This window comes from Amblyomma mixtum, chromosome 3, assembly GCF_055824585.1.
Source record: "Amblyomma mixtum isolate Tamu chromosome 3, ASM5582458v1, whole genome shotgun sequence".
NCBI lineage: Eukaryota > Metazoa > Arthropoda > Arachnida > Ixodida > Ixodidae > Amblyomma > Amblyomma mixtum.
The window spans coordinates 347,496,276-347,619,066 of record NC_143014.1 but is presented as its reverse complement, the minus strand read 5'-3'; the positions used below and the strand labels follow the sequence as shown (position 1 = coordinate 347,619,066).

Below are 122,791 nucleotides of genomic sequence, written 5' to 3'. Positions count from 1 at the left end.
GCAGCAGCACACCACTGAGCACAGATACACCGTCTCTCTACCTCCGAGCAAGGCAGAGACCTCCTCAGCCTTTTCGGACACACCATTTCCCAACTACCCCCGCTTCAACCATCTGCTCCCCCGTGGAAAAGCCTCCCGCGTCTTACTGTAAAACCCATTCCACGCCACATGTCTCCAACGATAAATCCCGGGCGGCGTGAAGCACTGGCGAACCATTTACCCGTACTGGGCCACGACACTTACTATACCGATGCCCATATCCTCGAGCACCAAGTAGTTACTGCAGTAGTCGGCCCTCGAAGCACCTCCACACATCTCCACACAGGAGTGCCCTCCTCAACCGACGCAGAAACTCTGGCCATAGCAGAGGCGATTACGCTTCACGACCACCTTTCCTCCACCATCACCATACGTGCAGACTCTCAGGCTGCCATACGCTCATTCGAATCTCAAAAACTTCCTCCCCATATCCTAGACACTTTGCTGCAATACCTAACAGCCCACCCTACGCTCCATGTCCGCCTTGAATGGATTCCTGGTCATCAAGGTATACCGTAGAATGAGCTTGCTCATGCTCTGGCCCGTGAAAAAATACCACCGGGCCCTCCGACTGCCTGGCCAGTCCATTATAATCCCAAGGCAGACCGCGCTACACACCGACAGGACCGCCGCGAACACCTTCGCAATTTGCGGCACATGCGACGAACCCTTCCGTCACCCTCCCATTTCCTTTGCCGTGCTGACGCCACTCTAATTCGACAGGCACAGACTAACTCCCTTCCCTGCGAACTGTATTCCCACTATATCCTTCATAAACCGGGCAAACCCGCCTGTCTCGTGTGCGGAGAGCATCCCTCCAACATTCATACATATTGGTTATGCCCCCGCGCCACTAACTCTCCCACCATACCTTCCTCGCTTACCTTGCCTCCCCCCTTTAACCTCACGTGGACCCGATGGACCGCTCCACCAACCTTTCTGCAGCCCACCCTCTGGCCGCTCCTCGCCGCCCACATCCGACGCATCCAAGGGACACGTGGCCCTACTCTGCCACCGCCGATAAATAGCGCCCACCAAACGGGCAACTAAGAAGGCTCGGACTTGAGCTGGAAAATAAAAGTTATCTCTCTCTCTCTATCATGTGGCATGTTCTTCGAACTTCTGAAACGCACCTTTCGTTCTAATCCTGAGATTAAGTCATTCATTGTTAAGGAACGTTAAAGAAGGAATAAAATAATTAATGATTAACCGAAAACACCGTCCAGGAATGCACAAAGCTGATTGTAATGCACACAAGATATCCGCAGCTCCGTGCGGTGCCACAGATTCTGAGCACTGGATAACTACACTCTCTTGAAGACGCATTCTCAGGTACTCATTGTGTATAACAAGATTATTAAGCAGTCTGTTCGGGGTTGAAAAAGTACCGAGCGAAACAGAATTTCATTCGAAAGCCGTAACAGAAAAGTCTGAAGTGCATATTGTACGCCATGAATAGCCGCGTTTTATCACCAGGAGCCTGGATTTCTTGTGCGCCTGCGCTATACTTCAAGCATTTGCCTCGTCAGGATGCTGTCCCTGGTCAAGGCGCTTGTTTTTATCAGCGGCGGCTCTGAAGAGTCAATACCGTCGCGATAAAATAAACTGGGTGCAAGACGATATTCTTTATGCCATAGCCCGCAGCGATATTCCCGCCATGCTGGAATGCGGGTAAGGGCAAAATGTAAGTGGCGAGAGGGACAGCCAGGGAACGGTGCTTCTGGGATTTGTGCTGATTCAACTCAGTCCCTTGCTGGTGCTCGCGCCACGGCAAGCTGAATAAAAACTATCCTCGTCGCCTGTTGCGTGCTGTCCTTCGTGAAGCCTGTATTCTTTAGAACGGACCGCCGCCCGACTGCCTGTACTTTGGGTTGCTCATCGACACCACTGCACTGCACGCTGGCGAACATGGCCGCTCCACTGTGGTGCCTGGCACTCGTCGTCGCGCAGGTCGCCGTTCTCTGCCGAGGGCACAACATGAGCTGCGCCGAGCACACGGCGTGTCCCGCGAACGCGGTGGGCCACGTCTCCGGAACCCGTTTTGCGAGGCCCAGCTGCGACTGCTCGCCTTTGTGCGTAGACTACGGCTCGTGCTGCCTCAACGCGAGTTTGGGGGCGTCGCCTCTCGGTCCGCCAGTCATGTCGTGCCGGGACGTTCATCTTGCGGACGTCTCCTCGAGCGTCTACATGCGCACCAGGTGCGCCCGCGACTGGAAGGACGATGAAGTGCGCAGGTGAGGCACGGGCTCCGGCGGCTCCTTTATGTGCGTCGCTTCCCCGACGGCGTCTGTGTGAGCTGTCAGCAAAGGCTGCCTAGCTACGCCACAGGCACCGGTTACTCCGAAGAAGTGACTAGTTTCTGTGCAGAAAATATCAATGATTGTATAGGCAGAACAGCACATGAGGATCGAACCGGTAAAATAGCATCTCTTGAAGGTCGTTTATTCCAAGAATGAATCATTACTCTAAAGAACGAGGGTATCCTAAGACGAGCAATAATTACGAGGCTGGCTTTGTCATCTTTGGCGGGCTGATTACGTCCTTTTTAAAATTGACTAAAATACTTAACCTAATTCGTAGTCCTGCACCACGTACTGAGCACAGTGCGTCTAAGGGGAAACTTGGAAGAAACGCTAGCTTCAAGTAGAGCAAGCTTGCCGTGTTTCTCATATCTCCGTCGAACATACTCTACACTTGCTGACACATGATCAAAAGAAAGACCTGGAAATAGAACGAAGAAGCTTTAAGCAGTTTTATTGCATCGTAGCCGCCTGTCAAAGAGGCCATTGTTTTCTGTTCGTGGCCACTCACTGACAAGACTGGGTAGGTTCCCAGTTTTATTTTGTAAGCGCTTTCACCAGACATTGGCTGTTATATTCTAGTTAACAACTTTTTAACAAGTGCTGTCATGTGTGCGAAATACTTAAAGCGTGAGAATGAAGGCTTGCTACACTGCACGTATTAGTGAACGTGGGGTTAGAAGTTCGCGACAGTGAAGCATGTTTCCAGCACTGTCGTCCGTCTGTGTGTTTAGCGTGGTTGCTCTTTCATTCGCACGTTGAAGAGGGAGCTTATTTGCTGATTCAGTGCGGAAACTTCTGTGTTCTTGCGAAGCACACTCTGGCTTTGACATTCGGCTGCTGATCCCAAGGTCGTGGGTTCGATCGTGGCCGCGGCGGCCGCATTTCGATGGAGGTCGAATGCAAAAACGCCCATGTGTTGTGCGATGTCAGCACGCGCTGGTGTTCGTTTCTGTTCTTTTTTTTTGTCTTCTGCTGCGCTACAGTGTTTTTCAAGGGTATGAACCAACAAGCCCACAAAGCTAAAAAATCTACTGGGTTTTGACCCTAAGGATGACGAATTTTTTTCAACCAAGACGTTCCTGTGAAATCTGTGTACCTTTACTTTGTGGCCGTACGGCTGCGCTTTTATGCATGCTAATGAGTAATAACTCCTTCGTAATCCTTGAGTGTAGCATGCATTTTTCCTGCCCAATGTCAGGGAAATTGGGACGCCTAGATATTCAAAAAAGTAAACGTCTGGTGACCCATTTGGAGGCAGCGTTAGGGCATTGCTCAATAGCGATGGAATGAAAAACGATAGGTGTAACGTTGAGACAGGAAGCGGGCGGAGTGGGTGAGGGAGCAAACGCGGGTTAATGACATCCTAGTCGAAATCGAGAGGAAGAAATGGCCTCGGGCAGGGCACGTAACGCCAAGTTAAGATAACAGCTGGTCCTTGAGGGTAACGGAGTGGATTCCAAAGGAGGCAAGCGTAGCAGGGGGCGGCAGAAAGTTAGGTGGGCGGATGAGATTAAGAAGTTTGTGGGGATACGGCGGCCGCAACTGGCAAATGACAGGGTTAATTGGAGAGACATGGGAGAGGCCTTTGCCTTGCAGTGGGCATAGTCAGGCTGATAACGGGTTGCCTTAATCAACGTTAGTGTCTTTACGACTTGCCTTCCTCATGCGACTGCAAGAATAAAACGGAAGGACTAGCGACCTTGAGTGTACAACCCCTATCTGAGATGGCCGCGATTAGGCTCGCCGGTGCTTCCTGTGACCACTAACGGAGAAATGTTTGTTTCCCGCTGATCGCGTCGTCCGCACAAAACTTTTGTGCTGGGACGCCGTAAATTTTTTGAGAGGGTCTATTAAAGACCGTAGAGTAGTGAGGCCTTCAGTGTAAGGGGAAATTTAGACACCCGTAGCTTAGGGTAAAGACTTTTCCTACTGTGTAGCTGACTAGTATGACAGACATTTCCCTTTTATCTCTCTGCACACGTGTTTTTTAAGCGAGCCTGGAAACATTTACAATGCACTGGTTAGAAGCCTGGCTGCGTAAAAGCCACAGAAAGGCTAAGATCTGTTCACTCGCGGGATAAGGCTGATTTTAATGCTGGCAGTCCTTATCGCTGGTACTGTTCTGCAGTCTTTCATCCCAAAGCAACCTCATGATGCGTCCACGTTTGTATCCAAATTGAAAAACTTGCTGCAGTGTTGACAGGACATCATACGAGTCTTAGTGATGCCACATGCTGTTGCAATAAGCATAACGCCTTATTACAACAGTAGAGGTGAAGTCGAAAATCGCTTAATATGAAGACAATGTTGCCGTTTTATTTTTTTATGCGATTTTCGCCACTGCACGAGCACAATTACTTGTGGAGCTGGGCTCTTGTGTGGGTTCACAGCGCAAGACTGGGCCTGGCCGTTGCGTGCTGGTGGTTTGTGCCTCTTGAAATGATCAGGAGGTGTCAACACAGCACGCTTAGTCAAGAATAAAAATTTGTGCAACCGTACAGTTCGTACTTCAAAGCCAACTTTCGACAGGAGTGTAATGATACCGCGGAACTTGGCGTGTTCTTTTCCGCATCGCCGCTGCCTCACCAAATTGACAGAAAGCGCCAGAAGTTCAAGCATATGAGAATAATTCACCCGTTCATCGTAATTAGCTGGAGCCCAGCGGCAGGGAACGCGAGGCGTCGCTATAGCCAGCGATAGAGAGCGGGAAATTCAAAAACGATATGGAATCGGCTTCAGAATTAATACTCGGATTAATTTATTACGTGAGAGGGCGTCCACAATGATCCGGATTGTAATTTGGAAGGTTTCTGGTTATGACCAGAACGCGGCCGACAGCAATAGTCATTCCAACGCACGTAATTCCGTTCTCTAGACGGTACGGTACCTGAACTTTTGGTTTCGCTTTGCGACTGCAACCCTCCGCGGGGGACGAATGGCTGCCGCGTTCGGCTGCACAGCCCCTGAACGCGTGTTCGGATTGTGGTCTCGGTGGCCCTATATTTCGAGGTAGACGAAATTAGAATGTCTCGTGTGCACGTTATCAAGAAAACCAGTTCGAAAGTAGTCCGCAGCCCTGCTCTATGCGTGCCTCCCTCACAGTCCCAAGTCATTTTGGTATGCTGAACCCAAACGTACAGCACGGTAGTCTCACAGCTTTCAAACGGCGATTTTAGCTCATTGGCATGCGAAATTATAACCTGGAAAAGAACGCACCCAGTTGAAAGGTGCAACATTTGGGCTGTTAAGTGGCGTTAAAGAAATGGAGAGAAAGTTGACTACGGGATCTGAATTGCACTCCTAGGCGTTTAAAGTAGCAGCGCTAATCATGCGACCAAGAACGGATGAGAATAAGCGCTTCCAATTGAGCTTGTATTTGTTCTCATATTTCGCCGTATATTTGCCGGAAAAAGACACTTTTTGAAAACACCAGAGCTCTAGCTGTTAAGCAGTTTCTATTCTTTCCATATTTTTATTTCCTACAATAAGTACATACCCAGCTGTTTCGACCCATAGCCATTATGTCCAGTGAAGGGTCCAAATGCAAAATAAGGAAGAAATGGCGGACCTTATGACAATTAGAAAGACGCAAACACTTCTATGATAACATGGGAAATTCTTTAAGTGCTATTTACAACTAATATGAGTGAAGAGTTGTACAAATCAATTTGTAAAAATGTTCCTGATCCACGAGTTGCAGAAGGGAGAGACAAAGCAGAGAGGTGCTGGCCAAGAATAAACCTGCTCTACGGGCGTTTTTTGTACTCTGCTGCTTATGGTCAGACAATCCGCTGCAGCCCTGTGATGGCAGGCGCTGCCACTAGTCATGCTTGTGCGACCAAGGTTGCTCTTCCCGAGCGACCAATCGTTAACTGCCACGTGCTATTGCGCCCTGTTCGCTCACAATCCGGTCGGCAGGTCGTGCTGTCACCACAAGGTGACGAGACCTTTTTTTAACGCGATAGCGATAGGTTTTAACGCGACAGCGTTAAGGTTCCCGTTCTACAGAAACTCCGTCGTCGACGTAGTTGGTGTTGGCGTCATCGACGTTGAATGGAGCCGAAATTCTACAGGCCAGTGTACTGTGCGATGTCAGTGCACGTTAAAGAACCCCAGTTGGGCAAAAGTTTATCGGAGCCCTCAACTACAGTGTCCTTTTTAGCCTTACTCGTTTTGGGACGTTTAAGCCCCCCCAATAAACGATCCAGACTTTAGTGCAATCTATAATGTTAAGCAATTTTGAATTTGTGTTCGCTTAGTTCGGTGCAATTCTTTGTTCACCTCAGTGCAACGCGCTGAGCGGTACCTGGTAGTCGGGCGTTCGCATTTCCGCACAGAATGCTATTCTATTCGTTTGCATGAAGTTACAGTTAACGTTACGTACTGGATGAGACGGTAAAGTTTAGCGGAATAACCTTTAAAGCTTGTCTTACAAACATGGAGTGAGAAACGGTCTGATGGCTTTGCTGAACAGCGGGTAGCAGCCACTCGCCTCTTTAAAGCTATGACGCTTCGATACAGCCACAACTGCGCTTCCGTGTCTCAACTGAGAGCGTGGAGCTGTGTCCTGAACTCCCGGAAATGAGAGTAATTACTCATTAGCGTACACCCAAGCGCAGCCACGGGGCTGCAGAGGAAAGCTATGCAGCTTTCACAAACTTCGTAGTTGAAAAATTCGTGCTGGTCCGGGGTAAGAACCAGGGACCCTCCCCTGTCCGGGTCGCTCGTTCTACCAACTGAGTTAACAAGGACCGCCAGCAGATGGTAGGACAAATGCAAATTAGTCAACAGCTCGAAGTGGGAACGGTGTTGGTCCAACGTTTAGAGGAATCCCTCATGGTGGAGTTCATTCGTAATAAGAGAGTAATGCAACCAAGAAACAATATGACGGCCATTTTCCTTCGACTACTATGAGACAGTGATGTGCCACATTTAATCTTTTTTTTAATGTTTGTTCCGCTACTGAAGCATCAATATGAAGAGGATATAATCAAGCGATCAGCCAGTCATCCTGAAAAGAAAAAAGCCGTAGCCAGTCCTATGAGGGCATCATTTCTTTAAGGAATTTTTGAATCAGGACGCGACAGCGATTCGTTTCAGAAGTATCAAGTCCGAATTAACTATACGAAACTAAAGGCTTCTTACCCCTAGGCTCAAAAGACCTGCACACGTGTACAGCACTAAAATACAGGGTGAAATCAAGGAACCCAATTCAGTCATTGGCGGGAACTTCACGGGATAATGCTGGCTGTCCAGGAACATCATAAAAAACAGAATTCGATTTTACTTTTGCGTTGAAAACTGCAGTCATCATCATCAGCCTGACTACGCCCGCTGCAGGGCAAAGGCCTCTTCCATGCATCTCAAATTCACCCTGGCCTTCGCCAGTTGCGGCCACCGTATCCTCGCAAACTTCTGCTACGTTTGCTTGCTTGCGATGCGTGCCGCTTGTCACAGTCGAGTAAAATACGATAATCACCGACAAAGCGGAAGAATTTTGTGGCGCTGGATTACCCGAGACAATCTACTACATTACTACATTACATTACCTTACATTACTACATAACTTTACTACCCGAGTAGTAGTGCGAAAGCATTACTACTCCCATTACGAGAACAGCCGGGGCCGTGTGTGTGCGCGTTGTGTGCATGCTCGAAGATGGTACAGAAAATCCCAACGATTACAAGAAAAATAGGGTGACGTCATCAAGCGGCCGTATAAGCCGAGCACCGCCACTTCAGACAATCCTGTGCGTGTGTTTCGGCTTATACATGGTGTTTCATGCAACTTGAACCAAGGATTTAAAAAAAAGTGGCACTCCAGAGCTGGTTCAAACCGAATGCAGATTGTTTCCCGTCATGGGGCGCTCCGCCGAGTATTTTTTAAATTCCGCTTAATTAGTTAATTAGCTAAGGTTAGTTACGCAAAATTTTATTATTCGATTTTGGGTCGCGTGCGTTCATGAAGCTCTAGATGGGGTTACAAGACAACTGATCCAGTTTTTTAGCAACGTATCTTCTACGTGGTGATTTTTTTCCAGAATTTCAAGATAGCCCACGGAATATGAAAAAAAAACCGCGTGATTGCGCTCTTGCGCTACCGTATTGTAGCGCTGCCAAGCGCGTCCTGAGTGAACGAAGCGTGCACGCTCACCGTCTCGAAGTGAGCGGCCGACGCCGCTCTCGGCATTGTCTTGAGAGTGCATCAGCACATTCTACCTGAACGCGGAAAGCGCGCGCCGTGGTCTGCGATAAGTGATAAGCAGCCTTCGACAACCAATTCAGATGGAGTTCTACTGAACCATCGCATAGGCAAAACAAAAAAGGAAGGGAAAGCAGTGGAGTCGCCTATCTTAAGGTAGTCACCATTTCTTTTTTATAATTTTGCAGCCTGTCGAACTGAACGGTGGCCGCTCACTTGGGCACGGTCAGCGCGCACGTTTCGTTCGTTCAAAACACGGTTGGGAGCGCTGGAATATGGTAGCGCATGAGCGCGGTCACGTAGCTTTTTTTCATAATTCACGGGCTTTCTTTAAACGCTGAAAAAAACCACGTGGAAGATACGTTGCTGCAAAAAACTGGATCGGTTCTTCTTAACCCCCTATACAGCTTAAAAAACGCACATGGCCCTAAAATGAATAATAGCTAATTTGCGTAAGAAATTTGCAAAATTTGCATAACTTTGCGGAATTGTTAGCTAATGAACTAATTAAACGGACTTTAAAACATACACACGACAGGCAACAATGTCGTTAGTTTCGCCCAGCTCCGATGAGCCACTTATTTGTAATTCTTGGTTCATGTTAGGTGAAACAACCTGTATACTTGGCACTGGCCGACCTCTCTACGGCGCGAGATTTCTCGACATTCGTAACAAAATTGCGGCGCTGCCGTTTGGCGCATTGTTCCTGGTGGTGTCATACAATTTCTTGTTACATCTAGCTTCCATGTGCTAGTCAAGTTGGAGGCTAGCCTGCAACAGGGATTCGAACCAACGACATATACACCTTCAGTTGTATGCCTTCAGACTTATCAAAAATGTTATGCAACTGTTCGTCGTACAGCGTTCTGGTTGGCGTCCCAGTGGTGGTGTATTGTATGCCTTCAATTGGCTTCTCCAGCGACAGGGTCCGAACGTTTGCGGTCTGGTGCGCAACCAATACGCAAAGACAAACTCGTAGAAAAGAACTTCAACGCATGTACAAACATTACGCAGAAACAATGCACCCAGGGACAGTAATGCTTTCTGCCGCTGCGGTGGCTCAGTGGTTATGGTGCTCGGCTGCTGACCCGAAAGACGCGGACTCGATCCCGGCCGCGACGGCCGAATTTCGATGGAGGCGAAATTCTAGAGGTCCGTGTGCTGTACGATGTCAGTGCGCGTTAAAGAACCCCAGGTGGTTGATACTTCCGGAGCCCTTCAGTCCCTCATAGCCTTGGTTGCTTTGGGACGTTAAACCCCCCATAAACTAAACTAAACTAGTAATGCTTTCGTATTCCCACAAGTAAGAATTCTTAAATCTGTCTGCCGAGTTTTTGGGCATAAAAGAGCGGCCATCCCATTCTGCATAGGCACGCTCAAGATAAGTTTGTAGCAAGTCTAAAATGTTCCATATATAGAAAGATTTGAGGTGTATTCTGAAAAGCTGTAGATGCATTTCTACTAATTACTTTGTTAACGCACGTTTGAAGTTTGTCATGAGGAATGGAATATCTTTTACGTCAACAGAAAAAGAGCACAACTGCTTGTCTTGGTTGCTCTTAAGAATGTAAACTAAATCATCCGATTTATCCACCTGATAAGGGTTGTCAAAAGTTGAGAAAGCTATTTCTGGTTGTAAATATTTTCCTAAGCACTTTTCACACGCACAATTCTAAGAGAAAGTGACATGTAAAGGGGCGTAAATGTTTTCGTTTTTGCAGTAAAAACATGGTCAGGCTACGGCGCCCAAAAAACAGCAGATCGACAAAAGAGCACAAGGAAAAAAGGGCACAGCGACAAAACAGAAGAGGGAAAAAAAAATTCAGGGGGGCGCTTTGTTGACCTTTTGCGGAGAGGCGAAAGCCTTAAAGGCCTACTTGACCGAAATTTTTCAAACCGTAAAAAGGTTGTTTTTTCATAGTACACCCCCGTATTATGCTACCCACAAAACATTACGCTCCAATTTCAAGCAGTTACGGTGCCAAAGGCACGCAAAAATCGGAGTTCTCAATACCGAAACTGGAAAAACGGGCGCCATTGCCGCCCGCCGGAAGTGACGCATGTTTGAGACTGGAGGCCTGACAGGTTCGGAGCGTCTGCTCGTTGCGGCCCGAGCAAAGCGCTGGTACCGGTAGTGCGTGCAGCACTTTGTGCGATAAATACTGGTTATATGTGAAAACACACATCTTAAAACGGATCAAAGACCCTAGAAAAAGTTTTAAACGTGTTTTATTTGCTGTAGTAGACTAGAAAACTCCTCGCTCAACCTCAGCGAAGATGATCGCGCCGCAATGCTAGTGAGCGTTGTTTGCCTGGCAGTATTCGATTACAGCTTGCGCAAAGTTCGGACATAGCGGAGAAAGCAAGCATATTCAAATGGAGGCCAAGTAGAAGTGCTTGTATTATCAAGTCGGCTTTTTTGAGCGGGCACGCGCGTGCCAACAGCACATATGTGCGCTCTGCTGTGCGTGCAATATGGTTGTTGTCTTGATAAAAAAAAAAATGACCTGCTTCTCCTTTTCCTTCTCATTTTTCTCCCCCGTCGAAAGGTATTCCTGCCTGCGCATAGAAATTTGGAACAGGTGCTGTGAACGCGAGGTAAATCAATAAAAACAGCTGGATGTCTAAAAAGGGAGCTCAAGAGAATCAAGCGCTGCGTTAAGCGAAAGAATATGCCAGAAGCAAAATTTGTGTTGCAAAATAAAAGTATATTTTTCTCTTCGAGGACCGTGGCATCAATGCGGTGCCGATGGTGGGCTGGTTCATCTTTGCGCGCCTCGGTCGGGCCAGCCACTGCGCGTTGCGAAATACATGCCGATTCAAATGGACAAAAACTTATGCGCTGCGTTCATTACTGTATTTACCTAGAATCACTTGCAGCCCGTGTACTGCAGGGACGGAAAAGTTTTTCTAATCTTTTCAAACCACACAACTGGGCAGAACGACGTGGTTTGCCGGACCCCAGTCGACCATTTACACCCACCGCGCAAATTACCGTAGGCAGTGTCTGTACCTACTGAGTACTAATGAAGAACATATAATCAAAATTACGTGTTGTCTTCATTTGAAAAATATAATTCAAATAACATGCGTTCAGTTCTCTGAGGTCTTGGAGACGAGCCTCGAATGGTAACGCTGAAGCTTCCTGTAATCGACCTCAAGTATGAACGACGTGAGGCAGTAAGAAATTCGACGTTTTCAGTAACGCCCATGTTTCCTTCCAGGATTCTCAGCCCGGCCTGCGAATCTTCGAGGCAGCAGATACACTCGGCGCACGACGCCATTATTGCACATTGGGCACAGCTGTACGTGCAGTAAACGCGTGCATATGTTGATTCCTTTTCAGACGAAGCAGACCTTTCCTTAGACTTCTGCCTGGTGTAAACAACGTGCCGTCAAAAGGGCAATGGAGAACCGCGCAAAACGACGAGGGACGAAGAGAGGAAAGCACAGGACAAGACGCGGGTCCGCATCTTGTCCTCTGCTTTCCTCTCTTCGTCCCTCGTCGTTTTGCGCGGCTGCAATATGCACTCCATTGTCAACCACCAACTAGCCCGCCTTAACTTGATACCTGTCAAAAGGGCGCGCTGCTCGATGAGCAAAACCGTCCACTTTAGCTTCTGAACCGGCTAAGCTAGCTTGAGACAAGTGGTCCCCCGTCCTCTTTATTCTCCCGATTAGACACGCCTCTAAGCCTTTCTTCTCCGAATTATTACCATCTCGGTTCGTGGCATGCTTTGCCGATCATGCCAGAAACACGTACGTGCTCTGATGCACGATGTAGACCGGGACAGGTCTATTGACAAAGTTCAACCCACAAAAGGGGTTAGCGCGAGGCAGAAGCGTCAGTCACCCACCATTATCTTTTTTGAAGAAGAGAGGGGAATAGACCTCTCCCTCGAGTAAACAACGTGACGTCACGGAACGCACGTGCAGCGACTGCAGCGCTCTCCTTCCTATAGCGGCGATGGGCAAAACGCTCCCTCTTCGGCTGGCATCCAACGCTCTCGTACGTGCCTAGGAAGCGATGGAGCTGTCAGAGTACGCGAAATCACTGCCTGAAATCGCCCGGCAGCGATATGTTGAAAAGTTGAAAGTCGACGGGAAACAGTACCCTGACCACTTCGTTTTGAAGGACTGGAGAAACGACCCCAAATTGTGGCCAAACGTGCGTTTTGGCGACATATACGTTTGTCTCGTTCAGACGCCCGGCCCTTACACTACTGAGAGCATGGAGTGGTACCGTTCGCTGAAGGCGTACGTTCTTGCAGCGGAAAGGCACGTGCGCCAAGTTTTGGCAGCCGACTTTATAGGGAAATTTATAGGGAAAATCATACTAACCCTTAATTTTTTGGCAGAAAGCTTATTGCATCCGTGGTGCGAGCATGACCGCCAGCCACACCGCATCCTCCGTGAGTGACAAATAAATCCACTTCTGTTAAGGACGCAGCGCATACTGGTACATCAAATGTCATTTGCTTACTTTATGTGGACAAAATTACCATAAATACAACACGGTGCTTTGCACGGGCCACAAGCGCACGCGTAAACGCATCCAACTAGCGCCTGTATTATAAACACGCGTGCACAAGCAACGACGGAGAGCCTTCGTAATGAAGGACTTTTGTACTTGAACGGCGTTTTTGCTTCATTGTCCGCTCAAAACGACCACACTTCTTCATATCTGCGCTGGGATTTCTCTTCTTGAATGAGAAAACGCTGGGCACCCGGTCCGGGTGGTCCGGTAACGAGGACGGGGCGCCTGCGTTGGCGGATAAGACCAGAAAAAAAGGTCACAGTGCCATTCACCTCGCTAGCTCTTCAAAATCAGCAAGTGAAAGAAAGGAATGCTTCCCACAAGAGATGAAGTGTGCTCCGCATATCCTATCTGCCGGTCTTGGCTTCCATTTATCTCGACGCATTGCGTGCAGCTTCGGGAGATTCTCGTCCCGCGGAAAACGAAAAAAGCGGACGCCTTTCTTGGCACGGTTAGTGCATCCCACGGCACAGCAGCTCGCAGGCATCACGAGACAGGGTCGAGGCACGGGTTCCGGCGCCCGCACTGCGATAGCTTCCTTGCTCGCCCAGCAAAACTATACGGGATCGCACGCAAACGGAGGGCTGTTTTGCCCATCGGGTTCCCGGCGTTAGCCGGAAACGTCATCGCTGTGACGTCACTCGCTCTCGCGTGACGTACCCGAGGAGAGGTCTATTCACGTTAAAACCTGAGCGCCAGACAGCTGACACCAGCTTTCGAGATCAGGGGTGAAGGGCAGTGGCCGAGAGGCATACATGGTGCTTTCCGCATTCCTCGTATTCCTTTCCGCGGCCACGCACTTCGTCAACATGATGCTAGCAGTATTTTTCTCGGAGACCATCGAGCTTCGCGGTGAAAACAGCCAGAAACGAGCCAGAAGAAGAGCCTACAAGGAGCGCGCACTCACTTCTGAACGCCTGAAACTGGCGAGCCGGCGTTGCCGGTGTCTCAATTGTGCGTCATTTCCGGTCAGGTTTGTTAGTTGTCCAACACACCGCTAGGGGACTGCGTCGTCTGCTACAGAGGTTTTTGAACGCTTCTAACTAAAATTCTAGACGCGTCAGAGCCCTAATATTAAATATAAATATTGTTCATAACTTGCACACTTTATCCAGCGCAAAATTAGCCGAAGTAAACTTTCGGTCAAGTAGGCCTTTAAGCGCGGTGTTGCTGCTTATGTCACTGATGTGTGGTAACGATGTTAAGCTTCGCCTCTGAGTGTGGAACGCAATAGCGTATTGCAACGCTGCCAGGGAGTCCACAGAACGCCATCGCCCGTTCGGCTCAGTCTTGCTCGTCGGCAAAATAGTTTTTGAGGAAAGGAAATGTATCTGTCTCGCACATCTCGGTGGACACCTGAACCTCACCTAAGGCAAGGGAGGAAGATGGGAGTGATCGAAGACACCATATTCACTAGATGCGCCTTTGTATATTCCAAACCATCGAGCTGGCATGGCGGAAGACGGCGAAAATTCTGTGCAGCTGAGCGCTGCAGCCGGACCAACCTGTTCAGACGGGTACAGGAAGGTGGGCTGCGAATGGCCCATTTATTTCTTCGGCAGCTGGTGAATCGTTTCTTGTTTTTTCGGGACACAAGAGACCCATTTTTGCGCATCGTATGCCAAGTTAGGCTGCGGCGCCTGCTGCCGGAGTACGTAGTCGGAACTGCTGAGGTTTACAGTAGGGTCAGCGGTTTTTACCGTGAAATCGTTGCCAGTGTAAGGTTTCCTTCCGCGCGGTTTTCGAATGACTTTCTGTCCACTGTGAAACGAAAGAAACTGTACCGTGCTTTGTGCGATGTAGTTTTCCCCGTGCCCTTGTACAGGGCCTTGTACAGTGGAGGCCCAGGCAAAGATGTTTTAAAGAGAGTGAAAAAAATGCAGGTGACGCCAGGAACAAAAACCTTCTTTTTTAAGCTGCACACCGGAACCTTACCGGTTAAAAAATTTTTAGAGGGAAAGGAATTCTTTTTACCCTGGGGATCTCACTGTTTGATTTGCAGGAAGCCGGAAACAATAGACCATGTTTTTTTTACTGTTGGGAAGGGGTTTATTTTTGGGATGTGTTGCAGCGAACCTTAAAGAATTTCCGCTAGACCCGTACGGCATTCGGTACTTATCTGTTGAAAATGAGGATGGGGTGCCTTTCGACTTAATAATGCTGACAGGCCTCCACTGTATATGGCGCTCCAGAATGGCAGGCTACCATTGTGACCGAGACGCAAGACCTGCCAGGATTTACTTCCGCGAAAATATAGACATGTTTCTGGCCATTCAGAAGGCCGCTGCGGACCCCCCGGAGTGGCTCTCAAAACTAGAGCCGCTCTGTACATTGCCTGAATTTTAATTAAACGAAGCCAGATTCATGCTGGCTGACCACGAGTCGTATGTACATAGCGTTTATTGTGTTTTGTTGATTGTTTGTTTTGTCCAATTTTCTTTGCAAAATCCAGGCAATAAAGAAAAAAAAGAGGCTGGCATGGCGGAGTGGTTACCGTGCTCGTCTCGCACTCCGGAGACCCTGGTTCGATTCCCGAACTCGACCAAATTCCATCTCGGTTTTATTTATTTATCTAGTCTCACTAGACAGGTTAATTAGGCTAATTGGTTAATTAATCAATTAACTAAACTCAGTCCCACTAACTTGGAACATCACTATACAATCCCTTTAATTAGTAACCAAAGTACAATTGGCCCCGTTTGAAATTCGCGCACTGTGACGTCACGACCATTTCGACCAACTGAAATTGAGCGTAGTCATGACCGCAAACGGTAAAGCACAACCGATACAGCGGCGACCTTTGGAGTTAGCTATTGCTCGTTTCAAAGACTAAGTAAGGAGCAGGGTAGGGTAATATTCGCGATATTAAATTTACACCTTTTTCTGGCTAGCAACAACGGTGAAGTTGTTCTGGAAGAATTGATTCTGCGGGTTTACCATCATGATTCTGAATCCTGGCAAATAAGCCCGACTTGAGGCTCTGGGTCTACCACAAGTTCTTGTTCTTAAAAAAATCTCGCTGTCGGCAGTTGGATTATTAGCAATTTTGTTTGGAGAAAGCTACAGGGTCTTCATACGTTGGAAATATCCATTATGCGATGCTTACTTGTAACGGTTGCCGGATTAGCCAAGCTAACATTTTCAGGTTGTTCGGTGTTTAAGCAGGACGCTGAACGGTGGATACCTGGGGGTGACCGGTGGCTTCTTTAGTCCTGGTGCTCGGCTTTCTTTGCGGATATCGCGGGGATGTAGCCCGTGTGGTATACTGGCACTAACGAAACTTGCGTGTAATTGTGTACCTTGCGAATTGGCTCTGTCAGAGTGCTGCAAGGTTTAAGTCCATTACTAACGCATGTGATTTCGCTACTCGCAGAGAGTGCGAAGAAGAGCTGGCGGCGGAGACTGATCCATTCCTGACCATTCCCGTGACGAGCAGGAGCACCAACGTAACGTACAAGAACGTGCGTTGCGCGGTGTGCAATCGGGACTTCAACGTGAAGATGTGGACGGCTTTCCTGCGCTCCCTCAGTGACAATACAGTGCAGGCCTGCCCACATTTCGGGGACCCGTCCCAGTGCCCCGTGTTCCTGGGATGCCCAGATTTTATGCATGGCAAGAGGCCTCAGCAGTACTTTCGAGTCTGTCGTTCGGACCTGGTCTCGGACTGCCCGGCCGACTTCCATGACCGCAACTCACGGCTGCGCGACGGATGCCACGCGTATTTCGCTCCCGTGCAGGATCGACTCACAGGCGTCAACTACAAGAACTTCTACTGCGCTTTGTGCTACGGCGTTTCAATGACAGACATAGCCTGCGTCGAAGAGGGCAGTATGGTGGAATACCCCTGGATTGATGGCGACCAGAGTGAGGAAGTCTCCCACAAAGATGTGCTGCCCTCGTACTCGTTACTCATTGACGTCGACTTCTCCAGGGGAGGCGCCAAAGTGGGGCTCCAGGACCGCTGTGCGCCCAACCAGGCGTACGACCCTTGGAAGCAGACCTGCCGGAACCTAGTGTGCGGAAAACTGTTCGAGCTCCGGGACGGCTTGTGCGTGGCCAGCGCTCTGAGGGCCGCATATGGGTCTTCAGCTGTGCCTCACGCTCTCTTGGCATCCAACTGCAGCAAGGTGGCGCTGGACGTGGACGAGTTCACACTGTGGGAGAACCACACGGCAACGCTCCGGGCCGACGCCGGCACCGGGGAGCTGCTGGTGCCTGGCGAGTACGAGCTGCGCGCGGACGGCTCCATACTCGTGTGCGCCGAGTCCGGCCTCCTGCCTGCGCGCAGGATGGCTGTGTACAAGTTCCGCGACACCGACGGCTACATCACGCTTGCCGGCAGCATCGTTTCCCTGGCGTGCCTACTGGTCAAAATGGCGCTGCAGATCTGTTCGCCGGGGCCCTGGAAGCTTCCCGACCTGCTCATCAGCATGCTCTCCCTTTCCATCTTCGCCGCGCAGCTACTCTTCCTCTTTGTCATGGTGGCTGCCCGGCAGCGGGCGCTTTGCACGCTGATAGGCATGCTCGTGCACTACTTCTTTTTGGCCAGGTGAGTACACGCATGCGCTTGTTACTTTTTATAGTTGTTCGCCTCTGTAATGGGTGTCCGCACGATTCCTCCACTGCTTTAGATAAAGCTACCGGGCGCCGTAGCTTAGGTCGCGTCAGGACGAAAAACTAGGCCGCGTTCCGAGCTAAAAACACATGCGCCTAATTCCTACCGTGGCTTTGGTTCACCCGACGTTTATTTGCGCGTGTGTACAGCATTTGGCAAGGAGGATGAATGTGGTCTCTTTCCTAAAAGCATTTATTTGGAAGTGTTACGTTGTCCGTCTTTGTGTTGAATTCTGTCCGGTGGTTTCGTTGTCGGAACGATACACGGTGTACATGGAAGTTGCGGCTACAAGTCCCTTGCCTGGTCTCGGAACGCCGCTCTACCACTTTTTTACCGCGTGGTAGGTCATTTGGCCCGCGCTAGCGTCACGTAATGGCAGATGAGGTCCATCCCCTAAAAAGTCGATGCAACAGGAACGCGTCTTGCATTCTGCTGTGACTGAAGGCTCGCGTCACCGAAGCATGGTTGAATTCTCAAAGTTGTGGGTTCAATAGAAGACTTTTGCTGGAATTTTGTTGCCGACCATTGCTATACTGATAGGTGGGAGCCTGTTGCGAAACTTTCGAACGTAAGGGGAGATGATTCGCTACCGGGATCTCATGTCTCTGCTTGGGTGACACAAAACGGTTAAAGCGCCTCTCCTGCTGCAGCTTCTTCTGGACAAATGCACTGGCCCTGGACCTATACTGGTCCGTCGCGTCCATCGAAGATCCAACCAAGAGGAGAGGGGGCCGCTCTTTCTGCCTCTTCAGCGCCTACTGCTGGTCTGTTCCCTGCTCGGTGGTCGTCCTCTCTGCGGCCATGGACCTCTGGATCCTTCCCGTGTCCCACCCGCTCTCCCCCGGATATGGCCGCGGTGTCTGCTGGATCTCAAACCGGCTGGCGTTGCTCGCCTTTTTCGCTGCGCCAATTGCGGCCATCGTTGCAGTGAACATGGCCCTTTTCGCCCTCTGCGTCTTCCGCATCTCCGGCACCCTCACCCACGCTGACAAGGTACGTGGCATCGCAGCCTTAACCCGCATTGTCTAAGGTATTTGGTGAAAGAGACATCTGTTGGGTGCAGAAAAGATAAGATACTGCAATCGTACGACGTGACTGCTAGCGCGAACTCAGCATGCAGTTCCAGAGATGTCGCAATTTTCGTTATTTACGGGGTTGAGCCCGCGGCCTCACTGCTGGCGTTCGCATACCTGCCTTGTGGGAGCGAACATTCTACATTTCAGCGCAGGTTAAAGCTTCCGCCGCGTTTCGGCACCGCACTGCCAAAGCAAGTGTCTTGCGTTATATAATTCCGGCACAGCGAAACTGTGACGAGGCTCGTACGCACAGTACGTGCCAAACTGATCTATGTCGTGGCATCGAGGGTGCCCTAATTCATTCATAGCTGTTAGAGCATTGCTGCAGGAAAAAAGCAGTATGGGGATGCTAGCGAGAAAGGCGAGAATTCGTACTCGAGGTCTGTGGTGCTTGGTGTTGCGAGCAGGTGATGAGCGGAGAAAAGGCACTGTAGCAAGCTCGAGTCAATACCACTTAGACTTGGGGAAACTCCAGAAATGGGCGTGACGGCGTGCATTTGAGATGACTCTCGTGCCTTCTTCTTTCAAGCTATGTCGAGCAGGTTTGCGGTGGCTGGCCGTTCCCCATTCAGCACTACGATCTCACTAGGAATGCAGGCGGCGGGAGGAGGGCGTGGGGGATCTCCGACTTCTTCTAGGTGGTGATCTCCGAGGTCGGTGTCGCTCAGCGTCACCAAAAGGCCATGGGTAGAGGAAAATCGCTGCAACTGTTTGCGATGCCGTTCGCCTTTCGTAGCTTACTCGGGCGTTGGCGCTGTAAAAAGAAATTGTATTGTGGGGAGCAGAAAGGCGCGTGAATTCCTGCAGTCCAGTTCAGCAATTGCGGGAAGGGCAGCTTTCAAAAGCACACCTTAAAGATGTTTTAAATTTATCATGTTTCAAAGGAAATGTTGGGGCTGAGCTGCCACTAACATTCGCAGCCAACTCCGGGCGACGGTCACGATTTTTTCTAGTTACTTTTCTAGAATGTAGGGAATACTCAGCCTCTTTAGTCTTTCCAAAAAAATCGCGTGTTCTGTCTCACTGCATTTAGTATCCTCTAAAACGGCGCAGAACGACTGAGGTAATTAGGAAGCTATCAGTAATCAACTGCGGACTTTTGCTCCAATTTTTGAAGCGGGCTTTCATGACCGATCTGCTCAAGGTAACTGGCGAGCTTAAAAAAAAGTTGCAGAATTAGTGGCTTAATTCATTTCCACCATTATATTTTGTTAAAATCATCATAAGCCGTGGTTTCTAAGCGTTTAAAAACGCTCGAGAGCAAGAAAAAACCGCTGTTCCGCGCAGCAAAACTCAACTCAAGCGTATGCGCATGGAACAGTATTACACAGCTGAATACACATGTTTGGAATCCATTGGGAACGCTAAACACACTTTTGTTTTGGAACAGACCTGCCGAAAACCATAATCAACCGAGCAAATTCTGGCAAGTAGTAAACCCTCAAAAGAAGTGTACTATAACTCTTGCTAGCGTACTTGTACAAGAGGCCAGCGACGTTTAATGCGCGAACATATTTGAGACTGCAGATTTGGAGGTCTGCACTATGGCGACAAGCGCGCTTATACACCGATTGGCTGTATGTTGCCTGCTTTGTCCAGTACTCGGAATGGGTTACTCAAAGAAGGTTCTATTACCTTAGAAGCGAAGCCGTTCGTCTTACGGAGATTTGGTGGAATTAGAATGAGAGCTGCTTAGGGCTATGTAAAAGTCGAAGGCGTCGGGACATCAAAATGGAAGAGTAACAGTTATGGGCGATGCTTCCCTTCTCTCCAATATTTGTAGTCTTCTTGAGAAAGGCCCAAAGTTTGGACTTGAGCCATGTCTTCCTCCCTACGAGCTGATCGTCGTTAACTGGCTTGTGGTGAAAAAGGCCTCATAAGAAGTTCTGGAGCGTTGTCTTAGGAACCGAATTTACTGTCTTGTCAACAGCGTTATGCTTAATGAACCGAACTGCCGTAGAGACCCGTTGCCTTTTGTAGCTGAATACTTCAGTGATAATAAATTGTCTCCTGCAAGCAGATAAAGTTGGCGGCGTCGTTGTTTTGCCGAAAGCCTTCTATAAAGATAAGACAGCACAGGTCATAAGCAATTTTTTACCGGTCAGAAAAGTACAAACAAAAATTAAGAGTAAAGCTATTGAACTTTCCAGATGTCTAAAACTTCAAAGGCTTATCAGGGATATAAGTAATAGTGGAAGTGGGACGTTAAATATTTTCTTCAGTGTTACAACACACACTCAACACGTCATTTAGAATACCTGAGTGAAGGTAGTACGTGCAGACATTGCGTCAGGTGGTTTCTTCAGAAAAGTTTGAATAGCTTTGTAATAACTGATCTCTTCCTTGCAAGAAGTTCGGGTGGTGTGGACCTTTTTTTTTCGAAGAATATTCATTTTCTGTGGACGTGGAAGAGCTGTTTTATTCAGTGCCGCATCCTAAACTTTTTGCCTCTGAAAGCATGCATAGAGGAAAGTGGCCCCGTATCCTTCCAAAACGCCACTGGTGTCACGGTAGATCATTTTTTTAGCCCGTGTAGGGTTTGATCTTCGCAGCATTTTGTCTTTTTGGCGAGAAATCTTACCTGCAAAAGGCATTTGCATTGGCTCTGGCATAGCCCCTGTACTTTCCAATAACTTATCCTTCATCGATCTCTCTTCACACGATCGTTTTAATAATTTTAATGACAGTACTTAAAGTGTTTCGTTACATGGACGACCCTTTAGTTAAGCCTAAACAAGCTTTGGACCGTCGCAAATGAGGATACAGTAAAGTGTTCTAGATGATTTCAAAAATATTGGAAAAGGGCTAACTTTTACATTTTAACTTCATGATAATGGCATGCTTGAGTTTCTAGATTTACATTTTCAGCTTATAGACGGCCACATTTGCTGGGCATATTCCCCTCGTTCTCAGAAGGAGCTCTTGCCGTATGATTCTGCCTAGTCAAAGATTGTTTAAAGAGGCATTGCAACTCTCTGCTTGAAGTCCTCGCTCCGAAAAATGCAAGCTAGGGTCCATAATAACTTGGGCAGGCTCTTTGCAGTTGGCTGCCCTGAGTCGGTGTTGGTCCCTGTGGCTTAAACGCTCGTTAAGAAGATGAAGGCCGGCGCAAGCAGGAATGGATCGGAGGGCAAATAGTGGCCAGTTGTGGTACCATACGCCCACAAAGTCGCCCACAGCCTAAAAATGGGGGCGGGGGGGCTAACTGCTTCAGCGTATCCGCGGTATTCTTTGCCCCCCCCCCCCCCCCCCCCCCCAAGAAATCTGGCTGAGCTAAGCTGTCGCATAATTTGCGATAACCAAAAGGTTAGCGGTCAGAAAAGACATGGTCAGAGTTTCATAAAATGTGCCACCAGTGTAGTCTACGAAATTCCGCTGTGTTGTGGAAAATCCCACATCGGCCAGACGGGGCGTTGTGTGAACGACTGACTTGGGGAACGTGCAAAAAATATTGAAAATAATAAGGATGAGCTACTTGTTGAACACTGCAGTGCTTGCACTAAGAATAAATTCCCTTCACAGCTGCAATGATAAAACCTTTTGGAAGTATTTTCCTGGTGCCTTGTGTGCGTGCGCATGCGCAAAGGTTTTGGAAAGGTTTATATGTCGATCGCTTTCACCTTATTAAACAGTTGGGTACGCGTCCGTGTTGCCTTCTTTCGTGTGTGTTGTACGTCTTGGCGCTAGAATCCTTTTATGTCTGACAAGCAACTAGCCCAGCAGCTATCGTTTTTAAAATGCCACTGCGTTCACATCTATCTTCAACAAAGAAACTGACAGGGCACTATCTGGCGCACCTACCCAACCGATATCTTTGAGGAAATCACCTCTAAGTTCTTAAAAAAATACTCTGCATGTCTCCTCAGCATACTTACCATTATTGTTCGCAGAATCACTACACACAGGTAACTCACCCAGTGAATGGAGATTGGGAAAGGCCGTTCCAGTCTTTATATTGGGTAACAAAGAATCGCCTCTTAGCTACCCAGCATTTCCTTGACTAGTGTACCATGGTAGATCATGGAACAAGCCATTTATTCTCGCATAATGAACTTTCTTGACTCGAACCATTTTTTTCCTCCCTCTCAGCCCTGATTTCGCAAGGGCTTGTCCTGTGCAACTATATTAGATATTTTCGTTCATGATGTGCATATGAACCTTGATTCTAAATTTCAGACAGACGTAACCATTCGGACTTCGTTAAAGGTTTCGACCAAGTGCCTCAAAAACGTTTACTACTGAAACTTTCCCAGTAAAATTTTCTATTTTTTACTAATACTCTTAACGCTCGCTTGAGCGTCGTTGAAGGAAGGAAGGGTGTCAGGCAGGGAGACACGATCTGCCCTGAGAGGCATTATTGTGTGTGTGTGGGGGGGGGGGGGGGGGGGGGGGGTAAGTACATTAACAGTAAAATTCAATACAGCAAAATAGAGCAAACCAGAAAAAAGTTACAGAAAAATGTTAAGAACTTCCAACGAAGACTACAGCATTCTGATTACATCCGAGACGCAGAACCAACACTGAGAACAGCATAATCAGATTATTGCATTGTCGATTGCGGCCTGGAAATTCTCATTCTGAAATACTTCATTAGGCAGCAGGTTCCAGTCATTTATTGTGTTGGGAGAAAAGGAATATTTAAGTGTATCGATCCGGCAGATATACCCTCTAATTTTCATCGTATTGTCCCTTCTGCTCAAAACGTAGTGAGGCTTCCTTAAATAGACGCTTTTATTAAGTCCTGTTTTATTTTTGTAGATGTCATACAAAAACTTTATTCTCAAAACTTCTCTTCGGTTTTGAGCAAACATTATTATGCTCATGTCAGTGTAGATTATGTGTAATTGTGACTTATAAATACTTGAAGGCATTAACATTTTTTCGGTTTTTCCAACGTTATAAGAAAATAACCGCACAATCTTCTTACTAGTAATATGCGTAGATGTTGATTTTGTGTAATTGACTTCTGTCCCATTTTCCGCACCAAAGATGCAAGGAATAAAGGACTCTGTTCATACTAATCTTGTCGTCAGCTTTTGTCATTCGATATTAAGCAGTCGTCTGGAAAAAGCTTTAGTTCTAGGTGAGGTTCGACAAGTCCATTTGTAATAAGGGAGTAATTACTCATTTACATCCACCTAAGCGCAGCCACACGGCTACAAAGGAACCCGGTGGTCCCGAGTTCGAACCCCGGACCAGGACAAATTTTTTCTTTAACTGCGAAGTTTCTGAGAAAGCTGTATAGTTTTCCTTTGTACCCGTGTGGCTGCGTTTAGATGGATGCCAATGAGTAATTACTCAATTATTACAAATCTACTCCACTTGGGGGATTCCCCTAAATATTTGACCGACAAGTCCGTTTATATCGTTAATAAAATTAGGAACAATAATACAGCTAAAACAGATCCAGTAACTAAGGAGGAAGTAAAGAAAGCCTTAGGAGCAATGCAGAAGGGGAAAACAGCTGGTGAGGATCAGATAACAGCAGATTTGTTGAAGCATGAAGGAGAGATTGTGCTCGAAAAACTAGCCACCCTGTGTACGCAATGCCTTGTGACCTCGAACGTACCTAGAGCTTAAAAAAACGCTGACATTATCTTAAATCATAAGAAAGGAGACGCCAAGGACTTGAAGGATTACAGACCGATCAGCTTAATGCCTGTTGCCTACAAGGTATTTACTAAGGTAATCGCTAATAGGGTCAGGACAACCTTAGACTTCAATCAACCAAATGATCAGGCAGGCTTTTGTAAAAGATACTCGCAATAGACCATATTCACGCTATCAATAAAGTGATAGAGAAATGCGCAGAATATAATCAGCCCCTGTATATATATTGCCGCGAATCTTTGTAGCGTTTGTTTGTTGTGTTTATTTGTTGATGCTTCAAGGCAGCCGGCACGCCGCTTTATCACTTCGTTTGTGACGCAAGACGGGCCTAGAATTATCTCGATTCATCGCATGGACGGAGCCGATTCTAGTTCGCGCCAGAACGTTCTAGTAACTTCTAAAGCTTTATCTCGAAGGTTCGCTATCCGCTTTAAAAAGAGCGCGGCCGACAGCGGCGGCCATTCTGTTCGACGACTGCCGAGCACGCTTGTTGCTACGCCGCCGCCGAGTGATTCAGTTCTTTGCTGGCGCAAGTCAGCCCAAATAAAGAGTTCTGTTTCGAAGACATCCTTGTTGTGTTCCTGTTCGCCGTACTGCAGTCACCACTACGTGACATTATATAACGTTCATTGATTACGAGGAAGCATTCGACTCAGTAGAAACCTCAGCAGTCATACAGGCATTGCGGAGTCAGAGTGTAGAGGAGTGTTATGTGAAAATATTGGAAGATATTTATAACGATTGCACAGCTACCACAGTTCTCCATAAAGCCAGCAATAAAATTTCAATACGGAAAGGTGTCAGGCAGGGAGACACGATCTCGCCAATGCTGTTCACTGCCTGTTTACAGGAGGTATTCCGGGGCCTGAAATTTGAACAGTTGGGGATAAGAGTTAATGGAGAATACCTAAGTAATCTGCAATTCGTTGATGATATTGCCTTGCTAAGTCACTCAGGACATGAACTGCAAAGCATGCTCAATGAATTAGACAGGCAGAGCAGAACGGTGGGGCTAAAAATTAACATGTAGAAAACCAAAGCAATATTCAACAGTCTAGCAAGAGAGCAGCATTTCGCAATGTGTGGCGCGGTGCTGGAAGTAGTAAGAGAATGCCTATTTAGGGCAGGTAGTGACAGCTGATTCGGATCATGAGCGGGAAATAACTAGAACAATAAGAATGGGGTGGAGCACGTATGGCAGGTTCTCTCTGATCATGAATGGCAGTTTACCAATATCCCTCAAGATTGAAAGAACATAGTAGTAGCGCTAAAAAAACAAGGACGACAGGGTAGAGAAAGACAACACAGGCGCTAGACATCAACTGACTTTAATCTCGAGAACAAAAACGAATTTATAGGCGACAATCAGGAGCGTACTAGCGCCTGTGTTGTCTTTCTCTGCCCTGTCGTCCTTGTTTTTTTAGCGCTACTACTATGTCCTCTCAATCCAAACACCAACTAGCCCAGCTTTCTGCCTTAAATCCCTCAAGACAAAAGTATACAACAGCTATATCTTACCGGTACTCACCTATGGGGCAGAAACGTGGATTAAGTTGAGGACAACTCAGCGAGCTATGGAAAGAAAAATGATAGGTGTAACGTTAAGAGATCGGAAGCGGGCGGAGTGGATGAGAGAACAAACGTGCGTTAATGTCATCCCAGTTTAAATCAAGAGGAAGAAGTGGGCTTGGGCAGGGCATGCAATGCGAAGGCAAGATAACCGCTGGTCCTTAAGGGTAACGGAGGGGATTCCAAGAGAAGGCACGCGTAGCAGGGGGCGGCAGAAAGTTAGGTGGTTGGATGAGATTAAGAAATTTGCGGGAATGCTGTGGCCGCAACTGGCGAAGGAATGTGTTAATTGGAGAGACGCGGGAGAGGCCTTTGCCCTGCAGTGGGCGTAGTCAGTCTGATGATGATGATGATGGTATAGAATCATGGAAAAGATATAGCACAGTCAGGACAATGGACAAGTATGTGGTTTTCTCTTTCTTCCCTCTTTTTTGCGTTTTTTGAATAAACGCATAGTTGCGAGTAAGCGCTTGTATTGTTTGCTCTTACTTCTTCGTTGTCCTGAGTGCGCTATATTTTTTCCATGATTTCTAATGCAACTGGAGAGTAACCCACTCGCACAACGTGTCTGTGATTGTTGAAATAGGCTTCAATCCACTGCAGAAAAGTGTCACTAATTCTTTCTTTATGTAATCTGAGAAGTAATTTACTGTGTGGAACCTTTTACGAAATCCACTCAAATGACATCAATTTGTTGTTGGGCATCTAAGCTGAACTGAAATCATGTATCGTTGCTATGAGCTGTGTTATGGTAGACAGTCCTTTCAGGACCCGTGCTGGGGCTGATAAAACAACTCGTTATGCTCAAGAAAAGTTAGTATATTGTAACGGCAAAAGAGATCAAAGTGGTCGTGCCGAGAGAAAGGCGCGAGAACGATGCGCACGAGAACGAAGAAGTCGACGACCTTCGGGGACGCTGCCTCGTTTCCGCTGCTCCAAGCGTGCTAGAAGTTGTGCCCCTTCATCTCACGTCCCGTGGCCTTTAGAGGTATCCGGAAGGCGGACTAAATGGCGGCCATCATCATTAGGTGTGGTGGTCACAGTATCATGCCTGCTCCTTGGAGCTGCCACCCACGGCAACGAGGCCTGGCCTCCCTCGTCGGTGGAATCGGATGCAGTGCGAGAGAAGGGGGCTCAAAGCTGAAGCACATCCTCTGGTTCGTCACCGACGCGACTATCATCGCATCCACGTTCGGGTTGCTATTTATGGAGGACGCGAAGCACTTGTTCTGCATCCTGCTGATGACGTGCCTGTGGATCCTGAACACCCTGCCCCTGGCGGTGACAGCCTCGCTGCTACTGGTGGTGCAGCCTCTTCTCGGCACCGTCGACTGCCATCAGGTGGCGGCTTGGTTCATGAGTCCCCGGTTCGCGTGGCTTGTGTGCCTCCACCTGGTCAGCACCGTTGTAGACACGTCTGCTTTGACGCTGATGGCAGCTGCACGTGTCGTCGAGCTGTTCGGCGGCAGCTTTCGGAGCCTGCTCACCGTCATCGTGCTCTTCACCTTCGAGATGGCGCTGTTCCTGGACGAGGCGCTGTGCGTGCTGCTGCTGTGGCCATTGGGCGGGGCCGTGATGGGGCACATGCAGTTCTTCCAGAGATCGCCGGCCAGCACCCCCGGCCACGTCGCGTTCGCCACTGGTGACGTGCCGCCCTCGCCCGGAATAGGGTGTCTCGATGCAGCGCGCCACCTTAGCCCGGAATGTTCAAGGACAACAGTCGCTCGCCGACCTCCGAGAGACTGGGCGCCCGAGTGCACGTGGATCCGACCAGGCCAGAATCATCGAGTTACTCCGCCACTTCCTGTCATCCTTGGCCAACGATTTCAAGAGCGCCCACGGTAGCAGGTCACACCGATCCCACTGGAGTGAGGTCCGCCTCCCGTGCGACGGCATTACTTCAGGACCTCATGGACATCGGATAGCGTCCCCGGATTTGGACTTGGACTGGAAATCGCCTCTTTTCGTGTATGTGTGTATTCGGGAACATTTGGTGCGTTCCCTGCCCCTCTCTTCCTACACTCCCCCCCCCCCCCCCCCTTGCGATGTAAAGATGTAACGGAAAAAGAGAACGAAGAGGCCTCATCGCAATTTCTGAAAGGCACGAGAACGAAGCGCGGCGTGAGTGCGTTAATGCGAGAACATTAAATTAAGGAAAGTTAATCGGCGGTTTGCGAAAGAATCCTGAGTTCGTGTCTTCCTGTGCCATCCCACACCGTAACAATGCTTAAGAGTAAATGTAAATGTTGTAAGAGTTTACAGCTGATACTTGGCAGGAAATTGGGCAATAGTTATTGTAACAGGTTACCGCTTTCAACAACAGGCGTCACGACTGCAAAGCGCCAACCTTGTGGCAGCGAGTGAGTAAGAGCTTCATAAACATTATTCAAGAAAAATGACACCCACTCCACACATCGCTTCAGAAAGTGGGTTGTGATTCCATCTAGCCCGCTAGCCTTTTTTAAATCCAAAAGTAACAGTTGATTAAGTACGCCAGCCTGACTCACGACTAGCTCCCCCATCGAACATGAAAGGGAAGGAGGGGGATACCCGTCACGGTCGTTGTCACTATCCATCTATGACGTGTCAAAAAACCAGAGGTGTACGTCTCCAAAAACATGGTTTACTGAAACAATCAGCAACTACAAAACTAAAAAAAGGATTTGCATCACATAGATAACCATGCAAAAATCAGGCAGAGTTCCCGCACGCAGGTGGTTTTAGAGCGCAGCTCTTTGGCGCCCGTTTCTGCGTTTCGCGACGTCGTCGTTGTTCCGCGTAACCAGCAGTGGACACCTTAGTCGCGCTTTATGCTGCGAAACCAATGGAGCGGGAGCCTGGAAAGCAGAGGGCAAAATTGGTGAATTGGTTTTTGAGGAAAGAAAATGGCGCACTGCCTCACACATCTCGGTGGACACCTGAACCAGAGGGAAGGCGCATAACTGCCCTCTTGGAACAGTGAACACCTCAATCGTGCTTTAAGCTACGTGGCGGAGGTGACAGATGTGCGCTTATCACATTATCACATGTACGGGACAACATGATTCTCGCTCGTATGGCAACAACGACTTGTGACCATTATCTTCTTGCTCGCCATGGTTAGCTGCTTAGGCGCATAGTTTAGTTGCCGTCACGTGAATGCACGAAGGTCGCGCGACTCGATTCGTCACGGAGGACAGCGAAATCGGGCATCAAACATGTCGCTGGCGACTCATTGGGGTCGCCCCCTCCGTGAAGATTCGAGTGCCTCCGCGAGTCACCAGAGTGAATTAGCCTTCAGTCAAAAGTTTAAAGCTCTGCGGGTTTCCGGGTAGTAAAGTTCCTGTAGTATTCTAGACCATGAGAGCCGAGCATTTTAAAAACATCGAAATAAACTGATTTTCCTTAAATTATCTCTTGCAGCTTCATCTTCACTTCAATTTTAGTTTTGCAGGTCGGGCCGGGCCCGGGCGGGCTTAGGTTTCTTCAGCGTCGGGCCGGGCCGGGCCTCCGTCAGTAGTGTAGGGCTCGGGCCGGGCGCGGGCTGAAATTTGCGGCCCGTGCACAGCTCTAGTCCCTGTTTCACCCCTCGGGGCGGCCGCACGGAGAGCATTCCGTCCTACTCTCCCTGCGAGTGCATTGCGCCCATGTATCTTCGCGGCCGTGGATTCACACGCACTTGCGGTCCCCAGAGCTGAGCGCGCCCACGCCGTCTAGTTTTCTTCGTCTCCGTGCAAACGATTATTGCTTCCGCGCAGAAGCGCGCACTTTGCACCGTCTGCTTCGCTCCTTCCCAGTGGCTACGCTGGTTTCGTCCACTGCGTGCCATAGTTTCTATCTTCGTTTCCTTTCTTGACGCAGCGTATCGCACTCACTCGCGAAAGTAATCGATGCTTGGTTTATAAAAAATACCGGAAGAAATGATTGAAATGACCTGCTATTCTTTTTTTCTGTAGCTATTTTATCTCCAATTTGAATCCTATTTATTATTTCTTTATTGTCACACGGGTATAGCCAAAGCTTCCGAGGTGCTGTTTTGTTGAAGCTAAATTGCGCTTTTGATTCTATTGCAGCCTTTAAAGTCCTTCGCAGTTTCGAAATCTCCGGTGACCTATCTTTCCTCCCGAGTTCGATCCCGGCCGCGGCGGTTGAATTTCTTTGGAGGAGAAATTCTAGAGGCCCGTGTACTGTGCGATGTCAATGCACGTAAAGAACCCCAGGTGGTCGAAATATCCGGAGCCCTTCACTGCAGCTTCCCTCATAGCCTGAGTGCCTTGGGACGTTAAATCCCAAGAGACCAAACCAAACCTATCTTTCCTCCTGCGTAACCGTTTCATTTTGCTCTTGATGTGTATAATTGGTCAATTAATCCAATGATTACGAGGTTTTTTCTTTTCCCGAGTGGAAACCAATCTGTCAACGCAATGTTTTATGGCATTCTTGAAGCGCAACCATAGTTAATCAACCGATTCACAATCGCAGGCAAGTTCAAATTCACCAAATGACAATTAAAAAAATCTTTAATGGACGTGTCATCTACCCGTCCATAATCAACTTACACAGTACGAGTATAAAGGGTTGGGCACGAGTGCTTGCTCTGAACAGGATGTGCGCATAAACCATTTTATGATCAGATATCCCGTCTTTTACAGACTCAGTATAGTCACCCACTCTACCAAGTGCAAGACTGACCGAGATTCACGCGTTACCCTCGTGCCTTCTTCCAAGATTTGTTTCAGATAGTGTGAAAACATTATTTGCAGCAGTGCTTCGGGATTACAAAACTTCTACGTTCCCAGGTAGTAAACTTAAAATCTCCGGTCAGCATTAGTCTGGTGGCGCGGTTCACATCAGTGCACAAGAACATGCCCAGGCCATCCAAAATCTTAAAATCACTTCACTTAGAGGTTTACATAGAGGAATGCCGTCTAAGAGCCTTACAATCGCCTCAGAAGCTGCCAATGTAGGCGGCGGCGTTCTGTGAAATCTGCCTGCTCAAGATATTCCGAGGCTAGGGATCACATATGCAGAGCGGAGGGTGATTGCCGAGGTTTCGTGACAGTGCCATTGGTGTACACTTGCCGGCGCTCTACGCAGGAACTGCCGATGCTCAGAGACATGGTATCATGCCTTAGCCGCGGGCGTGAAGCGTTTTGAACGCAGTCCTGGGATAACTGGGGGGCACTTAATGTCTCTGTATGACCATGGAAGATCGCTCTCGCACTCCATCGTAAGATAGAACCCTAAGGCGTGGATGGTGCGAATGGCTGCTAATAGATTTTCGATTCTAGCAAGCAGACTAGGTCGAGTTTATGTACGTCGGACTAAATCTAAAAGCAGCCTATGCAATGCCTCTATGCATATACAGGGTATCCAGGCTAACTTTATCCATGGGTTAAAAAACAAGATATTTGAGGTAGGCCAGGGAAACCACTTACATACACCTACCAGCCGGCTTGCGCATCATAGGCAATTTTTTCTTTTGCAATTAATTATTTAGCATTTAATATAAATTTTATAATCGCGTAAATATTGACTTTAGTCAGCAGATCTGGATAGCAAAGTTGGAGAGCACCTTCAGAAACCACCATTCCATTTATCTGCGCCAAAGAAAGCCTCACGTGTATCTTTTTTCCGAGGTCCAAAGAAAGCCAGCCAAATGGAAAAAAAATCACGTGACTACCGCGTTTGGGCACCGCGATTGTGCTGCTCTCCATCCTGGCTTGAGTGAACCAAATCAGCTGCTGGTATGGCGCGACGACCCCACATTGCTTCAGCAGGCCGATGAGGTCATCGCGCCTTGCCGGCAGCTGATTTGGTTCACTCAAGCCAGGATGGAAAGCAGCACAATCGTGGCGCGCGAATGCGCTAGTCACGTGATTTTTTTTGTATTTCGCGGGCTTTCTTTGGAGCTCTGAAAAACTATACACGTGAGACTTTATCGCAAGTAATTAGAATGGAGGTTTCTCAAGGTGCTGTCCAACTTTGCTATTCACATTTGCTGTCTAAAGTCAATATTTACGCGTTGAGAAAAATTATCTTCATTGCTAACTGCAAAACTAAAAATTGCCTATGATGCGCAAGCCGGTTGGTAGGTGTATGTAAGTGGTTTCCCTGGCCTATCTGAAATATTTTACCAATACACTGTAGCGCAGCAAAAGACGAGGACACAAGAGACGAGAGACGAACACCACGAGGACACCTCTTGTGTCCTCGTCTTTTGCTGCGCTACAGTGTATTGGAAGAATGTACCAACAAGCCCAAAAAGCCACGCTACTGAAATATTTTATCTTTTAACCTTTAAAAAAAATGACGTGTAAATTGTTGCAAAGTCATTAAACCCCATTAAATCAACATGCATGACTATATCGCACAAACGTCAACCACTAGAATTTGGCTGCTCCGTAAAAGGAAACACGCTCCGACGCACAAATGAATTTCGTTACCTAGGGGTGACTATCTCGTCGAACCTTAATTGGAGGCAACACGTCATGTCCATTGTTGGTAAAGCTAATAAGAAGTTGGGCTACCTCAGGAGAACACTAAAGTTTGCTTCAACGCAGCAAACCAAAAACCTCTCAGAGACGTCTAGCTAGACGTCTCTGAGAGGTTTTTGGTTTGCTGGGGAGTGAAACAAATCTAATTGCATATAAAACGTTGGTGCGCCTTTTGCTGGAGTACGCATGCGAGGTGCGGGACCCGAAAAGCAAATTGTTAGTGCATGAACTGGAGCATGTTCAGAGGCGCGCATTACGTTTCATATTCTCCCGCTTTCGGAGGAAAGATTCAGTATCTCCTTTGTATCGTAAAGCCAACTTACCGCTCCTTTCTGTTCGACGAAAACATAAACGACTGTGTCTCTCTTATAACATTATGAACGAAACTGTTGGAATCGATAAACAATGTTATATATAGGAGTGCACATCTCGCATAACTAGTAATAAACACGACAGAAGCCAACAGCCACAGAAACCAAGGGGCACAGGGGATTTCTTTTTTTTATTAATTTATTTATTTTGTGGTGTTGATCAATTTAGCTCAGAGGTAGAGCACCGGACGCGTAATTCGGAGGTCGTGGGTTCGGATCCCACCGGCGGCACGTGGTTGCTTTTTCTTCTGCTTTTCTAATCAATTAGGTTTAAGCGATAACATATTCAATAATATTCTAAATTGATCAACACCACAAAATAAATAAATTAATAAAAAAAAAGAAATCCCCTGTGCCCCTTGGTTTCTGTGCTGTTGGCTTCTGTCATATTTATAACGAGCCCCTCATTCCCCTTCCCTTCTTTGCTTAATTGCTTAGCGAGGGCCTCGGTTCTGGCAGCCTTGATGCCATAGGAAGCATAAGAGGGTTCTCACACAGCTTCCACCCTCTCCGTTCGATGACGTTCTACGTCACACCTGCGGTAACTCAGGACGTTCTACGTCCGCCGCTTATGAACGTGGGTGGCGCTGATGAACACTCTCAAGTTTAGGTTACTTGCAAACATAAATACCCCCTAAAGCAGAAGGTTTGACAGCCGCCGCCGTAGCTCAGAGGTAGAGCACCGGACGCGTAATTCGGAGGTCGTGGGTTCGGATCCCACCGGCGGCACGTGGTTGCTTTTTCTTCTGCTTTTCTAATCAATTAGGTTTAAGCGATAACATATTCAATAATATTCTAAATTGATCAACACCACAAAATAAATAAATTAATAATAAAAAAAGAAATCCCCTGTGCCCCTTGGTTTCTGTGCTGTTGGCTTCTGTCATATTTATAACGAGCCCCTCATTCCCCTTCCCTTCTTTGCTTAATTGCTTAGCGAGGGCCTCGGTTCTGGCAGCCTTGATGCCATAGGAAGCATAAGAGGGTTCTCACACAGCTTCCACCCTCTCCGTTCGATGACGTTCTACGTCACACCTGCGGTAACTCAGGACGTTCTACGTCCGCCGCTTATGAACGTGGGTGGCGCTGATGAACACTCTCAAGTTTAGGTTACTTGCAAACATAAATACCCCCTAAAGCAGAAGGTTTGACAGCCGCCGCCGTAGCTCAGAGGTAGAGCACCGGACGCGTAATTCGGAGGTCGTGGGTTCGGATCCCACCGGCGGCACGTGGTTGCTTTTTGTTCTGCTTTTCTAATCAATTAGGTTTAAGCGATAACATATTCAATAATATTCTAAATTGATCAACACCACAAAATAAATAAATTAATAATAAAAAAGAAATCCCCTGTGCCCCTTGGTTTATGTGGCTGTTGGCTTCTGTCATATTTATAACGAGCCCCTCATTCCCCTTCCCTTCTTTGCTTAGTAATAAACACACTCGATATAAAGAATTCCATGCTGCTAAAGATTGCTTTAAATATTCCTTCTTTCTGCTGACCGCACATGAGTGGAATCGGCTACCTGATGATATGGTGTCTGTGGAATCACGTGATGAGTTTTAGTCTCTGCTTTATGATCATTTGAGTACGTCCAGAGCCGCACGATAAGATTCGTATATTCTGATTATTCATATCATACGAGCGTAACAGCATTGAAAACAAAAGCTAATCTCCCCAGCCTTGAATCCCGTCGAAAAATAGCCAGACTCTGCCTTTCCCACAGGTTTTATCATTCACATTTGAGTCATTCCGTTATCACCCCTGCACACCGCCTTTCACTTCGCATCAGTCATCCGAAAGCTGTTCATACACCTCGAGCATCCACTTCTGCGCATCTGAAATTGTTCTTCGCCCAGACCGCAAGAGATTGGAACGACCTGCCCGCTGAAGCTTTCATCCATCTTGGCCTGGAATACTTCAAATCATTCATCACTGATTTATTTAAATGATATGTATGCTCACCCCTCATGTAATGCCCCTAGTGGGCCTTTGAGGTACTAATAAATAAATAAATAAATAAATAAATAAATAAATAAATAAATTTGTGTAGTACTTAGCAAGCATATCTTGTTACGGTTTTGTTTGTTTGCACCAGTCTCTCTTGCTATTTGTGTCACTATGCATGTAATGTTTCCACTCCTACCTTAGTCCTGGAAAGGACTGGTAGTATGTAATAAATGAATAAAAATAAAGTTAGCCTGGACACCCTGTAAAGTGGAAACATTGAGCTTCCTGTTCTACCTTGCGGGAAGCGCCTCGGTTGGGTCTCCTATCTTCAAACCCTTCCAGTGGATGATTTCGAGGCTGTTTTAAGGTTTGGTTAAATAGCAGAGCGTAAAAGGGCTCGGAATCTTCTTCAGGCGGTGGGCCCATAAGCATTATGCATATTTGCAGTCGGTATGGGAGTGGCCTCTCCCAGCAATATTTCTGTGTGGCAGGTATATCCTGTTGAAATTGAGTTGTGGCTGCCAAAACCAAAATTGAAAAATGAGCACCCTGCCAGCACCGCAGTCCGTTGCGCGGAAAACAGCGCGCGGAAACATGAGAGAAGGAGGACGGGACAAGCGAGAGGACGCGCTCCAACTTTAAACTATTGCTCATCCGGAGCATATAAAAAACTGAACGGGCAACAGGAAAGAGGAACGTACAAAAAAACTGAAGAAAACTGCCGCGTGCCGTCGTGTTTCTGCATTGCGTTTTCCGTGTAACGATGAATTACGAATTCGGCCAAGCCTATTCACTTCTGAACAGCAGACCGATCATTCGTTAGGGTGGGCTGTTCGGGCCCTGGATCCGAAGAATAAGTACAGAGGGGCGAAATAAATGAATGAAAAATAGCCTTGAGTAAAGCAGAAATTTGGGCAGGTTGGTACGTATTCATTTTTGAAACAGCGCAACAAAGACTGGACGTGGAAACTGAGGGGTAAAGACAAACAGGCGCTGACTAACAACTGGGTTTATTGAAAAAAACACACAAATATATAGACAGAGGTAGGAAAGATTAATCGCCACCATAGTCAACTCATGCCACATGTGCGCCCGAGGTGCACTGTGGAATGCGTTACCGTGCTGAATAGAACCCATGGTATGCAACGAAACAGCGGGAACATGAAGAACACTGTTGATTTCCTGGCTGAAAGTGGGCTCGCGTTGATGACGGCCGATAAGGGGGGTTGCTTTGTGGTCCTTCCGGCAGGCACCTATGCGGATAAAGCTTCAGAAGCCCTGGGGAGAAACTTCAAGGAAGTTGACTTCAGTGGTTCTAAAGTGAAATGGCGGGCGGTCGAACTTTTGAGACACCACAATTTGAGCAAGCTGGCGGACGCAGCGAATAAGTCGGCAGGGCTGAAGCTCAGTTTTTCACCATTAAGACGCACAAGCCGGACCACCCTTTCCGTTCCATTGTCTCCGAACGAGGGACCTGGCAGCATGTGGTTTCAGGATATCTTCAAAGGCAGCTGGAGACGCTGGCCCTGCCGGACCCATTCGTGATTCCCAATTCGGATGAGCTGGTGGAGCACCTTAAGCTGGATAACCCTGGGATCTGCACGTTTTTCAGCGTTGACGTAGTGGACCTTTATTATTCATTGCCACACGGAGAGCTCATGAGGGCCGTTAAAATGTGCATCACACAGGACAATGACGAAAGTGCATTCATCGAAAAATGTGGTGTGTCTGTTGATAGTTTTTTAGAAATCTTGTCCTTCTACCTGTCGGCAACAGTTGTTGACTGGGAGGGCAAGTCATTTGTGCAAGCATCCGGGGTATGCATTGGTTCCAGGGTTGCACCTGTATTGGCTAACATTTTTTTTAGTTTTGTGGACAGGGCGATTGAGCAAGCTTCGAAGGAGTTAGGGGTGCAGTATTTTTCGTTATGTTGACGACTATTTGGTGTTTACCCCGCCAGGCAGCCCGCCTAGAATGTTAGTCGATGTTCTTAAGGTGTTTAATGAGTACGGGCGTGGGCTAAAGTTTACAACAGAGGTACCCACGAACAAGGAACTGCAGTTTCTAGATTTGGTTTTGTTTTCCCGAGGCAAGCACGTGTGCTGGTGTTATCGGCCAAGATCGGCTAAGCCCTTGTTAAACTTCAGGTCAGGTCATTCCAAGCTTATAAAAGAAGGCGTTATCTTGTCTTGCCTGCAATCTTCACTCAAGAAGTCCTGCCATGAAATGATTGTGGAGAGCTTTGCAGCCCAATCAAACAGATTATGCGCGAATGGCTATCCGGCTCACCTCATTTCCAGGGCAGCGGAGAAATTGCTTAGGCAGGTGAAGTATGGGGCTCGGCCGAGTGCAAGAAATGAAAATAAAAATAAAAGGCCGGCAGTGGTTCCATATGCGCACAGCATGTCCCATGGGCTCAAAAAAGTGGCAGGCAGATATGGCGTTGACGTCGTGTTTTCTGCCCCGAAGAAATTAGGCAGGATGTGCAAACAGGTAAGGCAGAGGCAGGAGGGAAACAAAAGGGCTTGTCAGGTGCGCCATGTTTCCCCTTATGTACCTTGCGAGGTAGGGGTAGTATACTAAATTCCCTTCTCGTGTGGCGCCACATAGATTGGCCAAACAGGAAGATGCATCAACAAGCAACTCATGGAACATGAGAACACCAGAAAAAAAGACCCCCTGTCACACGTGGCGGTCCACTGCAGAAAGTGCAAATGTAAACACGAAAAAGATTACGAAAAAAGAAAATCAGAAGGAGACCCTCTCGCTAAAGGTGCATTCCGTTGCAAGAAATGCAAATGTACCCCCGACTATAAGAACACCCATATCGTGTTCCGCCATTGTGATAAGATGACGCGAGAAGTTATTGAAGCTTTTCTTATACGTGAGAAAGGCGCAACGTGCATTAGTTGCCCATCGGTCGCCCTTTCCGAAGGGGAGATTGGGTATCTGGCGTCACATGTGGCATGAGTTGACTATGGTGGCGATTAATCTTTCCTAACTCTGTCTATATATTTGTGTGTTTTTTTCAATAAACCTAGTTGTTAGTCAGCGCCTGTTTGTCTTTACCCCTCAGTTTCCACGTCCCGTCTTTGTTGCGCTGTTTCAAAAATGAAAAATGAAAAATAGCCCCCTTGATGGTGCTGCTCCAGTGTGTTTTCTTCCGCGTCCTCTCTCCCAGCTGCGGCGAGGCGCGCACACCCGATGGCGCCTGGTTGTGTACGTGAAGCTGGCGCTGGTCATGGGCGCCACGTGGACGCTGGGCTTCGTGGCACCGTTCGCACGGGCGCAGGCGCTCTGGCACGCCTTCGTCATCCTCAACAGCCTGCAGGTTAGTGTGCTCGCCGGGCGCAAAAGCGCTCCAGATCTCGCCTTTTCGAGCGAGATCTGTTATAAGATCTCGTTATAAAAGTACTTGAAGCCGGTTATGTCAACTAAAAAGTGCACGTATGCATGCAGCAATATGCACGTTGCTGCAACAACCGCTTAACATGCAAGTCGGCGCGCGCACACCTCAGTCGTGTTCATTAAACGAACACACCTGCGTTTCCCTTAGCTGCCGCGAGGTGGCATCGAGGCTGGTACATGGTTAAGTCACTGGCAACCCCTGCAGTGCATGGCAACCCCTGGCTGCGATGTCCTGTGTGCAAATTCTTAACACGGTTCGAGATGTTGGTAGCCTTTGATACATCGGAATCAGTCAGAATCATTTTATTTAACCTCACAGTGATGTTGGGTGTGCCTACAAAAAGCCAGTGGAAAGGCGTCACGATGTCGAAGCGCCTATAGAGGCATATGGCAGTGGTACAAAACATGGCACTTTCGGAAAACAAAATAGAAAAAATAACAAATCTTTGATTAAGTGTTAATCATTTCGGGCTCCTTATTTAAATGCCATGAGAGTGTAGCTCAACATTTGACGGACGACCATAATTATTTCGTATCCTTGTACATACCATTTCAATGTCTCTCGCGTAGGGTATTTTGGTTCTCTGCATTGCATGGCTGACAGCTTTATCATTGGACTATTAGTTTTATCAACGCAGGCTTCATACCGCCGTAGAAGTAAAGTTTCGTACAGCTGTTGCAAACGGATAAGTCGAAGTTCATTGAAAATCTGTTCGGAGTGTTCTAGTAGAGGAGCATTCATTACATTTCGAACAGCTTTCTTTTGAAGGCGATACAAGCGGTTATTACTCCTAAAAACGTGGTACCCCATACCAAAATGCAATAATTTACAACAAAGGAAACAGTGCGCTATACAACTTCTTAATACTTTTCGGCCTGAAATATTTCATTCAACACAAAATACCGACAACCTTTGAAAGCTTGTTCACCGCCATGTCAACGTGAACATTACAGTTCAAGTTTTCATTAAAAATACCACCTGAGCTTTACCGCAGGGACCATTTCGGTAAGTGACCTGCATATCCTTAAACAGAGTGGTGGTATACCGGGTGTTCTTTTAGAAGGTCCAAAATTTCCAAAGGTGCAAAAAAGACAAATTGCTTTAGGTTTATTTTAGCACTGGGGCTATACTGGAGGCTATGGCGGGCGCCAGGCAAGAGGAAAACTGCTTTAATTAGTTCGCTGATTAACTAAATATGTTAATAAACTTTTCGAATTTTTATTTTAGGGGCTATGTTGTATTCGCAGAATTGGATATCGTCCTCCAAACAGTCGAACCGAGAAAAAACAATTCTAAATAAATTTTTCACGCACGTTTGAGGCGCGCAAAAGTCACCCTGGTAGGCATCTTCACATCGTAACTCAGCGGCGGTGAGTGCCTCTGACGTAGTTCGCTCCGCCCTGCGCTTTGCGTAACACGGCTGACGTCACCTGAAGCCCGGACGGGCGGCCTGTGCTATCGCTGCTTGCTTCGCTCCGCGGCCTCACTGAATGCCGCATTGGAACAAAAACGCACTGACCCAAAGCGCAGGGCGGAGCGAACTACAGCACAGGCGCTCACAGACGCTGTGTTACAGTGTGAAGCTGCCTACCAGGGTGACTTCTCGCTTCGTAACGCGCGCAAAAAATTCATATTTTTTTTCTTGGCTGGACTGTTTGGAAGACGATCTCCAAGTCTGCTAATACAACATATCCCCTAAAATAAAAATTATAAAAGTTAATTAACATATTCAGTTAATTAGCGAACTAATTAAAGTAGTTTGCCTCTTACATGGCATCCGCCGTAGCCCTCAGTATAGCCCCAGGGTTAAAATAAATCTAAAGGAATTTACCTTTCTGTAAAAATTTTAGACCTTCTGAAAAAAAAAACCGGTATTAGTCACCTTATTACGAGGCCTGAAAAGCACAGCCTTCGTTTTGGTGGTGTTTATGTTTAATATGGCTATTTTCAGACCACTGTAGGAGCAACTGTAAACATTGTGGGGCTTGTTTTTCGAGATCTGGCAACTGTGCAGCTCTACAGAATAAAGTGGTGTCGTAAGCGTAAATAACAAAAGTTGGAAATTTACCAATACAGACAATACCGTTAACATAAAGAAACAGCAATGGCCCCAAGATGCTACCTTGCGGTACACCTGAAACGATGTGCCTAATATGAGATAAGTCATTGTTTATTTTTACTTCTTGTTGCGACCGACAACTTAAGACTGAATTATACCAAGAAATTTCCCACGGATACCGCAGTGCCTGAGCTTATATAGCTAGCATTTTGTTATTGATGCGGTCAAACGCTATTGAAAAATCTATGAAATTGCCAGGATTGAGAAGTTTATATATATATATATATATATATATATATATATATATATATATTATATATATATTATATGGGCGCCACACTGCTGGCTGCAATTTGGTGGCAACGCCATGGCCAGCACACGACCAGCAGGCCTGCACTCATATTATATGGGCGCCACACTGCTGGCTGCAATTTGGTGGCAACGCCATGGCCAGCACACGACCAGCAGGCCTGCACTCACCCATTTGTTTTGGAAGCAGCCAGTGCCAAGCTGCACTTGAACTGCAGGAACTGGCCCTGTACGCTCGCGGAACGTTACAGAACTGGTGCAGGGAATGCCGGCGAATGGAACATACCTGTACAGACCTATCTGTCGCAGCAGTTACTTTGTGCGTATTCTTGACCAACGGCAACGAGTTTAAGCACAAGGTTAAGAAGCCAGTTCTGGCGAAATCACACTTCCCTACTGTGCACGCGACACTCGCCAACAGCCGTTGGCTTCAAGCGGGAACACTCATTCCGTTGTAAAAGCAAAAAGCAAGCTTCATTGTTCTCGGATTCTAAGGGATAACACCACGTCTTTGTGATCGCCTCAATTCTGAGACTCCTATTAGACGCGTTTAGCGGCTGTCATGCATCTACAGCCATCTGGTGCTTAATTATGAAGCTGCCACCTGTACACCTTCTCATATCTGCGGCTTTGTCGCTTGTCGCGCCCATCTCACAGTATGCCTAATAGGGAGCAACGGGTTTTTGTCCAGATTACTGATGGTTATGCGAAAAAGTACTATGGCTGATGCCAGAGACTCTTTGGTCATGATCTTGCCACTACAACAAGCAACGCTCGCAAATGTAATGTGATTTCGCAGGGCGACGGGGACGGAAAAGTGGTGAACGAGGGTGCGTAAGCGGGCGAGCTAGTTGGAAGTTTGATGGTTTATGGGGGTTTAACGTTCAAAAGCTGCTCAGGCTGTGAGGGACTCCGTAGTGGAGGGATCTCGGATAATTTGTAACACATGGGATTCTTTAACATGCACTCACATCGCACAGTAAGTGGGCATTGAATAATGCGGTCTAATGCCATCTTTTTCTGTCAACGAACCGGCCATGACACCCGATATGAAAGTATGTTGTACTGTAGAGGTCTGGTTGTTTCCTATTTTGTATGGCTGCTTCATAAAAAAGCGCGAACTGACCAAAAAATTGTGGATTGACAAAAGAAACAAATCCATAAAAACAATATCAAACTTGCGAGTGCGAATATGCTTGCCAAGGGTATTGCAAGACCGTGGCATGAACGAACGAACAATGTCCTTGAATTCAGTGAATTTATGCGTTAGTGAGCAGCGCGCAGCTGCAATGGCGACATCGTGTGCAGGCGCTGTAGTGAGGCCTAAACCAATGAAAGTGCAGCTGCATGTTGGAGATAGGAAGAACCAAAGCGAGCAACGGCCCTACAGTTCCATGAGGGGGCACAATGAGAGGCATGCTGGAGGAAAGAGACGGCACAAGGCACAAGCATATGTTACATAACTCACACCAACTCATGCAGCCTCTCGTACAAGCAAATAGTCTGAAGTGCAAAATACAAAGTACAAAATTTAAATCGAACTTGCGCGCCAAGAACCACAAGCGTCATTATAGCTAGGAACTTTCTTTCGCGATAATTTAAATGTAGTGCGCGGTGCGTCTAATAGTAAATGGAGTGCCGTGTGCCTCAGGCATGTAGCAAGTGAAGTCTAATGCGAGGGTTATTGATGCCACTCTGGTTTGCCGTTGAGAAACCAGATTATCGCCATTGACCTTGATATTAACTTGATATGTGCGTACAGCGCAGATGCGATTAAAACAAATTTTTCCGTGGTACGCCCGATCGAACAACCGAGGTAGAACTGCAACAAAGAAAGGGAGGGGGGGGGATTAGGCAGCAAGGGGGAGTGGCCCTGAAGTGCTTTTCGGAAGCAACCATGAGCGGCGAAAGCATTGCACTGTTCGCACTATAGTGAACTAGAATACTGACCTAGTTCACTATTCTAGAGAATACTAGAATAGTGAACTAGAGTATTCTAGTACACTATAGTTCGCACCCTTTTTCAAAGCTTATTCCGGGCGATGCCTACCTGCCAAGCTCTTCGTGTCATGTCACCAATGGCTGACGCTACGAGACTGTCGCGCTGAACCTGCTGGAATATATGAAACATGATGCGAGAGCTTACAGCTTTCCCAGGAAAAAAGATAACAATCTGTTCATTCCTGACTTTCACGTCTGCCTTAAAAGGTATCTCCTTGAGTTGCTTAAAGGGGTGGAGACACCAAATTTTGAAGCTATAAAAAGCCTGCTATGGGATTCCTATGTATGCAAGGGCACTCACAGCCAGGTGTTGGACGCAACAAACGTTTCAAAAATATTTTAATTCGGTTCCAAAGATTACCTAAATGCTCACTCTCACGATCTAGACCCCATCGCTAGCGCCATCAACGCTGACGTCACAAGGGGGTAAACAAATTAAAGTTTTAGTGACGTCATACCAAAATACAGTGACGTATGATGAGCGGGGCACAGCCGCGTGAGCGCAGTCGACGCACCAGCGAGCCGCATTTGCTGCTAACCGCCACTCGCTCGGTTTGCGGCGCGCCGTTGCGAACAGCGTCGCAGCGTCCGATTGCAGCTCGTCGCCTGCGTCCGGCCTGCTAGATGTCAACGGCGAGCCGCTCGCGACAAACGCAACGACGGGAAGCGGCAGCCAATGCGAGCCCGGAGAGCGGCAGCGTCATGATGAAATAGGGCGCACTCCTTGGAGCCGGGCGGCCTGCGCCAGTCTTCGTGCCGACCACCGGCATCCGAAGAACTCGACAGTATTGTTTGTTCACGTTCATAGCAAACCCTGGGATATATGAATATCAAAAATGCATCGTTTCTGACGATCGTTGGCAAATACCGAGTTCCTGATAGAAGTGATGACTGCGATGCAAGCAAATTTCATCCCATATCGGTTTTGTGCTGCTGCTACCTGGTGCGGTTCGCCTGCCGTCTGCTAGCTCTGTTGCTGAAGACGTCGTGGAAATCGAACATATCTTTTATTGTGGGACGAGTTCACAGTAAAGGGGTGCCGAGCGGAGCACGTTTCTGAGCGCTGGCCAGTCCCGAAGCGCCCTCAGCTGCGGAGTCGGTCGTGAAAGCAGCTCAGGCCTAGCGACGACTAGGGCAGTCTGGGACCAGCGCGCAGGTCGTCGCCCGGCGTTGCCGCAGGCAGTGTCGTTGCCGAAAGATCCACTTTCAGTACAGTCATGCTGTCGTATCTCGAATCTAGGAAGCATCCTTACTGGTAGCATGGCTGTTTTGTGCGGACGTGAAGTACGCCGTGCCTGCCAGTCGGTCGGCCAGCCTGGATACCGTCTGCCGACGTCATAAAAGCGAGCTAAGGAGTGTTCTTGACGTAAATAATAAACCATGGTACAAGAAATGTGAAAAAAGTGTCATTTTTGAGGATCGCTGACCAATACTGAGCTGCTGGTAGAGGTAACAACGGTGATATGAGCAATTTTCTTGCCAGAACCGCCTCGCAGCTGCCGCTGGCCCGACGTTGGGGTCCGGCTCGCCTGGCGCCCGCTAGCTCCGCTGCCGAAAGCGTCGAGGAGATTGACCATACTATTATTTTATTGCGAGATGATGCTGTTGACACTAAAGCTATTTGTGAAAAGTATTCCTTTTATTATAGCGCAGGCGACTACCGAAGCGCCGGCCGCTTGCGAAACAGGCTATAGGCCTAGCGACGACCTCGGCAGCCAGCCAGGCAGCAGCAGAGCTCGTCGCCCGGAGCGCCCGCGAGCGGTGCCGTTGCCGAAAGCTCCCAACATAAGCAGGCATGCTTTGTCGCTGCTCGAGTATAGCTGGCAGTTCTGATAACAAGGCGATTTTGTCTTTTCTTGTGATATTTGTACACCAACCCAAGCAGCGCTCAGGTACTGCTGCACGGCGGCGAAGTGTGACACCGGTTGTGGGCGCAGCGCAGTGATGCTTACTGGCATTTTCCAAAGTGCTTCGCATCCTCACGCGAACCCGCGAAGGCGATATTAGCGTGCGATAAAAAAAAAGTTGATGTCCTCACTCATTGGATTCAGATCCGTCAGAATCCGAGCTGCTGGTACTAGACATGCTGTTGTTTTTTTTTCATGCGCTGGTCAGCACGTGTGTGAGAAAGCAGACGATGCAGCAGTAGGTGCGTCACAACTTTTGTGGACCCACGTGACCAAGCGAAGTAGTTGATCTTCCCCCTCTGTGACGTCACTGTCCAACTCGGCGTTCCGAAACCGAAACCGAAAATCGTTCACCTAAAAATGCGATAATAAATTATTCACTGTGAATATATGAATCTCTGAGTGTGTATCATGCTTCCTGGAGCCATAAGAAACGTTTGAAACTAAGAACGCCCGAACCACAAATTTGGTGTCTCCACCCCTTTAAGTATTGAACGCTGAGAAGAGGCCTAGTTTCTGTGACAACCTATGTTCGCGTATACCTGCATGCTTATTGCGTATAATTCCAAACACTTTAAACCACAATTCTCCGAAGTTTCAGTTTACTCTGTGCAGTAGATATTTTTTAGAACGAATTTTTTTCGTCTCGTGCGAGCTGCTTGCTGGTCTGGCAACCTCTGATCGCTGACGTCACAAGGGCATACCCCATAGAGTTTCTTACTATTACTAGAGTGTACTCTACTATTACCTAGAGGGAAAGCTGGCGGCGCTGCACTTCAGCCACCATGGACGCCCAAAGCATCATGGGGCGGTGAGCTACTTGTTGCGGCACAGTCGTAATTTTTTGGGAACATGGAGTGGCACTACTAAGACGTTTCATTCCGAAAACGCTGTTCGTGTGTGCGCAGGCGACTTTCGCGCGAACGCAGTGGGCAAAACCCACAGTAGTGAAAACGCGACGACACACGACGCCAATAAAAGGTTTCACTTTTCCGAAATGCCATTAAAAAGCCTCTTATAGTATTTAAGCAACATCTTTTTTGAAAACATATTTACTTTTAAAACTGCGCCTGTTAATTACGAAATATTAGTTTTTATAGTGTTCACTACTTGGCCAATAGGAGAGCGAGTCGTCTCTTATTTTCGGCAAACTTTGCACTTAAATGCTTTTCTGCTCGTTTATTGCAATCATTAGACAAGATATTGAATGTTAGGGCGTTTGTAGTTATCAAACAGCTTTATTTTTTTATTATTTTTTGGCCAAAAGTTGCAGTTCCGCAACAAGTAGCTCACCGCCCCATGATGCTTTGAGCGCCCATGGTGGCTGAAGTGGTCTCGAGGGGTCGCCATGCAAACTCCCATAGACGGGCTGCCAGCTTTCCCTCTAGGTAATAGTAAGAAACTCTATGGCATACCCGCTCCGTGTCATCTGCTGCGCGCTGTTCACTGCGTTGAGGTGCTTGCTGGCACATTGTGGAGGGCGGTTGCTAGAAAAGTTTTTAGCTTAGCGAAGGAAAATGCATTTTCCGTGTTTTCTTCTCGGAAGCCTTCAGCTCAGTGCGCGAGCTTGGTGATCCTTGGGAAAGCGGACTTGCTTGTGGCGCCTGTTTTCTGATCATTGAGGAAACAGAAATCGGTGCACCCCTGCTTTATCGTTTACACTTAGAAGCAGTGAAGTGCTGTGTGAAAAACGGCACGTGCCACGCATGCCTTCGCCGATGTGTGCCGTGAACGGCGTGGCGATCTGTCGCAGGCTGTTCTTGTCCGCTATTCGTGGCTCGGATGCCAATAGAGTAAGCTTGCGGCACGAAAGGAGCAGAGAAAAGTGCCAAATGCGACTGCCTCCCAGCTGCTTATGTGTGTGTAAATCAAACATACATTTCTTTCGACTCGTGGAACCCTTTTGCAGAATCTAGCCGCTGCAGCCAACACACGACTCGAATGTTTCACTGCCCGCAATGACGAATAGTCGCCACCACCTAAATGAGTGTTTAAAGATAATAGTGCATCATTTAGCATCTACTCTGGCGCTAAGTCCACCAGGTATACGACTGCGATTACTGCAGCCCCATGCTGAAGTTACTGATGGTTTGCTTGACATGACGCAAGATGGGCTCTTCATATCTTAAATGTTATCTACTCTTGCTTAGGAAATGTAGTTTGACTCGTTTACACACTACGATAACACTGTAATAAGAGCCGATATGCGCCTGCTTGGGGGACGCTTCGCGTACGTGCTTATAATTGTATGGCCCCAGTCCTTGATTTTAAATAGTTTTACTTGAAAATATGTTTGGACACCACTTGCATTAATGAAAACAGCCAAATTTGTTGTCCACAGTCGACGCCAACGACTGCTGCCGGCTGCCGACCTTCAACACACATGTTCTGCAGACCAGGTCACATCGGTACTTCCTCCTTACTGTACGGGCGTCTTGCGATGTCAGCAGTCGTCGCTTTGAAGTCACTGTAGCCAAAACGACGCTCGGCGGCTATTCGAATGCGCTAAAAGCTGTGAATTCACCCTCCACGATAGCCGAAATCGCACACGTACACGAAGTCCCGCGGTCTCGCTAGGCCTACAAATGGGGCAATTGGCCGGCGGTCTGCTGTCCACCGAAATTTAAGAATTTGGCAAAAGTTCACCGAAGCCCACTCTTTACACTAATACGCGGTCGCTGGTCGTGCTGGCGATCGTTGGCGGTTCCAGCGTGACATACTGGTGCGTCAGCAACGGAATCTGCATACCCACCAGCCAACCGAGCGCTGATAGACGTCGCATCGGCCTTATTCACTCATATATGAGGGACGGCTGCTACTGCGATCGCCCCCGAAAGTACAGGGGACAAGAGATCTCGCTGCCCGCAATGCATCAACGATAGCAGACGACGTAACGCCGTGTTCAATATGGCGGTCGCTGCCGGTGGGAGGAGTTTCCTGGTCTGAGTTTCGATCGCATTTTTTCGAATATACAGTGCGTCCTGGGCACCCAAACTTTCAAAATTGAATCAGAGGCTCTTGTATTAACTGCTGAAGTACAAAACTGCAATATAAAGAACGGCCCTGTCGTGGCCCCTTTAAGACTCGCGTGCACCATACGCACACAAATCTGTCCTCGCCACGAAATGAAACTCCTCCTCCTACACGCTGCCTAAGCACGACGAAGGAAAGCACTTTTTGATGTCCGGCTTCAGCGTAGAACTCTTCTACCTTGTATACAATACGCCGAAGGCGGTAGCGGTATTGACTTGAGAAAAAGCCTAGTCAGCCCAGACTCGCACTCGGCACGCCCGGACACGCAAGTACGACCAGCAGCTAAAATTGCATGTGTTCCAAACGGACGACGGCCTGTTAATGCGATGCGCAGGATCGAGTTATCTGCAATTCACCCAATCGAGAGTAGCCGACGGATACGGCCATTCTCGCACTGATGCCAGCCTTTCATTCCAAGCACCACTGCCGTGTTGCTTTCGTTTTGTTCGAGGTCATAATTTCACCAATACTAGTCAGCCATTGAAGCCTTCGTTTACTTTTGCCTGTCTCTGCGCCGTATGAGAACTTTATCGTTGAAGTAATGTACTTTACTGAAGATACTGGCTGTGGCGCTTGCATTGGCAATGCCCGCACTCCGCATTACTGTTAATTTTGGGTACAGCATTATAGTTTTTGGTGTCTCATTGTTTTTGGCATCCAGTCTCGAGTGCAGGCATACGTGATCATTGTTTGGTGTATTATTCTATATAAAAAGCAGTTCAAGCTTCGATCGAAAAGGTATTGAAAATGTTTGTATGTTTAAATTATTTGTGGGATGGGGTGATCTAGATAGAATTTCCTTTGCGTAAAAATATTTAGTTCTCCGATAGAACCCTGAAAGTAAAGTCGTTTGAGGTGTTTACATGTACTGTTCGCTTGACTTCGTTTGCGGGCATATGCTAACTCACCCTCTCAATTGCAAGGAGCAGTTTCTTTAGCATCATGTACTTTGGGTCCTTCCGGGCAAGCAGTATCCTGGGCCAAATTACGAGTCTCTCAATATCGCACTCAAATTTGAGAGCGTGACTTCAAAGTGATCACGGCCGGTCTCGATGCGCGCGCTCTCTCGCTCAGAGAGCGCGCGCGTTAAGACGGGCCGTGAAATGATGACACCGTGAAATGCCTACCGCTGAATCAACCAATTAGCAGTAAGGTTGCAGTGGCTATAGTAGCAGGGCTCCGCCCCTGAAGCATTTATTTGCACAATAAGGGACCGTGGGCTAACGTTTCGCTGTAAACACGCCGTGAATAAAATGAATACTGTTTCATTTTGCTACAGACTGTTTCAAACTCACCAGCATGAAGCAAAACAAGAAGCGTCCTCAGTTTTGCAATTGTTTGCTCTTCAGTCACTTTCGCGGCCGCGAGAGTATGCTGACGCTTGAAAAGCAACGACTAGGTGGAGCAAGCTGCCGCCGAATTCAAAGAATTCAGCCTTATCCATCCATTGTGAGCACTGCAGCCAGAAAAAAAATGCTGAATCCATGGCCATCCTCAATTTTTTTCCTCCATGGCTGTCCTGCTTTTTTTACACATTGTCTAGCATCAAGGTACTCTGCGGACGTCTTCAGTGAGCGGAAAAATCTGAAGGCAGTGATTGCTACGGCTCTGCCGAGATCAATTTGCAAGGAGCGCTCGGCTCGAAAACCGACGGAGGCAACTTTAAGGCGAGTTCACACTGGCGAATCGCAAATGTCGCGCGACTGATTTTGGCCAATTAGTTATGGTTTCCGAAGCACTTGTAACGCGGGGAGGGAGCGTAACAAATCTGTTTAAACCTGTCACGCGACCTCCACGACTTGCCAGTGTGAACCTGTCTAACCCTTAAAAAAAATCGGTGTGTTTTGTGATCGTTTTGTGGACTTCCATCAACACAGCCAATAACATGCCAACAAAATGGCCATGCACCTTATTGTTGACCACCTATTGAATCATGTTGAGTTCAGAACTTGTAGTCCTTTTGTCGATGTACGGAGAGAAGCAATCCTGCTGGAAGGTCCTATGCAAATGCAGTTTGTGGCACAACTGCATGTACAGTCTTTGTCAGAAGCTTAGAGCCCAGGGGGTTCACTTCCAAGCTTTATATTGGGACTCCAGGAGCATTCATGGAAGTACTACCTATTGCAGGAGCTAGTACCAGAAATCTCATGTCCAGGAAATTTGGAGCGCTAGAGATCCATTAAGAATGACACAGTGTGGCTCAAAAGAAAACCCCTGGGCTCCAAACTTTTGACAAAGGCTGTACTTCAAGATGTTCAGGAAGAAAATTTTAAGATCTGTTTTATTTGTAACACATCATAAAACATCACAGGTGTTCGGACTAGAAACGAAAAAAAAAATTAAACATTCAAAAAAAAAATAAAACCCAACAATTAGTTATGCCTCAGCAGGTGACTGTTGCTGACTGTTGCTGTTGGCGACTGAGGCGTGCCAGGAAGCTTGCTAGGCTGCTCTTTATTTCGGCCACACTGGCATCTCGAAACTTGCTGCATGTAAATCCTGAAAACAAATACAGCAAACTGATGTCGAATATATAAAAAAATCTTGTGCCAAGGCACTTGATGTGTTGTATAACTCTCACATTTCTGCAACAATCATGTGTGCCTTAGCCAATTCGACTCTTGAAACTTCCCTTCCTTGTCCGTACAGTAACTCTTGTTTGCTCCTTAAACCTATAACCAATGATATAATGAATGCAGCCACCCCTTTCAATTGTGCAATGAGAAGCTATTGCTTACAAGGGCAAATATAAATGTTACTTCAGGCAGCCTTAGCAGATATGTCACAATAGTGGGTGCAGTTACATTTCTGTATGCGTACATGACATCTGTAAAATAAAGGCATAGAGCACCAGTTTTGCTTCAACATGCATGACATTCCTCATTCTTTCCTATTCTTGTCTCTTTTTTTTTACATACCATTTGGTGAGGTCTACTATATGCTTTTTGTCAGGTGTGTGCAAATATCAGAAAATCCTGCAGAGGCAAATGGTGTATTTTCGAAATTATTTGAACGGATCGAAGGAGTTATGAACTTTAAAACACTTTTTGAATAGTTGGCATAATGTTCGAATAAGGCTCGCCATGGTATATTTCTTCAACAACTATTCAAAAAATGGCTCACACTGATGCTGCATGCCATCCTGTGGTGATCAGTATCGGTGGAATGAAGGATCTAGTGCCACAACACGGTCCATTTATGTGGCAGCATTCGTAATGCTCATACCTGGCCTCTAAAACTGTACAACGCGGCAATGATTAGGCAAGTTTAGCAGCCTCAGAGGCCATGGTTCATTTATATGCTTTCACCTCTCTCATACCCTTAGGCGTGGCTCTAGTTTATTCTCTATCGTTATCAAAACGAAAATAACTGTTGTGTATGCATAACTTGATGTTCAGATTTAACAATGAATTCACGTTGCGGCCCATATTAGTGGAGATCAGTGTTGTGTATTTTAACAGCTATAGCTTTAATTCCACAAGTTCGCATAGTACAGCAGCACTGCTTTGGCACATAAGTGTTTAACACTATTCTTCCATTTGTGCGATTATTCGCAAAAGTAGAAAATACTGGCACAAATATTCGATTCATATTCGACTCTGTAGGGCAGCTACAGTACTCATATTCAATTTTAAAAAAGTACTGTCTGTACACCTCTATCTCCTTCGCATTCTTGTTTTGTTTGAAAAAAAGCTCAGTGAATTCAACCTAGGATAATGAATTTTTTAGCTCTCGGCAACAGTTCTAAATTTGACATGAGCAGTTTAGATTTGTGAACAGTATTTTAGATGTCTGCCTAAATAAATATGCCCCGCCGCGGTGGCTCAGTGGTTGCGGCGCTCGGCTGCTGGCCCGAAAGGCGCGGGTTCGATCCCGGTCGCGGCGGCTGAATTTCTTGAAGGCGAAATTCTAGAGGCTCGTGTGCTGTGCGATGTCAGTGCATGTTAAAGAACCCCAGGTGGTCAAAATTTCCGGAGCCCTTCACTACGGCGTCCCTCATAGCCTAGGTCGCTTTGGGACGTTAAACCCCAATAAACCAACCAACCAACCTACATAAATATATGTCTGTAAAAGGCTTACCAATAACTGCCCAGACCTTTGCCTGGTCCAATGGCTTGCACCTGGTCTGCGTACGACTGCTTCGCCGTCCAAACAGGGAGCAGCCTTGCAGCTCCTCGGGGGAAAATAAATGGCGGAATAGTGTCCGAGCGAACTTTCCAGGCCCGCTTTTAGAATTCTCGAGGAGCTCCAAGACTGACTTCTCAATTAATGTGCCACCCCCAATATCAACCTGCAAAGACATAATGCATGTTTCACATTTGTAACAAAAGCTCTCGAAAGACAGCGAAGAGAAGGAAGTTTTATAGAAGGCCTTGTTACAGTGACCATACAGAAACTGCTACCTAATGAAACATGCTCCTGCTTTGTGTTTGTGCTATGACAGACAGTATAATAATTTATTTACAATAGTGCTAGTCTCAATATGACACCGTAAGAGGTGGCAATCAGTACATTACAAAGTCCAAAACTATAGACAAATTACAAGATGAACAGAATAGGTGGTTCGTCATTACATTCACCTTTCTTTCTCAGAACACGAAAAGCTTCAGCTGTGTCGCACGTCATCTGGCCTTAATGTTGGACAAAATGAAAGCATGCTCAACATGGTGCCAGATGAAATAATAGTGCAGGTAAAGATAATCACTGATGTGCTCTATTAGTCTGGTATAAGCAGTGTCTGCTAGGTCTGATACAAGTCATAGAGCAGTGCACGGGCCACATTCTGGGGCCTGAGCCTGAGACTCAAAGCCCGAGCCCAGCCCAGGCCAACAGCTTCAAGCCTGGGCCTAGCCCAAGCTTTCCAAGCTCTCAGTGAGGGCTGGCCTGGCTTGGGCACATTTTCACAGCAGCCGAAAAGGTAACTGTTCATCACCAAGTACAAGTAGCCTCCTTCTACACATGTAAAAACAAAACTGGCCAGCAAAGACTCTCAAATTACAGTACCACTTGAAACAAACCAGTTTGGTGTATGCACAAGAAGGAAGAGAAGGTCTGCTAACCCACTCAGCTTTTCAGACAGTGATCTTGTCTGAACAGCCCCGAAGGGAAATCCCCCTGAACACTACCTGCTACGCTTCACACATTTGACTTTATCCCACTAAAGTAAGTAGCAATGAGTAGTTTTTTCCTCAGGCAGAGCCATTGTTATTTCATTCGTGTCACTGCTAGGATGCAAGTGTTCTTTGCACTCGAACAATGAAGCAGAAGCCATATACAGACTGTGTTCAAGCTTGGGCCTGAATGATAGGGGCACCACCGAAAGCTGCATAGTGGCAGCCCTCTGAACTGTAGGCTGGCCATTAGTCGCAGCTGCCAGCTGCCTCTTCAGGCATCCCGTACACCTAAATTTGTGAAAAAATCATGTGCAAGGGACTCGCTCTGCAAGAGAGTGGTCATATGGCAGCTATTACAGCTTGCAGGGATGAAATCCTGTCCATGCACGCTAAGTGCTTGCCACAGACGAGCACCACGGAGCCTTGTTAAGGGGGACAGTGGTCTTTGAAACCAAAAAAATGACAAATTATCTTGTAAAAATGACATTTGTGGAATCTACAGCTATATTATTCTTCAACTCTGCCAATTTTTTCCTTCAGGATGTCACTATTTTGACCATAATATTAAGTTAAGATCATCGTGCCAGCTAAATTTGTGCATGAGCAGATAATGTAATGGCATAAAAATTTTGGACACCTGGCTATCTTAGTATGTCGATATCTCAACATCTGGGCAGAGAGAAATGTCATATTGTGTGCTAAGGAAAGCTGAAAGCACACGATGTGCAATATTCAAAGCAAAATCGTTCAATCGGGCCTCAAAAATTTACAATTTTGCAAAGTTTATCGATGCATGATATTCACACCGTGAATGTTGATATTACAAGTGCTGTAGAATTACTAATGAGAGTAAGATGGAAAAATAGCCTTCATTATTGCACTCTTTACTCACCGTACTATGTAGCCATGGATTAAATATTTTTATTGAGCCGTTCTTTTTGCACTGCCATACTAACAAATGAGCAATTAAAATTGGCTTAGGAACTATCTAATTTATGAATGTGTTAATTCCAGAGTTGAAACCGGTATAAAAAAATGCATCAGGTGACAATTTTATTAGGACTTTACTAGAAATAAGGAAAATCTGTCCAAGACCAGTGTCCCCCCCTTAAGGCAAGAAGCTGGTTATAGCAGCCGGCTTGCATTTTTACTGCAGACGGGTGTCAAGAAGTGCTTACCCAAATATTTCTCATTTGGTTAGCATGTTAACTACTGGAAGATAGAATATTTTTTTCTTGAGGCGGTTGCATGGGACTTGCAACTATTTATGTAGATGCAGGCCTATGAAAAGCCAGTAATTTGGAAAACAAATGTACTTAAGATTCATAACTGATATTACTGCCGATACTTGCTGTTGATAATTTCTTATTTGTTGCTGAAGTGCAAGCTTAGCTTTCCTGTGAGCCACTTGGTCATCATGAAGGAAAGTTGAAAGATTATGATTATTTGAGCAGAAGCAAAGCTTGTGTCCTGTGTAGCTTGCTAACTGCAAATAACGTGAAGAGCTACATATCCAAATTCTTTCCAGTAGAGCAATTTGTCGCTGGTGAATAAAATTATCAGTCGATAATAAGCCCGCAATAGAACCTGACGAAAAAGTTTCCTTTTATTTGTTTAGGTGCTCCCCTCCTGCATGTCGTGCATGTACTAAGTGTTCTCTCGTTAGAAGAACAAAGAGGACATACACTTTTTTAAGTGAAAGCTTCACTACGGGACCTTGGGCTTCAATCACGGACCTTGTAAATTTGACCTTCAGCTGAGTTAGAAGCCAAACCATGAAAAAGAGGAAAAGAAATTCAATCAATATTCATGACTGGGAGTCGAACCCCTGCGGCTGCGTGAACGGATCTTCTTTAAATGCTGCTCAGCAAGACCACTAGGCTATCGCTGCAGCCCACATGCCTCATGTTAAACTGCACCACACTCTCGCGCTGTGCATTGGAGAGCATCATCTTCATCAACTTCAATCTGCTTCGTCCTGCAGCACTGTCCACCGCGGTGCCTCAGTGGTTATGGCGCTCGGCTGCTGACCCGAAAGACGCGGGTTAGATCCCGGCCGTGGTGGTCGAATTTCGATGAAGGTGAAATTCCAGAGGCCCGTGTACTGAGTGATGTCGGTGCATGTTAAAGATCCCCAGGTGGTCGAAATTTCCGGAGCCCTTCACTACACTGTCCCTCATAGCCTGAGTTGCTTCAGACGTTTAACCCCTATAAACCATAAACCGTACTTTGGCACTGCCTGCTCACCATAGTCTTCTACGTAGCACAAATTCGTGCTTTCGCTCAGATTCAAATGTAGTAAACATTCTCTGTAGTTTTTTTCAGGGCACACAAGTGAGATGTGAAACACTCATCACAGAAAATGCGACCAACTGACCAGAGTAGACCATTTTTTTTCTTTCAATGTTAGCATTCAAAAGGCATGTACAGCTTCTCACACTGTTAACTAGCGTGTGTGGGGGCCCCGTTCTTTGTGCCCCTGCACCTTAGGGTGGATCAAACTTGCGGAAAGTCCCCGCAGGGAGGCGTCTGCAGCATGCAGACGTTGGTGAGTGGCGACACCACGGGGTATCCCGAGCATCCGCAGGGACATCCCCGCAGGGGGATGATGGTGAACAATGCGTCACCACGGACCCGAGCATCCGCGCTTAACCGTGCGTGGCATCGCCGTGTCCGGGGAAAAGGGGATCCTGGTGGTTGAGCCGATGCCGAGCGTTTGGACCTTTAAGGCCCCTCGGCGGAGGCAACACACCACTTTGGCCCCAGCTTCCTGTAGACGGCACCTCCGGCCTGACCCGACCGGGGGAAATCGGCAGTTGCCTTTTCCTATCCTCCCCTCTATCTTTCACTTTCCTATCTTTTTCTTACAACTCTCCTGTCTCCTCCTCTTTTCTTCGTTTTTTCCTCTTTTTCATGGCGGCGAGGGTTAACTGTGTGTGACCAACTACCCTGAGTTGAGTCATATTAGGTTATAGTTAAGGTGTACAGCTGGCGTGGGCAGGACTTGCGGGCAAGTTCCTGTCGCGTCCCCTTGTTGGGCTCCATGGTGGGTGGCTGGCACCGTGGCTGAACAATACACGTATCTTATGGCCCCCCCTCCCAACAAAATGATCGCCCTCCAAAGAGAGTGCGGACCGATGTGACAACCCAGTTCCTCCAGAAATCCAAAGAAATTTTCCCGAAATTCCATGTTGTGCACTGTGAAGAGACAGAAATAACTGCCAGAACAATATCCCCATTCTTGGTTGAAAAAAGCCTGACCGATGCCTTGGGCATGGGATACAAGCTGAAGAAAATGCCTAGTGGTGACCTTCAGCTAGAGCTTAAAGACAGTACCCAACATTCAAAACTATCCACCATAACGTCAATCGGGGAAACCCCAGTGTCAAAAACTGCATATCGATCCCTAAACACAGTGCGGGGTGTAATCTCTGAAGCCGACTTCCTCAAACTAACTGAACAAGAAATGCTGGAAGGTCTCAAGGACCAAAATGTCATCAATGTCTACCGCATAAAAATCAGGAAAGACAACAAGGAAATGCCAACCAAGCACCTAGTCCTCACTTTCAACTCAAGCACACTCCCAGAATCAATAGAGGTTGGCTATCTAAAAATAAACGTCCGCCACTACATCCCAAACCCGCGACGGTGTTACAACTGCCAGCGATACGGTCATGGCTCACAGAGCTGCCGTGGCCGCAAAACATGCGCGAAATGCGCCTCACATGAACACATCTCAGAGAACTGCGAAGCAGCACCGTACTGCGCCAACTGTGAAGGAAATCACGCCACTTACTCAAGGTCTTGTCCAACATGGAAAACCGAAAAAGAAGTAATCACTCTCAAAACAAAGGAAAACATTTCGTTCAGAGAAGCACGTCAACGGCTTTCACATACCATAGGCACATTCTCCTTCAATGCAAAATCAACATTCGCCGATGTGGTGCAACGGGGTGGGGCACCACACCGGCCTTTGGCACCTGCCCAGGCCACATGCAGTGAGCCTGCGGCAGGGCCATCTGCGCCCCCGGCAGACGCGGCGAAAGCTGCTCTGCCATTTCTTGAAAAGGGCTTGCCCGCCCGCGAGTCGGCAGCCCCAAAGACTTCCCCCAGTCGGGGGAGGTCTGCATCTCGCACAGCCGCGGCTTCTTCGCGGCACTCCAGCGCCTCCCGTGAGGCAATGGACACATCCCCCAGCACATCCACAATGCAGGGGTGGCACAGCTCACTTGAGCGTGCCAAAAAACCAAAAACTCATATCACAGGCCCCAGTAAACCGGGAGCCTAGGTCATTGTCCTTTTTTCCCCCAAAGTAGAAAAAATGGCATTCCTAATTCATTGGAACTGCCGAGGTCTATTGAATAATTACAGCGATGTAAAGGACCTCTTAAACTCATTCTCTCCTGTAGCTCTCTGCTTACAAGAAACAAACTTAGGACCTCAACATAAGAATATCTTGAAAAAATATGAAGTCTTCCGCTGTGATAGAGAGCACTCAAGTCGGCTCTCGGGAGGTGTCGCTATTATTGTACAGAGTGGTGTTGAGACTCACGAAGCCAAACTTAAAACTAGATTTGAAGCTGTTGCAGTCACTATTGTACATTTCAAAACAATAACAATATGTTCTATATACCTCGAACCACACCCAACAGTCACAATACACGATCTCGAAGCACTTTTAAAACAGTTACCAGAGCCATACCTTGTTGTTGGAGATTTTAATGCCCATTCTGGTTTTTGGGGAAGTGAAGAAACAGATACTAGAGGTCATATTCTAGAAGATTTTATTCTGTCCAACAATATCTGCCTTCTCAATACAGGAAAACCCACATACTGCTCTCCAAGATCTGGAAAAATGAGCTGCATAGACCTTTCTTTTAGTTCACCGTCTGTTTTTATCGATTTTAAATGGGATGTCCTGAATAACCCCTTCGGAAGTGATCACCTTCCCGTGGTAATTAACTTATCATCACCACCATCAATCATCCCAACTAAACCACATCATTGGAAGCTACACGCAGCTAACTGGGAGCTATTTCAAGAAAGGGCCTCTCTTGACTAACTATTTACAGATAATCTCAGTATTGATGAACTTAACGAAGCGTTTACATCTTCTATAATTGCTGCGGCACGTCTTGCTATCCCTCAGTCCTCAGGAGTGGTTCGACCGCGCCACAAAGAGTGGTTTAACAAAGAGTGTAGAGATGCCAAAAAAAAGCAGAATAAAGCCTGGGGAGTGTTTCGCAGATACTCAACGCACGAGAACCTTATTAATTTTAAAAAGGCAAGAGCAAATGCACGGCGTATCCGTCGAAATGCTGAGAAAGCGTCCTGGAAAAACTACATAACATCCATAAACAGTTCAATTACATCGAAGAAAATGTGGGAGCAAGTACATAAATTAAATGGCAATTTTTCTCCTTTCACGGTTCCTTTCCTTACAGCCCCAGATAAACAAACAAGTTTACAGGAGCAAGCAAACATCCTAGGCGAATATTTCTCAACAGTTTCTAGTTCTGCACACTACACCGAATCATTTTTAAAATATAAAAACACAGCTGAAAAAAACAGACTTCCAACAAGCGGTTGCACAAATGAACCATTCAATAGCTTAATTACAATCAAAGAAATAAACAGAGTTTTATCTGCTGGCAAGCAGACTGCTCCCAGCCCTGATGAAATACATTACCAAATGCTGGCACATCTTTCCCAACCTTCTGTTGAAGCCCTTCTGAAATTTTTTAACAAAATTTGGACGCTAGGAAAAATTCCAGAAGCTTGGAAGAAAGCCATAATAGTACCGCTCCTGAAACCGGGAAAACAGCCTACATCCCCCTCTAGTTATAGACCAATAGCTCTTACCAGTTGCCTTGCCAAGTCTTTTGAAAGTATCCTGAATATCCGGTTAACCTTTGTGCTTGACTCTCGTGAACTCCTCGACATTCATCAGTGCGGTTATAGAAAGGCATGCTCAACAACAGAACATTTAGTTCGCCTAGAAAATACTGTCCGAGAAGCTTTCATACATAAACAGCACTGTCTTGCGGTCTACTTCGATCTCGAAAAGGCATAGATACAACTTGGAGGTTCGGGATACTCTGCGACCTTGCAGAACTAGGCATCCGCGGAAGAATGCTGAACTGCCTAAGTGATTTTCTATCCAACCGTTCCTTTCATGTACGCCTAGGTGCAACACTGTCAAAGAACTTTGTTCAGGAGAATGGGCTACCACAGGGGTGTGTTTTGAGTAAAACTCTCTTTGTCGTAAAAATGAATTCGTTAGCAAAAATCCCAAAATCAATAATGTACTCAGTTTATGTTGACGATCTTCAAATAGCCTGCACGTCAACAAACATACCAACATGCGAGAGACAAGTACAATTGGCAATAAATAAACTAGCGGCGTGGGCAGACAGAAACGGATTCCAGTTCTCTCCTCAGAAGACAGTGGCCTTAATGTTCTCTCTCAAACGAGGCCTACAAGCCGACCCACTCATACACCTGAACAATACACGCCTACCCGTAAAATATGAACACAAATTCCTAGGCGTAACCTTTGACAAAAAACTAACTTTCTTGCCTCATATAAATGCACTGAAAAAGAAAGCCTCTCGATCCCTTAACATACTCAAAGTATTGTCACGAAAACATTGGGGTGCCGACAGGACATGCCTTTTAAAAATTTACCGCTCTGTAGTACACTCTATCCTTGATTATGGATGTATAGTGTATGGGTCAGCGAGGCCATCATACCTTAAACAACTAGATCCAGTACACAACTTAGGTTTGCGTCTTTCCACCGGTGCATACAGGACGTCACCCATAAACAGTCTTTATGCAGAAACCAACGAACCATCACTTACAGACCGAAGAACCATGCTCACATGCTCGTACATTTTAAAAATCCGTTCGATGCCCAAACACCTATGTTACCCCATAGTCACAAAATGCCCATCAAGAACACTGTATAACAACAAGCCGCTAGCTATAAGACCACTCCTCCTGAGTTTTGAAGAGATGTGCCAAAACATCGGCGTTCTAGACACATTACCTGCCATTGCACCAAGACGAAATCCACTGCCTCCATGGTACAATTTTCCTGCAATCTGTGACCTCACTCTTACACACTTCCATAAAAAACAAACTCCACAACAACATATAATACAAGAATTCCTTGCACTGGCAGAAAAATACAATAGTTTTACGGATTTCTACACGGATGGATCAAAGACAGATGTTTACGTAGGAAGTGCAGTGGTACGAGGGAATTCGGAGAAAACAATAAGACTTCCACAGTGCACATCCATCTTCACTGCAGAAAGTTACGCAATCTGTATGGCCATAGAAAAAATAGTTAACGAGAACCTCCCAAACAGTATTATTTATACAGACTCCTTAAGTGTAATTACAGCTCTCCACTCTGGAAACGCTATCACTCCTATACTTGGTGGCATCATACACGACATAGTAACAGCCACAGCTCGAGGACAAAACATAAAACTCTGCTGGGTACCTAGTCATGTTGGAATAACAGGCAACGAGAGAGCAGATTTGTGTGCTGCTAAGGCTCGTGGAAAGGAAATTAAAAATAAGTATACCCTGTAATGACTGCACGAAATCAATAGAAAGAAAACTAAGGAAAAAGTGGCAGTCTGCTTGGAACAGTGAAGTAAAAAATAAACTGCACTTGGTAAAACCAGTTTTAGGTCGTGTGTCCACCAGGAACGTTTTAAAGAAGTCATCTTATGCCGTCTCCAAATAGGCCACACGCACCTTACACACAACTTTCTCCTTGCAAAAAAAGACAAACCTGTTTGCGAAGAATGCGGAGACGAACTTACGGTTAACCATATTTTAATCTTTGTGTTAAACTTGAAAAACAGAAAAAAGTACTTTAGTCAATTTTATAGAGAATGCATTCCTTTTCATCCAGCACTGCTCTTAGACGATAATGCCATTGTTAACATTCCTTCTATATTTAGCTTTTTAAAAGAAGCAGGCGTACTGGAAAAACTATAATTATTTAACCACTGGCTCACTCTATTGCATGATACACCTCAGCCACTTTCTCATTCATGTGAAGAAGGCTGAGGTTTTTATTTTATCGGTTGGGATCCTCGACATCCTTGGCAAGCCAAGGATGGCCGCTGAGGCTACCTGACCTTTTTAAAGCTTTTACCATTAACCATTGCTAGATCTCGTCTTCTCCGTTATTACTAGGTAGTTAAACTTTTTAGGCCCTTTACACCACTGATCACGTTCCTCATTTTTATTAAATCCCGCAGAAAACATTTTCCATACCTTGTGCTTGGCGCATGATGGCCTTAGCTGCCTATGTTCCATAAAACCCAACACAACACAAACTTGCGGAAAGGTCAGTATTAGGCAAGGACTCTATAAGAGCTCCTCGACTACATTTTCCTAGAGAATCTTGAGGTAGCACTACCCTGTATGTGAAAGGCACAAGTGAGACACTGGCCTGCCAGTTTCATGAGCAGGGAATATGGGTTTGACACAAGGCACTGTTAACCCTCGGGTACCTTGTGCACTTCAAGACCGGGCACCAGACCGCGCATAGTAGGAATGGGCACCCGGCATCATTTAGAAACTGCACTGACTGCACTTTAACCTCTTCAGGCACCATTTTATTCTTTATAATAAATTTTTAAGAAAAATATTTTAAATATTTTTGCACCTAAATGGTACTCAAGACAATTAGTTTTCCAGTGTACGATATTAGCAGGTAATTTTTTGTAGAGATGTCCAATATTTCATTCAGAATGTCATAAACAATGAAAATGATACCATCGAAATGCTGCTAATTATCAAATTAATGCAAGAATTGCAAAAATATTTTCCATTTAGGAGGTGTGCATTACACTTGAAATTATGAAAAAAAAATTGATGTTACTTTTGGCGGCAGATTATGCCTGCACAAAAATATCAAACAAGATATAAGATTCACTGTTTCGCAAAATATTGCTTATTGCATTTGCAACATGGCATAAGAAACCACGTTATTTGCAACATGCAGGATGCAAAACTTACCAGAAACAAGTTCAAAAATAGGTGCAGAACTCTCTCAGAAAAAGCTTAGTTCACTTTGTACATAATTGTGTACAAAGCCTGCTAAAGGGTTATTCACGTTTCTTTGGCAAGCAGTCACACATTTACAAGGCAAACAAAGTTATGACTGCAATTGGTGAGTGAACCTCGAATGTCATCACTGCCCTTGAAAATACTTATGGAGCTCTGCTGAGCTTCATCAAATCCAAATGCCATTTGATCAAAATCCAGTTGCAATGAGTGCCCAGCAGAAATATGACAATACCTACACACTGATGGTGACACCTGAACAAGCACACATACCTTATCAGATGGCCTGCAGGAATCTGGACCTTTTTCAAATTTGGCCATCATCTCTTTGAGCCTCTTCACCATCTTGCATGCATCTGCAATAAGCACAGAAATGAAATCATTGCAGAGTTAAAAAGTTCACACACGTTCAGCTCATTACGTTCACAGAGCTGAAACCTGCTGACCTAAAGTCAGAAGTGCAGACACAAATGGTGCTTGCATAAACTTGCAGGTACAGCTGCCGCATAAAATGATTTACCATGAATGACTGAAGAATGGTGTGAAATCTCCAGATGCTACACTGTGGTTTATGAAAATGCCAATAACGAGAATGGCAGGTCTTCCCCCCCCCCTCCTCAGTCTCATGGAATGTTCGTAGAATAATTATATTTTTACATATTTTTCGTCCAGCTGGTTACTGGTCATTGCGCTCATCTTTTTCCACTGCAGCTGTATGAAGCGATTCATGTGATACTAATTTAGTGTAATTTTTCAGTATGTGCACTTTACCTCGCTTAGCGTTACTCTGGTAGCGCAGTAGTATACAGTGAAAAAAAAAAGTCATTAAGAATTCCTTGTAACGAGTCAGTCAACAAATACGCGCTGAAAATAATTTGCAGTATACACAAATTTTCAATGTATATTTCTTTGTAACCAACTCTGATAAGGTCCTTTTTGGTTAACTAAAGTAAGGTATAATATTTGTCATTTAACTTCCCAAAGCAACAATGGCTATGAAGGATGCCATTTTCGATGGCTCGGGTAATTTCGACTCCCTGCGGTTCTTTAGTGTGCAATGGCAACCACCTTGCAGTTTGCCTCTGTCAAAACACGGACACAGCGGTCTGTGAAAAAAAAGTATATCCGATAGCTTTACTTCCATAAAAAAGCACAAAGTGCGTTCAGAATCCCGTCAAACAGAACAGTAGAATATGTTAGTGCTTAGCGCGCTTATTATCAATTTGATATTTTTAGCAGTAAAATGTATTAGTTTCAGGTACACAATTCCTCTCATTCCCTGGCATATATGCTGAATTTCCTGAAGCAATGACATCAAAGCTACGCATGTGGACAACATGAAGTACCTTGCGGCTGCATGAAGAGTTTGCACAGCTTACATCAAGGCAGCTGTGTTCAGCAGTAAGCATTACTAGCTGTCTGTTTGATTCGCCTGCAGCACATGAAATGTTTCTCACAGTGCTTCGTCATCGAGTTCAGGGTGTAACATGGTGCCCTCTGCATGACTCCTTTTGTTTAAGAGTGCAGATGTCATGCAGGCCCAGTTAAGAAAAAATTCCGGGAAACTGCAAAAAGACTCAAGTTACTCCCCTCATCATTGATAACTATGACCAAGTCTGCCAAGAAAATGGCTATGCTTGCATGACACCCCGACTAAATGCAAACAAATGTGTGCAGTATGCTGACACTTCAGTCATATTCATAAAAATTGCCAGTGTGTTTCAGGCCAGCTGCCATGCGATGCACATGCGCCCAGGCTGGTTGATGGAAACACTTCATTGCAATGTACTCTTTGAAAATTTCTCACACAGTTTTGGGATGTTGGCATCGGTTGATGAGGGTGACACAGACTGCTGCAATTTGTGGGCAACGGCAAAACTAGCAGACAGCCAGTCCTGCACCTAAGTTGCCAGAATCGGCACTCAAAAATATGGGACATACAAATTCAAGGGCTTCAAGGACCTGTAAGCACCCTGTATAATTCATCGTTTGGTCAAAGGCCAGTTTTAGTGTCCTAGTTACTGCTTTCTAACACGACAGCATTAAAGGCTGTTTACCAAAAAATCCGGTGTCTGCGTTGCGAGTGAAAAATTGCAGCCATGGCTCTGGCAGGTGGTAGCTGGTAGCTCACATGGCCAGACACTGATTGGACATATGAGGTGTGTTCAAAAAGTATCAAACCTTTGGTCGGCAGAAATACATTTATTTATTTGGAGGCACAAAACCTTAATCCCCTTCTCACGCACTTCTGCATGCACTTCTCCCAATGCTTCCTTCATTCTTGGGAACACTTCTGGAGCTAGTCTTTTGCAGTGGAGATCAGCCGGGCCATAGCATTCCCCATGATGTCTTCTCTTGACTCAAATCTGGTTCCTTTCAGCGGAACTTTCAGCTTCGGAAACGGCCAAAAGTCACACGGAGCCATGTCAAGGGAGTAGGGATCCTGACGAATGAATGGAATGTTGTTTGGCTAAGAAAGATGCGCAGAATGGGTGGGTGCATTGTCATGATGGAGCTGCCAAGATTGTACTGCCCACAGATCGGGTCGTTCAGGCCGCACAGCTTCACAGAGGCGACGAAGGACCTCCTCTGTGATGGTTCGACCTTGTGGCACGTACTCATGATGTACCACCCCACAAGAGTCGAAGAAAAAAACGGTCAACATGACTCACATTGCTGTGGACCTGCCGTGCTTTTTTTGGCCTCGGGGATGTCGGATGTTTGCACTGTGACTGTTGCATCTTGATTTCTGGGTCGTTTTCATCAACCCATGACTCATTGCCTGTGATCACGGTGTTCAGAAAGTTGGGATCACGGTTTTCATTGTCCACCTTGTCCTGCGCGATTTCCAGACGGCAATCCTTCTGCTCCTTTGTTAGCAGTTTCGGTACGAATTTTGCGGAAACTCTCCTCATGCCCAAATCTTCAGTCAAAATTGAATGCACCAATCCAGTGCTTACTCTTACCTCGTTCTGAAGTTCTCGGACTGTAATGCGATGGTCCTTCATGACCAAAGTCTGCACTTGCTGATTGACATTGTCATTCCGCCTTATTTGTCTACCTGAACGCAGTTCACTGTCCACTGATGTGCAGCCATCTTTGATGCGGTTGTACTACTCCTTTATCCATGAGCTGCTCATGGCATAATCTCCGAAAGCCTGTCAAATCTTGCTAATGGTTTCGGCTTGGGTATCACCAAGCTTCTGGCAAAATTTGATGCAATATCGTTGCTCATGTTGTTCCATCATTGTACAACTTACTGGAATCCAACGACCGTGCACTACATGATGTCCTCACTTATAGGCAGACTGCCAGTGACTGACGCTTTCTGTGAGCCGGAAAAATATCATGCATGCGAAATGAATGTCCCCTCGACATCTCCATTGAAGGAAGTCTCCCACACTTCGTTGGTTTAGGCGGGATAGATGAAGGCTCGATACTTTTTGAACGCACCTGGTAGGGTTGTGCGACGTCACGCGACCATGTGACATGGCTGATTTGGCAGGAGCTGCCAGCTCGTGCTCCTTACTTTAGATGAGAGGGTTGTGGGGTATTGAACCTTTCAGGACCCTTGCATTTGGAGTCGGACATGGTACCCCCTAGGCCACCCAGGCATGTTCGTACGACCTGGTTAAGCAGGGCTTCATATCTGTCTGGGGGTCCTTCACGTAATGTGGTAGCTTATGACTGTATGCTGAAGAGTATGTACATATGGAGCACATGTATGCAAACAAGGATCTGCAAGGGAAGCCCTGGACCAGAGCCGTTAATGTTTAAAGGCAGAGCTTAAGTATCCTTGGTATTCTGAAGAACTGCTTTCTGTATCAGAGAGAGAGAACTAAGAATGTGTTTTGATTATGAACTCGGAATGTTCTAAAAACCTTCACAGTTGCCCTTCAATAACAAGGGTACAGAGGCATGAGAGGTGTCATGGCAGAAATTTGTCTACACTTAAAATAGATTGAAAAAATTAAACACCTCATTCTAAGTCATTGAGGCAACATAGTGCACTGAAAACTATTTACCAACTGTAGCCTCTGCTGACTCCAGTTTCCTTTTCAGCACCTCATTCTCTGCAGTCAACTCTTCAATTTTCGCCTTGAGTTTAGGCATTTCCAGTGCCGCACTGCACCAGTGTTGCTGAAAATAGACAAAACATTAGGAACTCTTAGAAGTAACAAAAAAATTTCTGCATATGATGTCTGTAATTTGCACAATGCAAGTTTGATCACTTTCAAACTGCTTAAAGGTTGAAGGAAGTAGCTGAGAAAAAAATTGCTGCAAAGAAGCGAATTCAAACAGCTTTAAAAGAGGCATTCGAAATTACGGTTAACCATTTACCACTAGCAGATAACCAACCTCAGTTACAGGCACTAAACTAGCTTGTATGTTATATTTCTGCACCAGTGCCTCTCAGGTGCACCAGTGCCAGCAGGTGTTAGAGTATGCCGAGCACAGTACAAATTAAATGAAAACCAGTCATTGCACCTTCGTCACTGGGGACGTTTTGTCAAATATCTGCGGTATGATATGCACCTGTCGCTTCTAGCTTGTAGGAGTATGCCAAATGGCCAGCGCAGACCTCTTGAATATGATCACAAAAAACAGCAATAAAGATATTCTAGAGTAGCAGAACATTTTATCAGCATGAAAAAAAGGGTTTTATGGCATAAAATGAATTTCACACAATATGGTCTTCCAAATCCAGCGTATTTCACAAACTGCAGCCAAAATTTGCGTGTTGGGACCTTAAATTGTCATTAAAGAAAGAATGTGGTTTTTGGTTCGATTTTGAGAAAAGGAAGTGGCACAGTAATTGCTTAACAGTTTGGTGGACACCCAATCCACACCCTAAGGAAGGAAGTATGAGGGCTGTCTAGCCTTTGAGAATAAAGATAGTACTTGTGATACAGGTAGTGAAATCAATTTTACAACAAGCCATGATGCAGAGAAAAAAAAATCAGGCACACTTGCTAGACAGAAAGCGAAAACATCCTTTTCTGAATAATTACAAGAGTGTAGACAGACTTTTTGTTGCTTGTTTTGTTCTTTGTAATGATGCGCAGCACATTACTATGCACAGATCACCATGTGGTATTTGGCCACTAAATTTATAGTACAGCCACTAAATTTACCACCTTGCTTCCCCACGGCTTGAGCTTTGTAGTGAATCAAAATGATGAAGTAGTCTTATAGTGAAATTTTTTCACGTGAACCCTTAGATGCCCTATAAGAAACTTTGAAATCATAGCCATGGCCTCTCTGTAGGAACTGAAATAAGTGCCAAAAATTCAATTATAAACGATTTGCATGTTGTAGGCTTAAGCCATGTGGCGATCCATGTTCAGTAATGTCCTATGTATCATTAACAAGCATGCAACCAAAATTTGGTGTCGATACCCCTTTAAAGATGGTAGCGCTTGACAGTATCTGCTGAGGCTGTCTTGTTCGATGCTGTAGAGTTTTCCTTTTTCCTGACAGAAATGCCTCAGACTCAGTGATACATGAATATTTTGTGCTCAGAGCACAAGGATCTGCACTAAGCACACATCGAATGTGCACTCATCAGAGTTTTTGTGAGTTGGATCCCTATAATGTTTTCGTCTATGGGATGGAGTAACTGAACGATGCTAATATTCGGGTACAAAAGGCATATCTCCTTCTGAATAGACAGATGTTAGGCTGGCGATAGACATGCACTTCATTTTAATAAATGTTTACTATCCTTGGCAAGCCTGATTCGATTTTCAAAAGGTGGTATTATGTGCAGTTGCAAACACTGCACACAGACGAGTGCTGGTTTTAAGTACCAGCCTGTTGAATGGAAGAAAAAAAAGTGCAAATTTGCACAAAGTTTTTGACCGTTGAGAAAGGTTCAAATTCACAGTCATGCAGAAAGTACTTCAATAGTCGCAATTTTGAAAAATTGTTATGACCAGGCCTTCAGAATGCTCCTCCATTATTAAAGACAACTGTGATATTACTCCATATGCTAAATTTTTTTCTTACATACTCAGCCAGTTCAATTGATTAGCACGAGCCTCTATTCTCTGCTTTGATAGAATAGAATAATGGTCAATTCATTGGAGTACTGAGGAGTACAGCAGCAGAAAATAAAAATTAACCTCAATTTCAGCCCAACAGTACGTGGCTTTCTCAATATATTATGTACTCTTCTTCCTTCAGATAGCTCGCCACAGTTCACTTACATGTCAGCCTTTGAGCTAAATGACAAGCCTCTACGACAAAAATGCTGTATCTCATTGTTCAGCAGGTCATGGAACGTCTCCTTTCCACTCAGATGTCACACAAACATGACTGAAAAAATGCTGCAGAAAACCTCAACAGTATGTTTGTGAAAAATGTGGGCAGTGCAATGCTAGGCTCCTGCTACCTCTATGCCATCTGCTCACGGGTGACTGAAACACACACAGCCAGCACGACACTCCCGCTTCATATCCAAGCTGTGCCGTTGCAAACCTCTATTCTTCCATCATGGTTACAGTTGATGTCTACTGTACGTTGTGTCATTGTAGTTTTCGTTCACTGTCCTTGGTAAGCATTAAAAGAAATGTATTTTGAGACCAGTCACTAACCAATCAACATTTCTTCAATAGCTTTAACAAAGGTTAGTTTGGTTTATGGGGGTTTAACATCCCAAAGCGACTAAGGCTATGAGAGACGCCGTAGTGGAGGGCTCCGGAAATTTCGACCACCTGGGGTTCTTTAACGTGCACTGACATCGCACAGTACACGGGCCTCTAGAATTTTACCTTCATCGAAATTCAGCCACCGCGGCCGGGATCGAATCCGCATCTTTCGGGTCAGCAGCTGAGCGCCATAACTACTGAGCCACCGCAATGGATGGCTCTAAGATAGTAAAAATGTGAACTTAGTGACACCTCAATGCTTATAGTATACAGATGTAGTTTGCTTCACTGGCATAAACTACATGTAAACTCCTCATGCAGCATAACAGGAGGCTCACTTATGCTCTGATCCCCTAATTTTTGCAATGTGGGACGCTTTCATAATCTTGCAAGCTAATTGACGTCAACGGTTGTAAACCGTTGACGTCAACGGTTGTAAACAGTGACTGTGTCTTGCTTCACACCAGCTGTGACAGTGCTCGACTAATCTAAAACTGGACCCATTTTCCATGCATCACTTGTGTCCTGTGAATGCGCATTCATGCAATGAGCAGTTTGGCCCATGCACACCCGTTGCCAAAAGGTTAGAGCCCAGGGGGTTTGCTTCTAAGCTTGCACAAGCATTACAAGCCACATGTTATGGCTTTTGAGCAAGGTTGCACACTCTGTTGCAAAGTAATAGAATGACATAAAACACCAACCTTGCTGTGAGCATATCTAGAAGCAGGCCATACACTGCATTCTGATCTGCTTGTTTCCTCATTTTACGCTCTTTTATGTACAATCAAACAAATGCCTTTCCATTTTTTGGAGGCCCTAAAGTGAATCCTATCAAACCAAGAGGCAACGTTCCTAAGCCGACATACCAGCAAGAAGTGCTACACAAAAAGCAGAAGTACCTCAGAAAAAAAAACTATTTAGTGCTCATGATCCTGAACAGGAGCACCCAAGCATGATAATGCTATTGCCCTCTTCTCTAATTTAGAACAGCGTGATTCAAAATTCAATTAGTGGCTTAACCAATCTGGGATTGTAACACCAGCAGACATGAATGTTATGAAACAAAAGATTAAAATCAAGGTACTGCAGTGCACCAGGCTCTTACGATTACACACTGAATTCAGAACCATTACCCTTTCTTTAAAAACCTTTAGCACAGGGGCCGCCGCGGTGGCTCAGCGGCTATGGTGCTCGGCTGCTGACCCAAAAGACGCGGGTTCGATCCCGGCCGCGGCGGCTAGAATTTCTTTGGAGGAGAAATTCTAGAGGCCCGTGTACTGTGCGATGTCAGTGCACGTTAAAGAACCCCAGGTGGTCGAAAATTCCGGAGCCCTTCACTACGGCGTCTCTCATAGCCTTAGTCGCTTTGGGACGTTAAACCCCATAAACCAAACCAAACCAAACCTTTAGCACAGGGGTCTCAAACACTCAGCCCAGGGGCCTCATTCAGCCTGCCGAGCTATGGCATGCGTTTGCTAACCTCCCCAAAATTCATTTCAGCATACTTAGAAATTTCAGCATGCCTAGAACTCGAAGGTAATTCACATTATTTAAAAACAAAATCACTTCTTGATGAGATGAATTAATTACCTTCATTGTTTTGCTTACTTACACACAGCAAGAAAATAAAGCCATCATTATCATTGAGCCCCTACTCTTTGTTTTGCACTTTCTGGCACATGGGAAGCAAAATTTTCTCAATGCAGTCTACATAACAATATATAAAGTTGAGACCCCTGCTTTAGTACATTTGCAGCCACGAGACACATTGAGATCACTGGCAAGAACAAAGTAGCCATCCACAAATATGAAGATGTGTGACCAAGCTAGCCCTCAAGATCGGAATGAAGCTTCGTGCGATTATTGAGAACCCAGCCAGTGCAAGGAAAACGGGTCCAGTTTAAAATTTGTGGAGCACTGTCACAACTGACGTGGAGCACGACGGCTCCTAAAGACTACAAGACATGCGCATTGTTTACAACCATCCAGATCAGTTATCTCTTGAGATTATGGAAGAGCTCCACACTGAAAAATTTGGAGATCAGTATGTAAGGTAAGCCTTCCGTCACACTGCATGGAGAGTCTGTATCTTCATCGGCATGTCATCTAAGGGATTTTGTTAACCATATTTTCTTCAGTTACTTGTTTTCTGCGATGCCAGGATATGCATAGCGAGTGGTTTATGTTAACACCTTTACTGCTAATAAACAATCAGTCGTGCATCAGCACTTGTGTTCTCTTTCCCTGTCCCTCATGTTTGTTTCACAATGAGATACAGCATTTTTGTCGTTGACACACAATGAATTATGTTCAAAGTAAAGCCAGGAGTTACTACCTGTACACGTGGTGCAGCCCCACTCCCTTCAGCACAGGTTGCAGCTTCACTCCCTTGAACACTGGTTGCCGGTGCCACTTCATAATTAGCTTGAGCACTGGCTGCTGCAGCGACAAATTTTTTCTGCTTCTGCTCCATTGCACTTGGTTTCCCTGAAACAATGCGTACAAAATTATTATGTAGCATCAAGGGCGTCCGCAGAATTTTTTGCAGGGGGGGGGGCCCCATTGGTTGTTGGCACCGGAGGGAGGGGGGGGGGGGGTATGTTCGTAGGAAAAAGGCACTATTTGCGGAGTGAATTTATTTATTTATATATATATAAAAAATAAGTAAAATACACACATGAAAGAAAAATTGCAAACAGCAAATTAAAGCGCGGCTAGGAGAGATAAATTGGAGCTTATCAAAGAAGAAACCATTAAAACTAATAAAAAATGCAAAAAGATACTATCACTTCGTGGAGAAGTGTGCTCAGCCTTGCTGCATACGGGTTCTCGACTCACCCGGATTGATGGCCAGCACACAGCACAATATGTTCACAAACACGCAACTACAGTCACTCACTCAGTCAGTCTTCCTTGAACAGCAACTGTAGGCGCCTCGGATTTTTCTGGGCGAATTGCGTAATTACACGGGTGATAAATTCATTTCAGTGCTTCATTACACGCTCTCGGTGCACACTCATCATACATATTGATTGGAAAAACGGTTGACGGCTGATCCCGGGCTGGCGTTGCATATGTCTCCTCGCCCAACTCCGCCTCTCCTCCTCCTCCTCTCTTCTCCGTTCCTTCTTTCACCACCTCCTCTACTTGCATCCTCCCCCACATCGTTTCGGGCGGGAGAGGCGGGGGCTTCCTTCCCTTACCACCGCCCTCTCGCATCTGCACCGCTGCGTGCTACCACGGCGCTCTCGCGGGCTTGCTGCCGCCGGCCTGCCGTTGCATAAGTCAATGCTCACGCGCGCTTCAACGAAACGTCTTGATACTGCTATTGATACTGCTACTCGGGGTTCAACAGACCCCTGCGGAAGAGTTTGCCAGTACATGCGGCAGTACAGTTGTAGGCGTTAGCGAAAAAAAAGGAACAAAATACTTTGCTCTTTAGGGTAAATTACTGCTTATTCGTCTTAAGAACTAACAACAACAATATTGCAAAGCTCATATTTAACTTAAAACGCCTAGCTCCACCAACTACTTTACGAGAAATCCTTATTTAACGGGAATAACTTAGCAATTTTATAGTGGCCTTCAGTTGACTAAGAACACGAAATGGCACTTTATCATCAATTATAACTTCACAAAGAGACAATCGGTGAACAAATTTACAGTAATTCTGAAAACTATGATGTACCTAAATGCTCGGCATGCTTGCACTATAGAGAGAGTTGTGTAACAACGCCAGCAAGGCAGGTACGGTTCGTCACATGAGCATTTAATTATCCAACGGCAGGCCGGCGGCAGCAAGCCCGCGAGAGCGCCGTGGTAGCACGCAGCGCTGGAGATGCGATATTAGCCTAGGGCGGCTTACAGCCGGCGTTTTGTCATCGCAGGGGTCTGTTGAACCCCGAGTAGCAGTATCAAGACGTTTCGTTGAAGCGCGCGTGAGCGTTGACTTATGCAACGCCAGGCCGGCGGCAGCAAGCCCGCGAGAGCGCCGTGGTAGCACGCAGCGGTGCAAATGCGAGAGGGTGGTGGTAAGGGAAGGAAGCCACCGCCTCTCCCGCCCGAAATGATGTGGGGGAGGAGGCAAGTAGAGGAGGTGGTGAAAGAAGGAACGGAGAAGAGGAGGAGGAGAAGCGGCGTTGGGCGAGGAGACATATGCAACGCCAGCCCGGAGACATTATTTATGTCCAACGTATGGTTGGACTTGAATACGGTTGTGCCGCTTGGGACCCGCATACAAAACAGAATATTGAGGAACTGGAGCGTGTTCAGAAACGGGCTGCTAGGTTTGTCTCGGGCAATTTTAATTTCGAAAAAAGATCTTCTGGTTTGCGCGACAAGTTGGGGTGGTCGATCGTTACTTGAAAAAAGAAAATATTTGGTTCTCTTTTATAATGTTCTTAATAGAAAAACTGGTATTCCAAAAGAGAAATACATATATATGAGCGAAGTTAAGTTTCCGCCCGCACCGACCACCCACTGAAAGTGTGTGAGTACAATTCCCGAACTAACACATTCAAACATAGTTTCTCCCCACGAATAATACATTATTGGAATAGACTGCCTGCACAAAATGCTGCTTCCCCTCCCACATCTTTTTATGTTTTGCAAAACCACCTGTTAATATGATTGTATTAAGTTAAAATGACCGTTAGTATTAATATAATATCAGTGTAGCAATAGCTCTTATCCTGGTGCATTGTGTTCTAGTTTTGTGTTGCTAAAACACTGCTGCTTTGAATGTCATTTTCTCTGCGTCTGTCGTGGGCATGTTTTTCTTTCTGCAACGTTCTTTTCATTTTTGCCTTTAGTCCGCCCTTCAGCAAAATCTCGGTGTTTGGGGTTTCGGTACGCCGATCTCGACGCAGACGATTACGCTTTTGCATCATGCACTGCTCAACTAAGTAAGTACCGTTGTAAAACTTGCTACGATACAAAAGTTACCATAATACGTAAGCTCTGTGTGCAGTTTCACCGCAAACGAGCCAGCGGTTGAGGTAAGAAAAATTTTGAGTCTTTACTAGGGGTGTGCGAATAGTCGATAATTTCGAATATTCGATCGAATAGCACGGTATTCGATATTCGCTTCGAACCGAATTCTCGGCATTCGAAATTTCGAAGTATTCGTCTCGCGCGAATAGTGTTACTGGGACGCTTGCCCGCTTGCTTTATGTGGTTTCGGTTACGAGTATTGCCGCATAATGGCTTTTTTTTTTATCGCGCTTTCAACGCTCGGGGGTCAGTCAATACGCAAATCACGATCAGGCCGGGGTCGGAACCCAGCGACTAACGAAAGAAAAGTGAGGGCGACGCGCTCTTGCGAAAGATCCTGCGTCCTGGCCGTTTTCGAACCTCCGCAGTAAGGCTGCCATAAGCCGCGTCGCTGCCACCGGGTCGAGGCAGACGCAATGAAGGAAGAACACAGCCGACAGTCGTCTAAGCTTCAAAACAAGAAACCTCTTTTTATTGTCAGCGAACCCTTTATATACTCTGGCTGGCGGTGACGCTATCGATGAGCTCGGACGCCGCAAGTATTCGAACGCGGGCATCGCTTGGCCGCGTTCGTACCCCCCCTCCCTTCCCCCTTTTTTTCCAATAGAGCTGCGGAAAAGATTATTTGATAGGGCAGATGCGAAGATCGACACGCAGCCAAGATAAACACGATGTGAAGATAAACACGATGTTCCGATCCTTCAGCTTGATAAGCGAAGCAACGCTCGGCGAACAGCAGCCGCGAGCTGCTAGTGAAATGCAAAAAAAAAAAAAAATGCATCGTGCGGCACGCCTTGTCAGATTGACGGCATAGGCCGGGAAGAGCGCCAGTTTGCCGCACTAAACCCAAGGGAGACACAGCAGAGCCGACGTCTCCATGCTAGCACCCCTCGGATAGCGAAATAGACGCGCCAATCTCCGGCCGCAAGGTGATGGCGATGCATTTGAGCCATGGGCGGCGCGTCCTGAACGCTCTGTCCCCGACAGTAGGGCCGACCTATCGGTGCTGTGGATACGCGATGGTGCGATGCTGCCAGTGCTGCTAGGAGGTCCGGTCAGCCTATGTTCCGTTTTAGCATCTTTGAACGCAGCAGTCCCATCGGCGTAACCGAAAAGAAGGCGCAATCCAAGCCAAAAGTGAGGATTCTAAACTATAGAAACTCAATCAACGCAAGTGGCAAGTCGGTGCACCGAACGTGATTGCCTAGCTCAGTGTTGGACATTCGACCCGTTCGACCACTGGTCACCAGTAGTGCAGAATGTCCTTTTTTCATTATTGTTTTCAGTGCTCTTGCTGCAGTGTAGTGCAGTTACTCCTATGGTTTCAGTTATTGGTTGTACTACTGGCACCGTTCTGTTATACTGTCATTTTTTGTACTTTATCTCTAGTTCCTTATGAGAAATCAGGCGGTATTTTTATGTGTTACAACTTTTTATTACCAAACCGGTAAAAATTGTTCTTAACTCACTTTAGGTGCTCTCTTAAAATTTTGAAGCATGGTTTTAAATAAAGCCTCAGTGCAGTATGTAATGGCACCGTGTGTTAGGAAAATAAATGGTTTTGGAAATGCCTACTGTCATTCAGCCTTTTTTTAGTGCCAGAAGTACTATTCGAACTATTCGATTCGAAATTATTTGAAGAAAATTGCTATTCGCTTCGAATTCGCTTCGAATCAAAAAACCACTATTCGCACACCCCTAGTCTTTACGATAAAAATGCACAATACGGTACACGCGGCTTGCGGTGCAAAGAACGTGATTGTGCACATCGGCGCAGGAGTCACGGCGCAGGACGCGACGCAGCACAATTATAGTCCTTGTTTCGACGGCTGAACATGTTGATTTCACGAAGGAAATATTTTCAGACAGGTATCGGGAAGCAGGACGCCGTAACTAAATACGTGCACAATCGCATTCTTTTATTCTTTATTCGTACAATATCCGCAGCGCCACTAGGGCGTTGCAGCGGGGGACACAAAACATCATAAAAAAACCGTTTTGCCGCATCTTCTGGTAATACGTTCCAATATAGTTTATGGCACGCGGAAACAATGATGCACGAAAAAACCACTAGACCGCGTGTATAATACAGCACAGGACGCGACGGAGCACGATTAGTTCGTGTTTTGACGGCTCAGCATGTTAATTTCACGAAGGAATGAGTTTCACACAAATATCGGGAACCAGAAAGACGCCGTGACTAAATACGTGCACAATGGCTTTCTTCGCACGAAAAAAACCGCACGGCCGCGTGTAGAGGGCAGGACACGCGCCTGATGAAAAATTTACCCGTGTTATTGGGCGATAGAACGCCAAAACAAGAAAAAGGCGGGAAAAGTGTCGCATGACCAGCTCTGCCGAAAGGAGGAAAAGGCGGGAAAAGTGTCACATGACCCCGCGCTGGAGGGCTCCCCTCGATAAACATCGCTTTACCCCTCGGGACGAATGGAGAGAGAAAAGAGGAGGAAGAATTGGAGAGGTCTGGGAGAGAAGCGGAGGAGGTGGGCCCGAGCAGCCGGCATTATGCAATGCAAACGAGGAAAATGCTGAAAGAGCCCACAACGTTCACCTTAAAGCCTGGTTTCAAATCACCCGCACTAAAACCGTCACATATGCGATAGTCCTTAGAGTGCAGTCATCAATCAACCTAATAGCCTGTAGTGTTCGAGCGGTGTCCTGCGGAGCAACGCGGCAGCGAAATTTTAATTTTAAAAAATGTGTTTAGTTTCAGAGACATTGTTTGCACTCACATGACATGAAGCATAAAAACGCCGTAGAAAAGCATCAAGCCCATATCAGGTACATAAATATTCTGCTTTGTTAAATTGCTTCTTCAGCACCGCGGGCTGTTTACGGTTGTTTTAAACAGCACAAAGGCGCCTTTCATACGACTTACAACGACAAAAGAAGTGATATTACATCGCACGAGCTTCCGACGTGCAAACATATTGAACTTAGCCTGCTATCGCGAAGACCGCGAGTGTCGGGCCATTTAGGCAGCCAAAGAAAGACGCAAACAGGCCGTTCGTGAGCCCATTCTCTTTGCACGTTGGCTAAACGGTAAGGACTGGCGAGGCCCTTCTAAGACAAGCTCCAACCTGAACACATGTATACACAATGGGATCAACCCACCCAGCGCTTCGTTTCCGCGTAGTCACACGCTAGAAAGTTGTTACAGACAAAACTTACCGAAATCAAGCAGCTCGGTACCGCCTGCGTAGAAGTGCAGCCAAACTTCTGCGTTGGTCGTGCTTGGTAGACTGATGGAACAAAGACGTCGCGCACCATGGAGGAAGGAAAAAGAGAGGAGAGGCCCTTTCCACACAGCACCATGGGAGAAAAATGTGGAGGAAATCACGTGGTTTTTTTCGCGATCGGGAGGCCACCTAGTCCGGGCAGCTTAGCAACGGCGTCGTAGTTGCTGCTTGCAAGCCGGGCGGTAGCAGACGACCGCGGCGTAGCAGTTGCGGTGCGGCGTACTTTTCTCAACTGCTCGAGTTTGTTTTTGATCGTGCTCACAGGCTTACGTTGGCGCCGTTCACTCATATCTCAGGCGGAATTCGCTGCAAAACTCTCGTTGTTGCGTGCATTGATTTCAACGTGCTCGACCACGATCGCACGGGCATTTCGTCAACTGCGTCACTGCTCGGAGCCGTCGGACGTTTCGGGTCCTGTGCGTGCAGTGTGCGTGTGCCATTCGCGCTCCCGTTTCCATCGGCAGTGAAACCTCGTTGCTATTAGGCGTGCTCTTGCAACGCTCTAGTGATCGTCACTGGTGTTAGTGTAACTATTTTCGTTTTTCGCGATTGCGCTTGTGTGAGCAGTGGGGGCCATGACATCGGTGGAGGGCGATATTTTAAAGGAAGCCGCTGCGCTCGCTTTGCATGCTTGCACGCCCCTGTTATACGCCGCCGGTAAAAATGAAAAGATAGAGACCCTGCGCTTAAACAATACCTTAGAGATTTTTTTTTCTTTAATAAAGGCGAAGGGTTAGTTTTGTTCACTGCAATATCTACATAAAGATACGAATGCACACAGGATGCCGAGAACTTCATTTGTAAAAAACATTTATTTTCTCACAAAAAACAACTCGCACGAAAAAACGTGGCTATTTACAATATCTTCACATCATATACAACGACACAAAAGCTTCTGCTCTATAACAAAGTCATCAACTGCAAACAAATGACATTTGTCAAAACTTCAACCCCAGACGCAAACCTGCGCTCGGCTGCAGGTCCTTTAAAGGGCCTGTGCCCACCCCAGCGCAGCAGACACTCTCTACCTCTCTTTGAGCGAGCCTCCTCTCCTTCCATTCCCTCCTCGAAATTCTTCTCTCCCGCTCCTCGTCGAGTAGGCTCGGCAAGGCAAAATCACCCCTTCGTTCTCCGGTGTAAGCCGGAGGCGTGGTGTCTGTGGAGTGCGTCACAGGGCGACGTCATGGCCCCGCCTTCAATAGAATTCTTTTCTGGGTTTTTGCATTTTCGCCGCACACTGAACGATCGAGAGCCGCGATCGGCTCGACCACCTAGACTTGTTAGCGAGCGCATCCTTTCATACATCTGTTTGTCATTCCCAGTTAACGAGCTACCTTTTCATTTTCTTTTAGGCCTCCCCACCGTTTCACGAGCGGAGGGGCGGAAGTCGGTTGTGTTCGAAACACACGGCGAAGCGCGGACCCGGCAACCGCCCGTTTGCTTTTCTCCATGCGTGTTTGTGTCTTTTCTCCGCTCCAAAGCATATGTCATTCATTGGAGTCAAGGCGTACGCAAGATGCACGAAAGATAAGGGGTGTGTGTGCGGAGCGGTCATGTGGGCGAGCGAGGGAAAGGCTCTGCTGCACTACTAATTAAAACCTTGTTTTGGGGGGCTCGCATAGAAGAAAAGAAACTGAGAAGGGAGCGCGCACGCAGAGCGTCTCGTGACGTGATCACGGCGGGGGGGGGGGGGGGGGGCGAACCAACTCCCTCAGTTTTACTATTTTTTTTACTTTTTATGGCTAGGGTTCAAGGCTGTCGCCGCACGCTCCCTCCGCAGTTTTTTTTTTTGTTCCTTCATGCGGGTTTGTAGGCATGAGCCAGAACAGAAGGCGCTGCGGAAAGCCTTGTGCAGACGACGCGACGCCAAGGCTACGCCCAACCTTCTCCCGTCAGTCAGAACGATGCACCAATGGAGTGCCTTTAGCGAAAGTAGCCCCCCTTGACGTCAGCGGGGTGCAGAGTAGTGGGCCGGGCCCGTTTTTGAAGGAAGGAAAGAACGAACGGGCTTTGATTTGAATTTTCGCAGCTTTTCGGGGCGCGCATGGCTCTAATATTTTGCAGAGGTTATCTTCGATGCCTCATCTATGCAGTGGGCTTGTTTTTCAAAAATGTCCGAACCCTGGGCAGTGGCCCTTTAAAGCGGTGCGTCCGTCGGCCTTCAATCGCCTTGTCGGAGGAAAAACTTCCATTCCTTAGATACCCCCCCCCCCCCGTTGCTCCTGAGTTGCTCCCTGAGGCTGCTTCTGTTTTGTGAGGCGCGCGGCGCCGCGCGCCTCGCCTGTGCTCGGTAGGCACGTGACGCTTGCACTAAGGTGGCACCACAGTTCGAAAAAGCTGCGAACTTGCGTTCCCTCCTCGCCAGTTCCCACGCGTAGATTCTGCGACGAGTGCCTCCGCTTCCTGTGCTGTGCGCCGCGGACCGCAACTGCGCTGGCTCCCTCCGATTCGAGCCGGCTCCTCTCAGACTCGGTTAATCCCTTCTTCCCCTGTCGTCTGTCCATCGTCAGTTGCTTCTTGCGGGGAACCGAAGGGAAGGTCGTTTGCACCGAGCCGAGCGTGGGAAGAACTCCACAAGCTAGTTCTCATCCAGTCGTCTTTTTTTTTGGTGGGGCCATGGTGGGGTCAAACGACATGTATAAATTGCCGCTACTGTTGCCGCCACCGTGGTCATCCCGGTAGATCGAATCTGCGCCTTAATCTTCTTCGGCTGGCGTGCACCCCGTTCATGAAAGCATCAAAAAGCGCTTAAATGTACCGCTCTACGCGCGTACAAAAATCCCATGCAGCCAGTAATGTACAAAATGGAAACGAAAGGTGAACTGTAAACTATAAAAAATAGCACTTTTTATTTTCGCGATACCTTCATTTGAGGAGAATGCAAAGGATTAAAAAGTAAACTGACGTAAAAAGGTCTGTTAATAATGGGGTGAACTGTGCCTAGAATTAAAAGGAGTGCCATACGCCGTGCGACGGTGAAGAATAAATGGGCACTCTTATTTTCGTTTCCACATTTCGTTTCCACATTTATTTTCGTTTCCAATAAATAAATAAAACATGTGCCCCCCTCGAACAAAATTTCTGGCTACACCACTGCTCGTGTGGAATTCGCGCGGCTAGGGGCCCGCGTTTCTCGCGTGTGCTTAGTTGTCCTTCGCCCACCGCAGTAATTGAAAGCGACGGTCACTTCCCGTGCTTACAAGAGTTGAGGAACAGGGAGGAGATTTTCGATACCGGACGAATGCCCTTCCCGGGCATCGGTGGCCGTCGTGTGGCTTCGCGCGACGAGGGGCCCACGTTTCTCGCGTGTCCTTCACCTCACCCGGTGAAGGCTAATTTCGAGCGCTGAGCTAAACAAGCAAGTATACTAGTTTCATCGAATGCAGCCTTCAACTTCAGAGTCCCAGGGACGGGCGTTGCCAAAGGGGGGCCACCGCAGATAACCACCGCAAGATGGGCCACCGCAGTAATTGAAAGCGAAGGTCACTTCCCGCGCTTGCAAGAGCTGAGATAAGTATTTTTCTCGGCTGCTACTAATTGTGACCAGGGCCGAGCAGTTGGAGACGGCGCGGAGACGACGCAGTACGAAGCAGTAACTGAAAGTAGCCGCCTGTCTCACACGGGTATTTCCGCTTTATTAACTTTTCCGCTGACGAACACCGGCATAGGGCGCCCTAAACCGGCCGGTAAGCAGCCAAGCGCCACCAGCGCGGGGATCTGTGCCCCTGCGGTAGCACGCTCCTTCGTTGGCTTTGAAACGCGCGCGCAGTAGTCGAGGGCGGGACTTATGCGATGACGTCAGCCCGGACAAGATGGCGCCGAGCTGGTTTCCGGCTTCACACAATGTCACGTGACGGCCTCTCCTCATGTCGCGCACCAACCAGGGTGTCGAACCGGAACCGAACCCGAACCCGAAACCGGAACCGAACCCGAATTTTCGCCCGGAACCGGCACCGAACCAAACCCATAATTTTTTCGCCATCTTGGAACTGAACCCGAACCGGAACGATTCAAAGGAACCGCTCCGAACCGGTTCGGGACCCGGTTCAGCCCCACTTTTTTTTTTTGCATTTCGGCATACTTCTTGTTTCCGGACAAAATGAGATGATCTAGCGCATAGATTTAGCGCAACATTTACTTTTGTAGGCGCTCATTGTCTCAGACAGCAGGTTCTAAATAAAACCCCTCATGATGTAGGGCAACAAAGAAAAAAACGGCTCAATGGCTGCGGAGCTCTGCTGCTGATTTCAAAAATACAAAAACCAGTGTGCTCTGTCGCATGCCGCAAATCCTCAGCTGATCTCCGTTAATCTGGAGCCCTCCACTACACCGTATATCCTATAGCCTCAATGTCTACTGGACACTTTAAACCCGCGATATTACTACTAGTATTACCAAAGGAAGGGTGTATAAATTGGTGCAGCTTCTTTTTTTTTAGAACATTCTTGTTTGCACGTGACGGAAATAAGCAACGAAACGCGGGTTCTTGGCAATGGTGGAGATGATCTAATAAGCAAAAAATTAAATACCGGATAATCAGAAGGGCAATGAGGAAATATATGCGCTCGCTGGGATGCGATAGTGATTACGCCCAGAAAGATGCTACTGCGATTAAATGTAACAGCGATGAAGTGATTTCATTACGCCCATTCGCTGAAATCGTTCTGCTTCTGAGAAAAAATTGCTGCCAGTCGCCAGCGCGCGGCTCCATCCGCTGTTATCGCAGTGCTCGACCTTGAATTCTCTGTCTGGCGACTCATATCTACTTCTTGCTGTCATACTTCCGGTTCTTAGTGTCTGACATGACAGGCTTATGATTCTTGGCGTTTTTTTCGCGTAGAACGCTTGGGCGACTCGATACTTTGAGCCTTGACAACAATCTGCCTCGGCTATATCGTGTACAGGTGGGTGATGGGGGGTGGGGAGATGGGTGAAAGTTTTTTAAGGTGCATTTTTACCAGTGAATGCCCGGATGTGCGCCCACCGGAGTGTGCATCAAGGATGGAGGCTGCACGCACTCCCCCCCCCCCCCCCCCCCCCGCACACACACACACATAGTGCGGTTATTTTTGGGAAAGCAAGCTATACTATTAACGCAGTAAAAAGAACAACTATAAGAGTACTCATACTCTATTCTCTGACTCCGAGTGCGATTTGTACCCATGGCGGCGCAACAGAAAACTCTCTTTACAGATGCCTTAGGCTACTCGGCTGTCTTCGGGGCTTCTTTTTATGGTTGTTGCATGGAATATTTGGAACCTCTCTGATCCTCCTCATGCCTTACTTGACAGCGTCGAATGCAGCGATCTCGGCATAAGGCCTCATGCCACCATAACTCCCTTTCTCCGCCCGCACATGAAAATTCCAGACGGTGCACACGTCAAGAAAAGGGAACCAGTCAGGAGGTCGAACTTGCGCAGCGTATTCCTCCTGCGCTAAAGTGCACTGTTGTCTGAACAGGAACCTCGTTGAACGCGGCGGTTCTGCGTGTTCATCCATCATGCGTGTTTTCCACACGCTAAGCGGTCCTATCAACAAGAAGAGTTCGCATGGAGTTCCGGAGTTTTTCATCGCAGATATAAATGTTTTAAAGAAATGTATGATGTCAATGGGTTTTTTAAGATACTGCTTAAGTATGTCCCAAAACAACACAGCATTACGACAAAAATATCAAATTATTTCTCAAATTATCTCCCGTTGCTCGCACAGGAAGAAATGCACTGACCACGGCACAAACTTCCCTTTGGCCCGAAGGTTCATCCTAACATGCAGGGTCCATGTCTGAAGCGTGGAAAAGGTTTTTGTGACCGATTGAAATTACAGTCGAGCCCACTTATAACGAACCTGACGGTCACGCGGCTTCCGTTCGTTATATCTGATGTTCGTAGCAAGTGGATTCTTCGTACAACAGCCAAAAATACTAAGACCGCTAAAAGTGGCGTTTATTATAAAACTGCGTTATGCGTGCCTACTTGTGCAAAGCAGAGCCTGTCGCTGCTCTTTCCAGGCTATCTAGGGCGGTCATTTAATCGTCGTCGAGACCTTGCTGCCAACTATCAAATTTAGGGACGGGTATAACTAATCATGGATGAAGTGTGCATAGCAACTGGTGGCAGGTCGGTCACATAAATGATTCCTGGCAGTAGGGAGAGCTCGCACTTGGTGTTCAACGTCTCCGTCAGAGCAGGTGCTTCTGCGATTTTGTGGTCCGCAGGAATGTAGTTATCCGAGGAAACATCTGGTCGGCTATGGATCAACGATGCGTTGCCAGAAATCTGCATACGTGTGTTTCGAGCTTCTTCTGTCGTTCTTGGGCTGATGCAGCGACGAAGTAGCTCAGCGATTGTGGAGCAGAATGCATCCGTTGCACTGTCCGCTGTATGACAATGCGTGCATATGGTAGCGGCGCAAAAGATGGAGACGACTGGGCAGGCTATGCTTACCACGTGACCGGCATGGCCAGCAAGGATTTCAAAAGTATCAAATCGCTGCTGTTAGTTGATCTTCGACCATGGTCAGTAGCTTCGTTCTCGACGATGCCCCCGTCTCACGCGCACCGCGCTTCTTCCATTCGGGATGCCTTGCCGAGCCGGCGAACGCGTAGGCAATGATTGCCCTCGTAGGCGATCGACGCGGTTTTCCTCGCGAGCATGTCCAGAAAAGACAGGCGAGCACTTAGTCGCCTATTAAGCATAGATGCCAGAAAGAGGCCGTTTGTAGTTTTGAAAATAAATGCCTGAAACAAGTTGGTGGACAAATGGCGCACGCCAGATTAACCACTTTTTATCACTCTATCAAGGGCGCAAAAAATTTTGTTAACTCAAAGGTTCCCTTTGATAGCGCCCCATGAAAAGTCGCATTTGCCAATTTGGTTTGTTTGTTTTGGTTTATTGGATTTTAACGTCCCAAAGCAACTCAGGCTATGAGAGACGCCGTAGTGAAGGGCTGCGGAATTTTCGACCACGTGGGGTCCTTTAACGAGCACTGACATCGCACAGTACACAAGCCTTTAGAATTTCGCCTTCATCGAAATTCGTTCGCCGCGGCTGGGATCGAACCCACGTCTTTCGGGTCCGAGCGCCGTAACCACTTAGCCACCGCGTCGGGGCTGTTGACAATTCGTGTCCGTGCAAAAACGAAGCGTTCTCAACCCATCCAAGCACGCGTTTTTCATGATACTATTTTTATCAGAAGAGAGGAGGTTTACGTCATCATAATAAGACAATACCGTAATTTCTTACTGTACTGTAGTGAGAAGCCACGATTAGCTGTGTTTTTGAAGATACTGAGCTATAGGGGTTCGGGATACATAACGGGAGTCACAAAGGCGATGTCGAATAGGTGATTTAAATAAAATATGTTTCGTAAGTTCTGGATGTTAGGGAGAACCTGTGCTCCCACGAGGCTCTCGTTGGGCGGCAGATGGGCGGTCGAGGGATTCTCGCACATTTTCTTACCATTTAGTAAAAGAGGGGGGACTGGCAAGTCGGTTTTGAGGCTACGGAAAGGTGTCCGTCTGTAGGTAGGTACCGATACATGGCAGTTTCGTTTCTCAGTGGTGCGCGGGAACGTAGAGGGCGCGTGCGGCGGCAGTCTTGGGGCCCGTAAGTACACTGTGCACGAGAAAGTCCCAACTGACTCCAGCTTCAAGGGAGGCCTATTAATCGCGCGACGGGGTCTCCCGAACTGCTCAATCAGGAGGGTCTTGTAGATGCAAAATCCACCGGCTTTTCGCCTTACACCCCACAAGGTGGATTACAGCGTACACATAGCCGATTTTCATTAATTTCGAGTTCATTTCATTTTACGGCTCTTGCCGCAAATTCGTCTTTGCTGCGGACAATAAGTAAAATGGGTAAAGTGAGAACACCTCGCATTAAACAATTTTTTCATGCTTAAGTCACGCAGTAAACACGACAAAAGGAAGACGGGAGATGACACGAGCGCTGACTAACAGCTGGTTATTTTATTCTAGGAAAAGTTTATAAAGGCGTTAGACGCAGGGAACAACCCCAAAAACAGAAGAACAAAAGTTGAAATTTAAAAACCATACTACGCATGCACATCACATTCGAGTCATGACGTCTTTTTCAACGAAATTCGAAGACTACCTTCCATAGTAGACGGCACTCCCCTATCTCCTGGACCTCAAACAACTGCCAAGAAAGCCTTACTCCTTGTCTGCCAAACTGATAGATGGTGAAGCAACACACTCATCTACTTCCTTCCTGATCACATAGGCCTCGACCAACTCCCTACATATGCAAAAATGGTTATTAAACACGACACTTGTCTTATCTACTGGGGAAGCAATCGTTTCACTCGCTGCAATGCTAAGCCAAGTTGTACGACACCGCTACTTTTTTCACCCATCAGTGATGTTCGAACAAATGCTCATTGCTTCCCCACTTAGAAAGACAAGTCTCCTGTTTATTCACTCAGATAGAATTTGTAGAAAGATGGTGGAGGCCTTTATGATCAGGAAGAAAGCAGATGGGCGTGCTGCTTCACCATCCATCAATTTGGTAGAGAAGGAGTCAGGCTTTCCTGGCAACTGCGTGAGGTCCAGGAGATAGCGGAGTGCTGTCTACTATGGAATATAGTCTTCATATTTCGTTGAAAAAGATGTAATGACTCGACTATGATGTGCATGCGCAGTACGGTTTTTTAGTTTGAATCTTTGTTCTTCTGTTTTCTGGATTGTTCACTGTGTCCTGCGCCTTCATACACTTTTCCGAGAATGTAATAACCAGTTGTTAGTCAGCGTCTGTGTCGCCTCCAGTCTTCCTTTTGTCCTGTTTACTGCGCTGCTTAAGCATGAACTCTTACCAACTATCACAGTTTTATGTTCTCGTAAACAAATCTTTGCATTTTTTATTTTGTATATCGATGTGCTAGAAAAATGAAAACGCATAGCAGGGTTGACTGAAACTCATCTGCGTTTTAATTTTTTTTTGTCCTGAACCCGTTTGAACCCGTTTGAACCGGTTCGGGACAGTCCGAACCGGTTCGAACCGGAACGGAATGGCCCTTTGGAGCCGAACCCGGAACTGAACCCGAAAGGCGTGAACCCGAACCCGAACCGAACCCGAAAAAATGCCGGTTCGACACCCTGGCACCAACATAAACCCGCCAATCTGGCGACCGCGGCGCGCAGCAGTGGTGGAGAGTACAGTGTTCTAGAAGGGCGTAGTGCGCTCACATGGGAGATGTTCCTGACTCACTTTCGTGTCGCCGCCGACAGGCGGCGCGGTTGCCAGCGTCACCTGAAACGCCTGCGCGCCGAAGTAGAACGATTACCGCGCGCTGCTGCAGTGCCAGAAATAAATGCAGCAATAACGATGTGCGATGCACGAACTTCTTTTGGCACATTGTAGCAGCGTGCAGTGGTAGAAATTACCTCTGTTGTGGCTCATCTACGGAGTGTTCGCGATGTTTTGAAACCCAGGCGCGCCGCCGCGATTGCTATGGCGCTCAGCTGCTGACCCGCATTTTGAAGGAGGTGAAATGCTATGGCCCATGCACTATCTTATGCCAGTGGACGTTAATGAACCTCAGGTGGTGGAAATTATCCGGAGCCCACCGCTACGGCGTCTCTCATAGTCTGAGTCGGTTTGGGACGTTAAACCCCACAAACCAAAACCAAACGCTACGCGAGGATGAACGCGCCTTTGCTATAAACGCAGTTCTGTGAAAAAACACAATACACCGTCTGCAGTCTCCTACAGAGCGCGAAGCAAGGGATATCCCTGTGTTTTCTTCTGGTGGTAAAATGTGCCACGTGATTTCGCTAATGTAGCGGTCATATCGACTGCGTTTCCGCGGCGCGAGTACCACTGGTCAGAATTTTAAAATTATGTTTACGTAATTCACGACAACATTAGAGCAGCACTTAGCGAGTTAAGCAGAACATATGAATCACGTTTTTATTACTCTAACATTACATGAACTGGCATGGAAAGGAAATAAAATTCAGATACATTTATGCAATGACCATTATTTACAAGAAAATTATGAACATGTTCACCAGGAGAAACAGGCTCAAGAAGGCTGAATGTGCACACATAGAGATGTTTACGAACTGCTACAAACGTGCGTCATGCAGACTGGTCTCACGATGTTTTTTCGATCTTCCTGTGCATTACCGTCTTCCTTTTCTCGTACTTTTCAGAGTTAATGCCCTTCGAGAAAAAAATATGAAGCCGCATTGTAATATAAAAGCGGATTACATTTTTGTGAGCTCAGATGAGCGTTCACTGCAACTAATTGGGCTCAGCAGATCCAAAATGCTATCAGCATGCAGTTGTTTCTTGCTGAAGCATTCCGTAAACATGTCTTCAAGCATTTTTACGAAATAATAGAGTGCGCCACGCGGGTACAGAAGTGTGCTTCGGCTCTGCATCGTCATTTTCGCACCGCTTCCTTTGGCTCCTGAGTATCAGTGTCTTCTTCGTAAGGTAATGCGGCAAATTCGGAAGAACCATGGAGACGGCATCTTCCGTTAGCAGCTGCTTGTCACGAGGAATGCACACCTCTTTGCCGTCCTAATTATAAACCCTTATTATAAACCGCGGTTCAAAATGCAGTTCACAGACCGCACAGGACTTATCTAATTTCTTATCTGCACGGTGGAGATTTCTCTCCTGCTCCTTACGTCGTTCTTCATCGTGTGGGACGCTGAATAAAGACACCTTTGGTGCATCCCTCACGCGACTGTAACAGTAATTTCGGCGGCGACCAGGCATTCTCACTCGCACATACTGCACATTGAGCCAATCATCAACCACAGAACAGGGACAGAGGGATACCGCTACGCATTCAGCACCGGCGAAATTAGCTTTTGTGCGCCGACAACTTCGAACCAACACAGCTGTTCCGAGCGCACCACTGCTGCCGCTGCCGTCCGATACCACGGAGCATTCACGGAGCAAGGGAACTACTTCAGGTGGAACAGGCGGTAGCGCCCCTGGCGGGCATTAGGGAAGTCGACACTGGGTTAAAGTGAGCTAGAAGGGGGTAGTGGGCTCACTCCTTAGCCGGCGCCATGCATTGCTGTGACGTCGTATATGTCAACAGATTCTACTTCTCCTCGCCCCCGCGAGGCGGCACCACCGCCGCCTTCACTGTAGGAGCGTGCCTCCATGGAGCGTGCGTTGACGCGCGTTTGAGCCGCTGCCGCCGCTGCAGCCGCTGCTGTTTGCCTTCGCGTCTTGCGCGTTGCCGTAATCAGTACACCAGCCTATCTTACGCAGGAAGTTGGATACAAATACTGGATGACGTCAAGAACCAGTCAGGACCCCCTTGAAAACCTATTTGGTATTATCCGGCAGTCATCAGGTAGCAGTGACGGCCCCACTCCCAAGACAGTTTTTGATAATGTCTTTTTCATTTAGTGGTCTCGTCAAGGCAGTAAGCCAGGGGAATTGTGACCAGGGCGAGCTAGCCGCATTGCTAGATATACAGACTTGTGCTGACACGCTGTCACATCAAGAAAGCACAAATGCAGCTACGAGTGTAAATAGGTCAGCCAGTTACTGCACCGACATCTGCTGACCACAGCCAGCATACAGCTAGAGGTGATTCTAGGCTGATATTTTACATTTCTGGGTACTTTGCTAGAAAATGTGTTGTGAAAACGAATTGCGGAGCCTGTACAAGCCTACTAACCATGGCACCGCAGGGAGGCTTTCAACTTGTTCGGCTTACAACTTTTCGCGACAATTTCCAAATTTCAGCCACCTTTCACAACATCTCAAAGAACAGCTATATTTTACTCGCGTCCGCACGGTACTCGAATATGCCTCAGTGTGCTGGGACCCGCACACACAAGAACTTATTGATAAAGTGGAAGAAATACAAAACAGGGCAGTCCGCTTTGTATTTGGAAATTATTCCACGACACTCAGTATCTCAGAAAGCAAAAGGAATCTTCAGTGGCTAGAACTTAAAACTCGAAGAAGAAATCTGAGATCAAAATTTTTACATAACATTTTCTATTCCAAGAGTGGTATAAGATGGAACAAAATATTTGAAGCCGCCTTTCTATGTCTCGAAGCGAATTGCGACCACAACTTAAACCTTTATGAACTTCCTTTTAAAGGTGACGTACTCCGTTATTCGTTTTTTTCTGCGAACAGTTCGCGAATGGAATGCTTTGCCGCAACGTATTGTTAATGTTCTACCTAATGAAGCCTTTCTTCACGCGTTGATTTCTTTTTTTTTGAATGTGAAGTGCCCCCCTGCTGTAATGCCGAAAGGCGATGCAGGTACCAAATAAATAAATAAATAAATGAGAGACTGCTGTATCCGTCAGGTAAGCTGTACAGCTACATGAACAAACTAGAAAATATGTTCACGGAGTGTTTTTCCTGCAACGAGCTGCATTCGGACAGCATCATGGATGTACTCGGAGTAGTAAAAGAAAGGCTCTCGCAAGAAATCGGGTGCCCACAGCATGCCTCGCGTCTCTCGGCTAACGTTATCAGCTGTTATCTAACGACACGGTTGCATTTTTTGTCTGTTTGGGAAAGGAATGCTGGGGATCAGGGAAGCGAGAAAACGCTAAACATTTAAAGTTGAGCCGCTGCTCCTGAACCATACACGTCCTATAAATCGTGGTTTTCATGTGTTCAGAACTCCATGGTGCGGCCTCACTTCTTTCCTATTCAGTTTTCATGTCAATGTAAAAACTCCATATGCGCGAATAGCCATTTCATTTTACAGTTATTTGCGATACTTTATCTACATTGAACAAGCGCGAGTAGTGGAGAAAGTGCTGCTGCAAGCTTTTAAGCTATGTTGAACACAACAATTTAGGTAGCTCTGCTCCAGAAACGGTGTGAGCTGCAAATTCACGAGCCAAAAGAAATGCGCACAACGAAACGGCGCTGACAGCTACAGCTGTAGCCAAAGAAATACCAAGAACGTATGCATGTCCTTGCTCACTTCGTATACCTGAAGCCGTGAATAATAATCCCCAGTAAGCGGGGCTATTGGGCGCCGCAATCATTTTCATACAGGTGTGTATTCATGTAATTTCTGATCTGCGTTGCGGCAGGTACGTCGGAGAGGAGCCAGAAACGCGTTTGCGGTTCGAACACGGAAACCTGTTAGTTCATCGTGTGCTACCGGTAGCAGCATTATTTATTATTATATTCGACGTCTGTCTACCTGCTCCATGCAAGTCTAAGAAATGTGACTGAAGGCAGCGAGTTTTTCCAAGCCAGAGTGCCTCGAGAAAGTTGCTCAACCAGCAAAGCGCTACAGGGAAGTCGCCGGTGGCGCCACCCCGTGCGTGTAACATATACTGCGTCAGGGAAAGAGCCCCAGCGAGCCCACTAACCCCTTCTAGCTCAGTTTAGCTGGGTGCGCCACGGCGAAGCGGCGCAGGGATATGGCAGTGAGCCCACTTGAGAGTAAAGTGGTTGTCGGAGCAATGAAAAGCGTAGAGGGCGCTGGCCGTGCTGTCGCATCGGTCGCGGCGCGCAGGTAACACGCGCGGCGTCTGCTTCAGTGCTTCGTTTCGTGCGTTGGTTTCTGCCGAAACGCGTTGTTTTATGGTCTTGTCATGGTGAAACGTTTCTTAAAGAAAACTACGCAGACACGGTGGGTCAAGTGAGACGGGACATACTTGTAGCGCACCGCTATAGCGGTTGCAGGCCGTGCGAAGAAGCGCAATCCTTGTTTCGCACCGCTGGGAACTATCAACGTGAAGCGCAGCTGCGGTACACCAAAAAAGGAGATTGACAATTTCGTTAGGAATCGTTGGGCAGTTTACTGGTGATAAAGATCATCCTACACCACCCTTAGTTATGCCATAGTCCTTCAATGCTTTTCTCCGTAACGCCATGGGAGAGCTTCAAATGTTGACCGCCTTCCACGAGGCGGCGCTAAGAGTGCTGCGGGGGCAACGACGCGAGGAAGCGAGCGTCTCTACGGCCGCGAGTCAACGGGCGGAATTGGACTGCGGCGGTGCGGCAGCAACCATTTTCTGCTTTCAGTTTGCCTTCGTTTGCAAAATAAGTACAGTGCACGTGACGCGCAAGCGTGCGATGCCGAATACTTGCTGCGTGACAACCTGCCGCTCCGGCTACGGAGGTAAACAGGAAAAGGCCTCGCTGTTCTGTCTGCCGAGCGACGCCGAGCAGCGTAAAATATGGAAGCGGGCGATACCAAAGCGGTGGCTTTAGCTTCGACTCCAAGCATGTCCGTGTTTGCGAGAGGCATTTTGCCCCGCGGATTTAATTCGGCCTCACGAGTTCGTGATCAACGGAGGAGCAGTGCCGCCGCAACGAGAGAAGCTGAAACTCGGGCCTGGCGCCGTCCCACGGATATTCGAAGGCCTACCAGCGTACCTGTGCACGAATCTGTGACGATGCTGCATTTCAGACAGCTGTACTCTCAATGTGCTGATGGATTTTGGTGCGAAAGCACTACTTCACGGGGTCAAACCCAACCAAGAATCTTGTGGCGTCCCTGAATTTAAGGGTGCAGTAATAAAATAAATATTATCGCGACTGGAAATTTCGAATCCCCGGCGGCGCGAACGGATCAGCTTCGCGGTCAACTGCACAAGAGCGCTGTGCTATCCAGCCGATCACGCCTCGTGTTGTTGTTGTTGCCTAAAAAACGATGGCACGTACCCACGGTTCGAGATTGGCCAGGGTTTCGTGCAGATCCAAGCAGGGAAAAACTAAACTGCAACACACTCTCGCGCGGCGGGCATTGTACACTGTCGTCTTCATAAACTCCCACCTTCGGAACGAACACATCAGACCAGCTTAAGCTCGATCAGAGCTTAACTTCAGTCTAATATCGTCGCCAGATGTGCCGACGGCCCAAGAAAGCAAAACCATGAGCCAAACAGGCTGAACACATGAGTTCGCACGTCTGCTCGGTTTAACCACGTTAAACCCTTAGCGCTTTTTATTTTTTGTAGATGTTTCTCCGTGATTTCTATCATTGCTCATTTTTGGTGTATTGCGTGGCCGCTCACAGCTTGGCTCTTATTTTGGTAGCGCGAAGCCAGCACATGAACAACAAAAATTCACAATTTACTTACACTCGCCAGCGCCTGTGTAGTCACAGCGTGACAAAGTGTAAATAAATGGCATTGTAGGAAGAGTCTTCAGCAGCTGGCTTTGTCACCTCCGAAAGTGTCTGCAAAAAAAGAAAACTGAGGTAGCACCATCAAACTACCGGTGCATTCGTCATGTGATCGCTTTTGTAGCGCGCACTCCAGTTCTTAAAATGCCGCCGTAACGTCTTGTTTTCAGCATTACTGAGATTGCAGTATTTCTCACAAGGTAAACGCCAGCCTTAAACAGTCTCGTGCACTTAGATGAACGCGAGGACTCGGACGAGACAGGCGCAACGCAGACACATATAGATATGTTGCTGATCGCTACGCTAGATCTTCCAGAATGACGTTGTAGGCAAGTTGCGGTAAAAATGAATGCGAACGCTGGACCAATGTACAAAAATCGCTTTTTTGTAAAAAGCAACGAGAGAAAGCGCGTTAATTGTTTGCCAGAAAACAGCCGCTAACAAGGCTTACTAGCGGCTGTCGTCGATCGCACAGGGTTTTTAGTGTCTTGATGTTGCAACCAAGCTTTCACGTGATAACCAGCAAAGTAGCGTCCAGCCTGAGCCCAAATACCGATCCCCAGAGAGCACAAATACGAAGCAAATATGAGCCTGTTGGCCGACCCACCCACCCACCCACCCACCCACCCACCCACCCACCCACCAAGACCCACCCTGCGAAGGTCTTGTAAAAGATCGCATTATCAATAAATAAAAACAGCCGCTGCGAGAAGGGCTCGCGCAGCGACTTGGGCCCCCTCGCCGACAGCCGCACCGCTAGCGGCGCACGCTGTCCCTATATGAAACTTTGGCCGGAGTTTCGTGACCAGGTTATGATAATAATAGAAGCTATCAAATCGCATCACAAATATTAGTTTAACGTTTAAATTAAGCATTATGCAGTCGCCGTGTTCTTGAAAGTGATACTGTTCAATTCATAACTATAAAACATTACAAAGATATCGCTACAATTAAGCCTCAGGATGTTTCTCGCAGTTCGAACAGCAAATGTTTTTCGAGAAAACAGAATGCAGCCACTCGGATGGTGACTGCCATATACTCGCAGAATGCTGGTTTAGGTTTATGGTTTATGGGGTTTAACGTCCCAAAGCGACTAAGGCTATGAGAGACGCCGTAGTGGAGGGCTCCGGAAATTTCGACCACCTGGGGTTCTTTAACGTGCACTGACATCGCACAGTACACGGGCCTCTAGAATTTCTCCTCGAAAGAAATTTCAGCCGCCGCGGCCGGGATCGAACCCGCGTGTTTTGGGTCAGCAGCCGAGAACCATAACCACTGAGCCACCGCGGCGGCACTCGCAGAATGCATACGCACAGGCACAAAATTTAATCAAAGAATTTCGTTTACCATTCGCCAATACCACATATATGGGACAGCCTTTGCAGCTGGCGCTGTAGTAGTCAAAAGGCGAGTGTGAACTGCCTGTAGCAGTTAGGCTGTATCGTAATGCGTGTTGCCCTCGTATCCGGCAACCGGGCGCACAGACCCGGCCCTCGTTTCCAGGTCATTTTGGCGGTGAGCCGAGCGCCAACAGAATGTCCCAGCCCCAATGACTTGAAAATCAGGGAGATGCGCAGCTTCATACGGGCTTTAGTTAGCGGGCGCGTTGTGGGCCATATTTCTGCCGAATCGTGTTGTTTTGTTGTAGTGGCAGGGTGGTTTTGGTTTTTGGGGAATGGAAATGACGGAGTAACTGCCTCACATATCTCGATGGACAACCGAACCATGCCGTAAGGGAAGGGATAAAGGAGGGAGCGAAAAAATATTGGAAGGAAAAGGTGCCGTAGTTGAGGTCTCTGGAATAATTTCGACCACCTGGCGATCTTGAACGCGCACTGACATCGCACAAAACACCGGCGCCTTTAGCGTTTCGCCTCCATCGATACGCGCTCCCCGCGGTCTGGTACTCCGTCTGCTTTAACCACTGAGCCAACGCAGCTGGTAGTGACAGGGTCAGGGTGCAATGTGAACTGAAGGCAACGCCAGAGGTACGATAGGACAAGAGAGATGGTTCGTATTTCGTTACACAGAAAGCATAGCGTAGTAACAAGAGGACGAGGCGAGGACAGGACGAGCGCTGCTTTCAACAAATGTTTATTGCGGCTGCGGAGCGTATACAATATTTGTGTGTGTGTGCGTGCGCGTGCGTATATGCGTGTGTGTGTGTGTGTGTGTGTGTGTGTGTGTGTGTGTGTATATATATATATATAAATTTATACTTGTTAACGATACGTTGACTTGCTGACGATACGAACGTACTTGTTGACGATGGGTGCTTTAATACCAGGCAGGCGGGAAGGCAGACAAGGCCAGGCAAGATGAGGCAGCAATGGCGACCGATCCCCTGACTGCGCGAGCCCTACTTCGTCGTCGTAAGCTATGCGCCACCTGGCAATACTAGGTGGCATTATTCCCCCCTTATGAAAAAGAGCGCTGTCGACGAAACAAAAAATAAACAAAAAACGAGCAAAGTTCCGCAACTGAAGCGAGCCAAGACGTCAACACGTCTGCGTCACCGGGTATAGTACGGCTTAAGCCGCACAACGTGCACAATGTCAGAGCTGGGCTGTCGGCGTTGGGGTTGCGCAACACCGTCCGGAACCACTTCATAGTTAACCTCACTCACACGCCGTACCCCTCTGTAAGGGCCAAAATAGCGGCAGAGAAGTTTCTCACACAGGCCTTGGCGACGGACAGGAGTCCACACCCAGACTTGGTCACCGGGTTTGTAGTCCACCTGCCGGTGGCGAAGGTTGTAACGGCGCGCATCGGTGCTCTGCTGTTGCCCGATGTGCACGCGGGCCACCTGACGGGCTTCTTCAGCACGTTGGGCAAATTGTTGAGCGTTTGGGTCGAGTTGGTCATCCTCTGGGCACGGGAGCATGGCATCAAGCATGCTCTGGACTTCACGTACGTACACAAGGCGGAACGGAGTAAAGCGCGTAGTTTCATGCTGGGCGGTGTTGTAGGCGAAGGTGACATACGGCAGGACCTCATCCCAAGTTTTGTGTTGGACATCTACGTACATGGACAACATGTCCGCAAGGGTCCTGTTCAATCGTTCGGTCAAGCCATTGCTCTGCGGATGGTAGGCCGCGGTCTTGCGGAGCGTTGTGCAGCTCAGCCGAAAGATGTGGTTGATTAGCTGCGCTGTAAACGCCGTCCATCTGTCGGTAATCACGTGCGAAGGGGCGCCATGGTCTCGGCGTAGCGAGTCGAATAGTCGGTATCAAATATGATCCACTTATTGCCGACCTGCGACAAAGGGAAAGGGCCGAGGAGGTCCATGCCGATTTGGTCGAACGGAGCGCGAGGGGCTGTAACGGCTTTAGAAAACCAGCCGGCTTAAGTGGTGGCGTTTTCCGGCGCTTGCATTCTCGGCAGCTTTTAACGTAGCGTTTGACAGCAGCAGAAAGTCCAGGCCAGTAGTACATGTTCCGCACTCTGGCGAGCGTACGTGAAAAGCCCAAGTGGCCAGACGTGGGCTCATCGTGGCAGGCGAAAAGAACGTCAGCTCGGAGATCGACTGGAATGACGAGAAGGTAAGGTCTTTCATTGCGTCTCGAGTTCTTCTTGTAGAAGAGACCTTGCCGCAAACAGAAGGAGCCAAGACCTCGAGAGAAGTGGCGAGGTATAGCCGTATCGCTACCTTCAAGGCTGTCAATGAGAGGGCGAAGGTCCGCGTCCGCCCTCTGCCGGGTCAATAGGTCGGAGGCGGTGAGAGTACCAAGGAAGCCGTTGTCGTCATCGGATGTTGCGTCGCCAGGATCAACTGGTGCACGCGACAGTGTGTCGGCGTCTTCGTGTCTGCTGCCAGACTTGTAGACAATGGTGATGTCAAATTCCTAGAGCCGTAAGCGCCAGCGTGCGGCGTCCAGATGGGTCTCGCAAATTTGCCAGCCAGCATAAGCAGTGGTGATCGGTTACGACTTTGAATGGGCGGCCGTATAGATAAGGGCGAAACTTCATGGTGGCCCACACGACCGCAAGACATTCTTTTTCAGACGTAGAGTAATTGCTCTCGGCGCGGGAGAGAGTACGGCTAGCATAGGCGATAACCCTCTCTAGGCCCTCTTGGTGTTGAACAAGGACAGCGCCAAGACTTATGTTACTGGCGTCGGTGTGGATCTCGGTATCGGCATCTTCGTCAAAGTGCGCAAGAACGGGAGGTGTTTGAAGGCGCTGGCGGAGCGTAGAGAAAGCGGTCTGTTGCTCAGTGGTCCAGACAAAGGAGGTGGTATTCCTCGTGAGGTGCGTCAACGGCTCGGCAAACATGGAAGAGTCCACAATAAAGCGCCGATAATACGCACAGAGACCCAGGAAGCGCTGGACAGCTTTCTTGTCGGTTGGAACGGGAAAACGTGCGACGGCGGCAGTCTTTTCGGGGTCCGGCCGCACTCCCTCGGCGCTCACGAGACCCAGAAATTTGAGCTCTTCGTAACCGAAATGACACTTCTGGGGCTTCAGAGTAAGATCAGCGGAGCGGAGAGCTTCGAGGACAGCCCGCAGGCGCTGGAGATGTTGATCAAACGTTTCCGAAAAAACGACGACGTCGTCCAAGTAAACAAGACAGCTTTGCCACTTGAGGCCTGTGGGGACGGTGTCCATCATTCTTTGAAACATGTCCCCCGCAGGGGCGTCTGATTCATGCAGACGGTGGTGAGTTGCGACACGCAGGGGGATGATGGAGAGCAGTGCGCCGCCACGGACCCGAGCACCCGCGCTTAGCCGTGCGTGGCATCGCCGTGTCCGGGGAAAAGGGGATCCTGGTGGTTGAGCCGATGCTGAGAGTTCGGACCCTTAAGGCCCCTGGCAGAGGCAACACACCACTTTGGCCCCAGCTTCCCGTAGACGGCACCTCCGGCCTGACCCGACCGGGGGAAAGCGGCAGTCGCCTTTTCCTGTTCTTCTCTCCATCTTTCACTTTCCTATCTCCTTTCTTACAACTTTCCTGTATCCTCCTCCCTTCTTGGTTTTTTCCTTTTCTTCCTGGCGGCGAGGGTTAACCTTGTGTGACCAACTACCCTGAGTTGCGTCATATTTGGTTATAGTTAAGGTGTACAGCTGGCGTAGGCAGGACTTGCTTCTAAGTTCCTGTCGCGTCCCCTTGTTGGACTCCGTGGTGGGTGGCTGGCACCATGACCGAAGAAACTAAATTTTTTATGGCTCCCCCCTTTCCAAACCTGATCGCTCTCTCAAAAGAGGGCGGAACGAGGCAGCAGACTTTTTCGCGAAAAAGAAAGCAACTTTCACAAAATTTCATGTAATACACAGTAACTGTGAAATAAAGCAACCCCGAATTATATCCCCATTTCTTGTTACCAAATGCTTAACAGATACCTTAGGGCCTGGCTACAAGGTATCAAAAATGGCCAGCGGTGACCTACTCCTTGAACTACGCGAGAGCATCCAATGCTCGAACCTCGCAAACATTGCTTCTATAGGGGACATCTCTGCCTCCGTGGCTCCCCACCGATCTCTCAACGCAGTCAAAGGCGTCATCTCAGAGGCTGACTTTATCCACCTAACAAACTGAAATGCTTCAAGGACTCTCCGAACAAAATGTAATTGATGTCCACAGGATCAAAATCCGCAAACTTAACAAGGAAATAGATACTAAACACATGGTCCTTACATTCAACACCAGCAGCTTGCCCGAAACGATCGAAGTCGGATACTTGAAAGTCAACGTCAGGCACTACATACCCAATCCACGCCGATGTTTCAACTGTCAGAAGTTTGGCCATGGCTCACAGAGTTGCCGCGGCCGTAAAACTTGTGCGAAATGCGCTTCGAAGGACCACCCTTCTGAGGAATGTGACGAAGCCCTACGCTGCGCGAACTGTGAAGGAGACCACGCTGCATACTCCAGGGCGTGTCCGTCCTGGAAAAAAGAAAGAAATTATTACCATAAAGACCAAAGAAAACATTTCATTCAAAGAAGCGAGGAGGCGTTTTGCGCTAACCAATACATTTTCCTTCACAGCAAAACCAAACTTCGCTGATGTGGTGCGTAGGGGCGTAGCACCACACAGCACTCCGGCACCTGCCCAGGCCACTTCCATCGAGCCTGTGGCAGGGCCATCCACGCCCCAGGCAGGGACAACGAAGGCTGCTCTGCCAACTCCAAAGCAGGGAGTGCCGGCCCATGCGTCGGCATCCCGCAGGACTTCCCACCGTCGGGGGAGGCCTGACACCCACACACCCGCGGCTTCTCCGCGGTCGTCCAGCATCTCTTACGGGGTGATGGACGTAACCCCCAGCCCGCCTGCTTTACAGCGGCGGAACAGCTCTCTTGAGCGGAAAAAAGACAGGACCGTCATAACGGCCCCAGAACATAAGTAAACCCCTTGTCGTTCCTACCCCAAAACATAAACATGGCTTTTCTAGTTCAGTGGAACTGTAGAGGAATATTGACAAATAACGATGACATAAAAATATTTTAGGGTCAATCTAGGTCCACAACATATGAATATCCTGAAACATTATAAAACTTCTAGACGCGATCGTGAGCAGGCAAATAGACTATCTGGAGGCGTCGCGATTGTCGTTCAAAGTGGCGTCCCTGCTCAAGAAATCAAACTCAAAACAAAACTTGAAGCCGTTGCGGTCAGTGTCGTCAGCTATAAAACAATATCTGTCTGTTCTGTATATATTCCTCCACTTTTTACATGAAGAGTCCACAATCTACAAGAGCTAATAAATGAACTTCCAGAACCATATCTAGTACTTGGGGATTTTAACGCTCACTCTCCTTTTTGGGGAAGCGAGCGCTGTGACTCTAGGGGTCAAATAATCGAAGAGTTTATCCTCACAAACAATGTATGCCTTTTAAATACAGGAAAAGCCACATACTTCTCCCCTACCTCAGGGAAAATGTCCTGTTTAGATTTGTCGTTTAGTTCACCTTCTGTTTTCAACGATTTTAAATGGGACGTCATTGACAAACCCATATGGCAGCGATCACCTCCCTATATTAATCACTTTAACATCCCTACCGGAAATAATCCCCACAAGGCCACGGCGCTTGAAGCTCCACCTCGCGGACTGGTCACTATTTAGAGCAAAGGCAACTTTAGAAAATAGTTTCAGAAAATCTCACCATCGACCAGATAAATGAAAAGTTCACTAATTGTATCATAACTGCCGCACTCACAGCTATTCCTCAGTCGTCAGGAGTGGCGCGACAAAACCATAAAGTATGGTGGACAAAAGACTGTAAAGAAGCTGAAAAACAACAAAATAGAGCTTGGGGTAAATTCCGCAGGTATCCGACACATGAAAATCTTACATTTTAAACGCCCCGCCGCGGTGGCTCAGTGGTTACGGCGCTCGGCTGCTGACCCGAAAGACGCGGGTTCCATCCCGACTGCGGCGGCCGAATTTCGATGAAGGCGAAATTCTAGAAACCCGTGTACTGTGCGATGTCAGTGCACGTTAAAGAACCCCAGGTGGTCGAAATTTCCGGAGCCCTTCACTACGGCGTCTCTCATAGCCTAAGTTGTTTTGGGACGTTAAACCCCAATAAACCAAACCACTAAACCAAACCTTAAATTTTAAAAAGGCAAAAGCTAAAGCTCGGTATGTCCGTCGCAGTGCCGAAAAAGCATCGTGGCATAATTATGTTTCATCTATCAACAGTCAAATCCCACCTAAAAAAATGTGGAAGCAGGTTCGAATATTAAACGGCAACTTTTCACCATTCACAATTCCTTTTTTAACAACACCTGGCACACAAGCAAGCATAGAGGAACAGGCAGACATATTCGGGGAACATTTCGCTGCAGTTTCAAGTTCATCACACTATACACAGTCCTTTTTAAAATACAAAAACACGGTTGAAAAACAGGGGCTCCCAACAAGTTGAGGTGCAAATGAAAAATACAACAGTCTAATTACCCTCCAAGAAATCAATAGAGTACTATCTGCCGGCAAAAAAAGTGCTCCAGGACCCGACAAAATACATTACGAAATGCTTTCCCATCTTTCCGAGCCCGCCGTAGAAGCACTTTTAAGATTTTTTAACACAGTTTGGATAGCAGGTAAAATACCTGAAGCCTGGAGGAAAGCTATTATTGTACCGTTTCTTAAACCTAGTAAGCCCCCAACCTCTCCTAGCAGTTATAGATAGGGGTGTGCGAATATTCGAAATCTTCGAATATAATTCGAATATTATATTTTTAGTATTCGTATTCGATTCGAAATACAAGTATTCGTGTTGTCTCGAATATTCGACCCGACGCGAATATTCGTATCTTGCCGAATATTCATTGTGAGCACCGGCGTTCATTTCGGTCCGCAAGCCCTATCGACAAAGACATAACAACAGGGCGGTGCCCAGAGCACTGCGTATGGACCTTCAAGGGCCATGCCGTAGCTGACTGCGCTGGTGAGCTTCTTTGTGGCTATACCTGCGAAGCTGGTGTAGTCAGAGCTGTGCACGAAGTACCTCGACATACGTGCCAGTTCAGTGCCAAGTGAGAGGGCATTTTCTGTGGCTGGAGGAGTCGTTTCAGCTAGAAGAGAACTACTTCTGCCTGACCATGTGGAGCAGCGGGTTTTCCTTCACGACAACCTTTTATGTTCAGCCCAGCAACGCGCGTTCGTGCTCACGGCAAGCAATGCTGTGTACCAGCCATATTCTCTAATATTTCCACTCTTATAAGAATAATGTTCGAGACTTCGATACTTTTTGTCCAGCCACACACACCTTTTGCATTCATTTAATTATCGATAGGTGAACTGTGATGTTCTTGGGTGCTCAAATAAATGTTTTGTAGTGGTTAAATGCGTCTGTCCTTGATTATTCGATATTCGATTCGATATTCGGAGCCAAGTATTCGTATTCGATTCGTATTCGAAGAATTTGATATTCGCACACCCCTGGTTATAGAACAATACCTTAACCAGTTTCCTCGACAAATCCTTCGAAAGTGTCCTAAATATAAGACTAACCTTTGTTCTTCAATCCTGTGAACTTCTTGATATCCATCAGTGTGGATTTAAAAAGGGATATTCCACTACATATCACCTAGTCCGCCTTGGAAATACTGTCAGAGAAGCTTTTATACACAAACAACACTGTCTTAGCGCCTTTTTTGATTTAGAGAAAGCATATGATACTACCTGGAGGTTCGGGATTCTTCAAGACTTAGCTGAGCTTGGCATCCGTGGCAGAATGCTAAACTCCATTAAAGACTTTTTGACTAACCGTTCATTTAATGTCCGCCTAGGCTCAACCCTTTCGAGGAATTTTATTCAGGAAAATGGAGTGCCTCAAGGGTGCATTTTAAGCACAACTCTCTTCGTGGTAAAAATGAATTCTATTAAGAAAATAATCCCAAGGTCCATTATGTATTCAGTCTATGTTGACGATCTTCAGATAGCGTGCACATCCTCCAATATATCTACATGCGAAAGACAAGTACAGCTTACAGTCAACAAACTGGCAACATGGGCAAACAAGAATGGTTTCCAGTTCTCACCACAGAAAGCAGTAGCCTTACTTTTTTCACTCAAACGAGGCTTGCACACAGATCCCACATTACACCTAAACCAAACCGAACTGCCTTTAAAAAAAGCACACAAATTTCTAGGCATCACCTTCGACAAAAAACTTACTTTCCTGCCTCACATAAACGCACTGAAAAAGAAAGCATCGCTAGCACTAAACATACTGAAAGTCCTTTCACGCGAACACTGGGGTTCTGATCGGGTATGCCTTCTACACATTTATCGCTCTGTAGTACGTTCCGTTTTAGATTATGGTTGCATAGCGTATGGATCAGCAAGGCCGTCGTACTTGAAGTGACTGGACCCTGTGCACAATTTGGGTTTGCGTCTGTCAACTGGTGCTTACAGGACATCACCCATAAAGAGCCTGTACGTAGAAACCAATCAACCCCCACTTGCCGACAGAAGAACAATGCTCACATGCTCATACATTTTAAAGATCCGTTCCCAGCCTTTGGTGGGCTTGGTGGGCTTTCTTGTAGACAAACAACGCTTCTTCATTACCAATGGAGAAAGGGTGATTGCACTTCAAACGCAATAGCGTGCTCCTTTTAATTATGGCCGCGCCTGTACATTCGAGGAGGAAGCGAAGCACGGTTTGTATTCCAGCAGCAGTTGCTCCAAGGCCATTCGTTGCTCCCTAGACAGGTAGCAGTTTATGTCGACGTTTTCAAGGGAGGGTTCGCCAGTGCCGGCTGCCGCTGACGCAAAACAAACGGCAATATCGATAACAGGTTCGGCAGAAGCGATAGCAGTTCCTGCCAAAAGTTGCCGGTATTCATTAGAAAAATTTGTGACCAGGACCGCAGACCGGACACCACGAAGCGTTAGTAGACCGCGAGCAGCACGGATGCCTTCGGTAAGCAGGAGTGAATGGTTAGCCTCGGCAACTTGTTCTGCGTCGTGCAAGTCGTTGCAGGCCATTTCAACGAAAACACTGCTCCGTGGCGGCAACGTGACGCAGTCAGCAAAAACACGAAGGGTGGCACTGCGGTGGCAAGAGTTGGCGAGGTGGGCCGCTTTACTGGTCGAAAAGGTGGTGATTCGTTGGCGGAGGTCGATGACAGCACCATACTCCCGCAGAAAGTCAATGCCGATAATGAGATCGCGGGAGCAATTGCAGAGAACTACACAACTGACGACGAACGTAGATCCGTGAATCTGATCGCGAGCCGTGCAAATACCCGTTGGGGTAACGAGATGACCACTGGCAGTGCGGAGATGCACCACAGAACAAGGCGTAAGCACTTGTTTCAGAAGTCGCCAATTTATCACTCATAATTGAATAGTCGGCCCCGATGTCGACTAATGCACCGACCCTATGACCGTCGAGAAGAACAGGTATGCCCAAAGAAACGGAGCTGTCTAGGTCGGATGACGGTGCCATCTGTTCACGGTCGGAGCGTAGCGGCGGCGGCGGGAGATCTTCAGCGCAGCGACTCCCAGCGACCTCGCCCCCGAAGGTCGCTGGACTGTTTTCTCGGCGAGGGCTGGGCGAGCAACCCTGTGCCGCTCGCGAGGAGCTGTGCGGGTTCGGGGAAGAGCTCCTCGGAGAAGATGAGCGCGGCTGATTTGGCGCACGGGCTGAAATTCGCTGTTCCGCGATGAAGTCTTCAATGGCAGGGGGCCGGTGGCCAAACTGGGGTCTGTGCGGATCGGCTCGAAAGCCCTGCAGACCGAGGCGTCGATAAGAGCAATTGCGGTAGAGATGACCTGGTTCTCCGCAGTGAAAGCAGAGCGGCCGGTTGTCAGGTGTGCGCCAGACATCAGCCTTCCGCAAGTGCGCTCGGCGATCGTCGAAATACGGCACTGGTGGCACTGAGGACAGCGGTACAGGAGGCTTTACTGGAAACGCGGTGGCGAAGCGGCAGCCGGGTGCCTCGCAACTTCGGCATAGGTGGGGCGGCTGTAGTCTCCCGGCAGAGGTGGTGTTTCGACGGTAGGATACCTGAACGCCTGTTGCACCTCCTCGCGAACATGAGCGGAAATCGAACCAAGCGCAGACTGCGAAGGGCCGGAAAGTTTGAGGACCTCTGCACGCACGATGATGCGAATCAGTTCGCACAAATCGTCAGGGTGGCTCCCGGCGGTGGCAAACGATTCGGTGACTGCAGCAGCATGCACGGGCCGGTTGTAAGTCGCAGAACGTTGTTGAAGAACCTTTTCCATCGTCGTGGCCTCGGCAAGGAATGCAGCGATGGTCGATGGTGGGCGGCGCACGAGGCCTGCGAAGAACTGTTCTTTGACGCCACGCACCAAATTCCGCAGTTTCTTTTCTTCGGGCATGGCCGGATCAGCTCTCCTAAAGAGGCGCGTCATGTCCTCGACGTACATCTGAACGCTTTCGCTCGGCAGCTGGATGCGGGATTGTAGTGCTCGCTCAGCTCGTTCGCGACGATCTACACTGGTGTAGGCCTCCAGCACCCGACGACGGAACTCATGCCACGAGATTAAAACGACCTCTCGGTTGTCAAACCGGGTGCGAGCACCATCCTCGAGGCTGAAGTAAACGTTCCGGAGTTTGGCTGCGTCGACCCATTGGTTAAACGCAGGTACGCGTTCAAAGTGAAGGAGCCAGTCCTCCAAATCCTCAAAAAGTTCCCCACGGAACGTCTTGGGAATCCGCGGAGTCTGCAAGGTGCAGTGTGATGGCGCGGCAGCGGCGGTTTGCAGAGGAGGAGGAGCTGCTGTCGCCATGGCGCCGCTCTCTAATGATCCAACCTCAGAAGGCAGTCCCTGGATCCTCCGACTGAAGCGATGTACCGGGGTGTCAAGCGGTACCGGGCTGGCGCGACGGCTGCCTGGAGGGGTCTCTTGCATGGGCTAACGGGTACCCGGCACACTCCACCAGACTGTAACGTACTTGTTGACGATGGGTGCTTTCATACCAGACAGGCGGGATATATATGTATATATATATGTATATATTTGTTTATTTTATTTTGACAGAACTGGGTACAATGGAAGACCGAATAACACATGGGTTTAAAGAACTGCCAAAGTCGACGAGGCAAAAGGCGTTTAATGCACGCCTGACGAGGCCTCGTCTTCGGAATATTGCATCAGGGCAGACAAGTGGCCGGTCACGCCAAGAACAAGAAAAAATAGAGGCAGCAAAACTGTACAGTTACAAAACAATCAGAAAGATGCGGTACAAGACGTCATTATTAGAAACATCAATCACTGAGCAGGTAGAATACAATGCAAAGGCACAACTCAAGATACAATACAATACCATATAAAAAACAAATAAAAACAAATCAAAACCGCATACGTGAAGACAGGGTAGTTATGTTTTATCTAGTAAAAAAGTTTTAACCTGTCTTTTAAAACTGTTTACAGAGTTGGAGTTGCAGACTATTTGATGAATTTCCTGAAACATGTTTAAAAGTGCAGGGATTTGAAAGTTAACCGACTGCTTCCCATAAGATGTTCTGATCAGGTTTGAAGTAAACATTACATTTCTCAACTCGTTGCCACAGTCAGCGCGTTCATATGTTGCGAAAAAGCCTGGTTGATCACGTTTGATTTCGTTGTATATTCTGAGTGCTAGTTCTTGGCGAAATATGTTAGTAAATGCAAAAATCTTGTTTCCATAGAAAATTTTTTGAGTATGTTCACGTGCTGATAAGTTTTCAATAAATCTAATCGCTTTCTTCTGCATGATATGAAGCCGTTCAAGATTGCCCTTTGAAGTCGTGCCCCATACCAATACGCAGCAGTGTAGTCGTGAGTAGATCATTGCATAGTACAAAAATGTCGCTTGAACCACGTGGGCAATATTTACCTGAATTTGTTTAGGATACCTAAGGTTTTCGATATATTGGTGCAGATGCTATCGATGTGTGGTGTCCTGTTAAGGTTTTCGTGAAAGATCACGTCTGCAAATTTCTGCTTGTTTACTTGCGTTATCACTTTTTTCTGATATTCCAGCTTTAGATAACATTCTGCTGCCTTATTTTTGGGTCGAAATATTATGTAGTTTGTTTTTTCTGTGTTGAGGACTAGCTGATTGTGGTATAACCAGTTAGACAATTGTTCATGCCATGTATTTGCTTCTGTTATTATGCTGATTAAGTCGGTTCCTTGAAAAAAAGATATTTGCGTCATCAGCGTATAAGATATCAGGAGTTCGAGGAATACATACAATATCATTAATATAGAGAATAAATAAAAGGGGACCTAAGATAGATGCCCGCGGGACACCTACTGTATCAGTTTAGACGTTGATGTGAAGCTATTGATTTTTACAAAGTGGTAACGGTTATCTAAGTAACTTTTAATTAAGTCAAGCGCGATTCCACGAATGCCATAGTTATAAAGTTTATTATATAACATATCATGTTTAATCGAGTCAAAAGCTTTCCTAAAATCTAAGAATATGCCTATGATGTACATCTTATTCTCAATATTAGTGATTATTTTTTCTTTGATGTTCAGCAAGGCAGATTGAACTGTTTTTCCTTTCTGAAAACCATACTGTTGTTTTGCTATTATGTCTTTCTTTGATAAGAATCTGTACAGCCTATTATTTATAACGTACTCAGGTACACCCTCCCACTTTTTTAACCTGAACGCGCGAGCGTCGACTGCCCGGCGCTGCGGTGCCGGAAGAAGAAAGAGAGGAGAAGGCCTGCGAGGGCAACGGCACGCCCACAATTCATGCTGCTGGACTGAGGGTCGTCTGCTAGGCTGTTCTGATTAGTGCGAAGCAACCCCTGCCCATCATCGGCTGTTATGCATCGGAGCCCCAAGAAGCTGCGAGCGATTGATTTATCCGCTGCATGTAGCGTGGGTGATTCTGGAAAGAGCATATACTTGGGAACAGCCTCGCATGCCCAAGAAACCAGTTGCAATCGTTGCTTAAAAAAAACTGACAGAAGAGGACCCTCGCTATTGACGTTTTAATTTCGCTATCTAAAGCAAATGCTCTCGAGACGCTACCCGCAAATGAAACAGGGGTCTAGAGTCGTGTCTGGAACGCTACGCGTTTGCACCATCCCAGAGACATATACACGCATCAGACAGAACACGAAACAAACGCCCTCAGAACTCGGCCACAAAAATTGCTTCGCAGGGATTGCTTCGCACGTAACAGAAGAGCCGAGCAGACGACGATAGCTGCAGCGACATGATCGGCGCGCATGCTCGTCCCCTCTCCCGTTTTCCGCTCTGCTTCGCCTATGCACCGCTGCACCAGGCAGTCGACGCTCGCGCGTTCAGGTTAAAAAAGTGGGAGGGTGTACCTTATAACGTACTCAGGTATTGCACAGACGCGGGTAATTTTCATGCAGTCTGGGAATATACCATGCCGCATTATGTTGTTGCAAATATGGGAAAGGGGCACGCAAAGAATGTCAGATACTGCTTTCACTGGTCGGACAGCAATGTCATCATAACCACAAGCAGAAGAATCTTTCATATTTTTTATCACTCCTTAAATTTCATCTGGTGTGGTTGGCGTCAAAAAAATTGAATCTATTTTAGTATTACTTAGATTTAGGTATGAACTGACCGAGCTGCTGCGAGATGCACCAGCTGTAAGAAAATGATTGTTAAATAGATTTGCTAGTGACTCACCGGCGTGACTTGTGCCATCTACGACTAACTCATGGGGTATAGTGTCAATTCTCTGCGAAAGAATTGAGTCGAACAAGGTCCATGCCTTTTGAGGGCAGTTGTACACTGCCGTAAACTTGTTCATGTAATACGCTGGGCGAGCTTTCTTTAGTTCACCACTTAACTTATTTCGCAGTTGTTTATATTCTGACAGTTTATTTATATCTCTAGTCTTAATAAACGTGTTGAACAAGTCATTTCGGGCATTTATCTTATTTAATAAATCGTTAGTGATCCAAGGCTTTCTTGCATGCCTTGGTTTTTTCAGAATTCTTGCAGGGAAAGCATCATAATATTGTCGAGTTACCGCAGTTAGAAAGCAGTATCGTTAGGATGTGCAAAATTTAAAACATTTTCCCAAGTTAAACTACTTAAAAGATCACGAAAACGAGCTATTCCAGCTGCACTGACATGTCTACGGGGCGGAGTTTCCTGGTGTGACTGAGGTTATGGTGTTATCGGCAGGAAGCAAAATATTGGCATGTGGTCACTGATGCCTGTTGTCAGAACTCCAGAGCGCACGCCATTGTCATGGCAACTTGTCAAACACAAATCAATTAATGTCTGGCTATCTGCAGTCACACGAGTAGGTATGCTGATAACATTTATTAGACCGGTCGAGTGTTTTAAATCCTGAAACTTACTGGAACACAAATCAGAGGAAAGCAAATTAATATTAAAATCTCCCAAAATGACTATTGGGGACTTGAAGGATAACAAATGCTCACAAAGGTCTTCGAAAAAATCTAAATGCAGACAAGCATCCTGAAGGTGGCCTGTACAACCGTTACAGCAAACGCTTGACACTTGACTGCGAGGGATTCATAGTTGTCCGTAATAGCAGAGTACTCTTGGATGATACTGTAAATATGGTGTTTACTGATGTAGAGCGCCACGCCTCCACCGCGTCGGTTACATCGACCAAGCGATTCATAATTAGTTATCAAGCTTCACTGCATGCTGTTGATCACTGAACCAAGTTTCCGAAAATGAAAGTACCGTAAATTCATGATTTAACGTTGCCAGGTACGCACAAACGTCAGGATACTTGTCTCGCAAGCTTGTTGCGTTAAGATGAAAAAAAAAGGATGCTGTTTTTTTCAGCGCTTGTGTTTCCTTGACTATGTTGGCAAAAGTGATAGCGCTATGATAACCGCAGTTTGGGGTGTAAGCAGCCATGAAAAAGAAAAGCCAGAATCAGAGCGCACGTGCTCAGCTACACCATTTTCGCTAGGTCATCTTCAGTTCTGATCTGGATAGCGTTGTCGCCTTCTTTCTTGCGCACAAGGATTCTGCCATTCTTTTGCCAGACAAACTTATAGGAACGCTCGAGTGCCTTCGATTTTGTCACCCGCAGCAATTTCTTGTTCAGAGGAGTTAGATTGTCAAGGAAACGAACGCCGGGAACATTAGTTACTAGATGTGTCTTTTGCTCGGTCCACTGCTCCTTGGTTGTACGCGAAGAAAAGCGTATCATGATTGCGGGAGTGTTTTCAACCCTTGCAGGCAGCCTATGTACTGCTTCTACATCTTTCGCGGTTAGCTCTGGGATGTTGAGTTTGCGTGCAACGTTATTTAGTTTCACGAGGAAGTTTTCGCCCTCATTTTTTTAAATACCGTGAACCTCCAAGTTTTGTCTGCGGCTGTATTGGTCAAGGTCATTAAGTTCCTTCCTCAGTTTCTTAACTTCTTCGATCGATGTTTCCGTTTCGACTTTCTGCATTCTATCTTTTAACTCGGAGATTTCCTGTCCCTAGGTAGTCACCAGTGTAAGTAGGGTATCATACTTAGAGGACAAAAACTATACTGTTTTTTCAATGTTTTTCAGTTTCTTTCACAGACTACAGGTCCTCTATTTTGTCAAGAAGTGATAGGAGCAAGGCAATCCATTTGTTCATAATAGTCAGCTTAGCTCCGACATCAAACTTTGCTCAGGCTTCATTTTCCCGGAGCTGTGACTGCCCCGGAGTTTAGAGGCTTTACAAGTAGGACACAGCCATGTTTTGTCAATCTCTGGTTTGGATTTTACCGCTGCCTCTCCCACTCCCGAGCAATTACCAGCATGATAGGAGAATCCACACTCGGAACAAGTCAGGACAAGGGACATCGCCGCGGTGGCTCAGTGGTTATGGTGCTCGGCTGCTGACCCGAAAGACGCGGGTTCGATCCCGGCTGCGGCGGATTTCTTTGGAGGAGAAATTCTAGAGGCCCGTGTACTGTGCGATGTCAGTGCACGTTAAAGAACCCCAGGTGGTCGAAATTTCCAGAGCCCTCCACTACGGCGCCTCTCATAGCCTTAGTCGCTTTGGGACGTTAAACCCCATAAACCAAACCAATCAGGACAAGGGAGTCTTCCGTGATTGCTTCCTGGCATGCTAAGCTAATATCTTTCTCCATTTAAATAGTAAGGCAAAAGCACAAACAGCAGCAGCGGGAGTAGCAGTATGGAATAGCTGAAGCACAGAAAAAGAAATTTTACTATACTAACCTGCAAAGCAGGGGATGAGAAGTTAGCTGTGCGTCGGCCAGCCACTGCCTACCGCTGCTGCTGCGTGCAATAATGCCAGGCTTGACGGGGTGTCTCTTCTTATAGCGGCAGTGCGGTTACGTAGGCGTTGATTGTCCGGCAGATTGACGTGCTGTTGGGCAGGGCAGGGGTTCGTCCACGTGATGCTTGCTTCAGGCTGTTGATCAGATTGCAGATCTGCAGCAGGGGACGAGAAGTTAGCTGTGCGTCGGCCAGCCACTGCCTACCGCTGGTGCTGCGTGCAATAACTTTACTGTACAATACTATACAATACAATTTACTATACAATACTGTATTGTATGGTGAAGACTTGAAAAATTTTCTCGCCTCAACCGCTGGCTCGTTTACGCTTAAACTGCGCACATAACTTGAGTATTGCGGTAACTTTAGTCTCGGAGTAAGTTTGTCGAGTGCTTACCTGGTTGAGCCGCGCGTGATGCAAATTCGTAATCGTCTGCCTCGAAATAGACGAACCGAAAGTCGCAACTCTGGGCTTTCGCCGAAGGGCGTCAACGGCACCATCTGTTGTTTGCAAAAGAAAGCGCCACGACGTGAAGGGCGCCGGGGTCAGCATTACAAGCTGCGCAGGTCTTTTGTTGGCGCCACTGCCGCCCTTCGCGGCAATCCGGCGCTGGCGGCTTTCAGTGCGTCGATCTCGGCGCAGACGATTACAGAGTTGCATCATTCGCGACTGAATCACGTATCATTGTAAAACTTGCTACGAGAAAAGAGCTGCCACAATACGCAAGCTGTATGCTCAGTTTTACCGCAAAGGAGCCAGCGCGGTTGAGGCGAGGAGTTTTTTTGAAGTCTGCATGATAAAGATGCCCAATACTGTATACATACGCATCTGGTTCGCAATCAGTTCAAAAATTAAATTCCCACAATACGTTCAGAATATTGCATGCCATTTCACGGCAGCTTAACCGCATTCGGTATTACTGCGCTGTTCTTAGCTGTCTTCCTGCGCACGTTTTCCTTTCGCGACCATCCCCACTTTTAGAGAACTACGAGTGTAGGCGCGAACCACCACGGTCTGATATATTAGAAGCCGCTTGTGGTACTTGAAGGACTATAGACGCCAAATTTTTGCTCGCGTGGTTTCTTCTTTCAGACGTTGCTTTAGACATTGGCCTACCTTGAGCAAACCTATTTAGGACACTGTTTCAGTTTCAACTGCCGAATGATAGTTGTGACGTGTAGTTGATGTTTAAGCCAGGTGAGGAATGAAAAGCCTGCTGTATAACTGCTGATAGGGCGTTTTTTGTCATCCCTGGTCTTGAAAGAAGCTGGCTTAAGTGTTGTAGTCAGTGAAAAGTACGTATGAAAGATTATATTAGCGTTTTTCTAGTGCATCACATGGCCTAAACATATGACACGACACAACATGGAGGTTCGGTATTCTTCGTGACCTGGCAGAGATTGGCATCCGCGGGAGGATGGTAAAATGTTTGAGCGACTTTTTGTCCAACCGTTCATTCGAAGTTCGTCTCGGTGTTGCCCTATAAAATAATTTCACTCAGGAGAATGGTGTGCCTCAGGGATGCATTTTAAGTACTACAGTGTTCATAGTAAAAAGGAATTCCTTAGCCAACACAATTGTACAGTCCATTATGTACCCAATCTACGTCCATGACCTTCAGATTGCATGCACATCTTCTAGCTTATCAACTTGTGAGAGACAAATACAACTCACCATAAACAAATTAGCAATTTGGGCTGACAGGAACGGTTTTAGGTTTTCCCCGCAAAAAACAGTTGCTGTTCTTTTCTCGCTCCAAAGAGGACTACAGATTGATCCCACCCTCCACTTAAATGAAGCCGTACTTGCAGTAAAACAAGAACACAAATTTTTAGGCCTAACTTTTGATAAAAAGCTCACATTCCTACCGCAGATAAACACCTTTAAAAAGAAAGTAACCCAATCCCTGATTATACTGTCACGAAAACGCTGGGGGTCTGTTAGGGTGTGCCTATTGCACATCTATCGGTCAGTAGTGCGCTCTTCCTTAGACTATGGATGCGTAGTATATGGCTCGGCGAGGCCATCGTACCTTACACTGCTGGAGCAGAGCAGAATGGTGGGCCTGTTGGTATGGCGTGTGAAATAAGAAAACCAGCCAAAAAAGACGAACACACAAGGAGAGAACACAGGGCAAAGGCTTGACCAACTGAATTCTGTATTGATTGAATTCTGTAGCCACCAGGAACAATTTATATAGGTGGTTCTGTGTCGTCTCCGCATTGAACATACGCACATTACGCATAATTTCTTACTGACGGAAAAAGACGGACCTCTGTGAGAGATGTGGAGACGAGCTCAAAATAAACCCTATTTTATTCTCCAGTTCCGAACTCGGAAAATTAAGAAAAAAGCACTTCAGCAAGTTTTATATTGAATGCATTCCTTTACGTCCAACCCTGCTCTTAGGAGAAAATGTCATTGTTAACGTGTCTTGTTTTTTAAGGTTTTCAAAAGAAGCAGGTGTTGTTGAGAAACCAAATTTTGATACACTGCTCCGCGTTTGTATATGATGCACTTAAGCCATTTTCTCATTCTTGAGACCACTTTTTTCGCTCTAGGAATACTGTCTGCTCGCATAATTAGGTGAGCAACGTCAACACTTCAGGCACGTTTAAGACGCCAACCGGTGACGCAAAAAATCAATATAGCCGCCGGTCACAGTCGACCAATAGGAACGGGGCAAATGAGAGCGTTTTTGTTTTGGACTGAGAGCGACTCGTAATTCGGCTCCAGGACTGGCGGCTGCGGGCGTTGCGAACGCGCACCGCCTGCATTATTTCGGTCCGAGTGCAAAGGTGTCAAATCTTCGCAGGGTGCCTTCGTGTTCTTCGCCTTCACGCGGCTGGCCCTGCGGCACCGGCTTGCCTCCTGGCTTCAAGCGGGCCGCAGCAAGGAATCCTCCTCTCGGCGAACCATCGTCTCCGCGGCCACCACACTTACTGTGCGTTCGCTATAGCGGCAGTTTTTAATGTAATGTTCTGTAGGCTTTTAGACACTTCTAATTCAAACTAAATTAAGTTTTAGCGCTTTTAGGCATTTTACCACCTGAACCATGGTGAAGCATTGCTCACTGCCTGGCTCGGCAGTTTTTAATGTAATGTTCTGAAGGTTTTTAGGCACTTCTTATTCAAACCAAATTTAGTTTTAGCGCTTTTAGGCATTTTACCACCTGAACCACGGTGAAGTATTGGTCACTGCCTGGCTTTGTTCAACACTTTCAAATGTACTCAGCAGTTGCCTTTACTTAGATTTCTTCCTACTAGAAAATGAATTGTTCTCCTGTGTGCGTCATTAGACTAAGCAGTACCCCAAACTTCAAAGCAAAACGTCCATGGCGACCTTCTAAAGCAATCCTGCCAGTTGGAATAACATGGGAGCCTCTTTTATCATGTCGCGCATCAATGGCTACTGCGATTTATAAAGACTCCTTGCAGGTTGTAGACGCGGAAGTTGTGTAATGAACTTAATAAATCCTTAGCACTGAAGTTTTGACCCTGTGAGAACTACTGGCGCAGCCGTGTAAGAATATCTCGCCAGTAGGTTTCTTCTGTTACTCTGTATTGCAGGAAGAATGCAACTAAAGGGAAGAAATGTCAATTATACCGTGAGGAAACGAGACCTATTCATATTTAGCACTGTAAAAATTACACGTGACATTATCCTTTCCTCACAGCGTGCTGCTACATCGCGCAAGAGCCGCTTAGACAGCCCAACAACACGAGCGCCTCACCTATCCTGTAGCGCTGCTAGCCTCACCTGTCGGAGGTACAGCCTCACGCAGTGCTATCGCACGCAGAAGGGAGGGGTCTCTCCTCCTCCTCATTGGGCTCCTTCCTCTCGGGTGGAAGGAGCGGAGAAGGGGTTCCGGGTGCCTGTGGGTTCATGTTGGAAGAGTAGCAGGAATGGTGCCAGTGGGAGTGTGACCCTGATTGTTCTTTTATGCTTGGCTCGGTCACATGGTTGTGCAGAAAACTCAACTATTTTAAGGTGTCGCTGTGGTGGAGCAATCGCCGGCATATTTACCGCAAGGCTAATCCTACCTCCAGCCAACATCAGCCTCTTTACCGAATGGTTTTCCCGAATGGAGATGGAGAAGTCGGGGCTTCTATCACCATCAATCGTGCTGATCCAGGGCCCACATTATGACCATTTACACTGACAGCGCAGTGACTAGGCCATTAGCACTGGAGTAGCGCATGCTGGCGCGCCAGGAAAACTGCGGCTTGATAGGTGAGGAGGCGCCGTTTGGAGAAAAAGCTGGCCCTGCGACTGACACAACTTTCACTTGTAAGAGAGCGAAAAAATTGTTACATTTCATTGTTCTGTCCATTAGATGTCTGCTATTCCAGGTACGAAATTCATTAGCGAGTAGGGCCGCTCGCCCCTCGTAAAGCGAGAGATTTTAGAAAAACTATGCTGTACCTCATTGTACCACAAGCCAAAGAAATCTAGGGTTGAAATCCGTCGCTTAGATAACGACTGATTTTTACAGATAATTGCCACCAGGCTAATTAATGCGCTTGGAGCCACCTAGGTTTTCCATAGCTTACCACCTAGGTGGTAAGCTCTGAACATACTAAACAAAATCAAAAATATTGCCCCAAGACACGAAGCGCTACCACCGTGGTACACTCTCCCCACAGTGTGTGACGTCACACTAACACGCCTCAGGAAAACCTGTACACCACACGACCATATAATACAAGAATATCTAGCACTACAACGAAAATACAGAAATTATACTGCCTTTTATACTGATGGGTCAAAAACTCATGCTCATGTAGGAAGCGCAGTAATACAAGGAAAAAATGAAAATGCAGTACGACTGCCCTCATGTGCTACAGTTTTCACCGCGGAGTGTTATGCTATTAGTGTTGCGGTACAGAAAATAACAAATGAAAACATCAAAAACAACACCATTTATACAGATTCACTGAGCGTCCTTACAGCATTAAACTCCAAAAATGCCACGGAGCCACTGATTGGAAGCATCATACACAATATAGTAAAGGTCACAACACAAAAACATGTTATAAAATTCTGCTGGGTTCCCAGTCACATTGGCATTAGGGACAATGAGAGAGCCGACATGTGTGCTGCACAAACCAGAACCATGGAAATAAAACATGTGAATTTGCCTCCTAGAGATTACATGAAGTTAGTGCATAGCAGACTAAGAGCCAAGTGGCAAGCTTCTTGGGAAAATGAAGGACACAACAAGCTGCATACCATAAAGCCCATTTTAAAAGAATGGAAATCATGCCGCCAAAAGAGCGTTTTATCGAAGTAATTTTATGTCATTTACGCATAGGTCACACACATCACCCATAACTTCTTATTAACAGAAAAAAGACAAACCTCTGTGTGAAATGTGTGGTGAGGAGCTCACAGTAAACCACATTTTAATTTCTTGTTCGCGTCTCGAAGAACTTAGAAAAAAAATTTTTACGGTATTTTACAATGAACACATTCCATTTCATCCCGCATTGCTTTTAGGCGAGCAAACACTTGTCGAGTTTTCACTTGTTTGTAAGTTTCTAAAGAAAGCCAATGTTTTAAATCTATTATAATGTAACCTCTGTACACTTGATATAACATCATCTACCTTGTGTTCGGCGCATGATAGCCATAGTTGCTTATGCGCCATAAAACCCCATATAACTAACTAACTAACTACCAAAAAAAAGGTTTGATGTGAACGGCCTTTCGAATTTTGAGGCGATAGTTTGACTACGCCAGTCACTTGGCCTCGTAGAGCGCGGTCGCTCATCGGCCGTATGCCCGTGGCTGCAGCTGAGCGCCGGAGCCGCCGCAAGAGCCGTTGCCTAGCAACCGCCGCTGTGGACGTCCGAAGCGCACCGTACAGGAAGGGAGGACGTGGGAGTGAAAGAAGAAAGACAAAGAGGGGCCGTAGTGAAGAAAATGAAAATTGCATTTGAGGAAATGAAATTACGCAGTAACTGTCTCGCATGTCTCGGTAGGCACCCGTCATCCGTTTGTAGAGGAAGGGAGGAAGTGGGAGTGAAAGAAGAAAAAGAAAGAGGGGCCGTAATGACGAAAATGAATTTGAGGAAAGGAAATTACGCGGTAACTGCGAATCCACGTCGAGGGACGAAGATGAAGCAGGAACGCCCAGCGAAACGGAGCGGCGAAAGACTGACTTTGCAATTCGACTCAGCGAGTTCCATTCGGCCAGCTGTAGCTATCGCGTCACTCCAGGTTTAACCAGAGCTAAACCGCAGCCAGTTTTTGATCTAGAAAAAGCATACGACTCAACATGGAGGTATGGAATATTCCAGGACCTCGTCAACACTGGAATTGCCGTGAAAATGCGCCGCTGAATTGAAGACTTTCTTTTTTTTCCCGTACCTTTAGAGTCCGATTGGGCAACATTCTTTCTGACGTGTTTGTTCAATAAAATGGAGTTCCCCAAGTAGCGTTTTGAGTGTCACGCTCTTTTCTCTAAAAATAAATTCAGTAGCTAATATCATCCCGCTTAGTTTGCAGTACTCGTTGCACGTAGGTGATCTGCGAATCAGTTTTACATTATGCAACTTCGCTATCTGCGAACTACAATTACAAACAACTGTCAATCGCCTCACCAAGTGGGCGGATGAAAATGGCTTTAGGTTCTCTCCAGAAAAAGTTGTTTCAGTTTGCTTCTCACGCAAACGAGGCGTTCTTCCACAGCAGCCATCTCTGCATATCAATGGAAAAACCATCCCCGTAAAAACCGAACAAAAGTTTCTTGGTTTGATTTTTGACTTGAAACTAACATTCGGACAACACATCAAGCAGCTGAAGCTCCGCACTCAGAAGTCAACAAGTATCCTGAAAGTTTTGTCCCGTAAGACATGGGTTGCAGGCAGGGTTTGCTTACTCCGCTTATAACAGTCACTGATTCGCTCAAAGATGGATATGGGTGTGCTGTCTATTGTTCAGCCTGACCATTCACATTGAAGGCTATAGACCCGTCCATCATTCCTGTGTAAGGATTACTTTAGGCGCATACCGAACGTCACCTATTCAAAGCCTATATGTGGAATGCAGTGAACCATTCTCGCAATCGCGAAGACTGTTTTTAAACACTGACGTACGTACAAAAGATATTTTCATTGCCGGAACACCCCTGCAAGCCTATTTTGGAAAATACGTCAGGCGACTCTCTTCCGAAATAAGACAAATTACATACCACAGGAATGAGAATAAACCAGAGCGCCGAATCGCGTGAATTCAATCTTTCTATAGAGCATCTGTTCCCGTACGGAAATGACTTCGCACCCTGGATGAAAACGCCCGTGCAACGTAATTTTGCATTGGCCAAGTACGATAAGAAAGCTGTCCCCGCTGGCACTGATATAAAGCGAGTTTTTTTTAAATTGAAGAAAAATATAATGAATTTACAGCTTTATATAAAGACAGCTCAAAAACGCATGACCGTGTTTGTGGAACTGCTGTGCGAAAGGGTTCAACCGGCTGAGCCATTTTATTTAACCCAAAAGCAAGCGTGTACACTTCTGAATTGTATGGCGTATTAACAGCACTGGACAAAATAAGAAAACACAATAAAAATGCAGTAATATACACAGACTAGAGAAGTGTCATGACTGCAATTAGCTCAAAACAAAGATAAAAATCCCTTTTACTCTATATCCTGCAACAACTCCGTCAGCTCGCGGTACGCGCGCACAGTGTACACTTGTGCTTGGTTCCATGCCATGTTGGGATTCCAGGAAACGAGCTCGATGGCCCCGTGGCAGGAAATGCAACCAGGAGCGATGCCAACAAAATGAAGATTCCTTGCCAGGACTATTTTATGCCCCATATTTTATGCCATTTGTAGCAATATCTTTCTAGAGTGAGGCAACTGGTTGTACCCGTCGCGGTGGCTCAGTGGTTACGGCGCTCGGCTGCTGACCCGAAAGACGCGGGTTCGATCCCGGCCGCGGCGGCTGAATTTCTTGAAGGCGAAATTCTAGAAGCCCGTGTGCTGTGCGATGTCAGTGCACGTTAAAGAACCCCAGGTGGTCGAAATTTCCGGAGCCCTTCACTACGGCGTCTCTCATAGCCTCAGTCGCTTTGGGACGTTAAACCCCAATAAACCAAACCAAACCAAGCAACTGGTTGCAATTAGGGATTTGTAGCCGGTCGTTAGAAATAGCCATATAAGTTTTAGAATTTAGAAAATGCGATTACCCTTGCCGCCGTGGCTCCACAAAATTCGGCCTTTTCGACTAGTTCCGTGCGCTGGAAAGGTGGCTTCGCCTTCACGCTTTTCGAAAGCTAATGTATTTAGGCACGATGTAACCAATTTTTGTAGAGCTACAGCACCGAGGATTCTAAATTCTAAAAAACTGATACCGCTTTTACTAACGACCGGCTACAAATCTCCAATCGCAGCCAGATGCCTAGCTAGGATAGTTAGTTAATCATGAGGAATTGGTTAACCAGCTTCCCTGAAGCGTGCCTCCCAAAATACTTTGCTTGGTACGATTTGTATTTCAGGACAACAGGAGACTATCATCTAAGATCAAAACAGTGAGTGGCCGTCGTGGAAAAGCATAAAGTGTGGCAGCATACTCTCGGGAATTCTTGTGTAGTACAAAATAAAGCCAATATGAATTTCTTCAGTGGATGCGAATGTCCACAAAATCATTTTATCATCACAAGGCATTGCTGAATTTCCGCGGTTATCATGTCGAACAGTTGCTTGTTTGGCAAAGTTCTTCGCTGAATGCCATCTGCCAGGCCTTCGAACTTTGGATGGCAGAGTTCATTTAACATCTTCTATGCGTCTTGGGTCACCGGAGGGTCAAGTAGTGTATTCCTTTAGAAAGATGGGATGCGCACATGAGACAATCACAAGAAAGAAGACGGGACGGGCGCTGGAGACCAGGGACGGTATTACGAGTTTTTGTCTCAGTTTTGAGACTTCGACGTCAAAATGACACCGCGAGATGCGAACGCGGAGTCAACCAATCAGCGGTGGCCAGTGAAGTCCCTAGCTAGGGGCTTTAGCGGCTAGTAGCAGGGCTCCACCCAGGAAGCATTTAGTTGCGCAATAAGGGACCGTATGCTAACGTTTTGCTGTAAACAAGCCGTTAATGAAATGAACAATGTTTTATTTTCCTGACAAACTCAGTTTTGCAATTAAGTTTGCTCTTCAGTCACTTTTGCTGCCGCGAGGGTGCACTGACGCTGGAAAAGCGTCGGCTAGGTGGCGTGAGCTGCCGCCTGATTCAAAGGATTCAGCCTTTTCCCTCCACCCACATATTCACCCATCGTAAACATGGCAGCCGGAAAAAAAAAACAGCTGATTCGACGGCTGTCCTTTTCTTTTACACATTATGTAAAATCAAAGTACTGTGCAGACGTCTTAAGTGCGCGGAAAAATCTATTTAAAGACAGTGATTGCTACTAGTCTGCCGAGGTCAATTTGCAAGGAGCGCTTGGCTCGAAAACCGGCGAAGGCTGCTTTAAGACAAGTTCACACTAGCGAGTTGCAAACGTCGCGCTAGTATTCTAGGCGACCGATTTCGGTCAATTAGTTACGGTTTGCGAAGCACATGTAAAGCGGGGAGGGAGCGTAACAAATCGATTTAAGCCTGTCGCGCGACCTCCGCGACTCGCCAGTGTGAACTCACCTAGCCTGCTATCGATGGCAAATGTGCTCCAAGGGCGATGCGTGATTCTATTTATTTTTGTTCAGAAAATACCCGGCGACCATGAATAATCACACTGCAGCAACTGCCGACATACGGAAGCAGACCGGTGCGGCTGCAGCTTGCAATCTCACTGCGGGAATTAAGAGCCGGCACGCCCGGTCACTGTGGCAACAATCACTTTTCCACCTCGTAACCAACTCATGCCGCCCGCTTCGGGTTAAGCACTTGATATTCGTGTTGGTGTTGTTGCCGTTCCGTTCGGATGATGCTCGGATGACGCCGCTGGGGATACTGCGGTGGCGAAAGTTTATGCGAAGGAAGTCCTCCTTCGCCGCCGCCTTGTCTTGGGGGTCTCGCCGGAAAGCGCGCACCTTCTGCGACTTAACTTTGACAGTGGTCTCCGCAACTCACCGCAAACACTTGGTCACAGTCGATTGGGCTACGCCGACGTTTACTTCATTTCCTACGGTGTCTTGAAACCCACCGGCGGCGAAGGCGCGCACAGGCACTTGCCGCTCCACTGACCGCGCACTCACCCGCACACCTCCAAGTTTAACGGCGAGTTCGTCGCACAGCCATTATGCTCCTTCCTATGTCAAAACGTCGAAACAACTCGTCCGGCACGTCAAAACCGTCATCATGCACCCTCTTACACCGTTGCTCGCGCGGCCACCGGCGATGTAAGCAACCGCCATTTTCTGTCTCAAGCGGTTTTAGACCACTCGTTCCAATCCCGAAAAATTGTCTCAATCGGCTCACATAATTAGGTAAGCAACGTCAACACTTCTGCACGTTTTATGACGTCGGCCGGTGACGCAAAAAAACAATATGGCTGCTGGTCACGGCCGACCAATAGGAACGGGGCAAATGAGACACTTTTTGAGACACTTTCCGATTGAGACGATTTTGAGCGACTCGTAATCGCGCCTCAGTGTATTCCTGCTGTGCGGAACGAATACTGAGTGGCGCTATGAAGCCGTGAGACAGCTGAGATTTTTCAAAGAGCCCGACAAAAACGCACATGCCAGGTTGCTATTGCCATCTGTTGTCAGTTTCATTAAGTTGACTTCGCTGGAGGCTCACTGGTGGGTGGGGCCGCACCCCTGAGGGGTGGTCCACCGGTGGGCACGATGCACAGGGATTAGAACCCTGAAAATCGCTGCCACAGTGAATATGTTAAATGTATGCAGTCTGGACAAGCAGCTGAAAGCGACAAAAAATATAGGGCAAGAAAAAAACAATATAAGAGCCGTGATAATATTTCTAAATGCACAGTTTACGTGACCTTAGTTAGCTGATTTCAAGCCGGCAATTCAAATGCTACCAATTTTTCAGCGCGTTCTCTGCAAGCTTCATAAAGAGCACACATGTTAAACTCGACATTGATGATGCCTCAATAAAAATTGTGACAAAGATGACGGCGGTCTGAATGTTCAAGAACGAAATGGCCATTGATCGATTTTCCCATATGGGCCAAACGCTGAGCTCGGCTGAGCTCTTGTCGACGCCAGCTGCAATGTGCAAGGCGTTTCCGACCGCGTTGCTTCCCCTGAATTCGCTGAGATCCAGCGTTCCTTTAGGTTTTATTATGATCACTGCATCTTGCTTGTCCAGACGCGGCTACGGAGGAGGCTTCCAACGCTTGACTTCGGTGCGAGGCGTCTGCTGCAGCGGCGTATCCCTTGCCGCGGTGACGCGTCCATCTGGCGTTCGACCTTTCTGCCGTGCCGAGTGGTTGTCACGGGCTGATGCGCGTTCCCACTCTTCTATCTTGCGTTGTATAATCGCCTCCGTAACCTTGTCGAAAACTGTGGTTTTCGCCTGTGGCATGGTGACGATCTGCATCCCCTCCGGGTCGTATCCCATCAGGGTCGTCATGGTTTGCGGCAGAGTTTGCCCGTGGAGCCGCGGCGGGCAGCTGAGTCGTGGCCTAACTGGTAGGCTTAGCAACTCGCGCGATCCGCTTAGTCTTCAAATTCTCGAAGGATTTGAGAAAACGGTCCCACCTGAACAAGGGTGGGTGGTTTCCTCGTTGTTCTGGAAGTGTAGCCAGATGGTGTCGCAGCGCTTCGGCAAATGCTTCGGGAAAGGTTGGTTGGTTGGTTTATTGGGGCTTAACGTCCCAAAGCGACTAAGGCTATGAGAGACGCCGTAGTAGAGGGCTCCGGAAATTTCGACCACCTGGGGTTCTTTAACGTGCACTGACATCGCACAGTACACGGGCCTCTAGAATTTCTCCTCCAAAGAAATTCCAGCCGCCGCGGCTGGGATCGAACCCGCGTCTTTCGGGTCAGCAGCCGAGCACCATAACCGTTGAGCCACCACGGCGGCCCTTCGGGAAAGGAGCATAAAATTCGGCGGAGCCGACGTGAGACACGTCCGCTCTTCCCGACTGCTGAGGCGCGTCCTTGTTTGTCGTTGTGTTATGTGGCCCCCAGAGCGGAGTATGCGGAGCGCTCTGTGCCCTATTCTGCCTCGTAGGTAGTTGCGGCATGCTGTTTGTGAGTCTGTAAGGATTTTTAGAGACCGTTCAGATCGATAGCCCTCCGCTGCCGCTAGAGCGACGGCCGCTTCCTCAGCCTCCACTATCGTACAGTCTTGTAGTGATACGCTGGGGATCTCGCGTAGGGTCGAGTAAATCACCGTTGTTACCACATTGCTGTTGTGCTGCCCCGCTGTTCTGGTGTATGTGGCTGCGTGCACGTATATCGTCGTTTCATGCACTCTTAGAAAAAAGGGTGTGAGAAAGGGGTAAAAAGTACATAGCATAGACTTTTACACCCTTTAGATGGCCCTAGGAATAACTTTACACCCGTTAAAAACACGCTCCCGATCACTTACCCCCTTTTAGAAAACTTGCACCCTACTTACACTCTCTACCAGTGTTGATAACTACGCGTCCGTTCATGCCCCTAAAACAGCGGGAAGGCTATAGTTTGCTCGTGTGCCACGACGGGGCGCTCGTGCAGCATTTTGTGCAGAGTGCGTCTTCATAGAGTTGTCGTTTGTGTTCCTCGTTCTCCTGTCTTGTCCCATTCGTGCTTTTCTGCAATGAACCAACTAGGCCACAAGAACGTTCTACTTCATAGAGGGACGGCGAAGAACGTATATAATGGTCGATTTTTATTGTGTGGCAAATACATCAAGTAAAAAGATTAAGCTGGGCAGTCTATGCTGAAAACGGAATGCAAATCCTTAGAGCTCTTTTTCTTATAGGCTATTTCTAGTACGACAAAAAATATTCGATGCTTTAATATGACATGATGCGACGATAAACTCCTACGTTCACGTTCTATGCGCATTTAATCTGTGCCCATTATCAAGAAAATGCAATATTTACATCTCGCGCTCAGCTGCACGTAACAACAAGATCGGCGGGTCTTGATTTAGTGTGATAATTACACTTACATCATAAGCTCACGTTTGTCTGTAGGACATTCGTGGTTTACGTATTGCATCAGTCGATGTTGCGAGTGCTTAAATAACCTAAACGCAGTTTGCACTTGACAACTTTGCTGTTAGGAGGACGGGGGCGGGGGTGTGCCTACGGTAATATTTTACATAGGAACAGAAGAAAAACATGATTTTTGGGAAGCAAGTTGAGTCCTCGGCCACTTTATCCTCCTCCCTAGCAGTGCAAGTTTTTTGTTTATTTCTCCACTAAATCTGAAAAGTTCTTTTGAATACTATGCGCCAGGAGAAAAACAGAGAGCAGAAATACTGCTTGTCATTAATTATTGTGTGATCAATGAATGAATGCTCAA

At 47.1% G+C, this 122,791-nt stretch overlaps 2 protein-coding genes and 2 non-coding genes across 4 annotated transcripts; 3 read left to right on the top strand and 1 right to left on the bottom strand.

Annotated features, from left to right (window-relative positions):
• The first annotated feature begins 1,947 nt into the window (after window positions 1-1,947).
• On the top strand, window positions 1,948-112,799 carry LOC149356276 (uncharacterized). The gene is made up of 5 exons (XM_089576296.1): window positions 1,948-2,273; window positions 16,455-17,630; window positions 18,347-18,689; window positions 37,928-38,077; window positions 112,175-112,799. Exons 1-5 carry the CDS (start codon window positions 1,948-1,950, stop codon window positions 112,316-112,318), a joined length of 2,139 nt encoding a protein of 712 aa, XP_089432422.1. The 3' UTR covers window positions 112,319-112,799.
• Window positions 33,456-33,527, top strand: TRNAT-CGU (transfer RNA threonine (anticodon CGU)). Its single transcript has one exon. It is a non-coding gene; the product is annotated as a tRNA-Thr (tRNA).
• Window positions 33,955-34,026, top strand: TRNAT-CGU (transfer RNA threonine (anticodon CGU)). Its single transcript has one exon. It is a non-coding gene; the product is annotated as a tRNA-Thr (tRNA).
• Window positions 49,848-82,333, bottom strand: LOC149356277 (uncharacterized). Its single transcript, XM_089575361.1, has 7 exons — window positions 82,299-82,333; window positions 76,506-76,576; window positions 70,660-70,811; window positions 65,700-65,814; window positions 61,948-62,030; window positions 51,545-51,755; window positions 49,848-49,963 (listed from the first exon to the last, which is right to left on the bottom strand). Exons 1-7 carry the CDS (start codon window positions 82,331-82,333, stop codon window positions 49,848-49,850), a joined length of 783 nt encoding a protein of 260 aa, XP_089431487.1.
• Window positions 112,800-122,791: the final 9,992 nt, after the last annotated feature.

Excerpts from the sequence above, each read along its gene's own strand:
- LOC149356276 (XM_089576296.1), top strand. The coding sequence starts at position 1,948 with ATGGCCGCTCCACTGTGGTGCCTGGCACTCGTCGTCGCGCAGGTCGCC. Across the intron at positions 18,690-37,927 it reads CCCTCACCCACGCTGACAAG|CTGCGGCGAGGCGCGCACAC; the intron begins GTACGTGGCATC and ends CCTCTCTCCCAG. Across the intron at positions 38,078-112,174 it reads TCATCCTCAACAGCCTGCAG|GGTGCCTTCGTGTTCTTCGC; the intron begins GTTAGTGTGCTC and ends AAATCTTCGCAG.
- LOC149356277 (XM_089575361.1), bottom strand. The coding sequence starts at position 82,333 with ATGAACCTTCGGGCCAAAGGGAAGTTTGTGCCGTG. Across the intron at positions 65,815-70,659 it reads GGGCTGCACCACGTGTACAG|CAACACTGGTGCAGTGCGGC; the intron begins GTAGTAACTCCT and ends GTCTATTTTCAG. Across the intron at positions 51,756-61,947 it reads CCTGCAGGCCATCTGATAAG|GTTGATATTGGGGGTGGCAC; the intron begins GTATGTGTGCTT and ends ATGTCTTTGCAG.